Below are 115,316 nucleotides of genomic sequence, written 5' to 3'. Positions count from 1 at the left end.
ATCATGAGCGTGAGTCTAAAACTAAATCCCGAATATTTCCTTTTTTCCCGGAGGCCTTTTGCTCATTGGCGAGAATGAGAGTATTGCTGCCAGCGCCGTGCAAACACGACGGCGAGTACTATTTGCCTTAGTCCCGAAGTTGTTCTCTTTCTGATAACTTAGAACCATCGTGAAAATTGAACCGCTTTATTCAGACTCACCATCTGTATGTACGACATTTATCCCGATAGAGGCGAAAAGTTCTGTAGAGAAATGCAGTCACAGACCAATGATAGCGGAAATATGATTTGTATAGTTGAATTCTGAAGCCATGACAAGGTCTTCTGGCCCGAACAATTTGCTCACAAAATATCTCCGGTACTATCAGCGCGACTATTAACTCGCTAAACAACGAACTGTATCCCACTCGAAATGCTTACGAGACACTTCCGCACAAGATTCAAACACACTCGAGAACGACCTTTATGTATAGTACGTGTGTACATTTATTAACCTTATCAGCTTTTACTGTACAGATTTCTGAAAACATGTTGTTGTTACTATAGGTATCTATCTCAGATACTGTTATTCTAGTCAACGTTTGTTTTTATCGGATATTGCCAAAAATATTATGCATGATGTACGTGCCTTTTCTGTGTATAAAAGTAGCGTCAATCAAACTCGCTTTCTGAGATATTGCATTGTGTCGTTGCGCATAAAGCGGGAACTCCGACGAAGTTTCGAGTGGCTCTTGACACGATGTGCTCGTTGAATACGCGTGCGTACGGGGTCTCACTTTTTCGGGGCCTTTAGTAGAAAACACCAGCACTCTTAGAAATGAACTTCACCACATAGCACGCTCCTAGCCAACCATCATCCCGAATGACAACGTTCTCGCCCCTGATTTGTTGAAAACGGGAGGAGGAGCCTATTTTGTGTCCATTATGCACGGCACAAAATAGGCTCCTCCTCCCGTTTTCAACAAATCTAGGGCGAGAACGTTGTCATTCGGGATGATGGTTGGCTAGGAGCGTGCTATGTGGTGAAGTTCATTTTTAAGAGTGAGGGGGTTCCACTGGGGTCAGCAACAACTATACTTGTACATCGCAGGGTGTCAGATATGAAAATTATATTGGGTTGACATAAAGCCGGCTCTCGCGCTCAAAGGCAAAGTATCACAATGACTAGACCAATGACGGAGACATTAGAAATTCCACCAAGAAAAGCGGTGTACGTGATATTGGACCGGGGAGGTAGCACCAATACCAAAGTTCACCCTCCCTTGCTCACATGTTCGCTATGCGCCAATACATATATACCATCGTGTCGGCCGAGCCTGTGCTTAAAAAGCAGGGTGAAGGCCACTCCCAGACTAAGCCTATGTATATTACAGATACAAAGGGTCAGCCCCATTTGGTCGGATGGAGAATAATTGGGGGTCCACCGCACATAAATGGAGTACATATCCTGACGGCATCGCACCAGTCCACACCCACAATGGCCAAGTTTAGTGCACCAAAAAGTACACGATAAAGGGTGTCGTCAAATCAGAGTATAGATCGATGTGATGTCGCACAAATAGAATAGGGCGATTGGCATAGGTACCCTCCGATTTACCAATTAAAGCGCCAGAATACTGTAAAGCCCTTATTGTTCACGAGCCCCTAATTTTTCTCAAATTTCACGAACTGAAAAATACGCGGAATTTAAGGGCAGGCGAAAATTTCCAGCGAAAATTGACACTTCCAAAACAGTGATATATTAAGGGCAATGTGTGGCCTATCACAAAGTGAGGCAACCGAGTCACGAACTCTAGCATCTATAGATTTCGCGAAATTTAGTGGCCGCGAATATGTGCCCTGCACTCTTAAAAATGAACTTCACCGCATAGCACGCTCCTAGCCAACCATGATCTCAAATGATATCGTTATCTGCCGTGATTTGTTGTAAACGGGAGGCGTACGCCTTTTCTGTGACACTTACGCTGTTCATAATTGTCACAGAAAAGGCGTACGCCTCCCGTTTTCAGCAAATCACGGCAGATAACGATATCATTCGAGATCATGGTTGGCTAGGAGCGTGCTATGCGGTGAAGTTCATTTTTAAGAGTGTGGGCCCAATTCGCGAAAAATTTCTCTCTCGAAATTAAAGGGTTTTACAGTAGGTGAGAAAATGCGCATGTTCGATATACAGTTACGGTTCTGCAGGTCCTACATAGTACCGTATAGCGATATCCGCACTTCTTTCACGTGTAACGAGGTACGGTTAGTTGGTGATACCGACAGTTGAGTGCTAACACGCATTGAAGACGGTGCACATCCAGGCAGACGCACGCGGGGTGTGTCTGGCTGTGCGTAGTGTCATAACTGTCAATAGTCAATGCTATATTGCTCCCCTGCTTATTTGGTAGCTCGGAGGTACCTGGTTCTGGTACCTCGTGACGTAAAGCCACGAATTATCGAGATTAAAATGAGTAAATATTTGGGCGTACCCGAAAAAGTCAGACTCTAAATGCGCGTTATCCACTGTTATAGCGTTGAGTAAACGATAGCAATGTGATGCCTGCCTGGTAGAAAGCAGGATTTATCGATGAGAAGAATGTACTAGTTCCTGCTTTGAGAATGTGTTTTGGAAAAGGTTAAAAGGAGAACGCATAAAAAATGCCACAGAGAAAGCGTCGATCCCTGAATGTTCAACTTAGGACGAGTAAGAATCAAGTGCTTTCTTCTTTAATGCGTGTATTTTTCGAGTATTTCCGATGTTGTGTCTAGCAGATATCATGTGTATGGAAGAATATGCGATACTACATGCTAGATAACAATCTATACGCGATGTCAAATGGTGCGCGCTAGAATTTTTCTTACGTTTATTACGTCGGCTTTTCTTTCCTTTTTCGTGCTGAATATCAGCTACGGTGTGTTTCACGTAGAGAGCGAAAAAAATATTACAAAGAATACTATAAAATTTATAGAATCATATAATACTATAAAAATACTACAGCGAAAAAGAAAAAGGAAAAAACCTACTGAAGATCACGTACGAAAGGCTATTAGGTTTTCTTATTAGCTTTAGGTAAACTAGAAAATGAGAGCGCTGATTATTACACATCATCATTTTGTTGTACGTATTGGAACCTAATAAGAGGTACGAGGTGCAATAAAAATGCGTTAGAGTCTTACGAAGTACTTGAATAACACGCTTTGACTTTCTCCTTACGGCACAGTTATCGTTTGACAATGTTGCTTTCTTGCAAAGCTTCTTTATATTGTCTGTTCATTTTGCGAGCTTCTATTAATTATGGCACGCACGTTCGGGGACAGATGTTCACAGTGTACATGTTTTTATTTCTGGAAATGTATTACTCACTGCCCCTGTGGGGCTTTGGACATTCCTTCCAATAAACTTATTGCCTTGTAGGGTGCTGAGTCATCTCTTCAGAGGGCATACCAGCTCTCCGTCCCCATGCATACTCTTTCTCGGAAACCAACATACTATTGCTATTCAGGCCAAAGTGGGCGCTAGAAAACAGCGCAGATGGATGGATGCCAGTGATTTATCCAGAACCCCCACCGCATAGCACGCTCTGCTCCAACCATTGCCATGAATGATACACTCTTGAAAATGAACTTCACCGCACAGCACGCTCCATGCACAACGCACGACGCCCACGAGCAGCCCCTCGTTGGTATACTCTAAAAACAGAACTTCAACGCATAGCATAGCACGCTGTGCGCCAACCACTGTCACGAATGATAAGGTTATCGCTTCTGATTTGAAGAGAGAGGGGGCGTACGCTCTTTTATAGCAATTATCATATATCCAAATTGCTACAAAAAGGCGTACGTCCCCCTCGCTCTTCGAATCAGAAGCGGTAACCTTATCATTCGTGGCAATGGTTGGCGGACAACGTGCTATAAGGTGAAGTTCTGTTTTGACAGTGTACGTGGTCCACCAGCTTTTCTGCATTTATGCCACTTTGTCTGTTTCGTAGCAGGTACAAACAAAAATATGCAATATCTTTTGAGATTTTAGTTCGATACTTCCATGGATATTTCAGGAGCTTTTAGTGCACAATTCTCCGCTCTTTAGTGAGTGCACCATGTACACGGTATTAAATGCTGCGTTACCAACAAGAGCAAACCAATAAAAGAGCAGACACGAAGCAATCTTTGTTGGATGCATGGTTGGGCGGGGGGGGGGGGGAAGGGGCGTTTTGTTTCAGCGACCTTTTCTCCGTGAATCTTTTTGCTGGGGACGTTTTCCCCTGGGGACATTTTCTCCTACACCGTTGGGGTACAGCTCTGTGAGCTCCGCAATATTCCAGTCGAGCTTGCTTGGATGGCGCATGGTCTTCCGGAACATTGCGACCATCACGTTTCCGATGTCGTTTAGAAGATTCGGCAACTCCAGTACCAGAGTCTATTTGATGAGCAGATAACAAAAGTATTCAATGCTCGGTGAGAAAATGCAAGCTTCAGCTTCAACGTATTACTTCCTCAAGTTTAAGTTTGACCATTATGCCAACCGACAGAACCTGCTCCTTCTGCACGCACAGCTTGGATTCTACAGAAGGTCGTCCTTGGCCGCGGAAAGCCACTCCCAAAATTGTTTCAAATATGGCCAAGGAAGTAAAGCCGCCTACTACGTGTGATCCATGCTGTGGGCTGACGCAACAGACGGCCGGATAGAACTGCACGAAAACACTACTGAATGGTCTCCTTATATCCCTCAAGGACAAAAATGAAAAAGAAGGTCAGCACTGGTCATAGGCCCATGCGGCAAGTCACCAGTGCATAATATGGATCGCCGAGTTCCATGCTGTGAGAGGTCAGGTACCTGAGAGCTGGTGAATAGAAGACCAGCCCTCCATATGGAAACAGATGGCAAATGCAATCACTATCACTGAGCTATTCATTTTGAAACTGGCGAGACACTGAGCAGACTCCTCCGTCTTTTGAATGGCCGTCGCTTCCCAGTGTCGCCCTTGCAATAGTTACTGGAATACCCCACGAACAACATATACCATAGTGCCTACTATGGAAGTACGTGCGTAAGAGTTATGAATGACCCTGGGTTCAAACTCCCATAAATGTCACCGCGTGCCTGATGTCACCTCTCGAGGAAGGCAGCATAGTGACTGGAGACTGCAAGGTGAGGTGGTTGTACAACACATTATTTACGTATGGATGACAGACATATAATGAACAACGATGCCACAATGACAATACGTAACGAATTTGGCCATGCACATGGGCGTAAGCAAAATAAATGAAGGTGGTGCTACAGCGGACTTGAGGACCTGCATGGTCCTCAGCGTGGTGAAGATTCGCGAGACTTTACGCCATTTCAGTGGCCTTCAAACACCCTTAGCGTCTGCCTCTTTTTTGCGCTATGTTCGGCGGACTATGGTCAAATTTAATAAGCTTCTTGCTGTGTCCAACCTTAGCATTGTTAGCTCGCGCATCACGTGCCTATAGTACGCCGCTTTGGCTTGAATTGGAGACGCAATTTTGACGACCTGTTTGTTCTGGCGGCTTGCAGCACAGGTAAGTTTGGTGGATTAGACATGTAATACCGTTTTTGTGGAACCTTCCCGAACTGAAATAGTCTGCTGATAAGACCTAGAAGTTCGCTGGACAATTACCATTAGAATGGAGTGGACAGGCCTATAAAGACTGCTTCCGGAATTGTAGGCTTCAAGTAGGGTGGGTGCAGATAAAGTAGCCCACATTTTTGCACGTATGGCGTTCCCTGCTTACCGTATGAACTTCCGGTGGTGCGGGATGACGCATTTATCAGGTACAAACGCACAAAAAAATCGTAGTAACCCAACTCCACGTAATAAAAAAGTTATCCACGCAACCGTTGCTCTCCGAGCATCCCGATTTTCCTATGCAGAAGTCAATATGGCGGTCACGGCACAGTTGCGTCTAGGTACCGCTAGGCGTACCAGATCTCGTTTTGTTTATTCTGTGTAGGTGGCACTCCCAGCGGTAGGGCGATGCAACTGTGCTACACTGCAATGTCCCATTGGAAATACACGGAGCGAAGTTCACGTTGCTAACGATTTTATTGCGTAGAGTTTGGTTACCACGATTTTTTTTCTCGATTTGCAGCGCATAAATGCACCGTCCTGCGCCGCCGGAAGTTCGTACGGTATGCAGGGAACGCGAAAATGTGGGGCTACTTTATCTGCACCCACCCTGTATAAGGACGATACCTTAGGAAATTGAGTTTCTTGTCTGAATGGAAGCAACCACTGGCAATACTTCATCCCTCAATTGTGACACAATATATCGTTCTCAGCAGTTTCTTTTACACACAGCTACGTCTCGTCGTATATCAGGAGCAAAGTATGCAGGATTCCCGTGGGATTCCCATACGAAGAGGTTTGTTGTTGGTGCGCACATCTCAGTCTACAAAGATATGAGCTGCTCTGACACTGGTGTTAAATTTTGCGTCTGGAGCACGAAGGCAGACCTCCATGTTTTATAGACTGGTCAAAAATAATAGAAGGAAGGACAGAACGCGGATACCGACTCTACCAGTCGAAGGTTGGAAGGAACTTGGTGCCGATTTGGTGTCCCAGAAAACGTGTCATTAATTTATAATAAAAAAACTACGCCACCTAAAAGCATGCGGTGAACGACATTTGTTCTTACTCTATTAACAAATTACTATTTGTTCTTTGCCACCTCCTGATGTGAATGTCATATAACGTAAGTTTTATTACGTCAGTTTTTACAAACTGAACTCAGAAATCTACCAAGTAGAGGTCGCTTTCTTACCCCACCAATGTGAACCGCGTGCCGAATTTACTCAGGTTAATGATAATTGACACGGATATTGAGGAGCTATCCCATCTGAAAAAATAGCCGAATATCATGTGTTTCGGAGCTCTCAGAGCCTACAGCGTTCGACAACGTTTTGCGGCTTTCTCACTCCGACGAAAGGAGATTGCTAATGCATTAAACGAAATGACAGTAACTCCTAACCAACCATCACCTCGAATGACATCGTTCTCTCCCCTGGGGGCTTAATCGCTTCATCGTCGTTACGGTCGTTACAAGCTAACGAGTGGCGGGAAATTCAAAAAGGTGGGCACGTGACACATTGCGCGTGACGTATACCACGGGCTTCACGTATCGCGCGAAGAGCACCGTGCACGTGTTTTATCACGTGCCCCCCTTTTTAAATTTCCCGCCCGCCTTTTTGAATTTCCCGCCACTCGTTAGCTTGTAACGACCGTAACGACGATGAAGCGATTAAGCCCCCTGATTTGTTAAAAACAGGAGGCGCATCGCACGCTCCTAGTCAACCATAATCTGGAATGATATCGTTATCTGCCCTGATCTGCTGCAAACGGAAGGCGTACGCCCAGTTACACCTTTGGCCTTTATCAACGTGACTGCCGTCAGCTGCCAGACACTGATAACTGACGGGCTGCGTGACACGTGTTTTATCACGTGCCCACCTTTTTAAATTTCCCGCCCGCCTTTTTGAATTTCCCGCCACTCGTTAGCTTGTAACGACCGTAACGACGATGAAGCGATTAAGCCCCCTGATTTGTTAAAAACAGGAGGCGCGTCGCACGCTCCTAGTCAACCATAATCTGGAATGATATCGTTATCTGCCCTGATTTGCTGCAAACGGAAGGCGTACGCCCAGTCACACCTTTGGCCTTCATCAACGTGACTGCCGTCAGCTGCCAGACACTGATAACTGACGGGCTGCGTGACAAGGCCATCTGTGGCAAATATTTGTATGAGTGTGTCCAGCTATGGTAGTCATAATTTTCTGAAGTAAATCCTATTTTTAGGAATTTAATGACGTCTTCTCGTGGAACACCCTGCATAACAGGAGCATAGAAAGTACACCTTTTGCTTCCTTTTCTCTACGCAGCAGTAGCAGCCTGCACCCTTAAAAATGAACTTCACCGCATAGCTTGCTCCTAGCCAACCATCATCTCGAATGATATCGTTATCTGCTCCGGTTTGTTGAAAACAGGAGGCGTGCGCCCTTTCTGTGACACTTATGCTGTTCGTAAGAGCTCTAAAAAATAATAATAATAAGGCGTACGCCTCCAGTTATGGTTTGGCTGCCTATGGCTGGCTATGGTTTGGCTGCGCACTATGCGGTGAAGTTCATTTCCAAGACCATTGTACTTTTTTCTACACAGCAGCTCAACGTTAGTATTTGAGTTCCTGATCACCAATGTACCACGGTAGTACAAGATGATGGGAGTTGGACAAAGTTACTGCTATACCGACCACAGATATGGTTCTCAGCAAAGCGACGTACGATGCATTGCACCTTCATTTTTCCTTTTCCTGTACGCTGTCTGTTCAGTCCGATCGCAATGAAGGCATCATCGAACGCTTCCAAACAAGCCGTTAAATCCAAGTCCCCGGTCCTTTCGGAGAAACTCTCAAGTACTTCGTCAACAACGGCGGCACCGGCAAAGCGTTCCGCCAAAAAGCAGTCGACAAGAGGCTCGAGTCCAGGGAAAACAAGCACCGAACCACAGACTGCCGCAACGCCACCAATGGCCATCGCTACAAAAGACACGATTGCCTCAATTTTGCTTCTGAAAGGCTGCGAGTTAGAAGGGGTAGACGATGTCTACTTATGCGACCCGTACGTCGTGTTTCAGATTGGAGCAGAACATTACACTAGCCGGGTGAGTAGACTGTGATGGCCTGGGGGAACGGCCAGGGTAGCCATGTGACGGGACTGTTGCACTGCTTATATTTTATATCTTAGGTCATTCGTGAAGCCAGCGACCCTGTTTGGAACGAAAAGTTTGACATCTTCATTAGCAACGGGAAATCAATGGTATTGGATGTTATCATAATGGATAAAAATGAGAATGCCAGCACACAGTTCATAGCCAGGTAAGTGCATCCGCGCCTACACTCTTGAAAAAAAAAGGGGGGGGGGGTGTACTTTAACTCCTTTCCTTGACACGTATATCACTCCCTTTTGGAGAGTACAATTACCCTAAAAAAGGAGTCTCCTCACTGCCTTTAGGGAGTGAGGAGGGAGTGCTTAGGAGAGAGAGTGCTCTAACCACATACTGGAGAGTAATATTACTCTCTGATAAAAGCTACGAAGTTGTCCCAATGAGAACATCTGTTCCTTTCGGTCACCTGATAGCGTAACCGTTTTCAGAACAAAATTAGGTTCGGTAGATCGCCCGCAAAAAATTCGTGAAAGACAACCATTTTCTTCTTTATTTTGTTCATTGAGGTTAAAAAGCGATAAAAACCGGGCTGTTTGGTGGTACATTTAAAAGCGATAAAACCCCAGTGCAGGGGACACAAAGCGACAACACAGACGAAGCACTGACTGACAAACAACTTTAATGGCAGGGACACATCTTAAATACACCAACTGCCACTAGGGGTCGGGTGTGCAGTTGGTGTATTTAAGATGTGTCCCTGCCATTAAACTATAAAGCAGTCGAGGTGGAACCTATGCAATCAGCATGACGTGAGAGTGCTAGACTCAAAGGTTCAGCACAACAAGTAATATGCGCAGGAGTTTACTCTAAGTATTTTTAATTGGTATTTAAAAACGCAGTCAAGAATATCGGGGCGACGCCTGGTGGGAAGAAGTCCTCAATTTGTCAAGCAACCCTGTAAACAAGGAGACCGATAAACAGATGGCTTTCCTGTTGGGATTTGCAAATACTACCTTTTGAGAAAATGTAATTCGTGTGAAAGAAAATACACAAAAGCCGAATCTTGCACTCCGTAGCTAAACATCTATACCTGGGCCTTGTTTCAGCACCGTGGCGCTGCTATCGTACGTCGTGGTCGCTCTGTTTGGCCCAGAGTCGTGCGCATGAGACATTTTCGCCGCCGTACTTGACGGAGTTGACGTTTCGTCGGTCTGCTTCGCCACAGTGTTGTCAGTAGATTTAAATTCGCATTTTTTCGTGAGCTATAACGTCTATGTGAGAAAATTTTGCGGCATTTAACTCCTGAGGACGTACACAATTCAGGGCACACAAAACATCAGGTTGCACCTCGACTGCTTTATAGTACCTTTAAAGTTGTTTGTCAGTCAGTGCTTCGTCTGTGTTGTCGCTTTGTGTCCCCTGCACTGGGGTTTTATCGCTTTTAAATTATTTGTTCATTGCGCATATTCGGAGACGCGTATTTCCTTTATCCCCAACGTGAGAAGGGAAGGAGCACAGTGCTGCCCTTTTCTTAAGAGTGTAGAACGGTTATCATTGTTCGTGAGCAACGGCATATGCATCCTGTGCATCCATCTTCGTTTCAATCACGTGATTGATTAACTGTTTGACCAGATTTCGTATCAACCTGGCAAAGTACAACTACAACACAACGTACGAAGTTCGGCAGGACCTCGACGACGATGCGGGAAGACTGTTCTTCCAGGTGACCCTGCTGGAACCGAATCGTCTTTTACAGGGCGACGTCTTCGACCTGCCTTCTTTCACCACACTCTATTACATGCGCCGTGAGATCGCCAAGAAATACGTGAGTCAGTCGAAAGATGCAATCTTAAAAATGAGTTTCACCACATAGCACGCTCCTAGCCAACCATCATCCCGAATGACAACGTTCTCGCCCTAGATTTGATGAAAACGGGAGGCGGACCCTATTTTGTGGTCATTATGCACGGCACAGAATAGGCTCCGCCTCCCGTTTTCTACAAATCCGGAGCGAGAACGTTGTCATTCGGGATGATGATTGGCTAGGAGCGTGCTATGTGGTGAAACTCATTTTTAAGAGTGTGTGGGGTGACAAATCTTCATTCTTCTTTCATTCTAGGGCTGGAGCGTCTTTGGCGATTGGAGCGATATTGGCCAAGTTATGCTTATAGGTATTTGTCACATTTTTTTTATTTCCCTCGCAGCTGCAACGCTGTCTTATCGATGGAGGATGCTTGTGACACGTAAAAGGCTTTTGCCCTCCGATCGAATCAATTCACATTGAAGCGAAGAATGCCTCGACAGTGATGTTCTAGCGCTATTTTATGTTGCGATCGAGGCCACCTGGATTAATTTCGCACACCTGATGGTTCGTGCACACGGCACCCACGCAGAAACACATAGTTGAACCTCGGGATTAGTATAAGGCGATACATTGCAAATTGCCACGGATGATGTATACATATGATGACGGCCACATTTCGCTATTTTGTCCTGACGAAGGCGGAGCTTCCGCCGTAACGTAGACAACCCTTTTAGCATTTCAAGTTTCTAAATAAACTATCATTTTTTTTCTTGCTTCCCATACCTTCGTAGTCTGTGTTTCATTTTTCATTTCAGCTACTTACATTCGAACCCCTTTCACCGAGTATATGATGAAAGATGATATATATTCTATTGTTATTCAGACAGCTAGGCCCGTTTGCATAAAATTCGTGCGAGGAACCTAAATGTAAAAAAAAACAAAACAGAAAAAAAACCTTGAGCGCCGCTTTGCGCTGGAACCCTAAGCTTCAGGTTGAATGCAAATTATTTCATTTATATTTTTCCGTGTTATTATTCCGTTATTATTCCGTGTTATTATTGTTCTGTTATTATTCAATTTGAATACGAATTTTCTTTTTATTCCGTGTTATTTTCCGTGTTATTATTTCCGTGTTAGCGCCGCGAAGCAACTGTAGCGGTGTACCGGGTGTCTCAGTTAAATCCCCGGGTTAAATAATTCGCGAACGGGTGCACCAATCGACGAGCTTTCTTTTTTACAAGTATCTGTCCGATACCACCTGCAAGCTGCTCACCGTGTGAATGAGTGGAAGGCGCCCATGACTTTAGCCCTGTACAGACGTGGACAGATGGAGAGAGGACAGCATAAAGGAGTGGGAGATAAGGGATGTTAGTATGCGTCCTTGGCCGACTTCAACGGTAACTCTGCCGACATCCGTCTGGAAAGTCAGCCGGAAAACCCAGGAAAATCCTCAGACAGCCCTGCCGGTGGTAGAATTCGAGCCCACTACCTCTCAGTGTTCAGCAGTAGAGTCACTAAATAAGCTTCGCTTCAGAGTATCGACACTGAGTTCCAAGAGCGAGCATGCGCCATCTTGTTTCCGCGCCACGCTACCCACGCGCGCGCGAACTGCGCACTTCAGAGCCGTTTATAGGGAGAGTTTGGCCATTAGGAGGAGCCTAACTTGAAGCGCGTCATGCGACGTCACGGCTAAGCCACCTCCCTCGCCGTGCTCTATTGCTGTACCGTTGTCAGCCGGTCGCCGACGCCATATTGATGCTGATCGTTGTTTACGATGCAAGGAGGGAAGACACGTGCGTACTTCTTGCTTCGAAAGCCCTTCGTCCTTTCAGTTTGGTAACAAAACCTCCCTTATCAGAGGCGGCTGTGGGTCATAAGCCGGTTATTCCTGTAGACTGCATTCATTGCGACAACAAAGCTGACGGACAGCATCAATATGGCGCGCATCAAATGGCTGATAAGCGGATTCTGCTTGGATGCAGTCTTTTTGGGCGGCACAACGTCTGACGTCAGACTCAGAACTCTGACGTCAAAATAGGCTCCACCCACGAGGCGGCAAAAGATCAGAGAATGGCCAAACTCTCCCTATAAATGGCTCTGGCGTAGAGGTGTGCGCCGTGGGCATTTTTTTCGGCGGCGGCGTAGGGCAGGTTGAAGGCCCGGCGGCGGCGGCGTCAGCGGCGTCACGCCGATGCTGTCATATCGGCGTGCGCCCCGTGGGCTGTCAATATGTTCTCTTCTCCAACGGGGACGCACGAACACCTCAGAACGAGGGTATTTTCTCCATCATAGACACCGCGACGGTGGCAGTATTTACTGTACCTTGCACCAAACAAGTGCGTCAGCACTGAATAGTATTATGAAAGAAACCCGAACACACAAAGGAACATTAGGAGAAGTAAAGCACTTCAAGAAGGTCGTCGCCCAAGAACTTCGACTGGGCGCGTTAAGCGCTGGAGGGAACAACATAGCTAGATAATCAGAACGACGAGCCATCGCTTTAATGGCAACTACACATAACAGTTATAGCGAGTGCCGAACGTCCAAAGGACGGCGACGCGTGAAAGCTCTGTCCATTGATCCAGTGGCTTTTTTTTGGGGGGGGGGGGGGGAAACCATATAAATATGCGAACGTTAGCAAATGATATGACATAAGGCGCACCCACAACGTCATTGAACAGTATTTTGCAGAGGCTGTAGTTATCATGAATAAATACTGTAAAATCAATTAATTTCGCAGCCCTAAATTTTCGCGAATCGAGTAGGGATATATTCGCAACAACTAAATTTCGCCCGCTCCTCGAGTTCCTCGAATTTTCTCGATTCGCAAAATTCGCGAAAATTGAGGTCTCGCGAAATTAAAGAGTTTTACAGTATAAACTTGTCCAGAACGAGTGGGTTGAGTCTGCCATGCTTCGCGCGCATTATAAGCCCCGCAATTCCGCTATTGAAAACACCCTCTCTGACTGGGTGCTTTTCGCCAGCACACACAAAATGCACTATCTGCTACGCACTTTTCGAGCGCAGAAAGAGCGACGGTCAATCCACGTGAGAAGACCAAGTGCTTTGGAGCGATCGAGCTGATTGGTGTAGGCGCTAATCTGTTGGCCAGATAGATCGCTTTCCAATCCAGATAAGGCGAAGCTCGCGTCATTTCTGCGCTCGGAAATTGCGTACTTCTTGTTTCGGCTCATTTGCATAGCGACATTCAGCGTCGGATATTTCAACACACGTGCGCGTTTAAGAATTTCTTAAACATGGAATGGCTTTCAACGATGAATATCTTCCGTTCTGCTATCCCGTTTTTACGCGAAATCCCTTAATTTAAAAATTAATGTATTTGAGGTAATTAATGATCTCATAGTTACATACTTTCTCCGAGATAATATTCGCCTGACCAACTCAAAAGCGGCATCGATTTCGTTCCGCTATTTTTTAAACAAAAATTATGTGACGAATAAAAAACAAAACACCCTGTATATGGATAATGACCCGTGCTATGGTGTTGGTGGATGACTGACAAACAACCTGCAAGAATTGAATGACAAGTTTTCCTGGAGTTGTGCCTCCAGGGTCGGCTATGAAACAAAACTCTACAGCATAAACAGCATATCAGGAGATGAAATTGTTACTGCTAAAAACATCACAAATGAAGCCTGGAACCTAAGATAAAAGAAAAACAAACAAAATATTTGGTATGGGAAATATTCGTTTATAGAAAGTGGATCAAAATGGGCACATTACAAAGCCGTGCCGATTTTTCAACATCGGCGGCGGCGGCGGCGGCGACGGCGACGGCGAGGCCCCGACATCCGGCGGCGGCGCACACCTCTACTCTGGCGCACTTTAGCGCACGATGCCATCTATCGTGGGCGGGTGAAATGTTCCTTTCGTTTACAAGCAGCAGTTGACGGCCTTGAGCTCACCTCGACATCTTCGGGACGCTCTTGTGGACAATACATGCGCACAATAATCATCGCGTGCTTCCCAATCACACTGCGAGCATTATGTTAGTCGTCTTTGATCTTCAACTGGTGACGGTACCGGTGTGGTGCGGAAACAAGATGGCGCTCCTGCTCTCCCTTGGACCTCAGTGTCGATACTCTGAAGCGAAGATTATTTAGATGGTTCTAATTGCTAGGAGACGCAGTCGCGCCGGACCCAAGATGGCGGTCTCGCTAGCCGGCGTGGCTCAGTGTCGCTACTCTGCTCCCTATTTAGTGACTCTATCCAGCACCACCTTGGCTATAGCTACCACCGACGAACAGATGCGTTTACTCGGTACCGGCCCAGAAAAGCCGCCATTGGGGGGTGCGGTCATTATGCGAGTAAATACGATAATACTAATCGGAAGGGATACTGGCCTCCTTTTGCGTTAGCTGACTACCCTGCATCGAACCAATGGATGGATGCCAATGTGGTAAACTCATGGGCAGTTTTCTTCCGTAACAGTGTACATGGCGAAGGACGTGGCTGCACGACACCTCGAAGACAGGATCAACCCCTTTTGTGTTGTGGAGCTGGCTGATAAGAAAATTCATTCGGACATTCAAAAATCCACCATCAACCCTGTCTGGAATTGCCTGATCAGAATGTAAGTGCGGAGCTTTCAGTTGTGGTGGACACTAAGCTGCGCATTATTTTTCTGCTCATCCAGTAATTTAGTTTGTGCCCTTACCAGTCATTTCCGCTCCCAGATGGTTACTGTCAGTAGTCAAGATTCGAGTACTGGTGGACGTCCTGCACTCTTAAAACAGAACTTCACCACATAGCACGCTCCTAGCAAATCGTCATGCCGAATAACATCGTTCACTCCCATGATTCGTAAAAACGGAGAGGCGTACGCCTTTTTCTGACACTTACGCAGTTATTATAATTGTCACAAAGAGACGTACGCCCCCGCCCCCTTTCCACAAATCGGGTGTAATAACGGCAGCATTCTGTTCATTGGTTGCGGTTATGGTGTGAATTAAGTGCACACTCGCAGTATCCGCAAGGTTATTTACCCCCCCCCCATTAACGCCCCCCCCCCCCCCCGATTTAAAGAGCGCGTAGGATACTCTATGCGACTCATGGACTAATTTAGATAAAATTCGCTACTTAACTTACTACTTAAATGTTTACTCGGAAATGCGAGATAGCAGAATTTGAGCCAATCATTAATCGAGTGCGTCGTCCTTATCAAACACCCCGAGACGCGAATGTACCTTGAGATATAAATTACCAAGGTTCGCTGTGCAAGTGACTGTCGTGCTGACCTTAGCTTCGTAACTTCGTTGTTGCATGTTGTCGTGGAGAAGGAAGATCCCTGACCTACACGCCGCGCTGCAGATTACTGTCCTCAATGATTTCACCAGGCAGGAATTCCTCGGAACCATCGCTTTCCCTCTCGTCATGGTAAGCCTGTACTGTGCCGATCAGTACTACACTCTTAAGAAAGAACTTCACCGCACAGCATGCTCCTAGCCAACCATCATCCCGAATGACATTTGTTGAAAACTGGAGGCCTATACACCCTTATAGGAGGTATACGCCTTTTTTGTGCCACTCACGCTCAGTATGCAGTGCACAACTGGTGCAAAAAAAGGCGTACGTCTCCCGTTTTCAACACATCAGGGCGAGAACGATGTCATTGGATTATGGTTATGGTTGGCTAGGAGCGTACTATGCGGTGAAGTTCATTTTTAAGAGTGTAGCCATGTCTCCTGTGATGTATTCTCTTGAAACAGAACTTTATCTTTAGAGCTTGAGAACTGTACCTTGCTGTTCAGTGCTACACTCTAAAAACAGAACTTCACCGCATAGCACACTGTGCGCCAACCATCACCACGAATGATAGGATTATCGCTGGTGATTCCAAGAGAGAGGGGGGCGTACGCCTTTTTTGTGGCAATTTTCATATATCCAAATGCCACAAAAAGGCGTACGCCCTCCTGTATCTTCGAATCGAAAGCGATAACCCTATCGTTCGTGGCAATGGTTGGCGTACAGCGTGCTATGCGGTGAAGTGCTGTTTTTAGAGTGTACACTTAGAGTGTAGAGTTTAGTTTAGTAGAGTTTAGTTTAGTGTAGAGAGTGTAGAGTTTAGAGTGTAGAGAACTTCACCGCATAGCACGCTCCTAGCCAACCATAATCCCGAATGACATATCGCTCTGCCCCCTGATTTGTTGGAAACAGGAGGCTTACATCTTTTTGTAACACTTATGCAGTTACACTCTTAAACATGAGCTTCACCACATAGCAAGCTCCTAGCCGACCATCATCCCGAGTGAACTTCACCGCATAGCACGCTATAGACGCCAACTATTGCCACGAGATAGGGTTATCACTTTTGATTCAAAGAGAGGCAGGGGGGTGTACGCCTTTCTGTGTCAAAATGGATATATCATAATTGACCCAAAAAGGCGTACGACCCTTATCTCTTCGAATCAGAAGTGATAGCACTACACTCTTAAAACAAAGCTTCACGACATAGCACGCTGAAGGCCAACCATTGTACAGGGTGATACCTCTATCATTGTGGATTTGTGGAACGCGCTTTGCGTACGCCTTTTTTGTGACAATTATGGACAGCATAAGTGTCACAGAAAAGGCGTACGCCTCCCGTTCTCAACAAGCCGGGAGAGAGCACAATGTCACTCGGGATGACGGTTGGCTAGGAGAGTGCTATGCGGTGAAGTTCTGCTTTAGTGATGTTCCGTAGACGTTGAATAACGCATGTATTTTTCTTCTTCTTTTTTTTTTTTTTTAGATGGAGCGACGTAAGATGCTGTGGTTTCCGCTGAAGGATGAATACCTCTCGACGGACACTGGGGGAGAAATATTTATCGAATTTGACATGATTTACAATCCGGTACGTTCTGCTTTCCGGACGTGCGTTTTATCGTGAACAGATCTTTGAATGACCGCCTGCCATATTACGCTCTAAAAACTGAACTTCACCGCATAGCACGCTCTGCGCCAACCGTTGCCGCGAATTATAGGGCCGTCGCTTCCAATTTGATGACATAAAGGAAGCGTACGCCTTTTTGTGTCAATTTGAATATATGATAATTGACACAAAAAGGCGTACGCCCTGCTCTCTTCGAATCAGAAGTGATAACCCTATCATTCTTGGCAATGGTTGGCGCAGAGAGTGCTATGCGGTGAAGTTCTGTTTTTAGAGTATAGCGTTAGTCGGGTTATAATGTAATCAATCTGTGGAGAAACATCCGAAAATATTGGGGAGTTTTAGGAAAAGGTCACGATAGGTCAAGGAAAGGAAAAGGAAAGAAAAAATGGGATAGGAAAGGTATAGGATAGATAAGGCCAATTTTCACGATAACGTTTCAGAAAGCATAAGCAAATCGCATGATTCCTTTGGAGCGGCTGACGTCACGTTGTTGTTATCTGATTGACTGACACCGATACGGAGTTAGAATCGGAGCTTCTAATCGGAGGGGGCTTAAGATTTCCTAACACTCCCTATTTAGAAAGCCATATACAACGCCCCATATTTCTGATTTCGAATGGAAGGCTGGCTTCGGGGGTAATTGGAGCACGAAATACGCGTGAAAAAAAAAAGTTAATGTATTGTCTTTTTCCAGATTAGAGCTGCCTTAAGAAGCTTTCAGGAGAAACCGGCTCCACCAGCTCCACTAGCGGACACATCACTCGCTAGGGAGGTCAGCTTACTTTCTCCAACACACTATAGGAGTGGCAAAAGTGCCTCCAACAGCTAGTTTTTCAACAATACCATGCGCGTCGCGGCTTTTTCCGACAAAGTGTGGTCAGGCTAATTCCACGGGGAAAATATGGTACTTCTGCATTAGGGTGTTACGACGGTGAAAAAAAAAAAAAGGAAAACGCTGTCTGTCGATGTCGCATACACCTGTCATACTCGTGCATTGACAACTTGTTTCAGGCACGGAATTATAGAGCGATTTGTTACAAGAATTGAACCTGTGTATGCAATAAGGCGATAAGCGAAAAAAAAAAAAAAACAAGCGGGGGAAGTGCAATTGCAGCTGCATTCTTTAAGAAACCCCAACAACAAAATGGATACGTACATCCCGGGCAGCACGCTAACTTGGTCCGTTATCGAAGCAGAGCTTCACCGCATAGCACGCCCCTAACCAACCATCATCTTGAATGGCAACGTCCTCCCCTTAATTGGACGAGCAGGTATAGTGTACCCCATTTTTGTGACAACTATGAACAGCATAAGTGTCACAAAAAAGGCGTACGCCCCCGTCTTCAGCAAATCAGGGGAAAGAAGGATGTCACTCGGGATTATGGTTGCCTCGGTGCGTGCTATGCGGTGAAGTTCATTTTTAAGAGTGTAGCGTAAGACAACGCATCTCTACCCGCTGGAACATTCCATCACCGCCGGTCAAGGACTCGTGTGGAAGAAGACGATCTCCTCTACAGTTTGTCGGTGTGTGATCGCATCCAGGGATCGCCATCGCATTATACAACCGTCAAATATTGATTCACGCGCAGCTGACGCTTAAAATCGCGTTACAATTGCGTAACCGTCCCTTCAATTTTATTAGTGACAATTTACGTAACTGCATAAGTGTCATAAAAAGGCGTACGACTCCCATTTTTAGCCGGTCAGGGGGATAGAACGGTGTCATTCGGGATAGTGTTTGGCTAAGGGAGTGCTATGTGGTGGTAGCGTTCGCTCGGTACGCTATGCGGTGAAGTTCCCTTTAAGGGTGTAGGATGAAGACACCTGTGTGTACGGAGAACCTACACTCGTAAAAATGAACTTCACCGCATAGCACGCTCATAGCCAACCATCATCTCGAATGATATCGTTATCTGCCCTGATTTGTTGAAAACGGGAGGCGTACGCCTTTCTTGTGACAATTATGAACAGCATAAGTGTCACAAAAAAAGGCGTACGCCTCCGGCTTTCAACAAATCAGGGCAGAGAACGATATCATTCGAGATGATAGTTGGTTAGGAGCGTGCTATGCGGTGAAGTTCATTTCTAAGAGTGTACTACTGGGCTTACTATCTCGCTAAATGAGCAAAATGATTGAAAATGATGTCCTGGTTGTCACAGTATTTAAAAATGTCGTAGTGCGGCAGATTAGCATCAGTGCACATGTTTTTCCGGTTACAATACTTGTAGCCCTGTTAACAACCCGTGAACAACATGTGAAGTATAGGAAAAACGTTTGTCTGCAGTGGAAGTCCTATATTCCTATAGTCCTAAAGTGGAAGGCTGGGTACAAGTACCCGTTCTTACAAGTATGTAGAAAAGGGGCCTCATATATAACTGTCCGTTGCGTTGACACGCACGTATTTTCCTTTTTTTATCCACCTCTAGCGAGTCAATAAATTATTCATATTTTTTTTAAATGTGCATTCTGGTATTTAGATGATATATGGCAGCAAAATATGGAAAACAGGGCAAGTCGACTTGCTGCATACACTGGTGCAATTATTGTTAGCGTGCCAATAACTGTTGCAACAAATCGGTGTAGTTGCTGGATACAGTGTTCTTTTTTATTGTTATTTCTTTTTTATATAGTGTTTTGACTTCACATGGTCGGGGATAACAACGGGAGCAAATCGTGTTGACCCCCAGTACAGCGCGGAATCGATTCCAAGGAAAAAAATCGGCCGGAGTCGGGTTGTACCAAGTCGGACAACCCTTAGAAGTGAAAAGCTGCGCAGAATGCCCGGATGACAAATCCCACTTTACAACCATTTAGAACCCATTTTAGAGCGAAAGAGTTATGAAATTATGACGTCATCACATGCAGACACTGACGCGAAATGTGCGTCGAACGAAGAACTTGTTCAAGCGCTACGTCGCAGTGAAGAACTTGTTCCTCAAGTCTTTCGACTGGGAAAGTGTTCCTTTGTCCGCCTTCTCTTTCGTCGTGAGTTCTTGGTACGCTCTTGTTTAAAATACAATCTACGACGTGCGTTGTATTCTTTCAGTCCTTGGTGTGGCTGTCGTTATACCTTCAGCCTTACATGCTTCCCTGGTTGGGCATTGTCGGTTTAATCGTCATACAGGTGGCAATCAAATACTGGAATGTACTGGAACCGGTGAGAATTTGCTGCAATTTTCGCCATTATTCTTAAAAAAAGGGGTTGTGACTACACTCTCAAAAATGAACTTCACCGCATAGCACGCTCCTAGCCAACCATCATCCCGAACGACAACGTTCTCGCCCCTGATTTGTTGAAAACGGGAGGCGGAGCCTATTTTGTGTCATTATGCACGGCACAGAATAGGCTCCGCCTCCCGTTTTCAACAAATCTAGGGCGAGAACGTTGTCATTCGGGATGATGGTTGGCTAGGAGCGTGCTATGTGGTGAAGCACATTTTTAAGAGTGTACCTTCGTGTTCTTACTCTGCCGAGCAGAGCGCACACTGCTCGGCCTCAGGCCTCGCGCATTGGTGACGTGACGAAGCGCCGTTTCGTGTTCTGTTTATTCTTGATTCCCATAAGCTCAATCAGCCCTCCTGTTCAGTTCACCTGGACACGAAAACAACAACAAAAGCACACACTCACAGCTTCCGCGACGTCGTGGGTAAAACTGCACCCCGATTGGCCATCGAAAACCAACACCAGATTTGAGTTAATAGGGATCTCAACTCTTGCAGGCGCTGTTTTCTAGCGCGGTATGTGAGAACCGCGGATGAGCCATCCGGTAGGCATCCACACGCAAAATCGCCATCCTTTTGAGTGCTATCGACATACTGCAACGATCAAGCCCACTTTATCTAAATCCTCCAGTATTCTGCGAATAATGTTACAGGAGTACAGGACAGTGGCGTAGGTGACGTCCCAAGGGTGGACTGGTAGGAGGAAGGCCTTGAACAGACTCGTGAAACTAACGAACATTGATAAGACACACACCGTCCACCCCCATTGCGCTCGACTTTCAGTACATTGTGCTGCTTGGGGTAGTTCGGGATACCATAGCGAGTTTTAGTGCATCGGAAGAATTCTACGAAAGCCGTACTTATCATATCCAAGCTTAGCAATGTGACGTCACTCACTCCAAAGGAAGAGGGTGATTGGCTTATCATATTTTCGGAACTGTTATCGTGAGCACTTTCCGATGTACTAAAACTCCCTCGTCCTCTTTGCTATGATATATGGTCGCTGCGTAACTACCCCTTTAATTCAGTCGCTTCGTGAAAAATCTAGACTGATGTCGCGGATATTACTTAACAATTAAGGCATCATTCATCTACCATCTTTTCAGCCTATAGAAGAAAAACGACGGTCAAGTGTAAGTTAATTATTGCAGCGGCCCCAACATAACGACATCGAAGGTTGTTCCTTTTACGTTGTAGCTGTCCTTGTCAGAAAGGCTGGCCGGACTGCAAGAAGCTGCAGAAGCGATGCAGAACACGCTCGGCAAGGGCTCTTCCATCGGCGAACGCATTCTAAAGCAAGTGACCTCTTTCGATGCTGTGCCCGTGCTCATTTTTGCTTTCTCATTTTAGCGCCCTTACATTTCGCTACCCCTACGTGTCCCGGATGCTAATCGTCCTCCTTGTCGTGTCTGGCTTTCTTTGCTACTACGTGCACCTTCGATACTGGATACTCATATGGGGTGAGTGCTGTCCAGAAGCATCGTCACCTGGGGAATCTTGTATCTCATATGTAGGGTTCCGAGTTATCGGAGTTTTCATTTTAGAAAATTTCGGAGGGTGTTTATCGTAGTTTTCAACTTTTCGAAAATTCGGAGTTTTTCGGAGGATTAAAATGTCTTCAAAATGAACGGCGCCGATTTCGGGGTATTGCGGAGCAGTCATCGCAGAGACAAAGCGAGGAAAGATGCGCAAAACTGACTGGGACAACACGATGTAACGCACGGATGTTTTAATACCAAGAGCTATTGAAGTACAAACGAGCGTATTTGCACAAAATGCGAATGGTGCCCAGGCTCAAAATGAGTATCAGCTGTGACGAACACAGAACTGTTCTGTGCCAAACCAGCCCAGTACCTGGGGTCAAGTAGAGTCACTAGGGTCGAGGATACATGGAATATATGGGGACAAGTATGTGTAGTATCCTCCTTTTAGACCATTCATGCGTTCAGCAACCCTTTTGACCATTTTTGTTGTGATACTGTGCATAGTTTTGTTGGGTCTGTGGTTATCCGAGGAGGACTTATTTCTGTCAACAAAAAAAAGAAAAGTGAGGTTCGGTTGGCAATTAGTTCAATTGAAAAAAAAAAATCCCGCAATTGAAAATTTGCCAAAGCCTTCCTCAATGGTAGCAAAAATTTTCCGAAGGTAATTGCCGAAAATCCCACAACGCTCCGGCGAGCACTTCCCCAGTTTATCGCGTCAGGTGAAGCGCTCTGTATAGCCAGCAAAAGCCATTGTATCCCATGAACGCAGTTCTTCATAAACACTGGAAAGGATTTCGACGTTATTACTTGGGCAAACTTGGCGAGGCGAGACAACGGACAAACAAGATCTGGAACCTTATCAGCAGAACACCGGACGACTACGAACAAGTAAGCACTGTTTGTTACAAACACGCCAGTCGTGCGCTGTTGTCAGTGGTCTCACCAGAATCGCAAGCACGGTTAACATCGTTAGAGTGACGTTGTAACGAATTTATGTATCACTACCTACTGCGGAAATAACAAAGCCCCTGTGGGTGATGCACAGGAAAGAGACAACCGGGGATTGGGGAGAGGGTCTGGATAAATCATTGGCAAGGAGTCTTACGGCCTATATGCCGAAGCGAGGCACTTTCTCGGCATGACGCAAAGTGGGGAAGCCCACTACAAGGGAAACATGCACGACACAGCCGGCAGATGTCTTTTTGCGTAATACTCATCGGAAGCAAACCGAGACGACACCGAAATGAATCATAAAACGGTCAAAAATGAATATCTTAAAGATAAAACTTTCAAAATAAACTCAACATAAACCACGAGAAAATCCGCGCTGTCGAAATAAACCATGGAGGAAGGAAACACAAGGAGCGGCTCTTCCCTCCAGACCAGAGCCGTATATTAAAAGGGAGTCTGGCCATTGGGAGGAGTCACAAAAAGAGGCTCTACCTGTCAATCACAGTTTCGCTCCTCTGATTGGTTTGCTTTTTACCAAGGGGGTGGCCATGACACCATACTGCCACCCAAAATGGCGTTGAAAGCAAACATAGTGAAGCGGGGATTTCGTGACAAATTTTTTTCACAGACTACTCTGATTTTACACTGCAAATGCACATTGTCATATACGTTTCTCGGAAATCAGTTTCAACCTACGCTCATCCGTCGATATCTAATCGAAAATAATACGTTTTGTCGCCGATGTTAGGCCTAGTGAACACGGCGATCACAACGAAATCATAACAAAAACGGCACTGTGCTGTACAATCTTAATTGCTGGATTTCATGGATACAAACATTCCTGCCTTTTATATTCCAACTGTTCATGTAGATTTGTTTAAAAATCATTCCGACGACAGAATGTGTCCCAGCAGGTGGTTCTGCCGGCAGCGGTGCAACGACGGAAGCAGACGACAACTCCCGACGTGCCTTACGCTCCCTAGGTGGCGCTCATCAAATTTGCACAAAAAATCCACTAGTTCTGCGGGTTGCGAGAAGTATCCATTTCAATCCCATCCAACCCACTTGCCACCTAAAATGGCGCTGCCCAAGTTGGATAGGGGGACAAATAGTGAGGATAGGTTGATTGATAGCGCCCCATATTTCAAGACTTCATTGGTCAGAAAGCTGAAAAAGTGGGTGGAGCTTCAGGTATAGGCATGACCCATTAATGGCCAGACTCCCTTTTAATATACGGCTCTGCTCCAGACAAGCGTAGCCACCCTCTAGCGGTCGCTCGAGTGAAAATCGTCATTGCTTCCTGTCCACAACGTGATCCACTCTAAAGTTTCGGTTTTACAAGGCTTTATTTCTCGCACTGGTCTCCGTATGATTTTGGTTTTTGAAAGTAATTTATTGTGAAAATGTGAGCAGCGTCGTAGAAACGACGTATGGTAATGTGTTCCTGTCCCGGCTACGGCTCTCGTTAAACTGAAATCAGCTCTGTCACGAGAACGCGTTTTGTTCGTAAGTACACGGTAACTTGCTTTAGTCACCAGTGTGTCTTCGAGTCATCTTGAATTGTTCATTTGGAACCTCAAACTCTGCCGCACATTCATTTCATATATTTTGTTGTTGTACAAATCTGATTAATGAAACGGCATTCTTTACCACTTAGTGAAGAAAAGTACATACGTTGGAAGTAACCGTTGCCACACGTGATGTTTCTGGTCCCGCGTACTCCTTTTGCGTGCTGCACACTGTGACTGGTCTTCTAATAGAACAGTAAACATTCGAACACACACAGAAATGAAGTGCAAGCACGCGTTCAACGTAATATTGCCATCTGAACTGCGACACAACTACATCTCGCGTCGTCTGCTTTGCTGGAGCCCTGCTGTCTGGAGGGTCACGTGAGCGGTCACGTGGTAGACAGGAGCATCCCAGAATGCAATGCGAGGCCGGCTACGCTCGTCCCGATAGAAAACTGTTGGAGGGGCCGCTCCTTGTGCTTCCTTCCGCCATGAAATAAACTTTGAAGAATAAACGTTTTGAAATCCACCGTCCCAGATTGGTGGACAGCCGACGGCGCTATACGTCCGCCGCGGAAAATAGTGCCCTCATCGCGCCTGGGGCTAGCCAGGGCTAGAACACTCTGAACGAGGATGTCGCTGCACCGGAAGTAGGCTGTCTGTCTGTAACCCGTGGCCAGTGTTGCCAACTTAGTGGGAGGGGGGGGGATGTTTTCTGATTTGGCGACTGGGGATTTTTTTTTTGTCGTGTATCTGGGCCGATTTGACTGTCGCCGCGCACTTGGTCCACAACACCGCCATCGCCCCCCCCCCCCATTTATTTCAGAAAATGGATTTCGAATGGTGGAATTTTAAGCGTGGTATAAGCGGTATAATTTTTCGACACATGCCTTTCAGTTCTTGTCCAGCGACATCGTCGTTACGCTACTTCTAGTATTTTTGCTTTGTTTTCTGCCACAGGAAATCAGATGATATCGCTGCCACAAGTGTACAAACTTGTGCTTTTTCAACTAACAGTGTACAGTGATCATAACATCATTTTAATGTCTTCATGTGGGACGTTTACGTGGAGAGACGCGCCATTTTTCTTTTTAGGCTGTCAAAGGCTTTAGGCTATATTTTTGGGGCTGGGACAAAGCATCACATCGTGCAGTGTGTGGCAGCTGATGGTAATGAGATTATATTCATCTTTCAGAGCCGTTATTCTAAGCCCAAGCCCGGCGATCCTCAGAAGCAGACGGAGCCTGGCTACATCACAAGGTCCATAACCTATGGGCGACCATAGATGTAACATAGAAGCGTGCTTTTTACCACGTAACAAGACACTTGACCAAACACTTGTTTTCGCTTCTTTTGGCAAATTGCGTTATCCTTACGAAAGGATCATGTGAGAAATCTATGGCGTGTGACGTGACGCGCAGTGACAACTGGTGACGCATCAAGCTGTTTCCACAGCGAGCTGACTCAAATTCATTGTTCTTTATAAGGAACATATCTCTTTCTGACGCGGGACGTCATATGTACACCCGCATTTTACCCGCAACCACACTGAATGCCAAACCACAAATAGCAATACCACCGTGAGCAATACCGTGTATTCACACGAGCGACATCCACACGGAAGGAAAAGCAAAAGCACTGCTTACAGAGACCAAGTTCCGCACCGTGTTATGTTGAGCAACTCACACGGAGTGGCGTACCGCACATTTAGCAGACGACACTTCACATACGTCACCGTCATCGTGTTTGTCTGTCGTCTGCAACAGAATATCTTGTGGCTGCGTGACAGCAGAAAGCTATGGCTCTTTTCGCAGGAGTTTTCCACGAGTGCGTGCGTTTAATGTCCCAAAGGTGCATCGTCAAATAATAACGGGAAATTTCCATTCAGTGGGTACGGGTACTACGGGTTTGTCCGCATTCTACCAGCAACTTGCACCACACTTTCTACCAGCAAATCGCAAAACAGCGGAGGTATCTGCTGGTATACCTGCGCTGACCTCTACAGATCTCAGATATGTATACAAATGTAAAACTTGTCAAAATCCCGAGCATGGATCCCGGGATGGGATCGGGATTTTTTTGCAACTATCCCAAGGCTATCGTGGTGGACCGTATCCACCGGCACACCCATGCAGTCACAGCTTGCGATAGAGTGTGCATTTCCTCATCCCTGTAGAACAGTCTAGTGGAACAAAACTTCTGTGAATATATGGAATGGTGCGTTTTGCTCATCTGCCCCGGTCAGCAGCAGCAGAGACTAGTTTTCTGAAAAGGCTGTCTCCATTTTTTCTTCACTCTCAAAAATCAATAATCAAATCAATAATTCAGATCAAAAGAAAAACAAGAGATTCTGCAATGTTTTGTGAATCGTAGATAGAAAGATTCCTTCCGATTTGGTGGGTATTTCGAAATGCGAAGGATATTTTCGGTTGAAGGGAGACCAAAAGTACTGAAATTGAATCAAATTGAGACCAAAGGTAGGTAAGACACCGTTCGTTCCTTTTCACTCGTGCTACCTAATACCAGTTGTCAAGAATTTATCCAAAAATTCTGGGATTTCACGCACGTAAAATGCGTGAGAACACGTGTGGAGGGCGAATGCATGTCGCTGGGTTTCCTAGTGTGTCTTCGTACGTTAAAAGTGTAACATCTCTGACCAGCAATCACAAGGTGTGGGTACAAATCCTGCTTTTGGTGCCATCATTCATGTAAACATAGCACCTTGCAACGTGACACAGTGCAGCTTGTCTCACCCACTCTCGTAACACCTCAGCAATATTAAAAAATGCAACCCTATTTGCATTACACTATGGCTCATATGATACTTCCTTCTTGCATGCAGGCACGACTTCACCATTGTCACAAAATCAACACACACACACAAGGTTACCGCATTTTGGTTACCGTTTCTATTTTCGTTACTGCTATATGTTCATTTCCGTTTCTGATACTGGCCTTTCAATTTAATTTCAGTTACTGTTTACAGTGATTGAACAGTTGTTCCAGAGCTGCCCTTCTGGCTGGCTCTGTCGGCACCCTGTTTTGCACAAGTGCCTTCGGTTTCACGCGTACACACTACACGAGTAATTTCATGCCGTTGTGATGTGTGCATTTTGCAAGATGATCAAAAAATGTTGGAACAAGTCTTCAGTCACTCTGAGTCCAGCAACTTAAGATGGGCATAACCTTCATTCGCAGACGCTCTCAGTAGTATATAATACCGTCGTGGCCATGGTGAAATTAAAAAAGAACAAACTACAAAAACAAGTAACTAAATAGAAGGCTGTCATCCTCATGCTATGGTGGAGTATAGTCACGTGTTGATGTCATGGACTTATGAGGACCATGACGAGGTAAGCTACGGATGCACCCTCGAGGTCCAATATTGCACTTTCCTTCCATGCTCATGTGTAGTATTTAGAGCATTACAGGGAATGGAGTCAAAATGTCATCGCACAACAGGAATAGTCGTTACTCAAATTCAATACCGGACGATAAATTCGTTTCCGGTAATGGAGGACCGTGGTATGCATTTCCGTTATCGTTACCATCTGCAATTTCGGTAATAGTATACCATTCTCTTGGTGCTCAAGCCCTGTAGCATGTACTAGTGTGGGCTAGCAAAAATTGCATTTAGCTACAGGGTTGCCTACCTTTTTATGATCCTTCGAGGTTATGTTGCCTTCGTTAGTTGTACTGGATGTCTCAAATGAACTCTGCAGGATGCTCAACCTGCAGATATAGCGACATGCTGCATCACCTAGAGGTGAAAAACGGGAATAGTGTTGAGACATTTATTGATGGGGTTATGTTACAAGACGGGGCACTGCGGAAACAATTCACTTGTGCTCTGCCTTCTCCTTGTGTGCGGCCGCCTTCCTCTGGGCCACAAGAACATTGCTCAGTTCATCACGCTTCCTCTTGCCGCGGAGGTGGGTACCCAACTGTGAAAACATTTTAAATATTTTTAAAGGTACCGTAAAGCAGCAGAGGCCGAATTTCATTTAGTGTGGTTACTCGGTAATTAAAATTAAATATTACGGGCAACACTGTATCAGTATTCGGAAGGGGTCAATAAAACAAGCAGTACCAGCCACGATATATGCGGATGACGTTGTACTCCTTGCTGACAACAAAGAAGATTTACAGGGACTCATGGATATCTGCAGTGAAGGTGGAAGTCGTATGGGGCTGCGGTTCAGTGCCACAAAAACCAAGGTTCTGACATGGAGGAACAGCGGAGGGTGCGAGGATGAGGAAGGTGAAGAATGTGTCATACAAGGAAACCCTGTAACCAACGAATCTCAAACAAAGTATCTCGGCATAATGATAACAGCGGAGGAGCAGTATCTGAAGGAGCAGGAGAAAATGTTGAAAACAACGGCGACTAAATATGTGGGATTGCTTCGGGCAAGAGCCCTATGGGCGTTTAACCGATTGGAGGTGGTACGGGAATTATGGAAGGCTGTGGCAGTACCAGGTCTTACATACGGTAATGCAGTGCTATGTATGTCTTCGAGCACAACACGGTTCCTGGATAGGAAGCAAAAGGAGGTTGGGAGATCAGCGTTGGGAGCCCATAGGTCTGCACCAAATGCAGCAATTCAAGGGGAGATCGGGTGGTAGAGTTTCGGCGCCCGAGAAGCTACAGCGAAGTTGGGCTTTGAAGAAAGAATCAGAATGCTACCGGAAACATGGATTGTCAAAAAATTGTACAAAAGCTCGATTTATCAGGACCAGCATACACGATGGAGGAAAAGAACAACAGCATTGAAGAGAGAAGCTGGGATAACCGAAAGAACCCTGGACGACGAAGAACGGTATGGGAGACGTGAAATAAGGGGACCGCGTGAGAATATCGGAAACAAAAAGGTGGTTTGACGAGGTCAGTTCCAAATCTGCTTCGACGATATACGCGGGAGCTAAAAACGAAATAAGGAAAGAAAACATCTACGACAACTCAGTCGCAAGTTCAATGTTATTTGAGGCACGGGCGGGAGTTCTACGCACAAGGGAATGGTGGGCGAAGATTAATGCAAAGAGGGACTCTACCGTCTCGACAATGAAAATGACGAAGATTGAGTGCGCCATCTGTGGAGCCGAAAGAGAGACAATTGAACATTTGGTGCTTTTTTTGCGAAGGAATTTCTCCGAGGTGTGAAACGAACTCATTGGCGGACGCACTTGGATTTACCAGCAGCGAGCATATTGCCACCACGAGAAACAGACTAATGTTTTGGTGGAAGGAAATAAATGCGACATGGATGGAATATTAGGATTCCCGGCCGAGACGCGCAGAAAGAACTGCGACGTCCACCCGTTACAAAGGGCATGGCCATCAGCATCAGCATCATCATCGGTCTGTACTCTCAGCCGCATACGGTGGCAACTAGAGTCACTAATAAGCTACGCTTCAGAGTATCGACACTGAGCCGCCATGTTGTTTCGGATGACCTCCAGCACCATCCATTTAGCGCTCTTCGAAGTGTTGTCTTCTTCCACTGCTGAACTTCATCTTCATCTATTTCTACTGCCAAAATAGAGGTGGGGGTGGAGGTCATCCGAAACAACATGACGGCTGTTTTTGCCTCAGTGTCGTTACTCTGAAGCGTAGCTTATTTAGTGACTCTAGTGGCAACCACGTTGAATGTGTATAATACTGGGCCCGATAGCGCTGTGTTTCCTTTTGATTTTATTTCGCAAAAAAAACACACTAAACAGGGGTCTCTGCACTCCTACAGAAACATGATACGAAATAATATAGCCACCAAAAGAACAAAACGCCACAAAATAGTACTGCATACATGGATGGATGGATGGATGGATAGTATAATACATATTCGACAGTGTTGCCCGCTGCACAGGGAATTGTTCGACACCAGGCGTCATGCCGCTGCACTATGCCGTGTCTACTGCTTTACAGTACCTTTAAATTCTGCACTCCATACACTCGGACGCTGCATCATAAACACTAAAACAATTTGGCGTTTCGCAGTCAGTGCTGGCTTTATCCGTTTGTGCGCGCGCGTGAAACGTTTACACAAAAATACATGCACTAAACACTGTATTCAAATATTTGCATTGAAAGTGGTTCTTGTGACATAACAAACAAAAAAAACTTACTCGCTTCTTGATGAACTTGAGCGCCCGCTTATCCCTGGACACCTTGAGCAGCTCCATGGCCCTCCTCTCGAATGGTGCGAAACCGCATACCTCACGGACAATGTCTCGCACAAACTTTGTGTGCTTGGACACAACCTGAAACGTCAAATTTCATTAAATTATTTTCAATTTACAGTATTTGAGAACTCCACCGAATCACTAAATGAAATGCCAACCTGGTTACGTATATAGTGCACAATAACTGTCTCTTCTTACCCCTTTTCTTTTCGGTCTGGGATTTTTTGTGACTCTGTGTCCTTTATCGAGGCCAACGGCCAACTTGTATTTAACCGGCATGTCTGCAAAGGAATTGCAAATCGCATGTCAGAGAGAGAGAGATGCACGTACGCTGACGGACTGTATCGAAAATAACATACTGCAATTTTATCTGTGTAAAATATCGTTACGCAAACATCACTAAACCATTCGGTAACAAAATGTTATCAGGAATTTTCAAAATGTTTTGCTGTGTCTCCGATTTACTGAGATTTCACGACAAAAATCAACATACACATACCTAATAGCTTTGATGGCGAAGCCGAAAAGGCTTATGGGAAGGTTGGCCACTCGCGTTGCTCGCGTTTGGTAGTTTTTTATTTTTTTTATTTTTGTTCTTTGACGTTAATATAGCGCTAGAAATAATTTACATAAAAACGCAAAATTATATACTGTTTCCGTATGCGAATCACTATGTAAAAATGAATTGGGTTTCTATCCCCCATGGCATCGTTCAGAGTTCAGAGTTCAGGGGGCGCATGAGAGCAAATTTTGAGCATGGCGGCGTCTTTAGCGGCTCGTGTTCGCTTTACAAACGCTTTAACGTTAGTTTCCAAGTTAAGCGCTCCTACAATCCCATTACAACGTAAGTGAATGGCTGCTTGGACTCCTTTCGACGCACATTAGTTAGTTGAGATGCCGCTCATTGGTCAATTAAAGCGCCGGAGTTGCAGTATATAAGTGCCGGTAGCGTGCTTGTATGTAATGAAAACCGAAACACTACCTATAGTCACGTTTATTGAATTCGAGAAATTACCAGTTACGTGTCCGTACAATGTGATGTGCTTTCGGATATTTTTACATCTATTAAACCCCTTCTTTTTTCCCCTCCTTAGATGCTAGGAACTTGTACGGGCCGAGCTTTTTGGGCTTGGACAAGTACATGGAACAGCGTGAAAGAACACAACACCAATTCGTTGACGCTAAAGGTAATATCTTCAGCCGTTGAAGCAAATGTTTTGTTGTGTACAACTTATATTTCGTCTTACTTGTGTACATCAAAACGTTGTCTTTGCCATGTTTGTTGTTACAGATAAGTTCTTTCAAAGAATCAAGCAGTACTTCTCCGGTGAAGGCACTGGAATGGTGTTCACGGAGGACCTGAAGCATGTCGTCTGCTTGTGTGAAGACAAGGAGGAGGACATTGATTTAGTGCTGAAAATGTTGAAAAGGTAGTGTTAGTAGTATCATTGTTTGGAGGAAAAATCTAAATCGTTGCTGGAACTAAATACACTGCCCGTTGTGTGCATGACAGGTTCAACCAGCAAAACAAGGAACTGCGTTTTGGCACTTTTGTATTTGGACCAGTGGTGGTGCGCCTCTTCTATCACCTGCAGAAGCCCGACATCATTTTGAAGATGCTGCATGATAAGGTGGGCCTTCTTGATCAAGCAGACGACTGCCACCACACTAAGCCTCATGCTCACTTTAACAATTCCCTTTTGCTTTGCCCTCTTAACACCACCGTACCTTATAAATAGGGAGTGACCTTTTCGGGTTTAACCCGATTCCGTCCGGTTATTCTCCCCCCTCCCATGCAACAACATGCAATTTCAGATACCACGATTTTCTTATAACGAGGGTGATATTGATAAGCCAGGTTCCCACTTTACAGTTTGGTTACATCTTAGCTCGTTTATGTTTTCAGGATCTGGACGGTTTCTTCGACCAATTTTCCTCGTACCAGATAGCGATGGACCTCTTATACAAGACAGAACGTTATCAAGACCTTTTAAACCTCTTCGATGCAATGCAAGAAAAGCAGTTGTACGGCACCAAGTTTCCGAGGGAATGCGTAGTCTTAGCATTGGCTTCCTGTTATAAGCTGGTGAGTTCAAGGCTGTACTTTCTCATTGGTGAGCATTTTTTGTAGTTGCATGTCTTGGTCAACATACTAGAGCTGTGCACGTAGTAAAATTTGGGTCTGAGTGGGATATTGTGACGTATATACACATTAAGCTATTCTTTGAGAAACATTTTGTGTCAGTATTTGCATCAGCAATTAACATGCTATTAGCTGCATGTCCTTTGGGAGCAGGGAGACAATTCCACATTAACAATAAATTCCACAATAGATCAACGAGATGAGACTCGCTTGAAAGTAACATGTAGTTAACGAGCTTTGTATTGGCTAGATTTCTGTCAGCCTGGCATCTTCTTCGGAAAATATCCTTTCCCATACCCAGAGTGCATCTTGCGCAATAAATGTTGCTTGTTTGCTTCTTGTCTTCTCTTCATCTTCGAGGAAATGTTACCTACAAACATTAACTTCTCTCTGAGACTCAGGTATCAAGGTAAATTTGTGCAACTTCTGAAAAAGAAAGGAAGAAAAAAAAAATCTGCCACGAAGGTTACGTACCCTTTCACTGAGCGTGCTTTTCTTGTCATAGGACGTACCGTATTTAATTGCTCATAACACGCACAATTTTTTATCCAAAAATATTGTGCCATTGCGTTCAACGCGCAGGGGAAAATAGGGACCCAACTCTTAGGTGCATCGGCATAAGTACTGCGGAGATCTCCCCAGAATCGTCTCGATTCTGCTTCATCGTCGCGATTTATTCCGAGATATCTGCGGTGATCTTTCCGGAACTGAACGTCACAATTCTTCCGCACCAAATCATCTTCCGTTCCATCAAGCATAGACAAAATACTTCTCTATGCCCGTCGCATTCGCGATTCGTCACTCTGGTGCGAAAAACTTCTATAATTCACTGTGACGGTGTGTACCCTTCACCACTTTCAGTATAACAAGTGGCCACAAACTCACTTCATAACTGTTTCACTTATATTAGTGGCTTCCCAATACCTGCCGGTGCTTACAAATCATTGTTACTTTAGGCTTGCGAGACACTGTTCCAGATTTTCATGCAGCGTGATGTTATCTCTTCAGGTGATTGCTTCCAGACTTCCTGTAGCCCTGGGCGATAATAGAGAAACACTACGTAAATCAGTACTTCATAACGGGCACGCGCCGTCGTGATAGAGAAGTTAGGTTTTTGACATTAAAAAAATGAGGTGCACTATTTAGTGCTTTAGATGTTGTTTAATCGTAAGCTCTCGGTACGAAAGCTTGAGTCGTTTCATGTTGCACGGCAAAATAAGGCGAGTACGATCTTTGTCTACGAAGAGAAGTACACTCCAAACTGTAGATGAAGGTCTGCCACTGGAGTTTCAGATTTTATCAGAGTGGATTTTCTCCAGTGTGGCACACATATGAGTTGAAAATTCACCAAATTTAACCCATAGAAACTGGAAATGTCCAGGTGTGCATGCCGCTACACGAGATGATCGATGACTGGATTATATTTAGAGCCTGAAGTTTTCGGGAAATATTTTTTTTCTAAATTCGGGGGGTAAAAATGTGCACTAAATTCATGCAAATTCAGGTGAGAAAAACTTCCAGTATGCTAAATTTGGAGAGAAATTGGGCTCAGTTACTCAAACTAACTGTAGTTATTTGGTACTAATGGTAATTAACTGCATTTGCTGCCAAACAAGTAAGTTAGTGCATTCCTACAGACATGCCAGTGAGGGCTTGCCGGGTAAAAATCGGGTTTCATCTCAAAGAGGCAACCTTCATTTCGGGGTGCAAATTTGGGGAAGAATTGGGTAAAACTCTAAAACTTCAGGCTCTAATTATATTTGAGGTATTCACCATTGTTTCTCCTTGCTAACCTAATTCCATCGGTCCATGTCTGTACATAGTTGCAGTGATAGCACGAAAGTTTAAAAAAAAAGTGCTACATATTACAGCAATAATCCCGTTATCTGGATTTCTTGTAGCAAAGATATGCGAGTGTTTGTGCGCTTATAATGCCCATTGGGTAGTTGTGGCTTTATTGCGTTCTTTATTTTCTATTTAGAACACGCAGCAGTCGTACGAATATGCCGTGAAGCTCGTCCAGGATGCAAGAGAAGTTGGTGCTCTAGTCCTAAGAAAAGGTCTGACCTTTGCAGCTGCTCTAGCACTGAATCATGTGAGTCTGGCAAATATACGGTGCAGTCCCGCTAACTTGAAATCTCTTAACTTGAACGTCCTGGTCAGGGTCGGCAAAGCAAGTAAGCCTCACTGTTAAGGCCCACTGTTTAGCCCCATTGGGCCCTTCCTGTTGACTACACAGCCAATGACGAAGTGTGGATAGTGGGATTCGCGTTTGCTGGGATTTGCAATTTGCAATTGAGTTGGGTTCAACATTGCAGCTAATGTCGGCAGAGTGGAGGTAGAGGAAACAAATCCAAGTGCGTCTAACAGGTTACTTTCAGCTATGGGACATTTTGATGCTTGCCTGTAAATAACTATTTTGGAATATGAATGAGCTTCTTATATTTTACATTGCATGCCTGCAAACATGCAGCGAGACCTAGCATCTCATGATGCATCTCTGATGCAGCTATACTGGTATGTGCTGTCAGCACATCAAGCCCTTTTTCAGAGTGACCCCCTTGGGATTTAACCCTGCCTTATTTGAACAGAGCCCCTGTCCCCTTCGAGTCTGAATTAACGGATTTACGCTGGACGGCATACTTTGTCCATATGACTGCCTTGTGTTGGTCTTTCAGACTTGGTAGGCCACTAAATAAATGGCTTTTGGATAGTGTCGTGCCCTTGCTTATTGATGTGTGGTCAGGGTTTTCTTTTTTTTTTTTTTTTCCGTCTCACTAAACATTACGCTCAGTATATGCAGTGCAAACAGATGTCTTTTTTTAAGTGTCTAATTAATGGAGTTCTTCAATGTGTTATTTAGAATGAGCCCAAGGTAGCGATGGAACTGCTGGCACTTACAGCACAGTTGAACTACATCACCGTCCGAAACCTAAGAGTAAGTTGTGTATGTGTATATGAGTTGTCACTCTAAACCATATGTAAACATTAAGCAGTAGAGAAAGAAGCATAGCTTATGTTTAGACCCTGAAGTTTTCGGGTTTTATATTTTTCCAAATTTGGGGGTTAGAAATCGGGTCAATAAATTGATGTCGAAAATTCATGCAAATTCAGGCAGAAAAATTACCATCAAACTGAGTTCGGGGAGAAATCGGGCATTATTGTAGAATAAACGTTCACTGTACCGTTTATCCAGAGTGCCAGAAGTAAGGGGCAGTCGCATATTTTGTGAGCGCAACACTACAAAATATTTAGCCACGAGGTATTCGGAACTATTCGAATTAGGCCTTTGCCGAATACAGTGAACCCTCGTTAATATGACCACTGCCGTTCCCGCAGATTTTGGTCATAAAGCGAATTGTCATATTAACGAATAACGCATCCTACCCGGACTGCTACGCACAACAAAAGCTGACGTAATTATGATTTATTTTATGAAAAATCTGTTAACAATGACTACGTCAAACAATTTTCAGTCATTAATTTTTCTAAATGGACAATAGCACCATCAATTGCGCACACGTTATCGACCTTTATCTGCTCAAAAAATAACGAGGCAACCTGTAGAGCTTCGCTTGCCTCCTTCGAGTAATGCCGCTCTTCATTCCGACTGCCAAATCCCTCTTCCGCTTCGTTTCGGCCATCCTTAGGTGAAAACAGCAGCACAGTGTAACCTGGTCCCCGCCTTTTTAAGCGCTTCGGCGGTTCGAAAAGCGATATTAGTATAATCCCGAGGTCAGCGATTTCAGGGGACATCCCAAACCTTGACGCCCTACTTTAACACTCAGGTCACCCTCTGAGTGAGGTACACGAGATAGCCTCTGCCGGGGGCTCTCTGAGGGTCATGTGTCGCGGTCATAATAGCGGGAAGATAATGTCTGTGTTTGACCCTACTTGCGACAAAAATCTTGGTCATTGTCCGACAAAGGGATTGTCATATTAACGAGGGGGATTTACATGCCGGCAGAACAGTTCCCGAGAAAAACGGTCATGAAGCGAGTATGTCAGATTAACGGGGGTCATATTAACGAGGGTTCACTGTATTCTAATTGGATTCGCCGCCTGAAGAAATCGTTCAGATTCGATTTGCAGTGCAAGTGAATTATTTGCAAACCATTCGCAATGGAAATTACACTATTCGCGCAGCTCTAAAGAAAGGCCAGTTGAAAGTCGTCTGTGTAGCAGTGTACCTTAAGGGCGATATGTCTCTCTATCTTGCCCCCTATTAATTGTTAACATGGCCTGTTTGTGTATCACTGGCTTTTTTGTTCTGCAAGAGTGACTAGTGCTGACCCCTCTTTCCACATAGATGATAGCACTGGCTAACATGGACAGACTAGACGACGTTTTCCTGACACTGCGCTCGATCATTCACCAAGACGTTCCGGCTTTGTCCAGACACGAAGAGCAGGTCTGCCATGAGACTGTAAGTTCCAGGAACACTTCATCATTACCACACAAGATGTGGTAGAGGTGAACGTAAAGTCTGCTGAATGTGTGCGGTGGGGTGCAAAATGTTGGTTCTCGAATTATATTTTGCTTCAGCATGAGTAGTTTCTGGCGTCTTGTAATGTCACCAGGACTTGGTGCGCAGATGGAGGTGCAATATTAAGGCATTGCACTTATTGTTACACCCCAAAGGCCTTGTGGCATTGCATGGGGAAAGTACAACGCATGAGCATAAGAGTAGTGATTAACAGGGATTCCAGCATTCCGTGATTCCGTGATCATCAAAAAACGCAATTTCAGTGTCGGTCATGGAGAAACGCAATTTTGATTTTGGGCTCGTGTGGGGACGCGGATTTCGGTACTTCTCACTGAAAAACACAAGTTTTATCGTTTGTAAATAATGCGCTTAATTATGACATATTAAATTATTACCGTATTTACTTGTGTATAGAATGCATTCGTTTGATGTGCCCTCTCAATCTCGGGGGGATCTGTTATGGATGATTAGGGTTCTTCATTTTCGGGTTTTATGATTTTTTTCAAATTTGGGAGGGAAAAATCGGGTGAAATTTATGCACAAGAATTCGGGAGAAACCGAGGAATCTTCGGGTGAAACGAAAGGCATACGAAACAAGCCACTGCTGCGACACTGAAATGAGAAACAATAATTTTTATATTTCTGCACGAAACTGGGGCAGTGAATGACCACAGTGTTCAAACACTTGCCCGAGGTCCACAAGAGCTCGTCTTTGACTCCTGCAGGAGGGGATCATAAACTGAGGACAAATAAGTTGTCACAAGTAGCTATCTTTTCTGATACTATATAATTCACTTTTCCGACCGTTTACCGAGAACAAGTTGAAGTACCGCGAGGACTTTGGGTAGATATCGGGTTTTACCCGAAAATGAAGAACCCTATGGATGATTGTTGCCACCAGCTCGCTTGTTTCTTCACCGTTGTGTTAATGGACGAAATTAACTTACAAACATCTACAATGCTTGCATACATGAAGTTCAACAAATTCTTCGTGTGCTTCAGGTAGCCAAAGTGGAGGAATCACTGAAGCGCATCGGAGACAAGGAGAAGTCACACATGTTTGAGCAGATGCAGAGGGCGCTGCGGGAGAACAACCACCTTTCAGAAAAGAGCCTGGAAGAATTGCTCTGTGCGCCGATGCCTTCACGGCCCGTCAGTCGAGAGTTTGATAGGTCGTCAGGTTAGCCTCTTTTCACGCCATGTTACCTGCTTCAGGATAGCATCATTTCTGCATCCTGTTTTCTTTATCTCAAAACTGGAACATGTCACGGGCACACAACCTATGCACAACATACTGGTTTTATATAGCAAGACTGTGATTGAATCATGTGACTAGTTCCTGAATGGACAATGAGGACAAACGCAACATTTGGGTCTCACCAATGTCCAAGCTATGGTTTGAGATTCAAAGCCCCGAAAAAAAAAAAAAGAACGGAAATTTGGTTTTTCTTTTTTTTTTTTCTGGTGTTTCGAAAAATTGCCCAAAACATCAGTCTCTTCATCTTGTCTTGAGCTGCAACTGTTCAGCTCAAAAATAACAATTTTTTCGTACGTGGACTGACCGTTTCAGGTCCGAGGATTGGAAGCCACACCTCCGCTTACCAGAAGGTCCCCATTCGAGGTGCATCTGGTGTTCGCCTTCCCGTCCGCCACCGGCAGGGACTTAGAGACGTGGACGACTAGTTTATTCCAGTATCACCTCTTTCACATCTCCACTTGCTTTCTTCCTCTCAGAGGTAAACCTTTATATATATTGCTGTAGAAGCCACAGGGCTGTTTGTGACTAGGGTGTGCAACGTCCTTTAAACGACCGAGGGACATCCTTTAAACTTCACGGTTGGCGACGAAATTAAATAAGACAACGTATGATCAGTCTGGGGAAGATCCTCCAGGGGGATACGTTTTTTTTTTTTTCAATTTTGGTTCCATATAAGACTAGTGATGTCGCAGACCGGAATTTGCGGGAGGTCCGAGAAAATAATAATAAATATCGAAACATTCTTTAGGGAGGTTTGACACGTTTGTAGTGTCAAAATATCTACTCTTCAGTTTTGAGAAAGTTTTGACTTAGTATACGGGGTGTCTCTTGTAACGTGTCAATAACTTTTATTGAAAGAGAGCAATAAAAAAGAAAAAAACGACCGCTACTTGGGTTACAAACAGGTGATACTTTTGATATAGCACCTGTTTGTAACTCAAGTAGCAGAAAAGTAGCGGTCATTTTTCTTTTATTGCTCCCTTCCAATAAGATTTATTGCTATTTATCATATATTGTTACGTCTTTATTTGCATTAACATTACTATTTATGTAAAGGAGCTATACCTGTAACTAACAAACTAAAACATTGTTGCTCTAAAAGCATTTCACATTGTACTGTTAAACCTAAATTTGAGCCAATAAACACGTTAGGCAAGAAATGTAGTGTAGCAGCATGAAACTCGTTTATATAAATTTGAAGTGATACTGATAGTTTTTATTCACTTTTTTTTTCAGCTGCACCAACAGGCACTTCGTTGCTGTCTCGCTTTTCCGAACAGATAAAGCAAAAACGAACTTGCTTGTCTTCCCCCCAAGCCCTATTTTTTAGCGTAGCACGTAGTGCATTGTATGCTAAGTGCTACAGTGCTTACAGTACCCTCTACAGTGTGTGCAGCATCCTGTACGTGCTTCGGTCCATTTCTGTGACGTACAAATGAATGTGTCCGAACGGTATTCTTAAATAGTTGGCAGTGTGTGAGGCAGCAGAAGACGCCGACTGAGCAGGGAGAGTTACGCAAGCCACAGACTTTTGCCACCGTCTGCTGCGAGTAGAAAATGTAACGCGAGTATTTCTGCAATATATTTTTGAATGTTCGCAAGCCCATTGTAGCGCAGGACCGTCTGGCTAACGGGAACTGCGGGTCAAGTCAGTAGCGGAAGAATATTGTTGTGACACCTCGCTATGCAATTCAGTTTTTAGGTAGTTCCAAGTGGACATTTCTGGTACAGATACTGATGCATTATGCCAAGATAGCATTTACATTCTAGTTTCCATCTATGTAGACACTGGGTCATACATGCATCATACTATCTGGTTTCATCTGGCATATGTAGAACTGGACATTTGTGCTGTACAACCCAATCAATGAAGCAGGACATTCGTGTAGTCAGCTGTGAGTCTTTCAGTGCATTTAGTCGGGGGGGGGGGGGGGGGTAGACTAGCATTTAGTGCTTTTGCAAACGGGTGAACCAATAAATATTCTTCAGATGTTGATGAGTTATACTTTGTTGCACAAATTACAAAAGGTACCCACATTTATTTACATAAAATGAATGCATTCATTCAGTAGCGTCTGCCTTTGCAACTGCATAGGGTGTTTCCACAGTAACTATGCCACAGTCTGCAATCTTGACCTCTTTCACAGGCTTGTCACGGCTATCTGTCTTTGTGCTTTCGATTGTGCGGACCACGCTCTGAAAATGGAGCAAAATGTAAAGTAGCACCAGACAACACTAACGTAAAGTACTGCTTGTGACACACTTGTCTGATATCTCCAGCCCCCGTAAAAGCGGGTTACCGAACCAAGTTGTTGCACTACTGTCGCCTTCGCGTCACTTCCGTTGCCCTGGTGGTGGCGGGGCTGCGCAGCGCCACCAGAGGGTAGTGATGGCAACCCCGATAACTGCGCATCGTCTGCTAGCTCCAAATGCGTCAATGGAATAGCGCTTTCCGCGGAATGGGAATTGTAACCTGTTTTCTTTTGTTCCTGTTTACTGTTCTTGAAACATAAGCGAGGAAAGCACTTCCCCGTCGATGCATTTGGAGATAGCAGACGACACGTGGTTATCAGATCGCCATCTCTCCTGTCTGGTGGAGCTGTGCAGCCCCGCCGCCACCAGGGGAACGGAAGTGACGCAAAGGCGACGGTAGCACAGCAACTTGGTTCGGTTAACTGCTTCGGTAAGATATCGGGCAAATGCACATTTGCCCTATGACCTGCCACGGCCAAAGCAGGATATTTATAGAATAGTCTTTATAGCTGTTATGTTTCGATGAAGCTGTCATTGTAATTTTTTTTTTTTTAGCAGTGCATGTGTCTTCAGTAGTAGATTGCGGCTTTCTGCGAAGTGTTGACACAATGTCAGCTTACCATTCCCTTCACGACTTTTCCAAATACAACGTGCCTTCCGTCAAGCCAGGACGTCTTCTTGCAGGTGATGAAAAACTGAGATCCATTCGTGTCAGTTCCAGCATTGGCCATGGATAACCAGCCGGCCCCATAATGCTTCAACTTGAAGTTTTCATCGGCAAACCTTTCTCCATAAATACTACGGCCTGAAACGTATTCATAGCATCGTCGAGCTTCAGACAGCTTGGAACATGAACACACAGTGAACAAAGTGAAATACCTCCAGTTCCATCTCCCTTTGTGAAGTCACCCCCTTGGAGCATAAAGTCATTTATGACTCTGTGAAATACACTGCCTTTGTAACCCACCAAACTTCCATCTTTGCTCGGCTGAAAGTTTGAACTGATTTAATTTCGTGATAACATGATTTTTTTTCAACCAACTTACTTCAGTTTCGTGCCTCCTGCAGAGTTCTACGAAGTTCTTTACAGTCTTGGGTACAGTCTTGCCAAATAGACCAATTTCAATCCTACCTGCTTCTTTTCCATCTATTGTGATATCGAAATATACCTGGACAAAACGGGTTGAGGATCAGCATATTGCTATCGCGAGCAACAGATCAAGAAGAGCGGTAACAACACTACTCTTGCACGGAACAGCTACCGCCACCAACAACGTTGAAATCAACGTTCGCAGAGTAGGACCTGCTCTAAGAACGTTGGTTGAAGTGTCATGCAGTACACGCTCTCCTCAGTCAACTGGACACGTGTGCATTTTGCAGATTACCAAGCCCACATCCTATGCACTAACCTGTTCGGTAACTTTCGGGCCCTTTACTTTTCCTTCTGCACAACTAACATAGGCAAAGTAGGTGAGCAAAACACAGCAGATGACTACTACATTCATCTTGACAAAGAACAGTGCCCGCCCAGAAGAACAAATTTTGCGCACGCGTCTTACGAAGACCGCGTAACTCATAAGCCGATAGCGGGCGTTTTCTTGTAATGTTTCGGCCGGCTTCGGCCGTGGACATTTCTGATTGGTCAATGGAGTTACATTGTTCACAATGTTGCCAAGCGCGCCATTGTCATAGCAGGTGGGTAATCTTAAATCTGGGTGGGGGAAATGGAAAGTACAGCATCGAGCTCGAGCTGCTGCCGATGTTCACACCACTTCTGTTCATTCAAACAATACCAACAATACTTCGTTCCTTCTCGACTCGGAAGTTTTTGCTCCACTCAAACTTCAAAGGAAATTGTGCGGAGATTACAAGGACAAGAAGTCAAGAACTAAATTTGAAAAATAAATACTAGCGGAGCAACATTGGGCCAATAAACTCGGCTCGGCTTGCGGCTTGCCTTGTCACTTATACCTTACAACCTGGCTATCACCTGGCTAGTAGGTCATGCTGGCTATAACCTGGCTTGCCTTATAAGCTGTTTTTTGAACACTTGCTGCTGCGTGGTGAAGAGAAATTGTTACTTTTAGCTCTGCTTTTACTACACATCAATAACCGACTACCCAAATTTTGTGTTCGGTAGGTATCTCGTCCACACACATTTGCATAAAAGTTGAGTATGAGACTCGTACTCAACTTTTATGCGAACGGGCCCATGTGGTACTGTCAGTACTGTCATGCAAACGACGCTGACATGATGACAAGTGCGCATAAAAATTGAGAGGTCAAACCATGCAGTCAAACGTCAGATCGCTGAATAATAATGTAGCCGTGGAGAAAAATCGCAAGGTGAGCCATGAATTACCACGAAAAAAATGCACAAATTTTTCTTGCGGTGTAGCAGTTGGCTCAATGAGAGAGAACATACCACATAGCAGCAACAACGTTCTCACTTGCAGGACTTGAGAGGGAGACTTCGCAAGGATTCGAACAAAATTAGGTGAACCTGATATCGAACACGAACCATCCCCTATACCTGTTATTGGTTTATAATATTTTGTATATATCTAATGTGTGTTTGTTTAATACATTTTGATATCTGGTAAACACGGAAAACTACTTTGTGTATCTCTATGTATGTGTTGGCTGCAGGAGGAATGTCGTGGAAGGCGACTCCAGCAATAACGGAGTATCGTTGCCAAAGGTGGGGACACTTCCTCCACTCGCCGCACCTTTCGCGCGCGTTTTTTGCGACAATCAAGCAGGCGGGGCTAAAGCAGCAACTCTACTATTTTTTTTTTTTCTCTCGACTATTTCTGTTGCTATATTGCGTACAGTTCTTGTTGGGTATGCGATTACCCGTGGAGGACTTCATATTTCTGTAAAAAAAAAAAAGAGGTTGGCTTGACAATTTTCAAAGTTCGATTGAAAAAAAAATTCCCTCACTTAAAAATCGTCCAAAGCCATCCGAAACGGCGACAAACGTTTCCACAAGGTAACTACCGAAAGACCGACAATCCTCCGACGAGTATCGCCAGTAAGAATTTTTTATTACGCAAGTGAAACACCCTGTATATACGTTACCTGAGTACCTCTACCTGAGTACTAATATTAATTTTGTTAAGAATTTGTAATACTAAGAATTTGTTAGACATGTTATATATACGTTCTGGGTCATGAGCTGGTAAATAAAGTTAAAACTCGGATAAGTTGGTGTGTTATACTAAAATCAGTTAAAACCTCAGTGCAGCAGGTGATGGTGAAGATATGGTCCGGCCCACACCTTAGTGAAGCCAAAGGAAGTGAGTACAAGGAGACGACGACAGTGCATCGTCGTCGTCGTCTCCTTGTACCTTGATCCCTTGTCTTCACCATCACTCGCTGCACTGGGTTATCTGTCATACAACGAATGTCGCATGTTTTATTGCTCTGATTTAGTGCTGTCTTAATCACGTTCCGTAGTTTTTTTCTGATCACAACCGCGGTCGGCGACTATACCCTCCAGAAATACTCTTGTTTTGCTACATACAGAAGCCTACGAAGTTATGTTGCTGTATCTTATGCAGCGCACATATAAATAATTGTTTGTTGGATTGGATCGGTATGTGCAAGTTATTCTTACGTGTTAACTATATCTTAAATACATAGTGGTTCGTAGCGATACATCAATCTTACACAGTTCTGTATATACCTGGCCAACCTCCCTCCGTCGATCACGTCCATTTTTTTGTGTGAGGAAAAAGGAGAAGAAGAACCATAACATCTCGCATCTCTACGCCGCCGATGACTGTCAAATTAATTCTGCTAGCATTCTCCCTGTTGGTCCTTGTGGTTCTTGCCCACAGCACGAACTGGCTCCGTCAGGGTTCGGAGGAGTCCAGCCCGGAGTTTGCCGTCGTCGGTCGAGCCCTGAGCACATTCGCCAAACGCGGAAAAAACCCGTGCGTTCCAAGGGGAAAGATTCTCGCTGTGATTCAGACATCGAGGCCAGGTTACAACACGACCTTCTCCGTGGTGGTCGTGTTCCTGTCCAACGTCCTGCTGGCCTTTACTTTGTTTGTGATGGTGGCAACCCGGTACCTTAGGTTGGACATTCGCAATGCTTACAGCCAATATCTCAAGTCTGCCTACCCGCGTAACGTACCCCATGCTGTGCAAGTTCGCGATAGTTGACCGATTTTGAGTGGGAGCTATACACGCCGTAGTTATCGTAGATAGTGATGGTGTCGTGTGCTGTTTCCGAGAGGTCTGCCTGCCTGGGTTCTGCGCGCGCTTAGGATGTTGAACTGGCGGATTGTTTGGGTGGTCCGACTAATAAATTGAGCTATGGAGTCATTTGCATCTCTCGCCGTTTGTTTTGTAGAGGAAGATAACGAGATCGAGAGCACGTCTAGGAACAGGGTCGCTACGCTCCATTCATTGGGGTTCGAGTTCTGTAAAATAAACACCTTTGTCTCATAATGTAAAAAACCCCGAGACTAGGGAACACGAAGGGACAGACACAAACACGAAGTCTCAAACACAGCTTCGTGTTTGTGTCTGTCCCTTCGTGTTCCCTAGTCTCGGGGTTTTTTACATTATGCATCATCTTCACCAGCTCGCTTGCTTCCTAGCCATTTTTTCATTACCTTTGTCTCGTCTATCTGCCTCTCTGACTCCTCCCCCAACCAACGACACTGAAAGCCACACGTGCAGCATTGCTTCGGTGACCACATCTGCCAGTGGCCCAGCGACCCCCATTTATTGTTTGCTCAAGCCCAGTCGGAGTTTGCACTTAAGGGAATCCACGCGGTATCATTTGACCGTCCACGCATTTTCCGGGCGAGACATCGCTGAAGTCGCCGACATCGTGGCAAATCCAACCCCTGTATACCTCGCATCTCAAGCAGGGCCGACCTGTTCCCCAGTTCACCAATACCTCCTGATTAGGGTTCGGAATCCCGGGCAGTTTTTACAATCCCGGGATTTCTAGATGTGGATCCCGAGACGGGATCGGGTACGATTTCGGAACGGGAGGTGTTGACCCCCCCACCCCACCGAATGAACGAATAGTGGCGAGTAGGAATTACCTCACGCACTTGGAGTTGCAGTTTTGTTTTGTTTAGTTTCGGATTCGAATTTGCTTGGCAACGCGGCTCAATCCGCTGTGTAAATCGTAGTTCCGACCTCTTACAACGCACATTACGTCTGAACCGGCAACCACCCGAATTTATTTGGGTTCAGCGAAAAATACAGGTTTTTAGCGGTTTTTGATTCGGGTTCAGTTTCGGTCCCGATCCCTGCGTAGCAGACGACAGGAAAAGACGCTGACTGTGTCGTCTGCTAAGTGTGTAGGGCGCCACTCCCGATATTCCTCGCTGTGTGAATGCTCAACAGAGCACGGGACGGAATTTCGACTCTATGAGCAGAGTTTTCGCTTTTTCTTCCACTAGGATCTTCCGTGAGGATGTCGCACCTGTGAATACAGGGTAAGTCATGGAAGCAGAATAGCACATACACGCCAAACCCGTTGTGTACGCTGCGGTATCTACCCTCATGCGGTTTGACACGCGATTTCGGCACGCTGCGTGGCCGAGCGGTATTTTACCCAGCGCGTCCTTCGCTGAAATACGCACCCACGTACCATGCGGGTAGGCCTTAGTGGAAGCAGAAGAGCACGTAATGCCAAAGCCGTCGTGTACGCAGCTGCGGCATGCTCATTTCGGCACGCTACACGGCCGGGCAGCGCTTTGCACAGAGAGCTCTCCGCTGAAATACGCACTGTGTGCGTCTGCCTTGACGCTCAGCGTAAAATTTGACGCACAGAATCACTTTTCTGTCGCGTCAAAGGGGGTTCTGAATTTCCCAAGAGCGGCGCATACGCAGTAGCCAGTCGAACTGAAAACCGCCCGCATTTCACGCAAATTGAGCAAAAGTAGCACTACCCAGGGACCCCAGTTACTCGCGTCCACGCAACGCCTCATATCCACGCGATCATATGGGTCGCTCCGCGTATCACGCGCGCGGTTTTCACCCTATAGGTCGCACATGTACGGAAAGTCACTCCCTTGTTGGTTGCGGTAAACGCTACAAATCCTGCTTCGGCCGCGTATTCGGAGACGCAAATGGTGTTCATCATAATGACCGGTTCTAATGGCAGAGGGAATCGTGTAGGTACAGAAAATGGCGCACTTGACGCAAAAACTTATCGCAAATCAGGAGCGTGAACGTTGTCATTGGGGATGATGGTTGGTTAGCAGCGTGCTATATGTAGTGAAGATACGGACCTATCAGGTTCATCTATACAAAAGGTGTCTCGGCCAACAAGTTAAAATCGCCGTTTGGAGCAGACACAGTCTAGCTTGGTAGAGTTCATAGCCCCCGCAAGGTCTGCCTTGTGCTCCGTCAAAGATAGAATAACGAAGCACATAAAGGGAAGACTTATCGAAAACTACTATAAAACGTCTTGCACCATCAATCACCCAAATTAATAATACGAAGGTCAAGAACTAAACTGTGCATGTTACGGGTCTGCGTGACGTAGGCCCCACTCATTCTCATCTCCCTGAGTGAGTCGAGATTTCTAGAGCACGACTGGATCAAGGACCCCTGATATGTTCTTCAGCGTGGGCACTTATGCATGCCCATGGATATAAGAATATGAACCCTCAAGGTGTAACACAGAGCTGATGCACACGAAGGTAATTAATAGCGCCACACCACGGTATGGTAAGCGCTACCACACAGCATTCTAATCCTCCGGCACTGTGGGGGGAGGTGATGCTGCAAAATTTTGTAGAATTCGAGAGACACTTTAGCCAAGCCGGCAAAAGGAGGGTGGGAACCAGACTTCATCTATGCATTTCACTGTTCAGGAGCCAGTGAACTTGCATCACATTGTTCGACAAACAGACGCTGGCATTGAGTATACACAGCCACTTAGTTGCACGTAACACCATCCCCATGTTCTCACACTCAATCATAGCTGATAAAGCTTTATAACACTTATTTGTTTACCCTAACTGTGCTTTGAGTGGTTCGTTACATAGGCATATTGAGAAAGAGAAAAAGAAAAAAAAAAAAGAAAAAAAAGATAACCTTGTACAGCAGTCACTGCACTATAAACATCAAATAATAGGTCAACACTTAACAATTGTTCTGCTAACTTGCAGCCTTTGGTGTCCTTCCAATGTTCCTGAGAAGTACTTTCACGCACAATACTTAGGACGAGGCAAATTCACTGTTGAGAATCACACCGTCCTCACCGAGAACATTGACGCACGGAGGATTCTTCGTGTGGTCCACGACCTCAATCCATGCAGGAATTTCCAAGATGTCCTTGCAGAGGTCCTGGTGTATCTTGCTGACTCCCGCCACCGCAACTTTATTCAAAAACAGCGGGATGGTCAAGAACGTTTCGGGCAGGGCTCTCAAGTCGTTTGCAGGCACCTCCTCCTCGTTGCCAAAGTCAACAAAGCAGACGACAAATCCAGACTTTCCTTTTGCAGTCACCCGCGCACGGTACCACAATCCATCCGCCGCATATTTGGCACACATGTAGGTTTGAGGCACGATGGCCCTTGCAGGCGGCAAAGTCGAGACTACAGCGTTCAGGTCCGCCATCATGGTACCCAGTTCAGTGGCGAGCGACGTCTGCATGACAGTGAGGACGGCGGCTTCCGATGATGCCGTGACGATCGTCACATTCGTTCGACCTTTTGGAAGCTCGTGTTCCGGTATAAGCTTGGCTTGTTGTGGCGTTGCTGTTTGGAATGCAGCCTTTGAAAAAAAAAAAAAAAGAAACCAGTGTCAAAATCAATAACACGTAAAGTCGCTACACAATTAACTATTGAAAACTATAGATGGGTAGAAATCCAGCGAACCGGTAGGAAGGGAGTTGCCTCAGGACAGAAGCCGCCGATATTTCGAACAGAGACTGTTCTTCTGGGCACCGTCCTCATCATTGGCATGGTATTTAAAGGGTTAGGTGTGACGTGTTTAAAGGTTCATGCGAATTGTGGATCAACAGCCCGGCGGGAAGAAAGGGTCCGTACGGGCTTCTACGGCCGGAGTGAATGGCTGCTTTGTTCGAGTGTGGAGGGGATTATGTGAACGATCACTACTAGATCACTACGTTCACATAATCCCCTCCACACTCGAACAAAGCAGCTATTCACTCCGGCCGTAGAAGCCCGTACGGACCCTTTCTTCCCGCCAGGCTGTTGATCCACAATTCGCATGAACCTTTAAACACGTCACACCTAACCCTTTAAATACCATGCCAATGATGAGGACGGTGCCCAGAAGAAGAACAGTCTCTGTTCAAAATATCGGCGGCTTCTGTCCTGAGGCAACTCCCTTCCTATTGACACTATGGTATTCTTAGCTTGAACCCAAAGCTGCTAGGTTGCAAGAACCAACATTCTGTAGCAGTTGCAATGAGGATTGCATCACACAGGAAAGTGCAATCCAAGAGGAAGCTACTGCACACTGATAATTTATGCAAGTTATAAATTGTACCAGGGGAGGTTAGAAGCCTCCTGGAACAGAGTGCACTTGCAATATATGTTCAACGTGCGCTTGCAAAACAAAACAGCCTCAAACCAACCCTTTTATCGGCAGAACGTTTCAGGGAATCGTTGATGCACTCCCCGGCTTCATTGTAGAGCTTGACAGCCGGAGGAGAACCATTCCCCACTGCTTCTACCATGACAGCCTCATCTTTCAGTGGCTCGAGCATGGCATCGTTAAGGTCCAGCAATCCGTGCAGACACACAGCAACAGTTAGGGCGGGCAGTGTAGCCAGCTTGCCAGACAAGTACCTGTTAAGAAGAAAGTGCACCCAGTTGTAGCACTTGCTCACTCTTCCATAACAGCAAACGCAACTACTTCAGTCACCCAGCTTCAAGCCACTGCCTTGGAGTGTTTTTCCTTTGAAAGATGTTAATACAGCATGCACAAAGCAGCACGCGTCTCTTCCCATTTGTAGCAATAACCGAATCAAATTATGTTAAAGAGAAAATTGCAGACAGGATGAATGCTATGTACAACGTGAGCATGTCAATCTTGTGAGTGAGCGTGAGCAGACTGCGGGAAGTTGTGCACAATTCATACCCGGGTACTTCACGGCAGAGCAACCTGCAGCCTCTGTTTGGATGAAAGGGCTGTGACAAGCATTACAAATCATGGGTCGGTTCCTCGTGCTCGGGGACCAGAGTGCACGGGTTGCAGCGGGTACTGAAGGCCTAAAATTGCTAAATGACCTCGAGTTGGACTAGATTGTGCCGATCTCTTCAACTGTCCTTCTCATAATTTGTTACAACTTCGGGATCCCAAGATATACTTAGGGCCTGACTTTTTAGGGTTAAACCCGTATCCGCCCGATATTTACCCCCCCGAACGAAATCTGTAAAATTCGGGTTGAACCCGAATCTACCCGAAAACATCCGGGTCGCGTGGCACACTCATAAGCGTGCATTAAAATAAAGTTTGATAACATTGCTAAACATTAGTTCCATGTCAAGACAAATTTTTATAAAAAAAACAAAAACAAACAAAAACAAAAAAATCACCCAAATACACCAAAATTCCTGACGACAGAATATGCCGTAACGGGATTTAACCCGAATACACCCGAATTTTCATATGAAAAATATCACCCGATATTTACCCCCCGAATTTGGCCAAAAATAAAACCCGAAAAGGTCAGGCCCTAGATATACTGTACTTAATTTGAACATAACAGTGTCAGTAGTATTTGCCACCTTAGAAATAGCTCACCTCAATTCGTCCTTTGATACCTCTTCAACGCGGCCTGCATCAACCAAGCGTACTTTCACTTTACCACTTGCGCCAATGCTTTGCACCGTTCCCCTGTGCCACAACCCCTCTCCCGAAGGTCTCACGGACACAGCATCGCCCTCCGACACCACTTCCGGAATGGTACTGGGCACGGAACTGTTAACCTCATTCAGCAGGCTTTCCAGTAGGTCCACGTTTGCTGTAAGATGGAGGTAAACAGTGTTTCCTTCCCTATCTGCAAGTACAGCTTCTGAGCGGCCTGCTGGAAGTGTGGCCTCGGGGATGTGAAATCGCACCTCCTCAGCAGGAGCATTCTGCGTCGAAACAGCAAAGGTCAAACGTCATGGTCCGTGACAAGAATCACCTCTTACCTGTGGTGCAAGAATGTCATTGATGCAGTCCCCATCACTGGTGGTCATTCGAACTTTCAACTTCTCAGAATTGCCTCCCACAACCTCAATCTTCATTTGCTCGTTCACCAGCACAGCGACGTCAGCCGGAGGTAGTGCAGGCACCTGCAGTAGGGAGGTTGTATACATGCGGGCATCACGTTTGGTCCACAATGTACCCTGTCAAGCTCCACAGCAAGAGCACAGGCTGGCTCACGAGACAGAGCCGAGGTCAGAGGCTTCAACGCCTCTCTGTCCACGACTTCACTGTTGCCGTAGTCCACGTACAAAACCTCCGCTTTTTTCCCACCGGCAGCAAGGGAGACGACCTGCGCCCTGTACCAGCAACCATCGTCCGTAGCACGGGCAATCACAAAGTCCTGGAAAGCATGCAGACGCTATGGTTAGTGATAAGGTTTTGAATAGAGATGGGACCAATCCAGAATTTTGCGAATCCGAATCTCAATCCAAGGAAGGTTCTGCGAATCTCGAATCTTTCGAATCCTTTCTTTAAAAAAAAAAAAAAAAGAGTTTAAAAAGCCAACGGAAAAAAAACTTCTACTGGAGAGTGGGTCCAGCTCTATGTCAATAATGGCCACTTCTGTGGCTGCATCAACTGCATCAATGTGAGTGGAAGCGTGATATTGCAAGGAAGCTCCTCCACAAAAATCACTCTGTACAGTAGCAGTGTCGCATCTGCAGAAATTTGCTACATTGTTTCAAACTCATGCCTCCAGGCATTAAAGGGACCATGAAGCATACGTGATGCATTTCGGAACTGTAATACGTTCGCCATTTGGAGCATGAACCAAGAATTTGTTAAAATAACACATATTAACCAAAAACCACGGACCAGAAAAGGAAATTGCTGTGACCCGACCGTTGCTGTGGCAACAGTGAAACTACATGTGACGTAGTAGTAGTAAGTCACCTTCCTCACTGGTGGACTGGCTTGGTGCAACCTTATACCCAAAACGCACCAATGCAGGATCCACATCGGGCACAATCATGATTAGGCAGCGATTGTGATCACCCTCAGGTGCTGACAAAGCGAGTCTCGGCGACAGCGCATCAACAACGCAGATACTTGTCCCCCATTCGCGAACATGATTACACACTTCAAGGAGGGTTGGCGCAGGCGCAGTGGCTTCCTTTCGCCCTCTCACTACTCGCACTGCCGGTTCCGAGCTGGCAAGATGGCGGCAATGCCAGTGGCCCGCACAAAGAAAACAACATTGACAAACGCCGAAACAGATGAAATCGCATTTGTATTAATGTGCATTTCTTTGAAGTAGACATCCTGGACCAGTGTTTTCTATTAATTTTCAACTTCTGGGGGTATTGTGTAAAGCTTCCACAAGACGGCTGCAAATGAAAACCAAGATCACGAACGTGAAGTGCGGACGGTACGATGTGCCCAGCGGCATTACGCCGACCCGGATTGCGGACTGATCCAGATTGTGTGCGACAATGCGTTTTGGGTATTAGTGTGAGCAAATGATGCAAGTGACATCAGGCTGCTTGTAGGGGGTGTGTCATGCAACCGCTCGACACTTTTTTTGAACATGAACTGCGCCCTTGTTGAACGCAACATGGCAAATAACGGATAAACGTCTGATAACAGTCCTCCTTTCCGAGAAATTCTCCACCAAGAACTCAGATTTTTTTTTTGCTAATCTCTTCTCGGTCCCTTTGAATACATTGAGTTTCCTAAACCACAAAACAAGATGTGAAGTTTGCTCTTGAAGTAAAAATTCAGACTGCCTGAACTCCCGAAATGGTTGCTGAGTGTCAAAAATATGCGCATGCTCACAGCACGAGCTACGGAAGCCTGCTGCTGTTACGAGGTCCCGTAAAAATGTCAAATACGATTGTGAGCAACGAGTGGATTGCTTACCTGAGGACTACATGATGCCAAAGTTTCGGCAGGGGGTGACTGGAGTGCAGTCGTGATTCTGAGCAGACTCTCGCTCCGTAGCACAGGCTGAATGTAGTAGAGTCGTCCATCTGTGCTCGTTATTACGGCTTGAAAGCTCTGCTCAGGGACTGGGCATGGTGGGACAATGAGCCTGGCTTCGGGCAACGGTGCTTTGGGTGACTTGGACTGGTGAAGACTCGCTTCAGGCGTCGGTGCTTTGGGAGACTTGGACTGGATAAGATTCGTTTCAGACATCGGTGCTTTGGGAGACTTTGACTGGAAAAGAAAAAAAAAAAAACTAGAGGTGGGACGAATCCAGGATTTCCTTAATCCGAATCCACGAGTCTCAAATCTTTCAAATCCTTTCTCCGGAAAAGAGTTAAAAAAAAAAACACTTCTACTGAAAAGTGTTTTTGAAGCAGAATTTGATATATTTGTTTAACAAAAAACAAATTTCGGGGGAAGACATACCCATCATATACATCTTCCTAACTTATTTAACATGTTCGTTGACTACAGGAAATACATGGACTCAGGAGTCTGAATTCCCTCCATAAAACTAAGAAACAATCAAAGCAAAACCGTGTTACTTTTAAAACTTCCAATATAGGAGCTTTACGTTGTGGTTTTGGCGCGCCCTGGGGGCCGCCGGCCAGTCAGGCTTGGATGCGCAGATTTTAAAAAGAAACAAACAAACATTGTTGGTGGATTCGAAAGATTCTATTTGCTGTCTTGGCCAATGGGATTCGGATTCGCGAATCCGAATCCCATTGCCCAAAACAGCAAATCAAATCTTTCGAATCCACCAACCATGTTTGTTTGTTCGTTTTTTTTTTATTCATGGGATTCATTTTTTTGTGATGGGTTTGTTCAATGGGATTCGGATTCGCAAATCTCGAATCCCTGCCTAGGATTCGAGGATTCGCGAATCCGAATCCCTCAAAAAAACTTTCCAAGATGAACAACGCTGCAGAGAACGCCCGTACCAATGCTGCGTCCTTTACGGCTCCACTGAGCACATCCGTTATGCAGGTGCCATTCTTGCGCACCAATTTTACGACGGGCACTCCGCTGCGGCATCCCACTTGAACGGCTGCAAACGGCTCTTGGTTCAACATTTGCTCCAGGCGAGGGTCTTCGGGAGATACTCCGCCGTCAAGGACCACACAGTGCGCAAAGATGGCATAGTCCGCAAACTGGGGAGGCAGGTACCGCAGTGAAGATGGAGGAATGCTCTCGCTGTTGCCAAAGTCCACGAGCAGAACCACATAGGCACCATCTGCATTCTTCTCACTCAACACCTACGTGCAACGAAGCCCCGAGTAAGAAATGTGCCGAGAAAATCTGACCCCTTATGGGTCCACAAAGTTGGGCTCAATTGTCCCAAGTTTCAACAGACAGATGGGGTCACGTCAAATGCATGTGCTTCCCACGACATATTTTCTTAACCGAGATGTTCGTGGCTTTGTTCTATGATGCTTGAAGACTTATGCAATCATGTTGTACCTTAAAAATGCTTAGGGTTCTTTGTTTTCGGGTTTTATGATTTTTCAAAATTGGGGGGGTTAAAATCGGGTGCTATTTACACACGAGACTCTGGGAAAAATCAGGCGCTTCGATCTCTACAGTCAAACTCCTTTACAACGAAGCTCAGGGGACAGCAAAAAAAATTCGCAGTAAAGGTATTTTCGTTAAAAAGGATGTCCATTATTGGACCTATAGGCTCCAGCGGGACCGCAAAAAAAATTTGCTGTAGTGGTATTTTCGTTAAAAAGGTGTTCGCTATAAAGGAGTTTGACTGTATTTGATATGTCATCGGGGAATTTTCGGGTGAAAAGAAAGGCATATGAAACAATCCATTGCTGTGACACTGGGACGAGAAACAATAATATTTATATTCCCGCTCGGAACTGGGGCAGTGAATGACCGGGGTATTCAAACACTTGTCCGAGCTCCACAAAAGTTGGTCTTTTTTCTCCTGCAGGAGGGGATTAAAAAAAGGAGTACAAAGAGGTTGACACAAATAGCTCTCTCTTTGCTGATATTATGATTCACTTTTCCCACGGCTTACCTACTACCACAAGTTGAAGGACCGCAACGATTTCGGGTTTTACCCGGATTCTTGAAAACTTGCTCGGAGGGGGAACTATCGCGAAAAATCGGGTTTAACCCGAAAATGAAGAACCCTAAAAACGCTCAATACGGGACGTAAATTTGGTGAAAGATCGGGACAAATACAGTTCTAGACGTGACAAACTAAATTTTTTTTGCATTAATAGGACAATACAACCTTGTATGCCTTAAAGCCCAGTCAACTGAGCCAAGAGAATGCTGATTACAAGGTCTCACCCGTGCGCGGTGCCACGCATTCACATCCTTAGAATATGCCGCAACATAGTCTCCCACGTCATAGTGGGAGCGACTCGCTTTTGTCGTCTTGGCCCACTCGTGGAGTTTGTCCATCATTGTGGCAAGGCCTTCCATGAGGGACTCCTGGTGGAGGAACAAGACGTCTGATGTTTTCCACGACAAGCCCATGTTGCACTTCTTCTCTGGAACACCTCGCACGGGGATGTGAATCACTTTAGGCACAAGTTCCTCAGCTCGGAAAGACTCCTGTGCGGGGGGTGTTGCTGATGAAGGACGAGGTCCATTTCTGACTCCATCCTGGAAAAAGAAGAGCACGCAAGATAAGCTAGCAATTACCTCTGAAGAAACCTTTTCGCTTCGACAGTAAAAGTACGGCAAATGCCATATTAGCTCAACCCTGGAAGTACAGCAACATCATTCTGAATTATCTGAAGATCGAGCAAAAGGAACAAAGGGAAAGGCTGCGCAATCTAAGGTCGCTTCTTTTCTAAGCTAATCAGCGGCTACCTGATGTTACTGCTTGAGCTAATGAGGGCATGCCTTACAAGGCATCAGCATGTTTCCAACGTAGACCTGGTAAGCTACTATGAGACAGGCTCATGTAATGCTGAAAAGAGGCACACATTCTTCCTCACCATGGCTTGTATGGCAAGCACATGCTTATACGTGCCATCAACATAACTGGTTACGTTGCATGTTTATTTCTTTGTGCAAGCCTGTGACCCAACCTTTCAGACAGCTATTGTAAAGCTCACTTCATACACAAATGCACACATACTGCCAGGGTAAAAGTAGTATTCTTCCTAGAAGTCACGCCAACAAGATCACGTGTTCCGTCGAGCAGCAGAACTTGAGAATCACGGGGATAGAAATTGAAAGCAGGGAAGGGTAACGGTAACGGAAACAGAAATTGCATATTACCAAAATTGGAGATGGCAGCGTTAACGGAAGCGAAGCGCATGCCACTGTCCTCGATTACCGGAAACAGAAACGGAAACGAAAATTGTCATCCGGTATTGAATTCTGGTAATGGCTATTACTGCTGTGCGATGACATTTTAGTGACTTTTCATTTTTTTTTTGTATGTTGATGACTCAATTGATGACTGAATGAAGACATGTTCCTACATTTCTTTACGAAATCTAGGAAGACGTGCGCATCTCAACGACGTAAAATTATTGGTGTACTGTGAACTCGTGACACCGAAGCAGCACTTGGGAAAAACAGGGTGCTGACAGAGCCAGACGGGCTGTCCTCCCGCAGCTCTGTAACAGCCGTTCACTTACCGGAAACAATAACAGAAACAAAAATTAAAAGCTGGTATCAGAAACGGATAACGGAAACGAAAACATAGCATTAACAAAAATACATCCGTTATCCTTCCCTCAAACAGTAACGGAAACGAAAATATACTATTAACGAGAACAGAAACGGCAACGAAAAATACGTCCGTTATCCTTCCCTGATTGAAAGCACTCACCTCACGCAACTCGCCTGGGCCTCTGAAGCAATCTGTCCCAAAGTGCCACTGGTCCAACTTGCATGTGCCAAGTCTTGCTGCTTCATTTTTTCCATCTATTATATCTGCTGTGACTTTCCCCTCTGCATTGTGCATTATCTTTGCAAAAACAACATCGCCCACTTTCAGAGAGGCAATGACGGGTCCAGAAAGGCGAACAGCGCGAGGTACCATACGCTTCTGCTCGAGGTCGAGAGGCACGACCGCGGTGTTCACCTCGTCGTTGCCGTAGTCCAAGTACCGTACCCAGCGTTCTGTAGGGCTTGCACGGATAACGCAGGCACGGTACCAGCAGCCATCTTCCAGGGACTGCGAGGCAACAAACTCTCCTACGGGAAAGCTGTGGTACGCAAATGACGTGATCAGAAACCACAACTGATTACTAAGAAGAAAATCAGAACTTCGCAATGCTGTTTTTGTGAGCACGTGACAGGCAACAAGTGTGGCGAGGGTGGTGGAAAAGTATTGAACATATACGGTTAAACTTGGTATGGCTAGAGATGCAAAATTTCTGGAAATTTTGAATCTCTTGAAAAAAAAAACAACAAAAGAATACAACGTTTTTTGTGTTTTTTTCCCGAAAAATTTGAAAAAAAAAAAAAAAAGGAAATAAATGTGGTTACTGCTGATTTGAAGCATTGTCGGCAAAACCACAGCATACAATGAGCTAGAAGCTTTAGTAGTGTTCACCATCTAGGCATAAATGCAGAGCAGAACATCCCATGAGACTGCTGTCTACTCAAGGATAGGTATATTAGAACAATCCGTCCACTCCGACCAGAACTCAGACATTATGTGAATGCGATGGCGATTGCTTTGAGCGGCAAGACGGAGCACTAAGTTGGTGGTTGTTGGCAGATTAGAGGCACCTAAGGCACTGTTGGTGGGTTGGACGCATTGAAGGCATGAAAATTTACATCTTTGAATCTTGTCACCTGGAAATTTTAAGCTACTTTTCCAAAAACGATGGGAAAAAAACAGAAGAACACTGGCTTCCCCAAAAAAATTTCCGTTATTTTTTCGGGGCTTCGCATCTCTAGGTATGGCACATGCGCATCAAGTGTACCCAACCAATGGCAGGCGTGACACACGAATTTCCAGCAAAGAAGCACAATCGCTTATTACAAGGAAACAATACGAAACAATAACGGAAACAAAAATTAAAAGCTGGTATCGGTTACAGCTGGTATGGCTGTATCGTCTGTGACTCACTCAATGAATAATATTACCTTTTCCGGACACTCCCAGCAACGAGAGGGCAGGTCGCATTCAGTTCGTTCTCTATCTCCTGCATTTCCTTATCTAATGCTGTACACCAGGCACAGTCAGCTGCACGGACAATAACGTGCAACTCCAACTTCGTCCCCACTGGACTCTGGTCTAGGATCGACGCTACCTCCTCCATTTTAGTCTGAGACTTCTGGGGCGTATTGATGAGACCCTTGGCCTTCAGGAGGGCAGAAAAACTTTGTCCTTCTGCAAAATGATGCGAGTCTGTAATGAGACGCACTAGGTGCTAACTGGATAAAGGGTCTGCGATAATTTGCTCGCAAGTTATGCAAGATAAAGATGGTTATCTGCATTTCAAGTTTCATAAAGCTGAGTAGGTAATGGACTCTCGTGAAAATTGCGATATCATGACGCCATCTCCGCCAGTGAGGTTGCCATGGAAGAGGTCATGTGCTCAGAGGAACCAATGAGAATGTCTGAAGCTCTGAGTAATACGATGTCAGCGCTAGACAGAGTATCCGTACGTTGAGTACAGATGTACTGTCGAGGACACGGTCGTCTGAAATCAGCAATTTGCGGTTTATCCCATTTAAAATCCCCAGGTGTTGCAGGACTATTTCTTTTGAGTCATTAAGATGTGCAGCATATGGTCCACCTTCAAATACAATACTGGCACAATTCAGTTGCTAGAGGGGTAATATGGATTGTGGGACTACTGACAGGCGATTTCAGAGAACAGCATCCCTAACAGTACATTATAAGTACAGCAGTACGTTAAAGGGGCTGCGACAGGTCATCCCAGGTTATTCTAGATAAACATAAAAGATGGTTCTTTGCAGAGAATTGGGGATAGAAGGAGCGACCAATTACGACTGAGCCAGGAGCAATGCTATTTCAGAACCCCAGACAGCTCAGTAGCAGACGACAGATGAGTACCAGACAACATTTCTCTGGACCAATTAGCGAGCGTGGCCTGTGTAGCGTCAGTGCGAGGTCCCGGGCAGATCACAGGCTGGTACGGCACTCCACTGCCGTTGTGTTTTGGCCAAAACCTGTGCCCATGCCATTGCGAAGAACTGACAGAACTTATGTTGACAACAGTGCTGTGCACGTGACCTGAACTAAGTATATCCATGTACCTCATGCTGAATTTTCCCAATACATTTTGCCACGCTTTTTGTTGATAACAAGGGTAACGACATCAACGTCAAGGGCAATCAGCGCCCCGTGAACTATCGCGAGCCATCTATGTTGTGCATGCTAGGACTGACGCCCGAACCTTGACAATGCACGGAGTCCCTTCTCGATCATTCCCTGCCAGGCATGGGCGGATCCAGACCCTCAGCTTGTCGGGTATAAAATGATTGCAAGCCCCAAGCTGGGGTATTCAAGGAGTCCAGTGCACTCTTGTGCTCATCTCGGCAAGAGCTTCAGTATTCTACCCTTTGCATAGCAATATTTGGCAAAAAGGCTGCAAGTCTACTGCGGGCAGCTGAGGGTCAGCAAGTTGCTTCCCACAAGGTGTTCAACGCCATGTTTGCCCTATGGGACTATCTGAAAGCCGCACTGCTGGAGAATTATGTTGCCCTAATGAGGCAGGAAGGTGTAGAAGAGGAAAATGCTATCCATGAGGGAGAAAAGCTGAAAAGGGGCATGGCAGCAGGCAGCTCAGAAAGCGCAAGAGATCCTTGAAAAGAGTGAGAGCTGGCAGTTCTTCAAAAGCATGGGGGCCTTGAACCCACTACAGATCAAGTCGCTGCTACATGAACTCTCTGAATTCAAGAACATTCCAGTGACAGAAACAGAAAGGTTCAAACTTCCTGGCGGAATAGCTACTTTATCTGCAGACAGTCGAGGACCTGAAGACCGTGACTTGGCTCCATTAGCGTCTGAGCAGATCAGTTTACCTCCTCAAGAGAGAAATCTTTTGACATATCTTTTCTTGACATCTTTTGAATCTGAATCTGAACATCTCTGAATCTTTTGACAAATCTTGACATGATCGGGTTTTGAAACGGAACGAGGGTGCTTGCTCCGAATTTAGCATCTATTGCGGTCAAGTATTTGCCAATTCCTACAAACTCTGTAGATGCTGAAAGGTCTTTCAGCAGGTATAAAATGATTGTAGGCAACAGACTGCATTCACTGTCAGAGGAGAACAGAAAATGTCATTTAATGCTGCGCTACAACAGTGCTACAACAGTGCAACTGCACTACAACAGTCTGTAATTTGCTAAAATATTTTTTGTCCCCACATTATCCGAGGAAAGGGAGCATTTCCAGTTTCAAGCAGCTGTCGACTCCTTGCCGAGGAAAATCGTGGAATTTATGAGTCCGCGCCACGGAATTTTTGCCGCAGCAGAAAACCGGGGGCGGCCATAGTTATGGGACACCATTAGATCTCTTGCGCATTGTACGCAAAGTACGCGCGAAAATTCAGGTGTGTTAGAATAGGTTAAGTATGGTAAGTACAAGTATTAGACAGACTGGAGTTTTATCCCCAAACTGTCAGACCAATGTCGTTAGCAACTGCAGTCTGTGCTTGCAAGGTAGAAATTCTGTGAGCTCACCATTAGAGAAGAGTTCCACCTCGTGCCTTTCGTCATCAGACATCTTCACCAGTTTCGCAACGAGTGGCAGGCCAGTTGAAAGAAGCCGAGACAGTTCCTCTAAGATCTGTTTATCTGCCCCATCTTTAGGCCGAATGTCGTGTAACCTACAATGCACAGCCTGCCGAAAGGGAGCACCCCATTATCACCACGAACCATAGAACAGTCCTCAGACACCCTCTTCCTTCTTAACGAGACGTGTTTCAATTAAAAAGCAACTCCTCGATGTTCTTAAGTTTGGCCAAAAGCTAACATTCCTGTCGCACGAGAAAAAGATTTCTCGATGCAAATTACAAGGGCAGACGTACATCATGCATAGGGAGTGACTTTTTCGGGTTAAATAGCTTTCTCAGATTCGGGGGGTAAAAAAATCGGGCGCTATTTTTGAATCTGTAATTCGGGTGATAATTGTGGCTTCGGGTGTTATCGGGTGTTTTTGTTTCTCCTCTTGTCTATCAAGTCCTTTCGCAATCTCTCTTTTTTGTTCTTTTATTGTTGTCGTTTTCCTTTTTTGGCGTGATCGTGATCTTCCAGCGGTAATCCCTGAAGGCATAGACAGTGTTGACAAAAATTGGTGTATTGCTGGGAACGTAAGTGACCCACTGTTACATGTATTACATGTGGCGACCTTTGTTAGTCTTCAGTGGAAACGTCACATGAGGATTTCATAGTGATTGGAATTATTGGAACTGGTGGGGAGAAATCAGGTTTAACCCGAACCGGTCGGAGGTCAGTTCGGGGGGGAATAACCGGGCGGAGTCGGGTTTAACCCGAAAAAATCACTCCCTAATCATGCAGTGCGTATGTGAGCGTAGACGCGACTATGGATGAAATCAGTGCTTCCGAAGTGTAGTGAACGGATGTTCCCCCCCACCTGCTTTCGCGGAACGTCCTTTCCTTTGCGGTATTGCAGACATATTCTAATATGAATGGGAATAACCCTCACCTGTATTGGGAGATCTGTGCACTTTAGTGGGAGAGCACACATGTCTGCTAATGCAACCGTACTGTCGTTGCCATAGTCCAAGAAGTACACTCGACAGCCACCAGGGGTCGATAAGACTTGTATTACGCAGGCCCGGTACCATTCGCCGCTGAAAACAGCTGCACATACGTCTCCCTCTTTGGGCTCATAACCCGAGTCCTCCTTGCACAAGCCCTGAAGCCTGTGATGCATTTCTCCCAATGCTGCTTGAGAGGAAATCAGCTGGAGGTATATGTCATCCAAGCAAGCAGCATGGCAGATGGTGACCTTCAAACAAAATTACGCTTAAAAAATCAGTTCAGTTAAGCTCGGTTGCAATGAACTGTATTATCGGTCCAGTTTTTTATTGCAACAGTAGCATTAAAGGGACAGTCAAGAGCTGTCTGGGTCTGGGTTGTGATGTAAGCAAAACCTTGTTAAAGAAACCCCTGACAGTTTTTGAAATAAACAGGAGAAACCTGCCACGTACTGATACAGGCACTAGCAGACATCTTGAGGATGTCGCAGAGTGAAGACCTAGAATAGAGTCAACCAAGAACTGTGAGAATTGCAATTTGTAAATCTTCAAGAAACCAAAGCTGCCGATGGTGACGTACAAAAGGATGACTGCTGGCTGATAATTCAATGCAAGAAGATTGCATAGCGATTTTGGGCATTATGTAGATACCTGGGGCATCAATTTTTTACCATTGGCTCGGCTCTGGACTGTCACTTTGTGGACGTAAGAGGAAGCGCAGTGCCCTTACCTCAACCTTTTCTCCAGGAGGAAGTTTCACCTCGTCCAGCTTCACTACCTGGTTGAGTTGCAAAAACAATTGCGCTTCTATAGGAACTCAATCACAGCATCACATCACACTGTGTGATCTCTCACACAAAACAACATGGACATGGCCCAGAGGTATCACCCTAAAGGAGCAATGGGGGTGACGTTTAACGCGGCTCAAAACCCTGTCTCATCTGCCAAGCTGTCCACAAGGAGTCACCATGGAAAACGTTTTTGCTGAGCAGTGCATTGTCACTGTGCGATCCAATTTACAAAGACAGTAAGAGAAAGCACACGTGGACAGCCGACACGATCCTCGCGGGACGCTGGCCTTTCCTCTTTGCTTCCTTCTTCTCAGCTCACTACTGCTTGAGCTGCACCACTGTATGTCACAAGTCACATGCCAGGAGACCACACTAGGTCACAACATTCCCCCACTCTCCGATATGCCCTTTCCGAGAGTGGAGGATTCTTAAAAATGGGGTTACCCATTCCATTCCATTCCAACTCCATTCTGAGGAATGGAGATTTGTGGTAATTCCATTCCTTTCAATTCCTTGGAATGAAAAGGTATGATCAATTCCCACTCCTGGAATGGTTTGGCAACCCAATTCCATTCCGTTAATTCCCTTAAGAAGAGAAAAGGACCGGTAATCGTACTGCCAAGTCCAGCAGTGCTAGAGGAGATTGACATTAACAAGCACGGAAAAAGCACAAAGGCGAGGTTATTTCACTCTTGACCGTGCGTAGGTGCAGTGCAAGGGGCGTGAGGGCAGAAACCAGCACGCTGAAACCAAAACTGCCACCGGGGCACCCAGACCATTCCATTCCAATTCCTAGGACAGTTTCCACCATTCCATTCTAATTCCTAGGAGAGTTTCCACCATTCCATTCTAATTCCTAGGACAGTTTCCGCCATTCCATTCCAATTCCTAGGACAGTTTCCACCATTCCATTCCAATTCCTAGGACAGTTTCCACCATTCCATTCTAATTCCTAGGAGAGTTTCCACCATTCCATTCTAATTCCTAGGACAGTTTCCGCCATTCCATTCTAATTCCTAGGACAGTTTCCACCATTCCATTCCAATTCCTAGGACAGTTTCCGCCATTCCATTCCAATTCCGTTCCGGGCTCTGCTAAATCTAGAATGATTCCGGAATCATTCCAACTCCTGAGTGGCAACTCCGCAACCCAATTGAAAAAAAAAAAAAAAAAAAAAAAGACGACAGGAACGTTTACCTTGGGGGGAGGTGGGCTGGTCTTTTCAGACTTTGCTTTCTGTGCCAGATGCTGCGTTAAGGCAGATAGAGGCTTCTGAGGAGACTTCACAGGTTGCTGAAAAGAAAGTTCAGCTCCTGAGTCGGGAATGGAGAGGTATGAACATTAACTCTTGGCCAACTTCTCGAAACCTCTCTCACCCCGCCTTGAGTACTCTTTGGTGAAGGAGCCCGCGGTACACCATTGCTCTGTACATGGTCTCCCTTACTTATTGTGTCTGAATCGGACAAATTCTCCAATTTTCCAGTTCTTTTTTGCCCCACCCTGGCAAGTGAAACAGAAAATGAGTCACTCGTTCAAATTGCACTGGGCTCCAATATTGCAGTCAAATGGCACTAACTTTTTCAGGCATTCTTTGAGATGCTCGGGCCAATCTTTCACTTGACACTCGCGGGAACAGTAGACAACCTTGCAAACGGAGCATCTGAGATCAGCTGGAGACAGAAACACACGCGTATAAGTGACAAAAATAATCCTGCGGTGAATATCAGCGAGGACTCTAAGCCAGCCCCTCTATCCGAGACTAAGAACTGCACTCTAGAAGCAGAGCTGACACAGCACTACACTGCAGTGTATGCACCATTGTAGAATGCATGATGAGCTTGACGCCAGTTAGGAACCACTGCCACAAAGTATTCAAAATGCAAAGGATGCTCATTAAAAATAATTAAGCGCTTAAGCAAAGCCTTTTTTATTTTACTTATCAACTTATCAATAATTAGATAGATTAGATCTATGATAACATAGCTTGCCAGGACGAAAGAATATGTTCACAAGTTCAATTTTTCACAGAAGATATTTCAGAGTGCCAGCTCAAGTATCTAGCATTGATTTACCCGTGGCTCAGGCAAAGCAAACTGGTACACTGATGCTACGCTTTCACCTACCCTTCTTCCCACAGACGAAACAAACTCGCCGTGGTCCCGTACCAGCTGATGAATCACTGTCCGCAACGTAGTCATAAGATGTCTTGAAAGACGCACTAGAGGAAGATATCGTAGAAGAGCCTGAGCTCTTGACACTACGCTGTCCAACCCCTTGCCCAAGGGTGACCTTGATGTTTTTCAGCTATAGGAAAACGTCGAGCATTTGTCATAAAAGGCTCTTGACACTAGAAGCAGTATAGCTATAAACGTTCAACTTACATCATTTAACGTGAATACATGCTGCGGTGCTTTTCCTCTGCCTAAAACACAACAGGAGTGGAATGAAACAACTGCACGAGTAACGATTGTTTCGTAATTTCGGATACATTGGTGCACAAACGTGGTTAAGAAAGTGCAACTTTTGGACCCCATATAATGAACAGCCAATACTCAGGCACTGCGCTACACTGTAGGCTATAGAACTGAACGAGCGCGCACGCATTTTTCAATATATGAGAATTATGAACGTGACCCTATGCAACGTGTTAGTCGAAAGCTTTATATTTCTTACCAAATATCACCCAAGTGCACAAGTAGCACCTAACTTCACGCTGACATCGTAAATCGAACCCTATTTTTTACAACCTAATTTGTGAAAAGCATTTATCTCCCAAAAGGTTAGGCTGTAAGTATAATGTGTTGTACATAACTTACTACATAGCGCTGTAGGTAGTGCTAGTGTAGGTAGTAGGGCTTACCAATTCCAGGTTTCTGAGTGGCACGTGTTGGCTCAATAGCAGCCTTTGCCTGCTGTATTTGTTTATAGATGCCATCCATCTCGTCCTGGAAAACCAGTTTCTCCATTGCTTGAGCACACAGAATGCTTAAGACAAGTTATACTCTCTGCAAAGTGCAAGTCACCTTCTGTCTCTGTTCGATCTTGCGTCTTTCTTGAAGTGACATGGCTATATTGACTTTCAGATGGAAGGGTGCTTTATCACAGAGCATCTGAATGGCATCTAATGCCTCCGCTGTTGTACCGTAGTCGACAAACCTGTGTACACGCACCACATAAGTGTGGAGGAAAAAGCAGACCTCTTTTCCCAATGTGTAATACCTCCGTCACACGGCACTTTCAACGCAGATTGAATCCGATCCGCGTCGAGTTTCTCAAGAGCGCTCGGTGCGTCATACCTAGGCTAAAACCGTAATCGTGAAATTCCATGGGCTTGTATAGTGACATTTGGGAATTAATGTAACGTTTCAAATTCGCTGAGTTCGAGGATGCCAATGGTTGTCTCCGAGCCATCTTGACAATCTCAATCCCGTGTAACTAACTGCAGCGCCGGATCCGCATTGGCTCAATGCGGATTGAAAGTGTCCTTGTGACAGGGCTATCATACCTGGGCTTCAACAATGTAAAATAGAAAGAAAACGCACGCTACTGTCTTTCCGGGGTACTCTCGCCTTGGACCGAGCTTGCGAACGCTTAGCACTTTCCCAAAGCAATTAAACAAGTGTCTCAAGCCAACCTGCAAAAGGATTCACAAAAGCAATGTCTGACAATGTTGACACTATGTTAGTATCTAGTAAAAAAAAAAAAAAAAAAAAAAAAGAAAAAAAAAAAAAAAAAAAAACCTACCTCTGTTAGCTGTACAGGAACGTTCTTGACACAAAGTGTTCGAGATTTGCTCTGTCTAGCCTGCCTATGAGAGAACGCAACAAATGGACACATTCAAGCTCCAAAGGAAGCAAGTACTTCCTTGGCTCAATCCATACAGACGCTTGTGTACTATGTCCCTGCTGTGCAGCATTGTTATGGCTTGCGTGTGTGTTGTGTTTAGCAGTCATAAGACGAAGAAGCGATTGTCTTCCATGACTTGATCATGACTCCTCAAGCTGACTATAGGGTCCTTCATGTGAAGATGATTATGTTTCTCGACTCATTTTAATAAAAAGCAGCGACGTATTGCATCTCAAACGCAGAGTATCTCGTGACAGTTATGGTCGAACCACATGGTGCGTATTTCAGTTTGCAACATCTTGTGTGTCACGCACAGCATAAAATTTAACATATAGAATCTTTCTTTCTGTAGATGAAACAGAGCATTATGCTGCGCGTACGAGTGGCGAATGCGCAGCTGAACCGAAGACCAAAACTGCACTGCAAACAAAATCAACAGTAGCTGCCTTTGGTTCATTAAAAGCTGCTCTGGCAAACAGTGCAAACCATGAGGTGTGTTGCCCTCATGCGAAATATGTTAAATATCAATCAAATAGAAAAGTACAGGTCATGAATGATCTGTCACAGACACCTGCTTCTTATTGAATTAATTGACTAAAGGAGATCAATTCAATTAATTGACTCAAGGAGCGAGGAGTGGCCTACCTAATATGGCACCTTTTCCAACTGAATGGTGCAGTGCAATGACTCTGCCGAATTGAACAGGGTAAATGGCATGGTTCACACTAGTTCATAAAGTGCAGCCCATTCGAAGACAGCGTTGAGAGAACAGTGCTCCAATGAAAGGCCGGGAACACGGAACGAACATGTCCATCATGCTCCTTCAAAACGGGGATGGAGATTTTTGGCATTCAGTGTAAAGCAAAATAACCTTCGGAAGGTACCCTACATTTGAGAGACAATACATAGCTGCTAGCGATGTCCTTATTAGTAGTTACTTGCGGTGTCTCTTCCTTCTGTTTCTGTAGCACTCTAGCAACATGAAGAAAAACAACTTTTCTTTTTTATGAATCACCCAATATTACGACACGACACATGTTCAGTGAGGTTTTGCAAGCGTAAAATGCTTTGCAGCCACTGGGACATACTTATTCCACCGCGTAAAGGGCACATTATTGAACCCGATCATCCCAAAGAGTGTGTGTACCCCTGTTACATGTGTGCAGAAGTTGAGCATCCTTCCCCCCCCCCAATAAAGAACAATGACTGCAAGGAAGTGATACTGTACTTTGAAAAAGGAGGTAGGTTTTCAAGAGGAAGGTTGGCTCCTGGCCCAGAAGTGTAACAATTGAAGGAAACAGAGTTATATTCCTCACGCAGTGGGTCCCATGCGTCTAGGTCTTCCTGCATTACGCTGAAAATAGTTTATTTGATTGTAAAATTGTACCATCTCATTCCCCATTTTGTCATTACTCAATACGTTTGATAATATTCACCAAGTTTCTCATTAAAGCTGGAAAACCAGAAGCAGCTCACAGAAACCAGAAGAAAATGAGCATATTTCCAAGTTAACCAAAGCAAGTTAACCAAAGAAGCAGGGAGAACGCTCATTCCATTACGAGCGGACGCTGTCGAGTGCTCTATGAGTTTTAAAAATTTCGTCTCACCATGAATTTCATTTTGAGGAGGCTTTAAAAGTTAGCTCGATATTGAAAATTGCAAACGCAACATTCGCGAATGATCTGCAGACTTTTGTATATGACACTTTTGGAGTAGCTCGTGCTTCAGGGATACTGTGGAAGCAGTTCATAAAGTCGCTCGGAACTGTCAAACACGTGTTTACTAGATCGCAATCGTTCATGTAATAGAAGACAAGCGGGTGCCATCGAAAATCTTACCAAGAGGAGGTTGGAGACGGCTGACATGTAGGATGATTTCGTATTCATAGGATACTAAATGCGAAAAAAGTGAATCCACACGATGTTCAAGTACAAAGCATACAACGGCCGAGCATGCGTTCTTCTGGTTATTCCGCGTCCATGAACAACAACACGATAACAGGCATTGCCCGTGTGCGCCAAAGGTGGCGCCTCATTTTTTCTCGCTTTCTGTCTACTATATTTGAAAACATGAAAAACTGTGCCCTATATTACAGAAAATAAATAAATAAATCTTTTACCGGGACTGAAAGAAATGCGCATCAGGAATAAATATGCGAAACGACGTTAGCATGCGCTCCCCCTCCCCTCTCTATCTCTAGCTCAGATTCTAGACCGGCATGGCGGGCTTTTCAAGATGAAGGGGAAGGGGATGAAGGCTGAATTGCTGGGGGGGGGGGGGGGGGGGGGGGAATATGTTTATTAAGAAAAAGAAAGGAAAGGTCAGCCAGACGAGGGTCGGCTTGCTATTCCAAACAAAAAGGGAAGGGGAAGGAAAGAAAAATAAGAAAAGAAAAGGGGAAGAAAGAAGGAGAAAAGGGGAAGAAAAGAAAAATAAGAAAAGAAACGGGAAGAAAAGGAGAAGAACAAAGGGCAAAGGAAAAGGAAAGGAGAAGAAATGAAAAGAAAAGGAAAAGAAGAAAGAGAGAGAAGAGAAGAAAGGAAAAGAAGAAAGAAAAAGAAGAGAAGGAAAGGAAAAGAAGAAAGAAAAAGAAGAAAAGAAAAGGAAAAGAAGAAAGAGAAAGAAGAGAAGAAAAGGAAAAGAAGAAAGAAAAGGAAGAGAAGAAAAGGAAAAGAAGAAAGAAAAAGAAGAAAAGAAAAGGAAATGAAAAACTGAACTAAAATACAAATCTAAAACTGAAAAGTCACACACACAGTCACACAATCACAAGGCGTTGACAAGGTTCGAAGGAGGAGCGTTGTGGTGACTGCCCACTGGGCCGAGAGAGAAACACAGGGCTCACAGGGAGCCCAGGAGACCCGGCTTGCTGGATCTTGGGCTGGACGAAGCAAGATGGGGGACGAGGATTCCCTTTAGTTTCCCTCTCCCAAGTGCGCTACCTCAGGTACGATTTCAGGGGGGTTTGAAGTTTGAACCCCCTCCCCCGTGGTGACGCGCCAGCGCCACTGGATTTGGGGACATGACTTCGGAATGCGTGGTCCCGAAGGTTTATCTACATTATACCTTATTTAGCAAATAAATCTGACTGATACTGTTTATTTTCATCAACACCCACAACGGAACCTTGAGATTGAGGGGGCTTGCGAGGCGGTTTTCTGCAGACGACAGCTTTTGTGGCTTGCCCGCTTGCTTTTGCGGTTACTCGCAGACGACAGCGCTCGTCTGTTCTTGAATCACTTCGGAGTTCTCTTGGCGCTGCATCTTTAGAAGCCGTTAAGCTACATCAAACTGAGTGCGGTGAGTTCGAGTACATTGTGTTTAAAGTACAAAGCAAGCTATTGCGACCACCACGAAGTAACTAGCACTAAGTTTTAAAGATAGAAAACTCCTGACGTAGATGTATGTAAATGCGCTTTCCGAAATAGAGTTCGAAATGATTTCCGGTCATCGCCGTTAGCACGTCGAGTACTAAAGACACAGATACACATAATTAACACTGACCCAGCCAAGACAAAAACTAGTTAAATTCGTAGAAATATTAGTATCAAACGAAAAACTTAAACTTAACTTAACTTACTTAGAACTTAAACCATATCGCGGCTTGTCGTCAGCTCGCCAAAAACCAACGCGACCTAAGCTTACTCTTCCGTACGTAGACATGAAAAAGTCAGCCAATCGCCGCGGCCAGCCAAGATATCAGCCAATTGCAACGATTTTGAGTCATTCCATGCCAAAAGTCGGTGGCTCGACCATCAAGGATTTCAGACATCAATTTCATCAATTTTTTTTTTCTTTGCGACGTTCCCACGTGAATAGGATACGTGTAAAATATTTCTGTCCTAGGGCACGCTGTTTTCCCACTAGGTGACGCAGAACATAGGCGCCATGCACAAATCCTAGCTACCTTTCTGGGTCTCTTGAACGCGAACCCTTCAGGCGGATCAAGAAAATTTTGGTGGAATTCGTTCACAGAAGGCCATATTTACTCATCAACCCATGTTCAGCATTTTTTGCAACAGAAAGAGCAGTCCAAAGTGTGCATGAAGTAGCACAAAATCTGCACTATTCAATGTGTTTTTTTATGGGATAGCATTATTTGGCTACCCGCTCGGAAATTCCTGTGGTCTGCGCCGAAAACTCAGCTCGGACGATAGATGGCGCCACGGGAACCGCAGAAACAGAAACGTTTGTGACCTAGGGCAGTGTTTCCCAAAGTGTGGTCCGCGGACCTCTGGGGGTCCGCGAGAGTGTCCGTGGGGGTCCGCGACCGTCTCTCACATTTCAGTGAGGATTTTCGTCCCCACAAACACGCGCTCGTACATGCTGCCCGATTTCCAAACACCCAGAAGTTCCGAAATTGCTACAAGCATGCTTCAACGGCTAGCTCCTAATTTCTGATAGAAAAGTCCTGAAATGCACGTTTGTCCACGTCATACACATACAAACAAGAAGAAGAAACCAGTCCGGAATCGTTTCTGAAGCTGTATCGAAAGCACGCAGCAGCTGACAAGGTTGCTGGTTATGCGCTGGCTGCATGGGAAATACAGTGCCCCATATCGTTTCGCTTCGAGTTTGAACTGACTGAGAGTGTTCCTGTGTTTAGCGCATTTATAATTGGCAGCCTGCGGACCTCTTGCAGCGATGGTGGCACTATAGATTATACCTCTGTTTGGTATTATCAATCTTGAGAGTTGTCAGAGACAGTCTGAGACAGTCACTTGACCATGTTTATGTTTGCACAAATGTAATTTCGTTCCTTGTTATACCCTGTCGCGCATATTAAACGCGGTCTGCAATGCAGTGTACACAGCGTGTATCCCGGTATATTTGTGTGTGTGTGTGTGTGTGTGGGGGGGGGGGGGTCCGTGAATTGGTTCTCATCGCTACCGGGGGTCCGTCACCGCCAAAAGTTTGGGAAACGCTGACCTAGGGCACTCAACGTGACTCGTCCCCTCCTCCCGTATACAGCTCTGCGTGCGGAGGTTTCAGATCATGCGGCTGCGCGACTGTGAGACGAGGAGTGCCTAATAAAGCGTGTCACCGGGCGTGTAGGCTAGGTGTGTTTATCACGAGGCCGCTGCGGGTATTAGAATGCTACGTTATATCACATTTTGCAAGCGAAACTGCCAAGGGGAGCGACGCCTTACTTCGTCGTGGCATGGGCCTGCCCAGGGATTTTCCCAGCAACCCCGCACCCCCTAATACCCTCCCAAAAGTCTTGCAGCACCCCCAAAATACCGGGCAGAAAGGCCAAAAACACCACAAAAGCTGCAGATATGGCCGTCAGAACCCCCCATGAAGCCACATGAACATACTGTATAGACAAGCTTCCGTGCCATTGCCACAGTATGTGCCACAGTATGAATATTCATTGCAGTACCCAGCTGAAAGGGGCCTGCCAGTCTTTGTGGGATGCCAACAGCCCGTTGAGATGAAAATCCATCACATATCCCGGTAGTAAGACGGCCGGTTCGGCTCTTTGCGAATTTTTTAAATACAAAAACCGTGAAGAAGACTTTTCGATGAACACACATGACAGACATAGAACTGATATAATGCCTGCAGCGCCACAGTGCTAGCAGAACTGACAAGATAAAAGAGCTGCAATGAACGCACATCAATGTAACCACGATTGTTTTAGCCTGAAGTTATGTGCAGTCACCTACGTTGTCATGTGTCACAAGGTGTGAAAGCATGTAGCCCGACCAGACGCGTGTATTGTTGCGAGTTATTTATTTTGATTTATTTTCAGAATAAAGAGCATTTCGTTGCCGAAGATAATTTAAGCGAGAAGAATGCAATGTCTTTGGCAATCGAGGGCTTCAGCTCAGCTCATGGCCAGTAACTTACTTGGGACATAGCACTGCCTACTCCTGTGAGATTCCGGGAAAATATGGACCACGCGGGAGCAATACCTTTGGTGATTGGTTATGCGTAAGACTTGTGGGAAAATGCAACAGGTGTTTGTGCTGTCATGTGTTGTCCGATGCTACGGTATGCCAGCCAGCCCAATGCGTGTCGCGAGTGTGTTGTCACCTGTTATTCCGATAATATAGAGAGCATTATGTTGCCCAAGGTATAATTTCAGGAAGCAGATTGAAACATCGTTTGCCGGTCAAGGGTTTCAGCTCAGCTCATGGCCAATAACTCATCTGGGACAGTACCAGTGCACCACCTGCTCCTGTAAGAGTCAGGGCTAATATGGACTACGAGGGAGCGGGGCCTTTGGTGATTGGTTTATGCGTAAGACTTGTGGGAAAATGCAACAAGTGTTTGTGCTGTCATGTGTTGTCCGATGCTAAAGTATGCCAGCCAGCCCAATGCGTGTCGCGAGTGTGTTGTCACCTGTTATTCCGATAATATAGAGAGCATTATGTTGCCCAAGGTATAATTTCAGGAAGCAGATTGAAACATCGTTTGCCGTCAAGGGTTTCAGCTCAGCTCATGGCCAATAACTCATCTGGGACAGTACCAGTGCACCACCTGCTCCTGTAAGAGTTAGGGCTAATATGGACTACGAGGGAGCGGGGCCTTTGGTGATTGGTTATGCGTAAGACTTGTGGGAAAATGCAACAAGTGTTTGTGCTGTCATGTGTTGTCCGATGCTAAAGTATGCCAGCCAGCCCAATGCGTGTCGCGAGTGTGTTGTCACCTGTTATTCCGATAATATAGAGAGCATTATGTTGCCCAAGGTATAATTTCAGGAAGCAGATTGAAACATCGTTTGCCGTCAAGGGTTTCAGCTCAGCTCATGGCCAATAACTCATCTGGGACAGTACCAGTGCACCACCTGCTCCTGTAAGAGTTAGGGCTAATATGGACTACGAGGGAGCGGGGCCTTTGGTGATTGGTTTATGCGTAAGACTTGTGGGAAAATGCAACAAGTGTTTGTGCTGTCATGTGTTGTCCGATGCTAAAGTATGCCAGCCAGCCCAATGCGTGTCGCGAGTGTGTTGTCACCTGTTATTCCGATAATATAGAGAGCATTATGTTGCCCAAGGTATAATTTCAGGAAGCAGATTGAAACATCGTTTGCCGTCAAGGGTTTCAGCTCAGCTCATGGCCAATAACTCATCTGGGACAGTACCAGTGCACCACCTGCTCCTGTAAGAGTTAGGGCTAATATGGACTACGAGGGAGCGGGGCCTTTGGTGATTGGTTATGCGTAAGACTTGTGGGAAAATGCAACAAGTGTTTGTGCTGTCATGTGTTGTCCGATGCTAAGGTATGCCAGCCAGCCAAATGCGTATCGCGAGTGTGTTGTCACCTGTTATTCCGATAATATAGAGAGCGTTTTTTTACAAGATATAATTTCAGGAAGAAGATTGAAACGTCCTTTGCCGTCAAGGGTTTCAGCTCGGCTCATGGCCAATAACTCATCTACGACATAGCACCAGTGCACCGCTTGCTCCTGTAACAGTCAGAGCTAAAATGGACTACGAAGGAGCGAGACCTTTGGTGATTGGTTACGCGTAAGACTTGTGGGAAAATACAACAGGTGTTTGTGCTGTCATGTGTTGTTCGGTGCTAAGGTATGCCAGCCAGCCCAATGCGTGTCGCGAGTGTGTTGTCACGTGTTATTCCGATAATATAGAGAGCATTATGCTGCCCGAGGTATAATTTCAGGAAGAAGATAGGAAACATCGTTTGCCGTCAAGGGTTTTAGCTCAGCTCATGGCCAATAACTCATCTGGGACAGCACCAGTGCACCACCTGCTCCTGTAACAGTCAGGGCTAAAATGGACTACGAAGGAGCGAGACCTTTGGTGATTGGTTACGCGTAAGACTTGTGGGAAAATACAACAGGTGTTTGTGCTGTCATGTGTTGTTCGGTGCTAAGGTATGCCAGCCAGCCAAATGCGTGTCGCGAGTGTGTTGTCACGTGTTATTCCGATAATATAGAGAGCATTATGCTGCCCGAGGTATAATTTCAGGAAGAAGATAGGAAACATCGTTTGCCGTCAAGGGTTTTAGCTCAGCTCATGGCCAATAACTCATCTGGGACAGCACCAGTGCACCACCTGCTCCTGTAACAGTCAGGGCCAAAATGGACTACGAAGGAGTGAGACCTTTGGTGATTGGTTATGCGTAAGACTTGTGGGAAAATGCAACAGGTGTTTGTGCTGTCATGTGTTGTTCGGTGCTAAGGTATGCCAGCCAGCTAAATGCGTGTCGCGAGTGTGTTGTCACGTGTTATTCCGATAATATAGAGAGCATTATGCTGCCCGAGGTATAATTTCAGGAAGAAGATAGGAAACATCGTTTGCCGTCAAGGGTTTTAGCTCAGCTCATGGCCAATAACTCATCTGGGACAGCACCAGTGCACCACCTGCTCCTGTAACAGTCAGGGCCAAAATGGACTACGAAGGAGTGAGACCTTTGGTGATTGGTTATGCGTAAGACTTGTGGGAAAATGCAACAGGTGTTTGTGCTGTCATGTGTTGTTCGGTGCTAAGGTATGCCAGCCAGCTAAATGCGTGTCGCGAGTGTGTTGTCACGTGTTATTCCGATAATATAGAGAGCATTATGCTGCCCGAGGTATAATTTCAGGAAGAAGATAGGAAACATCGTTTGCCGTCAAGGGTTTTAGCTCAGCTCATGGCCAATAACTCATCTGGGACAGCACCAGTGCACCACCTGCTCCTGTAACAGTCAGGGCCAAAATGGACTACGAAGGAGTGAGACCTTTGGTGATTGGTTATGCGTAAGACTTGTGGGAAAATGCAACAGGTGTTTGTGCTGTCATGTGTTGTTCGGTGCTAAGGTATGCCAGCCAGCTAAATGCGTGTCGCGAGTGTGTTGTCACGTGTTATTCCGATAATATAGAGAGCATTATGCTGCCCGAGGTATAATTTCAGGAAGAAGATAGGAAACATCGTTTGCCGTCAAGGGTTTTAGCTCAGCTCATGGCCAATAACTCATCTGGGACAGCACCAGTGCACCACCTGCTCCTGTAACAGTCAGGGCCAAAATGGACTACGAAGGAGTGAGACCTTTGGTGATTGGTTATGCGTAAGACTTGTGGGAAAATGCAACAGGTGTTTGTGCTGTCATGTGTTGTTCGGTGCTAAGGTATGCCAGCCAGCTAAATGCGTGTCGCGAGTGTGTTGTCACGTGTTATTCCGATAATATAGAGAGCATTATGCTGCCCGAGGTATAATTTCAGGAAGAAGATAGGAAACATCGTTTGCCGTCAAGGGTTTTAGCTCAGCTCATGGCCAATAACTCATCTGGGACAGCACCAGTGCACCACCTGCTCCTGTAACAGTCAGGGCCAAAATGGACTACGAAGGAGTGAGACCTTTGGTGATTGGTTATGCGTAAGACTTGTGGGAAAATGCAACAGGTGTTTGTGCTGTCATGTGTTGTTCGGTGCTAAGGTATGCCAGCCAGCTAAATGCGTGTCGCGAGTGTGTTGTCACGTGTTATTCCGATAATATAGAGAGCATTATGCTGCCCGAGGTATAATTTCAGGAAGAAGATAGGAAACATCGTTTGCCGTCAAGGGTTTTAGCTCAGCTCATGGCCAATAACTCATCTGGGACAGCACCAGTGCACCACCTGCTCCTGTAACAGTCAGGGCCAAAATGGACTACGAAGGAGTGAGACCTTTGGTGATTGGTTATGCGTAAGACTTGTGGGAAAATGCAACAGGTGTTTGTGCTGTCATGTGTTGTTCGGTGCTAAGGTATGCCAGCCAGCTAAATGCGTGTCGCGAGTGTGTTGTCACGTGTTATTCCGATAATATAGAGAGCAGTATGTTGCCCAAGGTACAATTTCAGGAAGAAGATTGAAACGACCTTTGCCGTCAAGGGTTTCAGCTCAGCTCCTGGCCAATAACTCATCTGGGACATGGCTCCCGTGCACCACCTACTCCTGTAACAGTCAGGGCTAAAATGGACTACGAAGGAGCGAGACCTTTGGTGATTGGTTACGCGTAAGACTTGTGGGAAAATACAACAGGTGTTTGTGCTGTCATGTGTTGTTCGGTGCTAAGGTATGCCAGCCAGCTAAATGCGTGTCGCGAGTGTGTTGTCACGTGTTATTCCGATAATATAGAGAGCAGTATGTTGCCCAAGGTACAATTTCAGGAAGAAGATTGAAACGACCTTTGCCGTCAAGGGTTTCAGCTCAGCTCCTGGCCAATAACTCATCTGGGACATGGCTCCCGTGCACCACCTACTCCTGTAACAGTCAGGCCTAATATGGACTACGAGGGAGCGGGGCATTTGGTGATTGGTCATGTGTACGACCTGTTGGAAAATGCAACAGGTGTTTGTGCTGTCATGTGTTGTTCGGTGCTAAGGTATGCCAGCCAGCCAGATGCGTGTAGTGTGTGGTCACGTCTCATTCTGACAATCTAGAGAGCGTTTCGTTGCCGAGATATAATTTCAGGAAGAAGAATGAAGCATCTTTGCCGTCGAGGGTTTCAGCTCAGCTCCTGGCCAATAACTCATCTGGGACATGGCTCCCGTGCACCACCTACTCCTGTAACAGTCAGGCCTAATATGGACTACGAGGAAGCGGGGCATTTGGTGATTGGTCATGTGTACGACCTGTTGGAAAATACAACAGGTGTTTGTGCTGTCATGTGTTGTTCGGTGCTAAGGTATGCCAGCCAGCCAGATGCGTGTAGTGTGTGGTCACGTGTTATTCTGACAATCTAGAGAGCATTTCGTTGCCAGATGCGTGTAGTGTGTGGTCACGTCTCATTCTGACAATCTAGAGAGCGTTTCGTTGCCGAGATATAATTTCAGGAAGAAGAATGAAGCATCTTTGCCGTCGAGGGTTTCAGCTCAGCTCCTGGCCAATAACTCATCTGGGACATGGCTCCCGTGCACCACCTACTCCTGTAACAGTCAGGCCTAATATGGACTACGAGGAAGCGGGGCATTTGGTGATTGGTCATGTGTACGACCTGTTGGAAAATGCAACAGGTGTTTGTGCTGTCATGTGTTGTTCGGTGCTAAGGTATGCCAGCCAGCCAGATGCGTGTAGTGTGTGGTCACGTGTTATTCTGACAATCTAGAGAGCGTTTCGTTGCCGAGATATAATTTCAGGAAGAAGAATGAAGCATCTTTGCCGTCGAGGGTTTCAGCTCAGCTCCTGGCCAATAACTCATCTGGGACATGGCTCCCGTGCACCACCTACTCCTGTAACAGTCAGGCCTAATATGGACTACGAGGAAGCGGGGCATTTGGTGATTGGTCATGCGTAAGACTTGTGGGAAAATGCAACAGGTGTTTGTGCTGTCATGTGTTGTTCGGTGCTAAGGTATGCCAGCCAGCCAGATGCGTGTAGTGTGTGGTCACGTGTCATTCTGACAACCTAGAGAGCGTTTCGTTGCCGAGATATAATTTCAGGAAGAAGAATGAAGCATCTTTGCCGTCGAGGGTTTCAGCTCAGCTCCTGGCCAATAACTCATCTGGGACATGGCTCCCGTGCACCACCTACTCCTGTAACAGTCAGGCCTAATATGGACTACGAGGAAGCGGGGCATTTGGTGATTGGTCATGCGTAAGACTTGTGGGAAAATGCAACAGGTGTTTGTGCTGTCATGTGTTGTTCGGTGCTAAGGTATGCCAGCCAGCCAGATGCGTGTAGTGTGTGGTCACGTGTCATTCTGACAATCTAGAGAGCGTTTCGTTGCCGAGATATAATTTCAGGAAGAAGAATGAAACATCTTTGCCGTCGAGGGTTTCAGCTCAGCTCCTGGCCAATAACTCATCTGGGACATGGCTCCCGTGCACCACCTACTCCTGTAACAGTCAGGCCTAATATGGACTACGAGGAAGCGGGGCATTTGGTGATTGGTCATGCGTAAGACTTGTGGGAAAATGCAACAGGTGTTTGTGCTGTCATGTGTTGTTCGGTGCTAAGGTATGGCAGCCAGCCAGATGCGTGTAGTGTGTGGTCACGTGTCATTCTGACAATCTAGAGAGCGTTTCGTTGCCGAGATATAATTTCAGGAAGAAGAATGAAGCATCTTTGCCGTCGAGGGTTTCAGCTCAGCTCCTGGCCAATAACTCATCTGGGACATGGCTCCCGTGCACCACCTACTCCTGTAACAGTCAGGCCTAATATGGACTACGAGGAAGCGGGGCATTTGGTGATTGGTCATGCGTAAGACTTGTGGGAAAATGCAACAGGTGTTTGTGCTGTCATGTGTTGTTCGGTGCTAAGGTATGCCAGCCAGCCAGATGCGTGTAGTGTGTGGTCACGTGTCATTCTGACAATCTAGAGAGCGTTTCGTTGCCGAGATATAATTTCAGGAAGAAGAATGAAGCATCTTTGCCGTCGAGGGTTTCAGCTCAGCTCCTGGCCAATAACTCATCTGGGACATGGCTCCCGTGCACCACCTACTCCTGTAACAGTCAGGCCTAATATGGACTACGAGGAAGCGGGGCATTTGGTGATTGGTCATGCGTAAGACGTGTGGGAAAATGCAACAGGTGTTTGTGCTGTCATGTGTTGTTCGGTGCTAAGGTATGCCAGCCAGCCAGCCAGATGCGTGTAGTGTGTGGTCACGTGTCATTCTGACAATCTAGAGAGCGTTTCGTTGCCGAGATATAATTTCAGTAAGAAGAATGAAGCATCTTTGCCGTCGAGGGTTTCAGCTCAGCTCCTGGCCAATAACTCATCTGGGACATGGCTCCCGTGCACCACCTACTCCTGTAACAGTCAGGCCTAATATGGACTACGAGGAAGCGGGGCATTTGGTGATTGGTCATGTGTACGACCTGTTGGAAAATGCAACAGGTGTTTGTGCTGTCATGTGTTGTTCGGTGCTAAGGTATGCCAGCCAGCCAGATGCGTGTAGTGTGTGGTCACGTGTTATTCTGACACTCTAGAGAGCGTTTCGTTGCCGAGATATAATTTCAGGAAGAAGAATGAAGCATCTTTGCCGTCGAGGGTTTCAGCTCAACTCCTGGCCAATAACTCATCTGGGACATGGCTCCCGTGCACCACCTACTCCTGTAACAGTCAGGCCTAATATGGACTACGAGGAAGCGGGGCATTTGGTGATTGGTCATGCGTAAGACTTGTGGGAAAATGCAACAGGTGTTTGTGCTGTCATGTGTTGTTCGGTGCTAAGGTATGCCAGCCAGCCAGATGCGTGTAGTGTGTGGTCACGTGTCATTCTGACAACCTAGAGAGCGTTTCGTTGCCGAGATATAATTTCAGGAAGAAGAATGAAGCATCTTTGCCGTCGAGGGTTTCAGCTCAACTCCTGGCCAATAACTCATCTGGGACATGGCTCCCGTGCACCACCTACTCCTGTAACAGTCAGGCCTAATATGGACTACGAGGAAGCGGGGCATTTGGTGATTGGTCATGCGTAAGACTTGTGGGAAAATGCAACAGGTGTTTGTGCTGTCATGTGTTGTTCGGTGCTAAGGTATGCCAGCCAGCCAGATGCGTGTAGTGTGTGGTCACGTGTCATTCTGACAATCTAGAGAGCGTTTCGTTGCCGAGATATAATTTCAGGAAGAAGAATGAAGCATCTTTGCCGTCGAGGGTTTCAGCTCAGCTCCTGGCCAATAACTCATCTGGGACATGGCTCCCGTGCACCACCTACTCCTGTAACAGTCAGGCCTAATATGGACTACGAGGAAGCGGGGCATTTGGTGATTGGTCATGCGTAAGACTTGTGGGAAAATGCAACAGGTGTTTGTGCTGTCATGTGTTGTTCGGTGCTAAGGTATGCCAGCCAGCCAGATGCGTGTAGTGTGTGGTCACGTGTCATTCTGACAATCTAGAGAGCGTTTCGTTGCCGAGATATAATTTCAGGAAGAAGAATGAAGCATCTTTGCCGTCGAGGGTTTCAGCTCAGCTCCTGGCCAATAACTCATCTGGGACATGGCTCCCGTGCACCACCTACTCCTGTAACAGTCAGGCCTAATATGGACTACGAGGAAGCGGGGCATTTGGTGATTGGTCATGCGTAAGACGTGTGGGAAAATGCAACAGGTGTTTGTGCTGTCATGTGTTGTTCGGTGCTAAGGTATGCCAGCCAGCCAGATGCGTGTAGTGTGTGGTCACGTGTCATTCTGACAATCTAGAGAGCGTTTCGTTGCCGAGATATAATTTCAGTAAGAAGAATGAAGCATCTTTGCCGTCGAGGGTTTCAGCTCAGCTCCTGGCCAATAACTCATCTGGGACATGGCTCCCGTGCACCACCTACTCCTGTAACAGTCAGGCCTAATATGGACTACGAGGAAGCGGGGCATTTGGTGATTGGTCATGCGTAAGACTTGTGGGAAAATGCAACAGGTGTTTGTGCTGTCATGTGTTGTTCGGTGCTAAGGTATGCCAGCCAGCCAGATGCGTGTAGTGTGTGGTCACGTGTCATTCTGACAACCTAGAGAGCGTTTCGTTGCCGAGATATAATTTCAGGAAGAAGAATGAAGCATCTTTGCCGTCGAGGGTTTCAGCTCAGCTCCTGGCCAATAACTCATCTGGGACATGGCTCCCGTGCACCACCTACTCCTGTAACAGTCAGGCCTAATATGGACTACGAGGAAGCGGGGCATTTGGTGACTGGTCATGCGTAAGACTTGTGGGAAAATGCAACAGGTGTTTGTGCTGTCATGTGTTGTTCGGTGCTAAGGTATGCCAGCGAGCCAGATGCGTGTAGTGTGTGGTCACGTGTCATTCTGACAACCTAGAGAGCGTTTCGTTGCCGAGATATAATTTCAGGAAGAAGAATGAAGCATCTTTGCCGTCGAGGGTTTCAGCTCAGCTCCTGGCCAATAACTCATCTGGGACATGGCTCCCGTGCACCACCTACTCCTGTAACAGTCAGGCCTAATATGGACTACGAGGAAGCGGGGCATTTGGTGACTGGTCATGCGTAAGACTTGTGGGAAAATGCAACAGGTGTTTGTGCTGTCATGTGTTGTTCGGTGCGAAGGTATGCCAGCGAGCCAGATGCGTGTAGTGTGTGGTCACGTGTCATTCTGACAACCTAGAGAGCGTTTCGTTGCCGAGATATAATTTCAGGAAGAAGAATGAAGCATCTTTGCCGTCGAGGGTTTCAGCTCAGCTCCTGGCCAATAACTCATCTGGGACATGGCTCCCGTGCACCACCTACTCCTGTAACAGTCAGGCCTAATATGGACTACGAGGAAGCGGGGCATTTGGTGACTGGTCATGCGTAAGACTTGTGGGAAAATGCAACAGGTGTTTGTGCTGTCATGTGTTGTTCGGTGCGAAGGTATGCCAGCGAGCCAGATGCGTGTAGTGTGTGGTCACGTGTCATTCTGACAACCTAGAGAGCGTTTCGTTGCCGAGATATAATTTCAGGAAGAAGAATGAAGCATCTTTGCCGTCGAGGGTTTCAGCTCAGCTCCTGGCCAATAACTCATCTGGGACATGGCTCCCGTGCACCACCTACTCCTGTAACAGTCAGGCCTAATATGGACTACGAGGAAGCGGGGCATTTGGTGACTGGTCATGCGTAAGACTTGTGGGAAAATGCAACAGGTGTTTGTGCTGTCATGTGTTGTTCGGTGCTAAGGTATGCCAGCGAGCCAGATGCGTGTAGTGTGTGGTCACGTGTCATTCTGACAACCTAGAGAGCGTTTCGTTGCCGAGATATAATTTCAGGAAGAAGAATGAAGCATCTTTGCCGTCGAGGGTTTCAGCTCAGCTCCTGGCCAATAACTCATCTGGGACATGGCTCCCGTGCACCACCTACTCCTGTAACAGTCAGGCCTAATATGGACTACGAGGAAGCGGGGCATTTGGTGATTGGTCATGCGTAAGACTTGTGGGAAAATGCAACAGGTGTTTGTGCTGTCATGTGTTGTTCGGTGCGAAGGTATGCCAGCGAGCCAGATGCGTGTAGTGTGTGGTCACGTGTCATTCTGACAACCTAGAGAGCGTTTCGTTGCCGAGATATAATTTCAGGAAGAAGAATGAAGCATCTTTGCCGTCGAGGGTTTCAGCTCAGCTCCTGGCCAATAACTCATCTGGGACATGGCTCCCGTGCACCACCTACTCCTGTAACAGTCAGGCCTAATATGGACTACGAGGGAGCGGGGCATTTGGTGACTGGTCATGCGTAAGACTTGTGGGAAAATGCAACAGGTGTTTGTGCTGTCATGTGTTGTTCGGTGCGAAGGTATGCCAGCGAGCCAGATGCGTGTAGTGTGTGGTCACGTGTCATTCTGACAACCTAGAGAGCGTTTCGTTGCCGAGATATAATTTCAGGAAGAAGAATGAAGCATCTTTGCCGTCGAGGGTTTCAGCTCAGCTCATGGCCAATAACTCATCTGGGACATGGCTCCCGTGCACCACCTACTCCTGTAACAGTCAGGCCTAATATGGACTACGAGGGAGCGGGGCATTTGGTGACTGGTCATGCGTAAGACTTGTGGGAAAATGCAACAGGTGTTTGTGCTGTCATGTGTTGTTCGGTGCGAAGGTATGCCAGCGAGCCAGATGCGTGTAGTGTGTGGTCACGTGTCATTCTGACAACCTAGAGAGCGTTTCGTTGCCGAGATATAATTTCAGGAAGAAGAATGAAGCATCTTTGCCGTCGAGGGTTTCAGCTCAGCTCCTGGCCAATAACTCATCTGGGACATGGCTCCCGTGCACCACCTACTCCTGTAACAGTCAGGCCTAATATGGACTACGGGGAGCGGGGCATTTGGTGACTGGTCATGCGTAAGACTTGTGGGAAAATGCAACAGGTGTTTGTGCTGTCATGTGTTGTTCGGTGCGAAGGTATGCCAGCGAGCCAGATGCGTGTAGTGTGTGGTCACGTGTCATTCTGACAACCTAGAGAGCGTTTCGTTGCCGAGATATAATTTCAGGAAGAAGAATGAAGCATCTTTGCCGTCGAGGGTTTCAGCTCAGCTCCTGGCCAATAACTCATCTGGGACATGGCTCCCGTGCACCACCTACTCCTGTAACAGTCAGGCCTAATATGGACTACGAGGGAGCGGGGCATTTGGTGACTGGTCATGCGTAAGACTTGTGGGAAAATGCAACAGGTGTTTGTGCTGTCATGTGTTGTTCGGTGCGAAGGTATGCCAGCGAGCCAGATGCGTGTAGTGTGTGGTCACGTGTCATTCTGACAACCTAGAGAGCGTTTCGTTGCCGAGATATAATTTCAGGAAGAAGAATGAAGCATCTTTGCCGTCGAGGGTTTCAGCTCAGCTCATGGCCAATAACTCATCTGGGACATGGCTCCCGTGCACCACCTACTCCTGTAACAGTCAGGCCTAATATGGACTACGAGGGAGCGGGGCATTTGGTGACTGGTCATGCGTAAGACTTGTGGGAAAATGCAACAGGTGTTTGTGCTGTCATGTGTTGTTCGGTGCGAAGGTATGCCAGCGAGCCAGATGCGTGTAGTGTGTGGTCACGTGTCATTCTGACAACCTAGAGAGCGTTTCGTTGCCGAGATATAATTTCAGGAAGAAGAATGAAGCATCTTTGCCGTCGAGGGTTTCAGCTCAGCTCCTGGCCAATAACTCATCTGGGACATGGCTCCCGTGCACCACCTACTCCTGTAACAGTCAGGCCTAATATGGACTACGGGGGAGCGGGGCATTTGGTGATTGGTCATGCGTAAGACTTGTGGGAAAATGCAACAGGTGTTTGTGCTGTCATGTGTTGTTCGGTGCGAAGGTATGCCAGCGAGCCAGATGCGTGTAGTGTGTGGTCACGTGTCATTCTGACAACCTAGAGAGCGTTTCGTTGCCGAGATATAATTTCAGGAAGAAGAATGAAGCATCTTTGCCGTCGAGGGTTTCAGCTCAGCTCCTGGCCAATAACTCATCTGGGACATGGCTCCCGTGCACCACCTACTCCTGTAACAGTCAGGCCTAATATGGACTACGAGGGAGCGGGGCATTTGGTGACTGGTCATGCGTAAGACTTGTGGGAAAATGCAACAGGTGTTTGTGCTGTCATGTGTTGTTCGGTGCGAAGGTATGCCAGCGAGCCAGATGCGTGTAGTGTGTGGTCACGTGTCATTCTGACAACCTAGAGAGCGTTTCGTTGCCGAGATATAATTTCAGGAAGAAGAATGAAGCATCTTTGCCGTCGAGGGTTTCAGCTCAGCTCATGGCCAATAACTCATCTGGGACATGGCTCCCGTGCACCACCTACTCCTGTAACAGTCAGGCCTAATATGGACTACGAGGGAGCGGGGCATTTGGTGACTGGTCATGCGTAAGACTTGTGGGAAAATGCAACAGGTGTTTGTGCTGTCATGTGTTGTTCGGTGCGAAGGTATGCCAGCGAGCCAGATGCGTGTAGTGTGTGGTCACGTGTCATTCTGACAACCTAGAGAGCGTTTCGTTGCCGAGATATAATTTCAGGAAGAAGAATGAAGCATCTTTGCCGTCGAGGGTTTCAGCTCAGCTCCTGGCCAATAACTCATCTGGGACATGGCTCCCGTGCACCACCTACTCCTGTAACAGTCAGGCCTAATATGGACTACGGGGGAGCGGGGCATTTGGTGATTGGTCATGCGTAAGACTTGTGGGAAAATGCAACAGGTGTTTGTGCTGTCATGTGTTGTTCGGTGCGAAGGTATGCCAGCGAGCCAGATGCGTGTAGTGTGTGGTCACGTGTCATTCTGACAACCTAGAGAGCGTTTCGTTGCCGAGATATAATTTCAGGAAGAAGAATGAAGCATCTTTGCCGTCGAGGGTTTCAGCTCAGCTCATGGCCAATAACTCATCTGGGACATGGCTCCCGTGCACCACCTACTCCTGTAACAGTCAGGCCTAATATGGACTACGAGGGAGCGGGGCATTTGGTGACTGGTCATGCGTAAGACTTGTGGGAAAATGCAACAGGTGTTTGTGCTGTCATGTGTTGTTCGGTGCGAAGGTATGCCAGCGAGCCAGATGCGTGTAGTGTGTGGTCACGTGTCATTCTGACAACCTAGAGAGCGTTTCGTTGCCGAGATATAATTTCAGGAAGAAGAATGAAGCATCTTTGCCGTCGAGGGTTTCAGCTCAGCTCATGGCCAATAACTCATCTGGGACATGGCTCCCGTGCACCACCTACTCCTGTAACAGTCAGGCCTAATATGGACTACGAGGGAGCGGGGCATTTGGTGACTGGTCATGCGTAAGACTTGTGGGAAAATGCAACAGGTGTTTGTGCTGTCATGTGTTGTTCGGTGCGAAGGTATGCCAGCGAGCCAGATGCGTGTAGTGTGTGGTCACGTGTCATTCTGACAACCTAGAGAGCGTTTCGTTGCCGAGATATAATTTCAGGAAGAAGAATGAAGCATCTTTGCCGTCGAGGGTTTCAGCTCAGCTCCTGGCCAATAACTCATCTGGGACATGGCTCCCGTGCACCACCTACTCCTGTAACAGTCAGGCCTAATATGGACTACGGGGGAGCGGGGCATTTGGTGATTGGTCATGCGTAAGACTTGTGGGAAAATGCAACAGGTGTTTGTGCTGTCATGTGTTGTTCGGTGCGAAGGTATGCCAGCGAGCCAGATGCGTGTAGTGTGTGGTCACGTGTCATTCTGACAACCTAGAGAGCGTTTCGTTGCCGAGATATAATTTCAGGAAGAAGAATGAAGCATCTTTGCCGTCGAGGGTTTCAGCTCAGCTCATGGCCAATAACTCATCTGGGACATGGCTCCCGTGCACCACCTACTCCTGTAACAGTCAGGCCTAATATGGACTACGAGGGAGCGGGGCATTTGGTGACTGGTCATGCGTAAGACTTGTGGGAAAATGCAACAGGTGTTTGTGCTGTCATGTGTTGTTCGGTGCGAAGGTATGCCAGCGAGCCAGATGCGTGTAGTGTGTGGTCACGTGTCATTCTGACAACCTAGAGAGCGTTTCGTTGCCGAGATATAATTTCAGGAAGAAGAATGAAGCATCTTTGCCGTCGAGGGTTTCAGCTCAGCTCATGGCCAATAACTCATCTGGGACATGGCTCCCGTGCACCACCTACTCCTGTAACAGTCAGGCCTAATATGGACTACGAGGGAGCGGGGCATTTGGTGACTGGTCATGCGTAAGACTTGTGGGAAAATGCAACAGGTGTTTGTGCTGTCATGTGTTGTTCGGTGCGAAGGTATGCCAGCGAGCCAGATGCGTGTAGTGTGTGGTCACGTGTCATTCTGACAACCTAGAGAGCGTTTCGTTGCCGAGATATAATTTCAGGAAGAAGAATGAAGCATCTTTGCCGTCGAGGGTTTCAGCTCAGCTCCTGGCCAATAACTCATCTGGGACATGGCTCCCGTGCACCACCTACTCCTGTAACAGTCAGGCCTAATATGGACTACGGGGGAGCGGGGCATTTGGTGATTGGTCATGCGTAAGACTTGTGGGAAAATGCAACAGGTGTTTGTGCTGTCATGTGTTGTTCGGTGCGAAGGTATGCCAGCGAGCCAGATGCGTGTAGTGTGTGGTCACGTGTCATTCTGACAACCTAGAGAGCGTTTCGTTGCCGAGATATAATTTCAGGAAGAAGAATGAAGCATCTTTGCCGTCGAGGGTTTCAGCTCAGCTCATGGCCAATAACTCATCTGGGACATGGCTCCCGTGCACCACCTACTCCTGTAACAGTCAGGCCTAATATGGACTACGAGGGAGCGGGGCATTTGGTGACTGGTCATGCGTAAGACTTGTGGGAAAATGCAACAGGTGTTTGTGCTGTCATGTGTTGTTCGGTGCTAAGGTATGCCAGCGAGCCAGATGCGTGTAGTGTGTGGTCACGTGTTATTCTGACAACCTAGAGAGCGTTTCGTTGCCGAGATATAATTCCAGGAAGAAGAATGAAGCATCTTTGCCGTCGAGGGTTTCAGCTCAGCTCATGGCCAATAACTCATCTGGGACATAGCACCAGTGCACCACCTACTCCTGTAACAGTCAGGCCTAATATGGACTACGGGGGAGCGGGGCATTTGGTGACTGGTCATGCGTAAGACTTGTGGGAAAATGCAACAGGTGTTTGTGCTGTCATGTGTTGTTCGGTGCTAAGGTATGCCAGCGAGCCAGATGCGTGTAGTGTGTGGTCACGTGTTATTCTGACAACCTAGAGAGCGTTTCGTTGCCGAGATATAATTCCAGGAAGAAGAATGAAGCATCTTTGCCGTCGAGGGTTTCAGCTCAGCTCATGGCCAATAACTCATCTGGGACATAGCACCAGTGCACCACCTACTCCTGTAACAGTCAGGCCTAATATGGACTACGGGGGAGCGGGGCATTTGGTGATTGGTCATGCGTAAGACTTGTGGGAAAATGCAACAGGTGTTTGTGCTGTCATGTGTTGTTCGGTGCTTAGGTATGCAATGCGTGTCAGGAGTGTGTTGTCACGTGTTATATTCTAGAGACGAAATAGAGAGCGCTTCGTTGCCGATGATATAATTTGAGGAGCGTCTTTCGCTATGTAGGGTTCAGCTCAGCCCCTCAGTTCTGACTCAATTGGGACATAGCGCACTCTGCACCAACAATATTTCTGTCTGAGAAAGATCAGGAGGAAAAAGGGTTTTGCTAATTCTAGAGAGATGGTCAATGATGCATGTTTGTGGGATGGTATTCTTCCAAAGAGCGTTTCCTTGTCGAAGAACACAATCCTAGTTCAATCCATGTTTCATGTTCAATTGCATGTTTGTTGGATGGTATTTATTCTTCCAAAGAGCATTTCCTTGTAGTTCAATCCTAAACAACGGAATGCCTCTGATACCAAATAACGATAGCTCGGCCTCTCCTGCACCCGTTGACGGCAAATTGTGGGGGAATACATTGTGCATGCGATACTTTTGCCAAATGCAGCGGAATGCGTCCTTGTCCATTCACACGAATTGCGATCTCCGCAGTTTTGCGTCATTTTTTATTTTTATTTTTTTTTATGAACGAGCTTTTAACCCTTGAGGAATCGCTGTACCCGCTTCAAGAGGATCTAATTTTACGTAGACAGACACATACTGGTGAACACATCGTATTGAAAATCTCGAATACAACACACAGGCACAAGTATAGGTGGATCACTTTAATGTACATGGGAATACATAGAAAATATGAACGGTACGGAGATCAACGTGAAAACAAAAAAAAAAAAAAAAAAAACGGTTCGACGCGTTGGTCCTCGTACTACATGAGTACCAATGCATTTCAATCAAGAAAAAGAACGTCGCTAAGTGTCTATCAACAACTAAAGCTGGTAACATGCGAGCACGTGTGGTATCCATACAAGTGTCCATTTCACTAATGTGGAATGTGTTCTAATGTTCTCATGGTGTTGGTCAATGTTGTATGGGCTCTGCGTTCGTGTCCTGCTCATGAAACATCAGAACATAAAGCAATGACCAAAACAGTAATTCACCGTGTTTCGCAGTACGATGAATTTCGAAGTATTACTTCGTATCTCGAAAAACTCGTTTCGTTAACTTTTTAAACCGAATACCTTGCGCATGCAGGAACACTCAGCACTGGGCAGAATTCCATCTGGACTGTGATAGTCCCTCGAGCTATTTGTCAAAATATATGTCAACACCCACGCTTGCACGCGAAAAGGATAGACTAATAAATTAGCTTGATTCTTCCTTATAACTTACAATTTTCTGTTCACAAAAATATGCGAAAAATATGTGCTCACTATTTTTTAAAATTGAAGTACAACTTTAAAAAGGGGAATGCTTACAGTGGGTAACAATAGCGTAATAACACATCTATATGTCACGCATGCATGAATTAAAAGTGAGAGTCGAGAGACATTGTGTGGCACAAACAGGCTCTGCTTCTACAGATAATAAATAGTGTGGTCTTAATAATTTAACTAGGTAATAAATAGTCAGTGTAGACAATAAATATTATGAAGAGATTCTCGAAGCCGTCCGTTTGTTCAGGACGGTGCTCTACTGCCGTTGCGATCAAGCTATACACATTCAGAGTTTCTCAGCACATTCCTTTTTATTTCTTGATTATTCCTTTCAAGCTCGCCTTTTACGCGGTATTGTTCCCGGACACATAAGCGCATGCTGTAAAAAAGCCTGAGTTTGGGGCAGAAAGGAGAACTGACGACACAGAGTGACTTTTTGAGTCCCTCTGTGTCGTCCGTTTTCCTTTTTGCCCAAACTCAGGTTTTCTTTTTTTCTTTTCTTTTTTTACAGTATATGGAGTTCGGCTCGCCAGTATTTATGCTGTTTTATCGGTCACATGTATAGCGTATCACATTTTTAATAGCGCGCCAAATTAAGTTCTATACTATATGTGTCCGCGTAACAATTTTATCATAAATCTAACAGGTTTCTTGAAGCTCCAGTGGCCTTTTTACGATAATGGTAATATGTTATGGTAATCTCTTATCCACTGTCTAGTATTCGGTGCTTAGCACCTCTGGACGTACCACGTCCCGATTCCTACGTCACGCGTGCGGAAGCGTTCTATCCATTGAAATAATTTCTCTCAAATACCTATCCTTTCTTGCTTTGCACCAGTTACGACATTTTCTCTTTTTTCTTTCTATGTACATTGATGACGTACGTTCGGGACGTCATCGGCCCGACTGCATTATAATGAGTATGTACAGTGTTAACACGTGTTGACCGATCTTCGTCATCAATTCTTATGTATACGGTGAACGAGAGGATTGACAACTTCGACAGACATTGACTTCATAAACGGACACTTCGGGGCATCTGGTGCTTTATCGACGCCACGATGAAATGAGCCACGACTAAATATGACAAGAGTCCCTGTAATTAAAAAAAGAAAGAAAGGGTTTGTCAAATGGCTGTTCCGCATCTCAGACATCACCGTCCCCTATATAGTTTCACTTCAATCGAATGCAATGAGAGTTTAGTTCAAAACCCTTCGGAGGTTTTTCGCTCGTCACCTAGGAGAGAGATCGACGTACCCAGCCAAGACAGAGATCCACGGGAAACGACACTCAACCGGTAGAGGGATTCTATTCTATCGTCTCCCTGTTTGTCAACCAAGAGCGTATCCACCTCTTCGATGCTTTTTACAAACTTGGGGGCTAAAAATCCGGTTACTTTCCCCCCCGGTATAATGCGCTTCTTGTCGCGTTAAAGAAACAAGAAGCCAGCATCGCCTCGAATAACACTCACAACACGCGAATGTAAAAGAAAATGTGCTGTATACATCTATCGCACGATTAATTGCAAACCTATGAGTAGCACGTGTGTTATGGTACATCATCATTACTTATTTGTTGTTGTTGTTGTTGTGTTATGGTAGGTGCTTTTCTAACTTTATTAGTGCGCAGGCGTTTCAAAATTGGAAAGCAATTCGGGAAAGTCGACGGAAATCGACTCTGAAATACTGAAGTAACCGAAATGGTCATACCCTGCACAATGGAGTTATGTAATGGAATTTAATTTAAAACGTATTGAATTATTCTACTCTGCCATGCACGGAATAGTACGCTGGCATGAGATCTAAAAAAAATATTGCCAGAGTGAGCAAGTATATCAATAAGCGACTTGTCCGATGTCGAAATGTGGCAGTAGAGAGAACACTAATTCTTGGATGGAGTTCTCGTTTTCATGTGTTCAAAAAAAGAAAGAGAGAGAAAAAAAAAGGTGACGGGAGACTGCGTTGAAAGTGTGTGACAAGTTGCATCTATGTATATGACTTTTTCAAGAAACAAATCCGAAGGGTGTGTCTTGTCAGTGTTTTGTGCTTTACCGCTGCCGGATGGTTGAATGGTTACGTTCCGAGGCAGGAACCATTATTTTTCTCCGCGCGGTTTTTCGTCCACCTGCTTTGTGGATTCGATGCTTTCTACTGCCCAAGCGGAAGACGAACTTACGTTGGATACAATGAATCACTTAGAAAAGTTAGGATAGGCTCAGTCAGCGATACCTGAACATTGTGTTGGGCCGGAGTACGCTTACTGAACATCCACGCGGAACAGCCTGTGGGGCAGGATAAAAAAAAAAGCCAAAATAAATGCGGGGCTTAACTCTCACTGTTTCTATTTCTGGACCAACCACGGAATGACGAAACCAGAAGCATTGCACATGCGCCGTTTGTACAGCGACCGTCAACACTTGAACATGTCACAGAGCAGTTTTTCCATGGGCGTGTTTCCAATGGTGCGTTGGAAGTACAGGGCTTCAATGCGATCCGCCGTCACATACCGAAGAGAAGGCAGGATCAAGAGCAGGCGTCCGAATCTAAGAGAGATTATAAAGGAAGCCGTTACTGATAAACAAAGAACCAAACAACGGAAAATACATGCACGAACGCACCACCTCGGGCATATTTACACGTGTGCATATGGAACCTTCATGTCAGCAAATACTCTAACATTCGATTCGATACAAACGAGCCGTCCAAAGACGATTACAAATAATTCGCAAACAGAAAGCAACAAGGGTGACATCGGCATACAGAACCTAGGACAGTGGAGTAGATGGACTCATGGTCATGGTGGATCACGTGGATTTTCATCGTAGCTAATTCCCGTGACTTACCGTACGGGATGTGTGGGATGCTGCGTCTTCACATGCTGCTGTAACATGAGCTGCGCTTGGTCTTGTAGGGCTTCCACCTGGTGACCGTCTTTCAGACCTCGGGAATCTGTCACAAATACGATGTTTCTACAAAACCCTCGACTCCCGACAATGATTCAGAAAGGAAAAAAAAGATAGTCTTACCAGCCTTGAAAAGTAGGATAGCCTTGAGGCAGGCAAACTCCGCGGGGTCGACGCCTACCGCACGGAAGCGAGCCAAAACCTGTACAGATAAGGATAGATTACAACGAGGCACTGGGAGTGAAGATAAGGGTGTTGGTACCGCGACGCAGAGCTATGAGGTGGACAGATCGAGAGAAGCCGTCAGAAGACATCGGACAGCACAGACAGTAGGATTCGACCATTTCTGCCTTTAGCATGACTTTGGAGCTAGTATATTATCAGTGATTCGAAACATCGAATGGTGAATCGAAGGGTTTCCCCAGTGGCGTAGCCAGGATTTTAGGGGTTTCAAGCCTCCGCGAACTCTTACCTTTGGTACGGTGCATTCGGGAAAGATAAAACGGAGGTGTATTCCTCCTTTCCGTGTAAAATTCCCATAGAGCCCCTTCCAAAATATTTTTCTTGCTACGCTACTGGATTTCCCCAATTATGTTACAAAATATCATTCTCTTCTTTTGTGTAGGAAGGACACATGTTCGTTTGAGCGTTTCTACTGGGATAACGATGCACTTACAAGTTGTTTTTTTTTCACACGCATCCTTACTATGAATTCAACCTGAGGAGTGGGTCGTACGCCTTTTTGTGGCAATTGAGGGATGCCCACTAAAAAGCTGATATCGTTCCGAATGACGGTAAGTTTTGAGCGCGTAATAGACAATTTTGGATCCTCATTCATATTTATTCTTTCGCGACCATTGAAGGTCTAAGGCAGGTCAAATAGACTTCCTCGACGGTGCAGAAATGACGTACCTCCTGCAACATACGCACGTCAGCCAGAGCAGCTGCTTGGGATTTTCCATTGGTGGGACCCGGTGCGGATGTCATGGCAGCCGCGTGCTCCGCGGGCGAGAACAAGGGACTGGCATCTAATGGAGCGCACCATTGAATGGCACATAGCAGGAAGAGCTCAGACCAGGTCTCCTCCAGAAGGATTACCTACGCGAGACAAGGGAAAACTGTTGCCTAACGGTGTTTCTAAACGAACAACTTCACAACAAAATGGGAACGCCTCTTTCTAGCAGTTTAGACATGCGTTAGCTGGCCCTGCTGTCTGCTAAAACCAGGAGCGACAACTGCACCAGATAGCGGTTCGCGCGGAGCGTGTGAAATTGTGCTTTTAGAGTGTACCGTTTGTACGATGCCTTCGTCCCGCGTGATAGAATATTGCAGCTGATCAAGTCAGGAAATGGGGTACATGTAAATGTGTTCCAGCCGCAATAGGTGTTTAATAGACACGTCATGGAACTATACAACACGTTACACGCATATACAAGTAAGTGCCTATGTTAGGCACTTATTAACTGCTGCTATGCAATTAACGTCGAGTTTATCCTAATTTTGTACCGAACCTTACTAGCACATTCTTGTTCCTTTTGTATCAGGGAACGAATACTATGTCTTTAATGAGCCGCCTTACCGCGACTTTTACGAAGTAATATCGCATTTACCGCCAATAAGTTTCGCTGTGGCCCTTACTATGGCATATTAAGCAGCGTACCGACTGTTTTCGAGTTACGTTTTAGTATGTTTAGTTTCACTTTCGGTTTCACTATGACGTTTTCCCGTTTTTTTTTCTTGCAGCTAACAAGCAGCGGAGCGCCAAGTCATGTTCTCCCGCTTTCTGGAGTACACACCATTCAGGTTCATTTTCACGGTGAGTTATCCCGAAGTCTCCCATCGTATTGCACACATTGCTCTGAAGTATGATACATTGTGCCCTTACTTGGTCCCTGAAGGGAAGGTTGGCAAAGGAAGGGAGATTCTTGGCCCACTTGACGGCCATGAACAGAAGGCGGGCCGACGTCTCGTACAGGTTCTCCGGAGCTACGGAGTACAGGGGGAACTCTGCGTGGTACGGGGTCAGCTGGTGATGGGCCGGACCGTTGCTGGGACACACCAGTGGAGAATGATGAGTTCCCATGATACCGGAAGCCGGCGATGGGACCTGATCAGCAGTGCCAGTATCCTCGCGGTCGCTCAGTGTAGGGCAGTCCTCTGCGGAAGTCAGATACATACGTCAAATCGCCTGACCTCGGTATAGATCAGTTAAGGGCTAAACGCATGGAGCCGACGTTTTTCCGACGTTTTCAGGACGCGCGCGCGCTCGGCGTGCGTGTGACCCAGACTTGTGCCCGTTACTCGAAAAAAGTAATTGATTACCGTTACCGTTACTTCTACGCAAAAAGTAATTGATTACCGTTACCAATTACTCGACTCCAAATGTAATTGAGTAACGAGTAAAAAAGTAACGCGTTACTCCGGTCGTTACTCAGCATTCACACAAATTATACCTGTCTCTGTGTGCCCCAGAAAAAAAGAGAAACAAAAAAAAAAAAAAAAGAAAGGAAAGAACTACTGTATTTATCGCCCGGGAAGACGTTGACCCGATTGTGGAAGAACATTGCCTGGAACCTCCCCATGACTCACTAAACCTCTAAACCTTCAGGTACCACCATACTGGTGTAGGAAGAGATTAGGGAGAGAGACCCTGAAATTCCAGAACGTTAGTACAATGTCCTGTACTTGCTATAGTAGAACGATCCAACAAAGGCTGAGGGCACGAGGGGCTTGACTTGGGGCAGAACATCTGAAAAATAAGTTAATCTCTGCCGGAAAAGTAATCAATTACTGAGTAATCGATTACTCCAAAAAGTAATTGATTACTCGAAAAATTACTTTCGCAGTAAAGTAACTGATTACTCAAAAAATTACTCAAAAAAGTAACTGATTACAAGTAACGCAATTACTAGTAACGCGTTACGCACAAGTCTGGTGTGACCTCATAAAAAACAGTTTTTCAACGCGCGCGGAGGGCGTACGCCGGAATCTGTCAACTACAGATATTCGCGCGCGTCTGGGCACGTTTTCCGAGAAGTAGACAGAACCATGGCCGTCGTGCGGCAGACAAGGTGGCGTATGAGCAGGTCGCATAAATTTTTGGGACATTATCCATCACACTAAATTTACGTGAACATTGTAATGGAATGAAGGAACGCAGGAACCACAGGAAAGAAGAGCATCTGCACGTTCTAACAGATATTTGTGGTCGAGGAATATGGCAACAGTGGCGTGCGTCACTCGCTCCGTACGCGTCCCATGCGTTTCGGGTGGTCGCCTCGCTGGCGTTTCTTCGCCGCGTGTGCAAGGCCTTGGCGTACGCGCGACGTTTTGACGCTGAGAAAACGTCCAATGCGTTTCGCCCTTTATCTGACTGCTGATCGCAGGGAACGCGCTTTCGAACCTGGCCGAGAACGTGAGTAAGTTGTTCGGCAGGTTGGTATTATCACTATTGACCACTTTAGAGTGAAACACGCATAATATTTGAATGTCAATCACGCAACTCCGTGGGCTTCATAAGTATCACGGTGAACACAATATTGCGGATAACAAGGATTGGTGGAAACATCAGCTCAGTTATTATTTCTGAAACACATTCTACGTATAACGGAACTCTCGTCAAGCCCACTAATTCGACAATGAATTAACGTAGCGCATCTTCAAACAGCTAGCGGAGTTGTATAGTATAGGGGCAAGCGAGGCTTCGTAGAGCTCAAACTGTGGGGGCATCGTCTGCTTTCATGCATGGTGATGGGGCAGGACGTCTGGTCTATTAGGCATATTTGTACACGATTTGCTCCTTCACTCGTACAAATTTTGCTTATTGCAGGTAACGGTTTTAGAGCAAAGAAAATCTGTTGCTTGGGGGAGGGGTGGGGGTATATGTTTATTAAGAAAAAAAAAACGAAAAGAAAGGTTAGCCAGGCAAAGAGCCGGCGTAAACACACGAGTGTATTCAGTACCCACTCAGTACACAGTTTTGAGCCACTCTGCAGTACGCTCGCCAATCCTCGCCAAGCTCGCCAATCCTCCATAGAAGGAGGTAGCGTACCTTCTTTTGTATCCATGCTTGTGGAGTGTTCGTACTTTGGCGTCCTCCCCTGGTGGTGGTCTCCGGTAGATACAATCGGTCCAGGTGGTGGTGGTGGTGGCAGGAATCTCGGGTGAGCTGCCGGGAAGACTCCCACGGCGGCCCCTTCTCTCAGCAACCTCTCGGAATCTGCCAGCGACTCTGGACGGATGGTGGCCGTGTTGCGTGGCTGCCGCTCGTTCTGCACCGCTGCGCCGCCCCGCATTACATTTAACTATCGTTACCCTTTTGAACCGCGCTGCCCCACTAGTTGTCTTACTTTCGCGGCCCACAGCTCGCATGTGGCTAAGTCTTACAGCTTCGGGAATTTGTAACGCTGGAATTTTTTTTCGCCGCGACATTTAAAGTTTATTGGACTCAACTTATCGACGGTATCTTACCTATACAGTGTATTCACACGAGCGACATCAGATTCCGTCCCGTGTTATGTGAGCATTCACACGGAGCGGCGTACTGCGCACTTAGCAGACGACACTTCGCAGACGACAGCGTCAGCGTCTTTCCTGTCGTCTGCTACGGAATATCTTGCGGCTTATATTCCTCACGGTTAGCAGTGTAGGTGAACACTTGACGTTGAGCGCTCGCGCTCAGAAAGCTATGACGTTTCTCGCGTCTTCCGCTTCTGCAGTGATGATTGTCGCTCGTGTGAATACACGGCTATGTGAACGCCGAATCGGAACTAATTCGATATTTTCTGACCTATGTGGAGCGGGAGACGGTTTATCGGTCTTGTCTAAGAACTGACAGCAGCGCACATTTCTTCTTCCCCCCTTTAACGATTCTGTGCATCAGGTGTAGCGACATCCCTGTCTTCCTCCACAGAATACAATAACGCGACACATTTTTGCGAAGAAATCACGTTCCCCTCTCAATCAAATTACCGCTCAGGAGCACCACTCGAGGAAATGCAATCAACGCCTCCCTATTCAATTTATTTCCTTTACCTCTATTGCTCTTATTCTCGCCATGTTAACCTCGTTGCCGGGGGCAACGTGGAACCGTCATTGTGACCTCTGCTACCCAACTGAGTCGCGAGGGGTCGCCACTTTACTTTGGCCGCCATTAAAAAGAGGGTGCCTTAATCAGCTTTGCGGTGCTTCGCTTGGTTTTGGGCGCCTTCACCGGGGGAAGTTTGGGAGCGTTTTCTGCTGCCGTTATGTTGGGGTAGAACTGATGGGGCAGTCGATGTTAATGACGGGGATTTCATTATGTGGCCGCGAGACGGTTGACACAGACGCCGATTATCGTATCACGATTCGACTGATTGATTTCTTCCACAATCTTGTACCTGATGAAGCGTGGTCCACCATCCGAAAGCTTGTACATATTAAACTTAGAAAGTGTTCCTTTTTGAGTGTTATACATTTCATCTCGGACTTAGCTCTCCTTGTACACTCGCCATCTACGATCTTGAAGAGCAATTATCTTGTAACCGAAAGAAAAGAAGGAATCATTTGCAAGCAAGCTTTTCTGTCTAGACCACGCTTTTGATTGATCTGGAAAACGCATTTCGCGAAAGCCGCTTTGCGACCGATGCAGATGGTATAGCTACGGAGTCGTGCATAAAGAGGGGGGGGGGGGATCTATTTATTTTCACTGGAAAAGTCAGCCAGAGAGGACGGCTTGCTATTCCTTATTAAATAATTCCATAAGGGGGAATGATCTACCAAGCTCCTATGCTGCACTATTTGTCAGGAAAGCATTGCACGAATTGTACTTCCTGTAAAGGGTACTTCCCCTTATTAAGTGTATTGTTGAGGTGAAGCTCGCTTTCCGGCATAGTTTTGTACCTGATGATCAGTTTCGTTGCCACTACTCATCCTAATTGAACTGTGTATAATAGTCTTTCATTCGGTTTTGTCGCTTTAAAATGTGCGCCCCGATGTAGCATATGATGTAATCCTTACCGTCTTTATTCATGCCCATTTGCAAGCACTTCTTGAGCCGACAGGCCTGGCACTGGTTGCGATGGGCCTTGTCCACGATGCAACGGCCCGTCCCTGCTTGACACCTGACGTTCGTACAATCAATGAATGAGGACATTAGAGAGCACGTAAGTTTGACGTATTTATATGCTGTTTTTGCATATTTTTATTTTATTGTACAAAGTGTCCCACGGCGTGCGAAAATAACCTTTTAGAATTCGCATTCCCGACGAAAGAAAGAGGCGGGTAGTGCAGGGTGTGCAGGGAACAATTATTGTTTCTTCACTTTCTGCAATGTCTGCTCGATCAAACGACCTGACACAGAGTCACGTTTCGATGTAATTTCAATGTAAGGTCTGAGCTATATGTATTTCCATATTTTTCCATTCTAAATCAATTAATCAATTTCAGCGACATACAAGTTATTTTCTGTATTCGGTACAGCTTTTTTTTTTTAAAGGATATAAATAAACAGCGAGGACAGCGTTGATGCTATTTGTGCAGGCGGGTTGTGCGGTTGGGCGGACGTCCTGTCGGAAAGCGTATCTAAGCACTGGATGACTAATTAGCTAATATTAATTAATTAACTTATTATGGTATATGTTATATATTATATGTTTTCTGGGAAATGCGAGATTGTAGAATAGGAGCAAGTCATTATTCAAATCCATCGTCCTTTTGAACACCCTGAGACGCGGACGCATTTTGAGGTATAAATTGCCAATGCAAATCAGCCGAAACCAGAACTACGCAAATGGTTCAGCGCAGAAAGAGCGACAAGCATTTCACGTGAGAGGGCCACGTGCTTTGGAGAGATGGAGCCGATAGTGGTAGGCGCTAATCTCTTGGTCACATATACCCAGATAAGGCGAAGGTCGTGTCGTTTCTGCGCTAGAGAAGTGCGGAGTTCTGGTTTCGGCTCATTTGCATAGAAAATGCACGCAATGCATGCAAATAAGTGCGAGTACTGAAGAAGCGTGAGTTAACAATGTAATGAAGGAGAACGAGAACAACGACAACAGCAATAATAATAATAATGGTTTCTTGTACAATTAGGATGTAAAATCATGCGCCATCTATGCGCTTGGGCACTATCGGGTTAAGGTAAACGCTATAATCAACTTTAGTCAACGTCGCATCATGTAGGCTGGTGACTGGTGTGTTTCGTGTACAAGTTCAGCTTGGCGGCTTATAGCGTTGTGCGGCGAAAATAGGATTTGTTCGTAGCAAGCATTCCCTCCTATTTTTTTCATATAATAAACACATCTCCCCCCCTCTCCCCACGAAGCGCACCGATGTTGCACGTGTTACTGTTTTTCCCTCCTTCTTTCTTTCGCTACAGTTGTAAGGCCAAGGAGTAACCCAAGGCAAAAACCGCGTTTGACCCGACTCACACCGAAATTGATTCGGGCGGTAGAACTGAGTGTTATCCGAAAAAAAAAAAGGTCGGAAACACTCATCCCTCAGATTATGGGAAAACGTACCAAGTATAGCGAGACTAATGAACTGTAGAGAATGGGAAAATGAGTACCTATAGATGAGCTTCCGTCGCACACTGCGTTTGAAGAATCCGCTGCAGCCGTTGCAGGCGAGTATGCCGTAGTGTTTGCCGCTCGAAGTGTCTCCACACACGACACACATGAGACCCGGCGAGGAGGATCCACCCCTTCTACTGCCAGCCGAGTGACTTCCTCCAGAGGAACAGGTTGCCTCACCGTCGGAGCGAAGGCTGTCAACCTGTGGGCAACACAGCCACGCACACTGCCAGCAGTCAGCCGGACATAATGGAAAAAAAGAAAAAGAAAAGCACACACACAGCCACGCTTAAATTTAAAACACCCTTTAGGGTGTAAACTGTGTGTAATGGTGGTGTAAACCAATTTTTACTCCAAAATTACACCAGCTCGAAGAAACATCATCGGATGAGGGGTGTTAAATGGAACTTGGGTGTAAAAGAGGCGTAAAATGGGTGTAGCGGGCATAGATTTTTGTACATGAATTCACATGGATTCACATGGTTTCACATGAATGTGCATGGATTCACAGTTTCTGGCTGCTGGCATTTGTGAGAACTATATGGCATCTCATCTGTCAAGCAACACATGTGTTACTAGATAGATGAGCAACGCCTTTTTGAAAGGGTGTAATATTACCAGGGGTGTTAAATTACACCCTGAAGGGAGCGAGCTATAGAACTTTTGGATTACACCCTAAAGGGTGTTTTTGAAGTAGCAAATTACACCCTTTTTTTGGAAGGTGTAGCTTGTGAAAAAGGGTGTTATATTACACCCTAAAGGGAGTGAGTTATCGCACATTTGGATTACATCCATAATACACCTTAAAGGGTGTAAAAAAATTAAGACTGAGACACGCACTGAGATATTAGCGAAGAACTGAAGGGGCTCTTGCCATGCACTCATTAATTATATAAAACTGCTAATCTTTAAATATTACTTCGGACACTTTTTTTTTCGACCAGAACCTTCAGCGAAAAAGGTTCAACTAGCAATTGTCGCGCCTCAGTTGACCTGTGTATGTCATCAAGTAGGAGAACTACACTCTTCAAAATGAACTTCACCACATAGCACGCTCCTTGCCAACCATCACCCTGAATGACAACGTTCTCGCCCTAGATTTGTTGAAAACGGGAGGAGGAGCCTATTTTGTGCTCATTATGCACGGCACAAAATAGGCTCCTCCTCCCGTTTTCAACAAATCAGGGGCGAGAACGTTGTCATTCGGGATGGTGGTTGGCTAGGAGCGTGCTATGTGGTGAAGTTCATTTTTAAGAGTGTACTCATGGAGGTACGTAGTTTCCGTTACACCGACGGGAACTGTATCTCACATTGTTTTTGTAATTGCTTTGAAACTCCGAGAGAGTCGCTACGGAGGGCGGTACAGCGGTACAGTCCTAGTGTGTGTGGTCATCAAGTAGAGAACATACCTACGAAGATAGGCCCCTTTACACGTACTCCAACTCCACTCTATTGCCACCCTAGTCCACCTCACAGGCTACGACACCTCCACTGCGCAAAGGCAACATTTCTGACGCTTGTTCCAACCCCATACCGCACGATACAGATACTATACTACAGATGCCGAGGTTTGCGAAATATTACCGAGTTTCACTTTCGTAAGCTACCCGAGAGAGGCTACATTCTTAAAAATGAACTTCACCGCATAGCACTCTCGTAGCCGACCGTCATCTCGAGTGATATCGTTATCTGCCCTGATTTGTTGAAAACGGGAGGTGTACGCCTTTTTTTGTGACAATTATAAACGGCATAAGTGTCACAAAAAAGGCGTACGCCCCCCGTTTTCAGCGAATCAGGCCAGATAACAATATCATTCGAGATGATGGTCGGCTATAGAAGCGTCTTATGCTGTGAAGTTCATTTTTAAGAGTGCGTGCTATGCATACAAAAACCTGTTTGATGCATACCGTTAAACTGAGCGGCCTTGGAGGGTTAGGGAGGAATCCATGCACAGAGACAGTGGTGCTCGGGGGCGATGGTGGGCCGCAGAAAATGGGGGCGTTGCAAGGAGACAGACAAGGCCTTCTCTGATGGGGTGCAGAAGCGGCTCGCAGAAGGGGCCCAGGGGAGGGTGAACCACGCGGACAAGCGCGACCGCATCCAGCGGGGCTCGATCTGCTCGAACATCCTGATCCTCCGCCTGAGCCAGGAAAGGAATAAATAAGAAAATTTGTTTCACTCGATACAGAATGAGCATTGTGTTGTCTACATAAAAAGTTCTGAGGGTGATTCCATCCTGGTGAATTTCGAAGTGATTGGCTATCGCAGTGCCTCCGTGTATTACACGCTAAGAAGAAAAAAATGTGTTAAAATGTGGTACCTTCTACACCCTAAAAACGGATGTGGTGGTGGTGGTGGGTGGTGAAAGGGCTTGCCGTTGTCGGCCTCACGTAGGTGGGCAACGTCACGACTGACGCCCTGGGGGAATGTGCGTCCTGGGCCGACTTCTAAGGGAACTGTGCCGACATATGTCTGAAAGCGTCTGAGGAAAACCCAGGAAAAACCCCAGACAGCACAGCCGGCACCGGGATTCGAACCCGGGTACCTCCCAGTCTCGACGTGACATGGCCAGCCCTAAAAACGGAACTTCACCGCATAGCACGTAGTGCGCCAATCATTGCACGAGCGATAGGGTTATCGCTTTTGATTCGAGGAGAGAGGGACGCGTGCGCCTTTTTGTGGCAAATACCGTATACCCAAATTGCCACAAAAAGGCGTACGTCCCCTTCTCTCCTCGAATCGGAAGCGATAACCCTATCATTCGTGGCAGTAGGTTGGCGCACAGCGTGCTGTGCGGTGAAGTTCAGTTTTTAGAGTGTATAGTTACCACTTAGGTCAACATCGCGTCTGATAAAGGGTGTAAAAGGGTGGTAAAAGCAATTATCATATATTGAAATTGCTAAAAAAGGCGTACGCCCCCTTCGGTCGTTTAATCAGAAGCCGTAACCCTATCATTCCCAGGTAGCAGGTAGAACTTTGCGACCTTTTAGGCATGCGACAACTATAGCTCCAACTGACTGCCCCACCCTTTTTTCTAAGAGTGTACATCAAGTCTGAAAGCTTCCTAGAAACATGTTACTTAGCACATTTAGTTCGCTTACCTGCCACATTGGCACTCCCTACATGACCTAAAAGAGCGCAACTCGCTACGAGAAATAGTTTTAGCGCACCTCTATCTCTCCATCCTGGTAATTGCACGTCTGCAGCTTTTCCTCCAAGTGATTTCAAGCGTTGTGTGCATCACTGATGCATTCTAAACACAGAACTTCACCACATAACACGCTTTTAGCCAACCATCATCCTGAATGACATCGTTCTGCCCCCTGATTGGATAAAGACGGGAGGAGTACGCCTTTTTGAATTTATGTTAATTGTCACAAAAAAGGGTACGCCCTGCGCTTTCCACAAATCGGGAGTGATAACGGTATATCACTTCTGCGCAACGGTAGGCCTTCACCGTGCTATGTGGTGAAGCACTGTTTTTAGAGTGTGTGTAATTCGCTACCGCTGTGCCTTCGAATAAACGTCATATGTATTGAAATTGAAAGCAGGATGCTCGTTCAAAGTAATGCTAGCCCATTCTACGACAGCGGATGATCATGTCAGGCGGCGCTAACTGTAGTCATCACACTTTTTCTATTATATGCTCGTATGAACTAGGTTTCACTAGGAACTTTCACTAGGTAACACATAGGTTTCAGTTATTACTCCATCCAAGTGCAACGAAGTACGGTCATAAATACAGCAGGTATGAAACACCGTATCGCCTAACAAAACGGAAAACACACCGAACGTATGGCGCATTCCCTACTATTTACCTTTCTGCCGTTCGCACGTGGAGCGGGTGGACGGCCCGGTGAATGGGAGCCCGACACCTCTCCATGCGCGTCATTACACCCTCGCCCTCTTCTGCTGCGCAGAAACTTACTTGCGGAGCGTATACCGACTTAATGCAGAAGTCCACACAATAAAGTTAACTCACTCAGCTTGGCTGTTGAGACGACAAATGCCGATTGACTCCGCCATGTAAACCGCGTCAGTTGACTTATTACTATACGTCGCTGCCGGACGCCTTTTCTGTGACACTTATATGCTGTTCATAATTGTCACAGAAAAGGCGTACGCCTCCCGTTTTCAAGAAATCAGGGCAGATAACGATATCATTCAAGGTTATGGCTGGCCAGGAGCGTGCAATGCGGTGAAGTTCATTTTTAAGAGCGTAGCGCCCGATTTTTACCCCCCGAATCTGAGAAAGGCATTTAACCCGAAAAAGTCACTCCCTAAATAGACCGACTTCAATGGTGGTAGTTGAATTGCAGTGGGATTCGAACCTATACCCCCTGATTGCCGGCCAGAGATGCTATCATCATTCTATCACTCAATTGAACTATGCAAATGAGCGTTGTTGGGATTGTTGTGTTTATCGTTCCATGTTTAACTGCCTCATCCACTACAACGTTACCCAGATTGTCTTCCGAGCTTTATATGTAGACAATACACCTGCGCCGGCACGGGCAACTTTTAGAGGTCGCTGTCCTGCGTGTAGTAATTAAATATGTTAGAGACCGCGACGGAGAAACGTCTGAGCGACGCCTCCAGTATCGTGTAATAAGGGAGGAAAATGCGGGGTTAGATTAAAGGATGTTGGAAAGTCAGCTGCATGCAGTGGAACTCGCACGCTCCTATTTCCAGTCAAGGGTGCTAGAGTGCGTTATATTAAAGTTTACAGTGGAACAAACTGAGGGAGGGGAGGAACACATAGTGTAACGTGGGCGTTGTCGAGCTGAAAACAAAAAATACCAGGAAAATATATTGTTAGTGGCACGTATGAACTGTAAACCGCACGCATTAAACACGCAGGCTTTCTTACGCAATTCTGAAGCTTCGACCGAAATGCCAAATGTATATATTGTTGCTGGTATATAGCCTATAGCTTCGATTCTGTTTCTATGTGCGTCGTATGTTGCACGAGGTGTATCAGCTTAACGCGTATCTCTACTTCAGTCGTGCGCTTCATTTGTTAGTTCGGTAAATAATTAGCAACCCGGTTCTAACTCCGGTTTCCCCAAAATAAACCCGAACGCTTCTTTAACGAGAAGCCCGGATAAAAGAAAACTCCCTATATACGAGCGCAGACGGCAAGCAGCAATGCGGATCGATCCAACGTCTTCTTCCTTCAGAGAGAGAGAGGGAGAAGGAAAAGTTAAAGGACGGCCATTTTACTCTGGGAACTTCCAAGATGGCGTCAGAATGGAGAAATCGTTTTCCGACTTCCCTCGCGGTGATCTTCCAAAATCCACTGCGTCGCAGAGATTGATAGGGCAGAGAGGATTCCACCACTCAAGCAAGATTGCTTTTGCACTTGTCCTTTTTTTTTATTATCGAGAACGTGTTTTCTTTCAAGTTGTGTTTCGCGAGGGGGATATTTGCCGGAGTACATCGCGTATAATATCACTGGGAGGCGCTACTGCGATTGAAGAGTCCTGCGGGTGCCTTCTCACACTGGAGCGGCCGGATCACGTATCGCGTTGTCCTCTTCTCCGAAGGCACGAGAAATAGCGTCGGCTTGACTATATAGACGCTCTTAAAACGGAACTTCACCGCACAGCACGCTGAAGGCCAACCATGGTACAGAGCGATACCTGTATCACTCTTGATTTGTGGAAAGCGCGGGGCGTACGCCCTTTTGTGAGAATTACCATAGATGCGTAAGTGTCTCAAGAAGACGTACGCCTCTCGTTTTCGACAAATCTGGGAGAGAACGTTGTTACTCGGGATCATGGGTGGCTGCGCTGCGTACTATGCGGTACAGTTCTCATTTCGCGATCTCATCGGTTTCACTCAACCTGTACATACCTCACCTTCACCCCTTCACCATTTTTTTTTGTTTTGGCTATATGACGATGCCCACTCGCGTGTGGCCAACAACGGCAAACATATTTCGACATCCCCCCCCCCCCCGGACCGTTACCGTTACCGGACCGGACTTAAGACCGTTAGCTGAACGGCGGTAACTTCACCTGTAGCCCAACCATAATTCCGAATGACATCGTTCTCTGCCCTGATTTCTTGAAAATGGGAGGCGTACGCCTTTTTGTGACAAATATAAACTGCATAATTGTCACAAAAAGGCGTACGCCTCCTGTTTTCAACAAATCAGGGCAGAGAACGATGTCTTTCGAAATGATGGTTGGGCTACAGGTGAAGTTACCGCCGTTCAGTTGACGGCCTTATGTTTGCCGTCTAACTAGGGTATAAGTAGACACAAAAAGGCGTACGTCTCCCTCTCCTCGAATCAGGAGCGATAACCCGTCGCATTCATGCGTAGTAATGGTTGGCGCACGCGTGCTATGCGGTGAAGTTCTGTTTGTAGAGTATGGCGAATACATTAGATGAATGGATGAATAAATATTCTCTTTCTAGAGTATGGAGAATATATTAGATGAACGAATGAAATATTTTTATTTCCACATCATATTGTGGCATTCTTTAAGATCATTTTAAAATTATCTTTTCGCTTCAGTTCTCTTCCGATAGGTGTCGAAAAAGTTGCATCTCCAACAGCCTCTGCAACCTTCAATGCCAATTGATACCGCGAGAGAGCGAGGCGTTCTCCGATAGGGAACACAAATTTAAAACGTCCCAAAAAGGCGTACTTTTTTCGTCGAATCATGAGAAAGAACGCATCCGAATTGGGAAAGTTATATTTTACCACGGCGGCCAAGTGTGGACGCACCTCCGCTCCATTCACGGTAGCCACCTCTTCGTGGCGCCAAAATCGATCTCAACTTGTGACTGGGCAGGCGCCATCACGTTCATCGTAAAAGTCTCCAAAGGAAAAATAAGGTGGGTCGGGAACGAAACGCCACGAGGGATGCCCCAATATCCCTTCCTATTGGCTGACGAGAATGTGGAAAAGAGAGTCGGGCGTGACGTCACCCCCTCTCTAACCAATAGGGTATGGTCACGAGAGAAGGCGAAAACGGCGTCTCCCTTTGAGGGAGCGTTTGTTGTTGATGCGGATGGTTGTATAGTTTGATTGTGATTGTGTCGCTGAATGTCGTAACTTTGGACGTCGGGGACAGTTTGGTGACAAGAGAAGAAATGGCTCGTCCGTCATAGCAGAAACATGACCTGTCAGGCTGTCTTCGGAAGCCCTTGTTTCTTTCTTTGAAGGACTGGGAGCAGTCGAAGAGTTTGCCTTTGTTCTTTGCGGACGAATGAATTCCTTCCTCAGATAGTATTCCTTCTTGCTTGCCTATATAAGCGCGTCCTTGCGCATCTCTTGGCGACAATTACTTAACCTGTTACATCTGTGACAACTTACCGTATAGTTTTCGGCGTAAATTACGGATGTTTCTTGCCTCCAAGCCAACCGTCTTTCCGAATCACATTGTTTTCTCTCCTGCACTCTTAGAAATGAACTTCACCACATAGCACGTTCCTAGCCAACCATCATCTGGAATGATATCGTTATCTGCCCTGATTTGTTGAAAACGGGAGGCGTACGCCTTTTTTGTGACAATTATGAACAGCATAAGTGTCACAAAAAAGGCGTACGCCTCCCGTTTTCAACAAATCGGGGCAGATAACGATATCATTCGAGATTATGGTTGGCTAGGAGCGTGCTATGCGGTGAAGTTCATTTTTAAGAGTGTGGTTTCTGGGCAATGGGACCGCTGTATACGCCTTTTCTGGGATGCGCACTCTTAGAAATGAACTTCACCACATAGCATGCTCCTATGGCCAACCATAATCTCGAATGATATCGCGTTATCTGCCCTGATTTGTTGAAAACGGGTGGCGTACGCCCTTTTTGTGACACTTATGCTGTTCATAATTGTCACAAAAAAAGGCATACGCCTTACGTTTTCAACAAATGAGGTCAGACAACGATATCATTCGAGATGATGGTTGGCTAGGAGCGTGCTACGCGGCGAAGTTCATCTCTAAGAGTGTACGGTTGCTGAGCCAAGACAATTAGTTGCGGGCGCAGTCGACGCACACAATTAGATGCAGATCCCGTACCGTGGACTCCCCCAAAACATTCTGCCCCCCCCCCCTGGAAAAAAACTCTTGCGGCGCCCATGCCTGGAATTTGAAAAAAAATCCACTGTCTTTTAGAACCCTTGATTCAGCATCTTTTCTTATAATTATTCTCGTGCACTCTTAAAAATGAACTTCACCGCATAGCACGCTCGTAGCCAACCATCATCTAGAATGATATCGTTATCTGCCCTGATTTGTTGAAAACGGGAGGCGTACGCCTTTTTTGTGACAATTATGAACAGCATAAGTGTCACAAAAAAGGCGTACGCCTCCCGTTTTCAACAAATCAGGGCAGATAACGATATCATTCGAGATGATGGTTGGCTAGGAGCGTGCTATGCGGCGAAGTTCATTTTTAAGAGTGTGGTAGTCCTTGTGCAAACTCCGCTTATCTGGAGTAAGAACTCCACTCTAAAAACCGAACTTCACCGCATAGCACGCTGCGCGCCAACCATTGCCACGAATGATAGGGTTATCGCTTCTGATTCGTGGAGAGGAGGGCGTACGCCTTTTTGTGGCAATTGTCATATATCCAAATTGCCACAAAAAGGCGTACGCCCTCTCTCTCCTCGAATCAGAAGCGGTAACCCTATCATTCGTGGCAATGGTTGGCGCACAGCGTGCTATGCGGTGAAGTTCTGTTTTTAGAGTGTATACACTTTAGAAACCAGAGGCCTTAGCACTCGTTGCAATAGGATTTAGTAACGGAAACCCGAAGTGCGAGAAATGAACGTTGTATTCATGAACTTTCCTTTTCAATACTATGATCTTTAGCATCAGGAGCTGTCAATCAAGTTTGCAAACGGATCCTTATCGTGCATGCAGTCCTCATGTATTCTCTCGTGCGATAGCTGTAGCTTAAAATATGTTTGTGAAACCTTGAAGCTTGACATAAACCGTGTTTTACAGCCCGCAGTCAACACGACCGCTGAGCCTTAAAAGGTCATTGAAAGACCCTCGTATTTGTGTTCCAAAATTCAGTGGGAACCACACCCTTAAAAATGAACTTCACCGCATAGCACGCTCCTAGCCAACCATCATCCCGAATGACATCGTTATCTGCCCTGATTTGTTGAAAACGGGAGGCGTACGCCCTTTTTGTGACAATTATGAACAGCTTAAGTGTCACAAAAAGGCGTACGCCTCCCGTTTTCAACAAACCAGGGCAGACAACGATATCATTCGAGATGATGGTTGGCTAGGAGCGTGCTATGCGGTGGTTCATGGTGAGGCTACACTCTTAAAAATGAACTTCACCGCATAGCACGTTCCTAGCCAACCATCATCTCGAATGATACCGTTATCTGCCCTGATTTGTTGAAAACGGGAGGCGAACGCCTTTTCTGTGACACTTATGCTGTTCATAATTGTCACAGAAAAGGCGTACGCCCCCCGTTTTCAGCAAATCAGGGCAGATAACGATATCATTTGAGAGTATGGTTGACTAGGAGCGTGCTGTGCGGTGAAGTTCATTTTTAAGAGTGTATGATTCTGTAGAGTGGTTGCCCTGTCCACAGCAGCTCCTACTTCGTGTGATATGGCATTCGAAGATTTATAGCACGAAAGAGAATGAACCATCACCATCAGAAAGCACAATCGGAATGTTTGGGTCACGCGCAAAAAAGAATCATCCTTATGGTTGGTTGGTTTGGTTTTAACAAAAAAATAAACCCAAACCTCCTTATCCTCCTCATCCTTATAATGTGCGTTCAGTCGTGTCATTCTGCAGATGAACGCTGCACATGTTTTCGTACATCGTACAGGTCCATGTCAATTGAACCATACACTCTTAAAAATGAGGGGGGGGGGGGGGTGTCGAGGTAGCTTGCCGTTGTTGGCCGCACTCAAGTGGGCAGACCCCTCTTAAAAATGAACTTCACCGCATAGCACGCTCCTAGCCAACCATCATCTCGAATGATATCGTTGCATGCCCTGATTTGTTGAAAACGGGAGGCGTACGCCATTTCTGTGACACTTATGCTATTCATAATTGTCACAGAAAAGGCGTACGCCTCCCGTTTTGAACAAACCAGGGCAGATAACGATATCATTTGAGATGACGGTTGGCTAGGAGCGTGCTATGCGGTGAAGTTCATTTTTAAGAGTGTAGTCATTCCAGGATCGCTTTTGGTTTTGTCAAGCCAACGAATATATACTCGTGGCCCCTTGCTATGGCGGCTACATCACAAAACAGAACGATATCAAATAGGACCTAGTCACGATATGCGGTGAAGTTAACTTCTTATAGAATACAGAAATCGAGTGTAGATATGTAAGAATCAAATTGAGCATCGTGATGGGAAATTTGTCGCCGCGTAGGAATAAATATGACCGTCATAAAAGGCTGGCCTCACATCCATTAAATTTTGGAAGAATGCTACATTAAAGCTCGGCCTCAATGAATCCACCTTTGCATTCCGTAATTTAATGTTCCGCTCGACGCGGAACACCCGTACTCCACCATACTCTTCAAACACGTCATAGCAAAATCTTACTCCACTAATCGCTTGACCTTACCAACATCTTTTATGATAGAATGCTCTTAGCATTACGAGCTTGTCTGCAAATTGTCTCCGTTTACTCGCAGATCAGAATTTTCATTCTGCGAAAGTATAGCGCGAGATATATGTATGTAGTAACGCCCTTACACACACACCTAAAGAAATCATCATGTAACGCCCTTATTTTACATCATAAAAGCAGCAAAAGAGACGAACACACTGGAGAACTTCACAGTACAACTGCTTACCTACAACTAAAGACATTTACTGAGACACAAGGTCTTTAAAAAGGAAGGAAAGTTCATTGGAATGTGCTACGTCATACACAAGCATCCGAACTGTATACAGTCAAGCAGCTTCTTGCTAACGTGGACTTCTATCGGAGCTTCGTAGGTGCGGTATCTCTTGCGCAGTGTATGATGTACCGCTACCAACTACCCCATATCGCAAGTGTAGCCCTTATTTTACTTGTTCGTCTCAGATTATAACAGTACAGATGCTCGAGGAAATATATTAGCCTAAAGTTTGCGTCCAGTTTATCCACTGTGTGTATGACTCTTGATATCTCGCCCATTTTCACCTTATGGAGAAGACTTTCATTATTTTCTTTCTTTCTTTTTCCCCCGATGAATTATAGTGGACGTTTTATTTTTTGAAAATAAAATACCATAGTGGTGAGCTATTGCAATCAAAACACCGTCCAATGCAATCTTTTTTTTTTTTTTTTCAGACAGTATAGCTCTGGCCTGCAGTGGTTTGTCACTATTATTTTACGGCAAGAGAATCATTTTCATTTTGTGTGACATGTTGAACAAATTATCTGAGACGTGCGGAGTTCGTATTCCTATTTGGTATTCCTGTTGGGATGTCGTTTGCGCTCACCCATTGATTCCGACGCACACAAAATAAGCAAGAATATGAATTTCTTCGTAATATATATATATATATATATATAAAAGGGGGGATATATATATATATAGATACAAATATAAAAATGAGCGAATGCTCCATGGCTGCACGTGCATGGCTCACGTGCAGCCATGGAGCATTCGCTCATTTTTATATTTGTATCTGTACTTTCTGGCTTTGCACTGCGGCCTCCAGAGGTGTTGCTAACACCCTGGAACATTGATGTCTTGCAAAGACACAGTGTCTGTGCCGACCCAAGAGCGTGTCACATCCCTACGCTGTGCCAATGAGAGCCAAAAAGCTCGAAACGGCCGTCCACAGCTGGGATTGTGGCACGCTTGAATTGTAAACATATATATATATATATATATATATATATATATATATATATATATATATTAATTCCTAGCTGCAAATGGCACCAAGCGGCTATAACATATTCACTGACTTCTTTCATCGGAACCATTCAACTTTCGTAATCGTGCATGGCAAAGTTAGTAACAGCTATGATGCAAACAACAAACCGCACTGATTACGCGTTGACTCGATTATATCGAAGATTAGAATGTACACACTTTTATTGGAATTAAGGGTCGATGTTCAAAACGAGTCTAATAACCGCGGAGGGAACAGTCTGCGTTTCCCATTCGGATATTGATTCAACGTGTCATCTTTGTGTCGCGTGCCAGTCGTTATGCAGGTCACCCCATCATCCCTTCCGATCGCGTGAACCGAGTTGCGTATCAATTGAGACCTTAATCGGGGAGGAACGTCGGATTATCCCCGTTAATCTTTTCGGATTAATCGCGTGGGTGCGGTGACATCCAATCAACTAAATTGAGGCTTCCGATGAGAAATCGCGCGGAGTTTAAATCTTCGCAGTCAAGTCTTGGGTCACCGGCGGCCCGGATTATGTTCTATCAACGACGGATCTCGGGGGGATTAACTGATGCGGATTAGCGGAGATTATAGTCCGGGACAGCTTCACTGAGACCAAAAACTCACTACTGGTGTCGACTTATCGACGTTATGTCATCCTACAATATATGCCACGCGCAATTTTATGAGCAGTGCCAGTGCGTACAGCATTTTTTTTTTTAAGTTAAGGTTTATCTTTAAGTATATCATCATCTAAGTAGAGTTGGCGCGGAACAGTCGTATTGAAGAATTCGAAGTTGAACACGGAAACAAAACATGTTACGATTAAATTTCTAAATAAAGAAATTGGGGGAATCTCTCATCCGTTGCAATTGAGATGTCTGCGATGTTTTGGGCGTAGCTTATACTTTGGTAATTTAATTTCATAATTTAATTTAATCACCGAGTTAATATCAGAAATGAAATTCATTAGTTTAGCTTTACATCGAAACATTAGACGAAACAAAGTATCGGAAAGGCGTATATTCTAGTTAGTTTCTAAAATACTACTCTATAGAGTTCTAGACATCACCCAGTTTTACGTTCGGTACATTTGGGCTCTTTCTGGGTAAGGAACGTCTCGCAAATTCGGAGGTAAAAATGGTGCGCTATTTTTCGGTCGATAATTCGGGGTGAAATCGGGAGCTATTTTATACACTAGGGCGTTATTGGGTAAAAACAAGGTGATAGCTTGATTTGTTGCGTATCCATGAGATGCACGTACGCATACCTTGCACAACGTGAGCACTGTTAGCTGTGCAGTGTCTTTGTGTTTGTTTTTGACTTTAAATATTTCAAACCAACGACACTGTGAATGCTACAGTCTTTCCGAATGATATCCTGGGTTGTTGAAAATGGGAGGCGTATCGGCGCTTTTTTGTGACAATTCGGATGTCCATTAATTGTCACAAAAAGTCGTACGTCCTCGATTCACGAGCGATAACTGTGTTACGTGATCAAGTTTCGTTTTTATTCTCCAACTTTCTATTAAACATGTCCGAGACGCCGTGACAGGCTGTATAGACTAACCGTAACCCGGTCGATAGCGATAATTAATTGTCGCTTTAATCGGGTATCTCAGCGCCCTTTTACTTTTGCGCAAGTGTCAGCGCTCACCCCCCCCCCCCCCCCCCCATTAGGCGAGAGCCATTGTATTGTCACCTGATTTATGGGTGTTTACCTGTTAGGCGAGGTGACGTTGGCTACTTTGATTCATGGTTTATCACACAAGCTTCATTGTTTGCGCGGTGACAGTGGAAACGTCACGCATCAAACAGCTTTGCCAGTTAATCTCTCACTTTGTACATATGCGCCGAGAAGGTCAACGTTCTATGCTTCGTTTACGAACGTTTACGTTACGTTTTTTTTTTTTTTTTTTTCGTTACTAGACCTGGAGTAGCTTGTCCCGCAGTGAGCGGGCTCACATCTCCATTTTTTTTCTCCTACAGTCTTAAAAATGGGGGAGGGGGGCGTACGCCTTTTTTGTAGCACTTACGCTGTTCATAATTGTCGCAAAAAAGGCGTACGCATTCAGTTTTCAACAAATCAGGGGGCTTAATCGCTTCATCGTCGTTACCGTCGTTACAAGCTAACGAGTGGCGGGAAATTTTAAAAAGGTGGGCACGTGATAAAACATGTGCACGGCGCTCTTCGCGTGATACGTGAAGGCCGTGGTACACGTCACGCGCAATGTGCCACGTGCCCACCTTTTTGAATTTCCCGCCACTCGTTAGCTTGTAACGACCGTAACGACGATGAAGCGATTAAACCCCCAGGGCAGATAACGATATCGTTCGAGATGATGATTGGCTATAGGAGCGTGCTATGCGGTGAAGTTCATCTTTAAGAGTGTATCATCATCATCATCGTCGTTTACGAATTGTAAATGTCTGTTTTTATAGTAATTTTCGTGAAATATGTTTCGTATAGACCGCATATAGCTGAATTTCTATAACGTATAGCGTGATGTAGCTTCGGCTCTCCAGTATAGCACTGAGGATTGTGCGTCTTGGACCGACTTCACAGGGAACGTGTCGACATTTCTCTTAAAGCGTTTGAGGAAAACCCGGGGAAAACACCCTGACAACACAGCCGGCGCCTGGATTCGAACCCTGGTGACCTTCCAGTCTCGGTGTAGAGTGCGGTGCGAAGTGTGCAAGCATGTTTTTGCGCACATGACATCATCGGCTGGTAGTAAAAAATTAACTATTGTCTCCCATACTCCCGTGACGCTAAGAAGATAAAGCTGCTATACGGATAAAAAGGGACAGCAGTTTGAACAAGGGGCGGGTGACACCGCACAGTGACTTAAACTTCCAGTAGGCTCCTTTGAGGAACGAACCAGTGATATGTGACCGGTAAACGAAGACTTCAGTCATGGTGTTGACCAGACAGCATCTAATGCCGAGGCAAGAACAATGTAGTTTCGATGTCAGTGGTGATGAGGACTTTCGTATAGCTTGTGCCTTCCACTGAAAGGTCAGAGAGCGACGAACGACGCGGTGGGTATGTGGTTATGGAAACACTACGCTGTCGTACACGGGGCGAATTCAGGAGTGGCCGTCTTGGATTAAATCAGTACGCACTGCCCCGTGTTAGCGACCAACTTTCCATTGAGAAATCTGTTCATATAGTCTTCTGACGATTCATAAATGACATTCGTAAGAATGAGGATCAGGAAACACGTCTGTGTTTTTCGCTATGTGCTCAGTGTAGGTGTTGTCTGGTGCGACAATCGCCGTAAGCTTATTATTACTTTGTCCCAATAACAACCGGACACATAAGTAGCACCAGGGTTCACGCTGAGTAATAGATAAGAAAGATCATCTCGTATTTATGAAATGCATTTACCGCGGAAAGGTCAGTTCGTGTGTGATATATAATGCGGTTCTCACTAAACGCAGTTCAAACAGCGGCGTTAAACATTAGATTAGATGATATGAGACTTCATTCCCTATCTATTCTGCATTATGCGGAATGCATCTTCGCAACTTACATATTTATCTACGTACATCTATTAACATGTATGTAATATTCGTGCTTCTGATACCCGAGTCTCTGTTAAAACCACGGAACTTATCCCACAGCATATACAGACAGGCATAAATTTGCAGTCAATGGAGGAAAAGCGTGACATACCTTCTTCGTCTTCGTCAGACGAAAGAAGCGTCGGAGTTCCCTGCTGCGCTGTGCGGGAAGGCGAAGACGAAGCACCGATTTCCATGACGCTGGCGGTGCTGTCGTCAACCGCGCAGTCACACACCGGGTTCTGGCTCCCGGCTCCAACGCTCTCTCCGGCAAACGTCACCTCCTCTCCCGGAGCCCCTCTCTCTCTCTTTGCTTTGGTCTCGTGATTCCCTCCCGCTCGCGTTTGTCTCAGCCGTTGTGTTGGGATCACCAGTGGCTGGTCATCCATCACGGTTGCTACCTGTTTTTCTTTTTTTCGCAAAATATTCCCGAAATAAGAAAATATGCTAAAAGATGTTTTCGGACCTCAATGTACTTTTGCACTCTAAAAACTGAACTTCACCGCATAGCACGCTCTGCGCCAACCATTGCCACGAATCATAGGGTTATCGCTTCTGATTCGAAGACAGAA

At 45.9% G+C, this 115,316-nt stretch overlaps 6 protein-coding genes across 11 annotated transcripts; 2 read left to right on the top strand and 4 right to left on the bottom strand.

Moving 5' to 3' along the window:
• The first annotated feature begins 5,429 nt into the window (after positions 1 to 5,429).
• Positions 5,430 to 25,878, top strand: LOC135389102 (multiple C2 and transmembrane domain-containing protein 1-like). 6 transcript variants are annotated; one of them, XM_064619078.1, is made up of 16 exons: positions 5,430 to 5,525; positions 8,329 to 8,659; positions 8,743 to 8,873; positions 10,295 to 10,487; positions 10,782 to 10,833; positions 14,919 to 15,060; positions 15,764 to 15,863; positions 17,218 to 17,319; positions 18,053 to 18,130; positions 20,225 to 20,341; positions 20,406 to 20,516; positions 21,687 to 21,713; positions 21,778 to 21,875; positions 21,931 to 22,040; positions 22,834 to 22,952; positions 25,722 to 25,878. In XM_064619078.1, the coding sequence occupies exons 2-16, from the start codon at positions 8,339 to 8,341 to the stop codon at positions 25,809 to 25,811; spliced, it is 1,791 nt and encodes a 596-aa protein (XP_064475148.1). In that variant the 5' UTR covers positions 5,430 to 5,525; positions 8,329 to 8,338; the 3' UTR covers positions 25,812 to 25,878. The 6 variants fall into 6 exon arrangements, with proteins under 6 accessions (XP_064475148.1, XP_064475146.1, XP_064475147.1 ...); XM_064619076.1 differs by having other exon boundaries at positions 20,225 to 20,344; positions 25,722 to 25,877; XM_064619077.1 differs by having other exon boundaries at positions 15,767 to 15,863; positions 20,225 to 20,344; positions 25,722 to 25,876.
• A 2,428-nt stretch (positions 25,879 to 28,306) lies between these two features.
• LOC135389105 (large ribosomal subunit protein eL36) lies at positions 28,307 to 31,227 on the bottom strand. The gene is made up of 4 exons (XM_064619083.1): positions 31,206 to 31,227; positions 30,905 to 30,987; positions 30,650 to 30,784; positions 28,307 to 28,470 (listed from the first exon to the last, which is right to left on the bottom strand). The coding sequence occupies exons 2-4, from the start codon at positions 30,983 to 30,985 to the stop codon at positions 28,366 to 28,368; spliced, it is 321 nt and encodes a 106-aa protein (XP_064475153.1). The 5' UTR covers positions 30,986 to 30,987; positions 31,206 to 31,227; the 3' UTR covers positions 28,307 to 28,365.
• A 218-nt stretch (positions 31,228 to 31,445) lies between these two features.
• Positions 31,446 to 40,485, top strand: LOC135389099 (pentatricopeptide repeat-containing protein 2, mitochondrial-like). Its single transcript, XM_064619072.1, has 11 exons — positions 31,446 to 31,550; positions 31,801 to 31,893; positions 31,998 to 32,136; positions 32,220 to 32,337; positions 32,613 to 32,792; positions 34,831 to 34,944; positions 35,713 to 35,787; positions 37,159 to 37,275; positions 38,338 to 38,515; positions 38,906 to 39,071; positions 39,830 to 40,485. Exons 1-10 carry the CDS (start codon positions 31,463 to 31,465, stop codon positions 39,016 to 39,018), a joined length of 1,215 nt encoding a protein of 404 aa, XP_064475142.1. The 5' UTR covers positions 31,446 to 31,462; the 3' UTR covers positions 39,019 to 39,071; positions 39,830 to 40,485.
• Positions 40,486 to 40,612: 127 nt separating this feature from the next.
• Positions 40,613 to 42,517, bottom strand: LOC135389100 (peptidyl-prolyl cis-trans isomerase B-like). The gene is made up of 5 exons (XM_064619073.1): positions 42,256 to 42,517; positions 41,893 to 42,015; positions 41,726 to 41,834; positions 41,467 to 41,651; positions 40,613 to 40,789 (listed from the first exon to the last, which is right to left on the bottom strand). Exons 1-5 carry the CDS (start codon positions 42,421 to 42,423, stop codon positions 40,655 to 40,657), a joined length of 720 nt encoding a protein of 239 aa, XP_064475143.1. The 5' UTR covers positions 42,424 to 42,517; the 3' UTR covers positions 40,613 to 40,654.
• A 5,284-nt stretch (positions 42,518 to 47,801) lies between these two features.
• On the bottom strand, positions 47,802 to 68,299 carry LOC135389098 (uncharacterized). The gene is made up of 24 exons (XM_064619070.1): positions 68,135 to 68,299; positions 67,525 to 67,650; positions 66,195 to 66,258; positions 65,993 to 66,084; positions 65,474 to 65,606; positions 65,311 to 65,395; positions 64,832 to 64,872; positions 64,574 to 64,754; positions 64,027 to 64,120; positions 63,827 to 63,950; positions 63,648 to 63,743; positions 62,390 to 62,437; positions 61,605 to 61,910; positions 60,620 to 60,779; positions 58,049 to 58,295; positions 56,781 to 57,159; positions 55,280 to 55,597; positions 53,917 to 54,231; positions 52,910 to 53,206; positions 51,192 to 51,392; positions 50,995 to 51,138; positions 50,603 to 50,937; positions 49,431 to 49,644; positions 47,802 to 48,601 (listed from the first exon to the last, which is right to left on the bottom strand). The coding sequence occupies exons 2-24, from the start codon at positions 67,644 to 67,646 to the stop codon at positions 48,044 to 48,046; spliced, it is 4,554 nt and encodes a 1,517-aa protein (XP_064475140.1). The 5' UTR covers positions 67,647 to 67,650; positions 68,135 to 68,299; the 3' UTR covers positions 47,802 to 48,043.
• Positions 68,300 to 88,265: 19,966 nt separating this feature from the next.
• On the bottom strand, positions 88,266 to 114,991 carry LOC135389097 (photoreceptor-specific nuclear receptor-like). The gene is made up of 10 exons (XM_064619069.1): positions 114,857 to 114,991; positions 101,249 to 101,481; positions 99,338 to 99,543; positions 97,789 to 97,892; positions 95,843 to 96,070; positions 93,677 to 93,948; positions 92,704 to 92,889; positions 91,915 to 91,993; positions 91,732 to 91,837; positions 88,266 to 91,431 (listed from the first exon to the last, which is right to left on the bottom strand). The coding sequence occupies exons 1-10, from the start codon at positions 114,939 to 114,941 to the stop codon at positions 91,299 to 91,301; spliced, it is 1,632 nt and encodes a 543-aa protein (XP_064475139.1). The 5' UTR covers positions 114,942 to 114,991; the 3' UTR covers positions 88,266 to 91,298.
• Between the last annotated feature and the right edge of the window lie 325 nt (positions 114,992 to 115,316).

This window comes from Ornithodoros turicata, chromosome 3 (assembly GCF_037126465.1).
Source record: "Ornithodoros turicata isolate Travis chromosome 3, ASM3712646v1, whole genome shotgun sequence".
NCBI lineage: Eukaryota > Metazoa > Arthropoda > Arachnida > Ixodida > Argasidae > Ornithodoros > Ornithodoros turicata.
The sequence above is the reverse complement of the archived record's forward strand: the minus strand, read 5'-3'. Positions and strand labels throughout refer to the sequence as shown.

What these genes read in the sequence shown, in the direction of transcription:
- LOC135389098 (XM_064619070.1), bottom strand. Translation starts at nt 67,646, where the DNA reads ATGCAGGAAGACCTAGACGCATGGGACCCACTGCGTGAGGAATATAAC. An exon ending in TTCCTGTACAGCTAACAGAG is followed by an intron (nt 66,085 to 66,194) that starts GTAGGTTTTTTT and finishes ATCCTTTTGCAG; the next exon opens with GTTGGCTTGAGACACTTGTT. An exon ending in CCGTAAAGGACGCAGCATTG is followed by an intron (nt 53,207 to 53,916) that starts GTACGGGCGTTC and finishes TTTCTTTTCCAG; the next exon opens with TCAAAGTCTCCCAAAGCACC.
- LOC135389100 (XM_064619073.1), bottom strand. Translation starts at nt 42,423, where the DNA reads ATGAGTTACGCGGTCTTCGTAAGACGCGTGCGCAAAATTTGTTCTTCT. An exon ending in AAAGGGAGATGGAACTGGAG is followed by an intron (nt 41,652 to 41,725) that starts GTATTTCACTTT and finishes AATACGTTTCAG; the next exon opens with GCCGTAGTATTTATGGAGAA. An exon ending in GAAAAGTCGTGAAGGGAATG is followed by an intron (nt 40,790 to 41,466) that starts GTAAGCTGACAT and finishes CTCCATTTTCAG; the next exon opens with AGCGTGGTCCGCACAATCGA.
- LOC135389105 (XM_064619083.1), bottom strand. Translation starts at nt 30,985, where the DNA reads ATGCCGGTTAAATACAAGTTGGCCGTTGGCCTCGATAAAGGACACAGA. An exon ending in CCAGACCGAAAAGAAAAGGG is followed by an intron (nt 30,785 to 30,904) that starts GTAAGAAGAGAC and finishes TTGACGTTTCAG; the next exon opens with GTTGTGTCCAAGCACACAAA. An exon ending in TCAAGTTCATCAAGAAGCGA is followed by an intron (nt 28,471 to 30,649) that starts GTAAGTTTTTTT and finishes ATGTTTTCACAG; the next exon opens with TTGGGTACCCACCTCCGCGG.
- LOC135389102 (XM_064619076.1), top strand. Translation starts at nt 8,339, where the DNA reads ATGAAGGCATCATCGAACGCTTCCAAACAAGCCGTTAAATCCAAGTCC. An exon ending in TGGCCAAGTTATGCTTATAG is followed by an intron (nt 10,834 to 14,918) that starts GTATTTGTCACA and finishes CTTCCGTAACAG; the next exon opens with TGTACATGGCGAAGGACGTG. An exon ending in TGGAATTGCCTGATCAGAAT is followed by an intron (nt 15,061 to 15,763) that starts GTAAGTGCGGAG and finishes GTTGTCGTGGAG; the next exon opens with AAGGAAGATCCCTGACCTAC.
- LOC135389099 (XM_064619072.1), top strand. Translation starts at nt 31,463, where the DNA reads ATGGCGGCGTCTTTAGCGGCTCGTGTTCGCTTTACAAACGCTTTAACG. An exon ending in GTGCTGAAAATGTTGAAAAG is followed by an intron (nt 32,137 to 32,219) that starts GTAGTGTTAGTA and finishes TGTGCATGACAG; the next exon opens with GTTCAACCAGCAAAACAAGG. An exon ending in AGAGTTTGATAGGTCGTCAG is followed by an intron (nt 38,516 to 38,905) that starts GTTAGCCTCTTT and finishes TGACCGTTTCAG; the next exon opens with GTCCGAGGATTGGAAGCCAC.
- LOC135389097 (XM_064619069.1), bottom strand. Translation starts at nt 114,941, where the DNA reads ATGGAAATCGGTGCTTCGTCTTCGCCTTCCCGCACAGCGCAGCAGGGA. An exon ending in CGACGGAAGCTCATCTATAG is followed by an intron (nt 97,893 to 99,337) that starts GTACTCATTTTC and finishes TACGAACGTCAG; the next exon opens with GTGTCAAGCAGGGACGGGCC. An exon ending in ACGTGCGTATGTTGCAGGAG is followed by an intron (nt 91,994 to 92,703) that starts GTACGTCATTTC and finishes TTATCTGTACAG; the next exon opens with GTTTTGGCTCGCTTCCGTGC.